The following is a 143270-nucleotide window of genomic DNA, read 5'->3' as shown; positions in this document are numbered from 1 at the left end:
TGCCTGGCACGGGGAGCTGGGCTGGCACAGGGCTGTGCCACTGCTCTGCAGCCAGCACTGCCCCTGCATCCTGCCCAAAGGGCTTTTCCTCGCAAACTCACCCAGTTCAGCCATACCTCTGATTTGTGATTTGTGGGGCCTTTCACACCATCTAGAGAACCTCAGTTCAACCAGATGTGAGGCCTGAGACACCTCGCTGGTGCTTTGGAGGGTCAGCTCTGTGCCTTGGGTCCCAATGGGACAACAGTCCCTCTCCTGGGTCACTGTGGCGTCTTTGGAGGAACTGGCTCCTTGAGGAGCCCCAAATCACCATGACACTGATGCACCTTTAGAGAATTAACCTTTAGAGCTGTCTTTTGGAAGGCCATCTCCATCTTCACTGTGACATAACTGGTATTTTGTAAAGGCAGAGCCCTCTGCACTGTCCTAGATGCTTTCTGTTAAGGAGCTCCAGAAGTGGATCTAATTTGAACATTAACAAATTAAGCCTCAGATTACCAGAGCTCTGAGCAGCCCCTTTCTGAGGCAGAGATCACAGGACATCTCAAGTCCATTTTTCCAAACTGCCTTGAACTCTCTTGTTTCTGTGCTTACTTCAATTGAGGGTGAGGACTTCCCCTGCCCTCAAATGAGAGCAAAGTTTCAATGATTTTGGGGAGCTTGCTTGAAAAATGTCAGGCTCAAAGGTAGTAGAAATGAAATTCAAAATCCAGTCCAAGAAAAAGTAGCAGCTGGTGTGGGGTGTGGAGCCTGCCCTGTTGGCATCTCCCTCTGACCTCAGCAGTGGTGGCACAGAACTTGTTCCCCTGCCATGTTGCCCATCTACCCAGGCTGCTGGCAGATCTCAAGCACAGATCCTTTGGGATAATTAAAAAAAACCAAAACCAAACAAACCTGAAAATTGTGAAAACTGCCCCATAGAATTCTGTGATTCTAGACCCATTTTTATTTTCTTTCATTGCCTTTCTTTGTTCCTGTAGTCTTCTAGATGTGTGTTCCTAGTGTAAGGCTTGCACTGGTACTGGTGAGATATTTGGGGAGGGGAGGAAGGAGAAGGGTCCAAAGTGCATTAAAAACTCTGGGAAGACTTCTCTGCTGTTGACCACACTCAACAGACAACACACCACAGCATTCCCTTGGTGTTCTGGCAGGACGCTCAGTAAATTGAGCTGTAAATAAGCTCATTAACTGTTTACTGCTGGAATTTTGTTTCCAAACGCAAAGAGCTTTTGAGAGCAAGTGCGTGAAGATGCAGCACCATGTGATGGTGGTGGAGAGGAAACCAGGCAAGAGGTGGGTGTGCATGCAGGGCTGGTCCTGCCCCTCCAGGGCCAGTCCTGCCCCCCAGCACCTCCCATCCAACCCAGTGCTTCCTCAGCAGCTGCTCTGGTGGGAGATTTCGTGCTCCAGGAATCCCTGTCCTGCTGGGCTTGGCCAGGCAGGAGCTGCCACCGGCCAATGCAGAGAGATGGTTTTGAGCATTTAGCACTGCTGCAAACCAGCCTGGGCAAGTGAGAGGCCAAGAGGATGTTCTGGAGATAATTATAAATATTGGGAAGTGAAAAAGAAAATTGGGATTTGCTGACAGAGAGAAAACCAAAGGAAAGTGCTTCCACCCTGAGTTTACAACCAAGCTGTCCTGCAGTAGTTGCTGGACTCAGGGAAGATGTGACTTTGGAATGGGAGAGGAAATCATCTTAGGACTTCTGAACCACAGAAAAAATTTGGGAGACAATGACTAAAAATAACAAACAGAGCAAGCAAAACCAACATTCCTTTGTAGAAAGGAGATTCCTTCACCACATGAATGTGACTGAGCACAATTCCCAAGTCATTAGTCATCAAGTGCTTTATTGTAAATTCTGGTTCTTTCTCATTCAAGCTGGAAATTTCTCTATTTTCTGTCTGTAAAAGTGACAACAGACACCCAGTGTGACAATCTGGGCTCTTGGACACTGGTGGGAAGAAGCCAGGCTGAGAGAGTTTGGGGTGTTCCACTTGGAGAAGAGAAGGCTTCAGGGAGACCTTAGAGGCCATTCCAGTGCCCACAGGAGCTCCAGGGGAGCTGGAGAGGGTCTGGGGACAAGGGATGGAGGGACAGGCCAAGGGGAAATGGCTTTAAGCTGGAGGAGGGCAGGGCTGGATGGGATATTGGGAATGAGGAATTGTTCCCTGTGAGGGTGGGCAGGCCCTGGCACAGGGTGCCCAGAGCAGCTGGGGCTGCCCCTGGATCCCTGGCAGTGCCCAAGGCCAGGCTGGGCAGGGCTGGGAGCGCCTGGGACAGTGGGAGGTGTCCCTGCCATGGCAGGGGTGGAACAAAGTGATGTCTAAGGTTTCTTCTAACCCTTATAATTCAATAAAAGTGCAACATGGCAAAAATTATAAATAAAGTAGGTCAGGAACATTGAGTTGTTTTAATTTACTGGAACTTGTCAGCATAGACTGGTCTCCTTTTTTCATTTGAAGTTGGGATTCTCCATGAAAGTGTGTGGAGAATGTGGAACTGGATGGGCTTAAAAGGTCACCTGGCTGAGAGTGCCTGTGCCCCCAGCTGAGCCTTGGCTCAGTCCCTCATCCCTCAGTAGAGGAGGTGGAAAAAGTAGGCCAGGCTCTGCTCACAAACACACCTCTCACACGTCGCCAGTTCCAATGGAACCAGGGAATGAATCAGAATTAAAAGCTGGGCAAAGGAGTTCAAAACCTGGTTGAACTCTCAAAGGGACAGTGAGTCCAGCTGCAGCTACTGACTAGCCATGTGTAAAAAACTTTAGAAATTGGGCAAAATAGGCCTGTGTGTTCTTAGAGAGAAAGAGACAGTGAGGGCAAGGGGGGAAAGCAGCCACCTTCGCACAGCCCTGGGCCCTCCTTGACTGCACCCCACCCCAACTATGCTCCCTCTTTCCAACACTCCAGCTATGTTTTGGTGATTTATTTCACAATCAAAAGCTGCTTTGCAAGGAAAAAAAAATCAAACAACAACCCAGAAAGCTGTCTGACTCATCGAGGCAGGACCCAGTTGGGTTTGGATGCAAACACTGGGAAAGCAGCAGCGGGGTGCAGGAGCAGCTGCGGGACAGCGGCTCTGGGATGTCAATTCAGCCCTGACCAAAGTAGCTTCTTTTTTTCTCCCCTTTTTTAAAGTACCCTGACAATTAGTGGTAAAAAGGTCACTAGTAAAAATGAGTTTTGTGGTTTTGCAACTTTGCATTAAAAAAACCACCACACTTCTGGCACCGCGTGCCGGGGCTGGCAGCCTTTCCCCAGCCAGGACTGAATAAGCACACGGCCTGAAAAGCTCATTCACATCAGTCCCTCTAGGTCAGGCTCTCCTTACGTTAGCAGGGTCTTTGGGAGTTTGTGTTGCACCTGCCTGCAGTACATCTGGCTGGAGAATTGAAAAAAAGCAGGGGTTTAATGTTGCCTGGTCCCGGCTTCTCACTCTCCATGAGCCCTGCAATATATCATTTGCAATTAAAATATAATGAAATCAAATTGTGAGATCATTTCAAAGTTAGTGACCCTAGTGTTTAACAGGTTGTGAAGGTTTTGAGAAAGGCTGAGGTGACAGAAATATTTTATTCCATATTCTTTATCCTTCAGAGACCTCAGAGTAATAAACAATTAAGCTGAATTCAAACTAACTGTGGATACTACAAATTCTCCTTTATTAGGTGTCCAATACACTGTTTTTTTCTCTTTACTCTCTTAAAGAACTTGGACCAGGCTTGAGGTGTTATCAGAGATGATGAAAGCAACTGAACATCACAGTTCCACTGAAGGTTTTGCAATGAGAAACCATATCAAATACAGCCTGGGAGGCATCTGATGCTCTGTCTTGAGGACTTCCAAACTGGCATTATTTCAAGCAGGACATCTGAGGTCAGGTGCCTTGTTAACACATTTAGGGCTTGTCTGAAGCCTCAGTGAGGAAGAAGCAGCAAGTTGTTGTATGAGACGTTGAACTTCCCAGCCTAATTTCTCATTGATTTTGTCCTCCTCTCAGCCCCACCACAGTTTCGTCTCATCTCTATGACACAACCCAGCTGCCTCCCTGTGTGGAAGAGCCTCGACTGCAGTGACATTAATGAGATTTCTCAGTAGGATATTTTTGCCTAAAAATTACCAGTGTCAATGACCAGCCCAATCCATCTTGTGACTGGCTCTGGTCTAGAAGTGAAATGATTTTTTCTGAAGTTGTTACAGAGTTGAAATCCATTTTCTTTCTTCCTAATGGGCAAAATTACTTTGGCAATGTTTTGGTGGAACTCTAGCCACATTGGAAGGGAACAGAAGCAGCATTTTTCCCTTTAACTAGCTAGGTTTCCATTTCTACACTTTCAAAGAAGTTCATGATGGGATCCATAGGAAAACAGAGGCAAAACCCTGCTGGGTCTGGACTTCCTGATGAAGATGCACTGCAGAGCACAGTGCTGGCTCAAGGACACAGCTTCCAGCCCTTTTACACCAAGCAGTTCCAGCACTGACGTCTTGGGGTGGGTTTCAGAAGGAGAGAAACACTCCAATACTGTGACAAACAGCAACAAATAGCACACAACACCTGCAAAATACAGGTGAGATCATTCAGTGAGTAGCAGGAGTTCAGGGATGAAAAAGGGAAAAATTAATCTGTTTTCTCTCTGGATGAGCAGATTCCCTCCAGAAGCCTCACACTCCACCCAGCCTGTGCCATTTACCAGGAGCTCCACCAGTGACTCAGGAAAATGGGAATTGATTAACGCATTGACACCTGCCCTCGCTACCATAACTGTGGCAGGATTCACAGTGCTGGTTTGGAGGTTCCATGGAGCTGTGGTCCATCTGTATGGAGGCACACCAGGGCTGGAGGGGGCTGCTGCCAGGGAGGGAGGGGAACTCAGGTCGGGCCGTCTCCTCTCGCTCCCAGGCTCAGTTGCTTTCAAGATGCACGGTGCTCTTCTTTCATCTCTTGGATTCAAATCCACCATAATAAATAAAATTCTTCCTGTCTGAAAGATACATTAATTTTGGTGGTCTCAAAAGTAATGAAAATAAATACTTGACTTGGCATGTGGAGCCCGACTGGAGTGAGGAGCAGAATGTGTGTACTTGGAGCTGTTTTTACAAGAACATAAGCTGTGGAAAAAGCTTGGCTTTTTGCTCACGGGCTCTCCATGTCTGAAGACAAATGGAGAGACTTGAGAAGTTCAATCAAACAGACAGAAAAACTGTCATGTATGAGTTTTCTATCTCGACTTAAATGCTTTGAAAAGTGCACATCAAAGCATTGCAGGGGGAGGCACTGTCTGAACCCACAGGGATGCTCAGGCCAGCCCTGGCACAGCTCTGGCTTTGCCAATGGAGCGGTGGCAGGGCTGACCTGCATCATTTCAGGCCATTTTAGAACACATATGGGGAAATTGCAACAAAACCAAGGTTTTGTTAAATTAAAACTATTAAATTCCCCAATTAAAAGGAACCACCAACCACCATTCACTGTGGCTGTGGTTGGAAGAGCCTGGTCCCGCTGCTCTGGGGGTGAGTTGGTGTGTGCTGGGCAAGTTAATAATTCCAGTTCTAACCAGTGCTGGATCCAGCATCCTTTCCTCATGTGGCAGCAGTGGGAAGGGCTGGGGGAATGGGCAATGGCAGCCTGGCAAAGGAGATGTGCTCACGGCCAGGCAGGAGTGAGGTGATCCTTCTCCTCCCCAGCCTGTGCCCGTGGGCCTTGCCTGGCACCCAGGCCTGGAACTGCCAGGGCAGGGCAGTCCTGGGCTCTTGGGCTGCTCTGTGCACAGCTCACAGGGAAAACACCCACCTCTTCTGTGTCTGGTGTTGCTGGGCCACCCGGGCCAGGTGTGTTCACACACAAGTACACACATGTGTACACATGGAATCATGGAATCATGGAATCATCGATCCCAGACCATCAAGTCCAGGCTGTGCCCCATCCCCTCCTTGTCCCCAGCCCAGAGCTCTCAGTGCCACCTCCAGCCCTTCCTGGGACACCTCCAGGGATGGGCACTCCAAACCCCCCTGGGCAGCCCCTCCCAATCCCCGAGCCCCCTTTCCATGGGGAAATTCCTGCTGTGCCCACCCTGAGCCTGCCCTGGCACATGCCCATACACAAATACACCAATACACACACAAAGCCCCCGCTTGGTTCTGCCCTTCCCACACCCCACTGAGGGCAGGGCAGGACATGCCTGGACACTCAAACTCCTTCTGCAGCTGGGCTTTGGGTCATGGTGTCAGTCCCTGCACAGCTGCTGCAACCATTGGGGCTTCCGAGGCCACTGATGCAACCAGCGACACCTCTGACCCCAGCAAGGTGGCACTGGCACAGAGGATGGCACTGGCACAGGGGTGGCACTGGCACAGGGGGTGGCACTGGCACAGGGGGTGGCACTGGCACAGAGGATGGCACTGGCACAGGGGTGGCACTGGCACAGGGGGTGGCACTGGCACAGAGGATGGCACTGGCACAGGGGTGGCACTGGCACAGGGGGTGGCACTGGCACAGAGGATGGCAATGGCACAGAGGGGTGGCACTGGCACAGGGGGTGGCAATGGCACAGAGGATGGCAATGGCACAGGGGGTGGCATGGCACAGGGGTGGCACTGGCACTGGGGGTGGCACTGGCACAGGGGTGGCACTGGCACAGGGGGTGGCATGGCACAGGGGTGGCACTGGCACTGGGGGTGGCACTGGCACAGGGGTGGCACTGGCACAGAGGATGGCACTGGCACAAGGGGTGGCACTGGCACAGGGGGTGGCATGGCACAGGGGTGGCACTGGCACAGGGGGTGGTACTGGCACAGAGGGGTGGCACTGGCACAGGGGGTGGCACTGGCACAGAGGGGTGGCACTGGCACAGGGGGTGGCACTGGCACAGGGGTGGCACTGGCACAAGGGTGGCACTGGCACAGGGGTGGCACTGGCACAGGGTGTCCCAGCACAGCTCTTCCCAAGCCCATGGGTGCAGCAGCCCCATCACTGAAAAGCTGAGCCTTTCTCAGGCTTTGCTGTTTAGCATAGAAGTGGGTTTGGTTGTCATGTTCCTCAAATGATGTTTATCATTTGAGCTTGGATGAATTGTCTGACATTATCTGTGTGTATGAACTAAGGAAATCAAATTTACATTATTCAGAATACAGACAGAAGGTGCTGATGACTTTGGACCACCTCTGACTTGATAACAATTATCCTTTCCTTTGTCTAAAAGAGATATGTGCCTCAGACAGGGTTCTTACTCTGCAAGCTGAATAGTCTGGTGGAATATATCCATGTGCCTGCTTGGTAGTGCAGTGATGAAGTACAAAACACACTTTATTAAGCTTTGTAGAAAATATCTGGCATCTAAATGCTGTAGAATAAGAAAGCCAGTTGAGTTGTGAATTAATGAATTGCATCAAAAAGCCAGCTCTGAGGCTGACACAGATATGAATAAAAAACCAGCAGTGCCTTACAAAGAACCCAATATTCTATAAAATGCTGTAGCATAAAGAGATTCATGAAAAGCTCAGCTCATTTTAGGTTAAATTAATAGGGAGTCTGAGGAATGCAAAGAGGATCTCATCTCTCTGCTGGTAACCAGGATCATTCCTGGCAGGCTCTGGAGGGGAGCTGTGACAAGTGGCACCTAGTGTGGGATGCAGAGTCCAGAATCTCTCCAGGCTGGAGGGGAAGGTGCCACTCTGGAAGGTGTGGGACATGGGGCAGTGCTGGCTGCAGGTTCCTGACAGAGTCAGACACCACTGGGTGAGTTCTGTGCTCAGGGCTCATTCTGAGCCCACTGATTTCCCTTCTCTGGAAAAGCCACAGAGACGCAGCAGCCTGGAGACAGCGGCGCTTCATTCACCACTTCTGACAGCACCTCCAGCTGTGCTTCAATGAGTTGTTATTTTGATAAAGAGCACACATGCCAGGACCTTTCCAGGTGAAAAAGCACACACTCAGCACTTCCCAGGAGCTGCAGCATCCCGTTTGGATGTAGAATCCCTGTGATTTCATCTCCAGAAGCTGCTTGGTTTCATTATAACATTGCTTTGTGCTGGTTGTGTTTTGAAAAATTGGCTACTGTGGTGGACCCAGCCCATGACAGGGTTGAGAAGGGGTCAGTTTAGATACAAAACATCCAGGAAAAGCAGCTGTGGGGCTTGGAGCTCCCTGTGTCAGCTGTTTTTAGCACAGGCAGTGCAGCAGGGATGACACAGCCTGCTCAGCACGGGGAAGGAGCCCTTCAACAGCAGCACTGGGCAGGGCACTGAGCCTTGTGTGAGCGAAGGGGTCACTGCTGGAGGCTGTCCCTAAACCAGGGGCTTTCAGACCCCATCCAGCACCAGGCAGTGTGTCCAAGGACACTGAGCAAGGGCATCTTTTACTGGCAGGTTATTTACTTTGGTTGTGCTGGGTTGTGTCTCCTCTTCACCACCTTCTGTCTCACAAGGATTGCTTACAAATAGTCCAAAACTGTAAACTACCTTAACAAAAAACAAGCAAAACTGGAAAAGCCGGGAAATAAAAATATATTCATGCTAGTAGAGAGCTGTCAAGTTGTTGAATATGCCACAAAGATTAATTTAAATGTTGGGAGGCACACAAATTACCCAAAGCTGTTGCTCCCTGCTGCAAGGAGCTTCTCTCCTCTTTCCCCTTTCTCACACAGCCTCCTAATCTCCTTGTCCCTGAATGGGTGAGGAGCTTTGGAAGTATAATTTCTAGCAGGCTAATTCAGAGTTCAACAAAAAAATTAGCCCCAATGTTCTGGGTCAGGTGATACTAATTTTTCCTATTTAGCTTTGGGAAGCAGAAGAATTAATCAGGCTGTAAGCACATTGATGCAAAAAAAGCAGAAAAAAATTTAATAAAAGCTACAGTGTTAACAAATACTGAACTAATGACCTTTGACATATGAAGCAAATGCTTCACCTATTACCCTATACAAGGTTTCATTACCAGCCATGAGAATTTACAGGTGTTAAATTAGCTGCAAGATAGCTCCCATATTGTTGCCTGACTGCAATAGAACATATTGAAAAAGTTAATAAAGAATTGAGCATAGGGGCTGCAGGGTTCAAACAAAACCCTCTTACCAGTTCAGTCTGAGGTCTTCATCAAGCTAAGCTCCTGCACAAGGCACAGTTTGTGTGTAATTGTTCATTCCTTTTGCCCAGGCTGCAGGACAGCATCCACTAGAGATGCACCGAGAGGAGGAGAGGCAACACAGAGGCACCTGGAGCTGCCCTGCTCAGGGGGAGGACTGACAGATCCCCTCTTTTGTTTTTTTAACCTTTTTACCACAATCAACAGATAAAAATTATTCTAAATGGGAAACCTGGAGTTCCTTTCCTGAATCTGCTGCCATCAATCTCTTGGGTAACTGCAGAAGTTGAAAATGCACCCAGACTTCCCAGTCAGCTGTGATCAAAGCACAGCTACCAGCCCCATCCCTGCATTTCAGTCAGGTATTGAATCCCACACAGAGGATATTTCACAAGCCCTGACACAGACAGGATGCTCCATCACTGCTGGAGTCGTTCAGTGCAATCCTGATCCCTTCCATAAATGTTCCGTGGTCACTGCTGTGATGGGAATGGGCTCCCTCTGCACACTCTTTAGAGTAGTTACTGTTTCCTCTCTTGTAGATAAAATTATGTTTTAAAAGTAGAATGTATTACACCTAGGGGCAGGAAGGAGAGGTGAAGGGAAGAAGGGGGTGGATTTTACATAAGTGGGACTCTGAGATGAAATTATCTATTTTTTTCCTTAAAACAAGATTTTGTGTACTCAGAAACCCCTTGGGATCACCAAACCCCCAGTTCAAACACTCAATTTCATCTAATAATATGCATAATTTAACAGTATCAAGTCTTTAATATACATCTCATAAATATTGGAATACATGAGCTGACGGTGCCATCAGCGGCTCTGCAAATTGGAATGAAAAGTGGGAGTGAAAAAGCAAAAAAAACAAAACAACCAAAGGAGTTTCAGAAAGCCTTGTTAAAGCCCCAGTGTGTACCCAGAGCATCCCCAGGCCTGCCTGCCTCCCAGACCGTGGTGTCACAGCCCAGGTTTTGTGATGGGAGTGGGAGACTGGGGGCACCTCACACTTCCCAACTGTCACAAATCAAGAGGCTTTGACGAAGCTGAACAGAAGAACCAGAAGAATCAAAGACAAGAAAAGAAAGGCAAGGAAGGAAGAGCAGATCCACCAGGTTATCCATGTTTGTGTGTGCGTGCATGTGTGTGTAATCACTTCTCCTGCGGCTGATTTTGTACCCAGAGGCTTCACCAGCAAAGGCAGTGCACTGCTCCAGTGCAGAATCCATCCCTCAGCTGGGCACTGAGAATGCAGAGGGGATCAGTGCTGTACTGAGCCATTGCAGCTCTAACTTAGGTAGATGAGGTCACAAATAAAGGCAAAGGGCTGGGGCAGGAGAGAAGGGGTCAGCTCTGTCCATTTGCTGACATTTGAGTTTACAGACTTCAGATATTCTCCTTGGTGCTATGGAGAAGTCACATGTTGTTCCACAAACACAGCATTCGTTTTCCATAAACAACAGCCATACAATAATTTTAAAGCTAAATTAGCCCGTGTGCACCATGCAATGTCCCCCTGTAAAGAGGGGAAAATGTAACAGATGGGAAAATATAATAAAGTAATTTTATGACAGTTGTAACAAGCCAAGAAACTCTAAGATGGCAGCAGATAGAAAACAGAATTATAAAGTACATGCATTGTTAGCTCTTTTCACTGGCACAGGGCTGGTTAGCGAAATCAGAAGACAATAACCAAAATTCCCAAACCCAGCAACCTCTGATTGCCCCCCCAAGCCCCAGTGGCCCCCCAGGAGAGACAGCAGGGTGCCCCCGATCCGCGCGGGGCGCAGGGAAGGCAATAATGAACATCCAAGCACTGCTTGCCCTCGGAGAGCTTCCAAGCATGGAGGAACAGCTCTTTATTTGCTATTTCCTGCTGCTCAGGGCTGCCTTGCTGACCCCTCTCCTGGTAAATGAAACACCTCTGGCAGCGCAGTGAGTTTGATTAAAACCCAGAAAATATAGGAGGTAAGACGTTTTCAATAATGCTCCCAACCTGTGCCTGCCCGGCCGGCCTGGAACGTAGCGGGGACGTGATCAGAGATGGGCGCCCTGTCCTCAGCTTGCACTGAAACCACCTCTGGAATGAATCTCAATTGTTTTTCTTAATCCTTCTCTTTTTTTCTTTTTTGTTTTAAACACAGGTTCTATATGGTTTTCTCTGACGGTGTCTCCTGGGGGCTTGTGTTTTCTCTGCTCTTTAGCACTGAATCACAGTATCTTACATTTATATGGTACCCAGAGGAACCCCAAGCATGCAGAAATTATAAGCCAAATTTTGCTCTTGGAAGCATGAGCTCAGCTCATACCAAAGTTAATGGGAGGTGAGCACAAACATCTAAAGAGAAGAATTTGCCCTTTCAGACAAAGAGGAATCGTTTCACCCACCGCTGAAGTGCAGCTGCCTGTGAGGCAAAACATGGCAAATGGTTAAAGGTTCAGACCTTGGAGGTGCTGATCTCTATCAGCTCTTGAAGACAACGAGACCTAAGGATAGTCAACACCCCAGCAGGGTGCTGAGCTGGGTTTCAATTGTCTCGAGGCAGTGTCTCATCAATACACAACTTTCTTGGCTTTTATGGGCTAAAAATTAAAGAGCTCTTAAAATTAACTTCCTTTGTTTCTATTTTGAGCTGACTTGGACTTTTCAACTTGAAACATTTCATTTCAGGGCTTTCTAAGGCCAAGATTTGCAGACTGGGAAGGCTGAGTGGCGCCCTTGGGCGCTGGTGCAGAAACCACCATGGCAGAAAGCTGTGCTTGTTCTGTTTGCAGCGCTGATGGCAGAGTCGTTTGCACATTCAGGAATTATACATCAGTTTGGTTTTCTTGCTCCAAAGTCCCTCGGGTGGCACAGACAGTTCAGTGCAGAGGGTGTTTAAGTTCCCTTCAGTGGCACAAGCCAGGGTGTTAGGTTAGATGACAGTGGTCTGGGGCACATCCAGCTGCCTGAAGTCCTTCCTGCCTTTCCTCCACCACCTGATGGCTCTGACAAGCACTGAGACAGATCAGAGGTTTAAATCCACAGTCCAGCACACCAATACCAAAGAAGAAACTCCCTTCCCATGCTCTTGCTTCGCTTTGATTTTACTAGAAATGGCTGAATTTCCAACTGCTCTGCCTGAGCTCTTTTTTGGATAACCCACCCCCAAGATGCAATCCAGATGCATAGCCAAGTGCCTTAAACCTCCAAACTGACTAAACCAAGTTATATAAAATCTTCTGAGTCTGCAGAATCGAGTTGGGAGTCTCGAGAAAACAGGCGTGCTTAGGGGATTTCCAGCGCTTCCTCCTCCTCCTCCTCAGGCTGGCAGTATCACAGAGCAGCCTCTTCCCGTGGTGTTCTGGCACTCGGGGGCTCCATCCCAGCCAGAACAGTCATTTGCAAAGGTGCCCAAAGTTTAAAAAAAATGTGGGGGAAAAAAATATTATTTGGCATCTTTAGTTCACAGAAGGCTTCTCTGAAGCACAGGACAAACTGGTGGCTCATTACCCAGGCAGGTTCTGCGGCCCCCGACTCTTTGGGTGATGGTTCAGTCACAGACCTCCACGGAGAGCCAAGCACTGCAGGGACCCCAAAGGCCAGAAGGCTTTGTTTCTTCCTGTTTCACTAGTGGATGCGCTTTAACCAAAAGCTAAGAGCCATACTGAAGGAAAATTGGAATAAGGAGCCAGGACCAACTCTCACAATTGTCCTTCCGCTCTTTGTTAGTGTAATTAACACCCGGAGGGCAAACCTGGGCTTTGGGAGCACCTGAAGGAAGCCCGGGGGTTGCAATTCACGGCCATTCAAATACTCAGTGGCATTTGCTAGGACGGTTTTGCACTTTGCTAAATGCAAATATAGTTCCACACGCATTTCCACAGGAACTCTGCCTCTCTGCAAACTCAATGCAGTACTCCAAAACTCAGAATAAACCAGGAGCCAGACTACCTAATAAACAAAGAAGCTTCATCCCCTCGCCATTCCCCTCAGTGAGCTCCGGAAGCACAAAATCCCCGGCCACGTTTCGAGGGGAGATGTGCGAGCCCCAGCGCTGAGAGCTCACGGGCAGTGCCCGGTGAGGGGCCCGGGGATCGCGGCCAGGGCAGCGCGGAGCCGCAGGGCTCGGTGAGCCCGGCCCGGGGCTGCGGGGCGGGAGCTGCGGGCACACCGGGGCTGCGGGGCGGGAGCTGCGGGCACACCGGGGCTGCTGGGCACAGCCTGGGCTGCGGGGCGGGAGCTGCGGGCACACCGGGGCTGCTGGGCACAGCCTGGGCTGCGGGGCGGGAGCTGCGGGCACACTGGGGCTGCGGGGCGGGAGCTGCGGGCACACCGGGGCTGCGGGGCAGGAGCTGCGGGCACACCGGGGCTGCTGCGGCCTGGCAGGGGAGCAGAGCTCATTACCGTGCAGTAACTCAATCACCCGCTACCATCCCCATCTCCAGTCTCTAAGGCAGTGGGTTGGTTTTTTCCGAAGGCCGGAGAGCCTCGCAGGTCCCCGGGGCAGCGGGGGATGTGCAGGTGCTCCAGCCCCGGAGATCGGGGCCTTTGTGCCGCTGGGCGAGCGCAGCCGTACCCGGCCATGCCCAGCCCGTGCCCAGCCGTGCTCCGCTATGCCCAGCCGTGCCCAGCCCTTGCCCAGCCGTGCCCAGCCGAGCACAGCCCGGGCCTAGCCAAGCACAGCCGTGCCCAGCCCGGGCCTAGCCGTGCCCAGCCGTGCCCAGCCCGGGCCCGCAGCGGGGCAGCCCTGCCCGGAGAGCAGCCGGGCTGGCATCGCTGGGCACACAGACACGGGCTGGGATTGAACGGGGAAAGGCAAAACTGGCCCAGATCGTGGGGGTGGGACGGGAGGGGGAGCGCCTGACCTCGGAGTGACTCCGCAAACCCTCATGTCTATTTATCGTTGTCATTCTCGCTCTTTAGGCTTCCAAATGCGATGAACCAGTTTCCCTGAGATCATGTTTTAAATATACTGCCCCGGGGCTACTCCTTAAAATTCAAAACATTGGAGGACACACAGGGAGGGCGTTTAGAATCATTTTTGACAAGCAGAAATTCTCCTTGACAACCTGAAAGGTGAGCGCTGGGAAGGCCTGAACCCCACACACGGCGCAGCACAGCATCAGAACAAGACCACAAAAATGCAGTTTTCTTGTAAGACACTGCCTTTTCATCTGCACAATTTGCAAATCTGAACCACGTTGCCGAAGGTTTCGATGTTGGATAACCCCTCTGTAGCACAGCCTGCTTCAACAACTGCAGACCTGATGGTGCTGAGGGCCAGAAAGGCTCAAAGCAAGCCAGGGAAAGGCCCACCTGATGGTCACTGTCCCTTCCCATCCCATACACTGGGTGCCCAGTGTCTCAGATTGAAAGGAAAATCCAGGCAGATGGTGGTCTGTGCCCCCCCATCAGAGCCCTGGGTCCCTCCCCATCTGGGGCAAAGGCAAACTGGCACAGTTTAAAGCCATGACTTCAGAGTTCAATCAAAGCTCTGCATTTCTGCCAGCAGCTATCCCAGTGGACAGACCATATACCTTTAAGTGCTGCTCACTTGCCCTCTAAAAGGGAGAAAATCATTTAAAAAAAAAAAAAGAAAAAAAAAGAAAAAGAAGCTGTCAGGAGTTATATTACCTGCAACAGCTGAATTTAATTAGTACAGCAATCACAACAAATATTTAAAAGGTCTAAAAAGCTGTGAAGGGAAATTTTCTTTCCTAGCAGAGACCTGTGCCTCGCGTGCTCTGTGCAGGACAGAGCTGCCATGAATGACTCATGTTGGAGATGCTTCACACAGCTGTGGGTTTTTGCAATCATGGCATGAGCTGGAGTATAGAGACAGGACATAGAGATTTTGGTACAAATCAGAATTTCGTCATCCTGTTGCCAACTCTTTCCAGCCTGTTCCTGGATGTGCTGGCAGTGCTCTGTGTGCTCTGGTCACTGCCATCCCTCCCTTAGCTCTGCCTCCAGCTGGGAGGGGAGTTGTTCCTCTGATAAATCATGAAAAAAAGCAGCAGCAATAAGGAGAAGGTGGAAGATTTGCTGCTTGCTTTGAGAGCAGTGCAGCAGCCACCAGGGAGGCAGCACTCAGCCCAGGGGCAGCTGGGTCAGCTCTGCCCCAGCCTGGGGTCAGACAGGGCGGGTAGTGAGGCTGCTGTTCTCTGCCCACAACACAGCCTGGATCAGGGACAAAACAAAGATGTTTGGCCAGTTGGGTAACTACACCTTGATCCTTACCAGGTTTCCACTGTGTGTGTGTTTTCTAGAGCCTGAAAGATCAAGGATAATGACTCTCTCCGAGGGATGGGCACAGATGGCAAGAGCACTGGCATTCCTTAAAAGCCTCATGGCAGGAAAATACCCCTGGTGGAGAAAGGGTCCCACAGCCTTGGAACTCAGGTGACATGGGTTGTGGCACTGTCCCAAAATGTGAATTTGGAACATCCAAAGAGTTCATTTGTGGTGCCAGCATGGTTCTGTAGCCCCCTTCAGCCCAGCAGGCTACTCCTCCTCATGCAGGCTTGCTTCTGTGTCCATGGCCATCGTCACTGGTGCTGGGTGTCTCTTTTCCTGCCCTCTGGTTCTATTTTAAGGACAATATATGACACAGTATGTGGTTTAACATGTTCACATACCAAAAAATGGAGGGAGTATAAAAGAGTCATCTGTCTGGGGAGGGATTCTGCTAAAAGAGGAACCAGAGTAGGGTAAAAGAACTACAGAAATAGTTAACTTAAACACAACACAGTTTGGTGCAGCTTGGCTCTGCTCACAGCCAACACATGGGAACTCTGGGCAAAACCATATTGCACTAGTTACAGGCTCATCTTGTGGACTTAGAGATGGAAAAGGCTTATTAGGTCATTGAATCCATCCCACCTGCCAGTGAAGGATTGTTCCCTGCAGAATTTCCTCTATTGCTTTGTACAGTCCAATTTTAAATGATCCAAGCGATGTGGTCTCAGTAACTTCCTTGGGGAGGCTCTTGCACAGATATATTTTGTTTGACTCAATCCTTTAAATGGTTAACCCTTTTCTTTCCCAGTTTGTCTTGCATTTTTCATTCTGTGTCCACTCTCTGAAACATGGAAAGTTTCATTTTATGTTTCCCTTGTTCTGTACTTACACAGTTATGGTCATACGCTCCTGCTGCTGCAGGCTCTGAAACACAGCATCATCTCCAAGAGCTAAAAACATGACAATGTATTGCACAAAACCCCCACATTTGCTTTAACCATCTATGCCAACAAGCTCCTCAAAGCCAAGAATCATTCAGGACATTCCAGCACAACATAACTATCAGGAGGATGCTCCAGGACATCCCTGTTTGGTGGAAAACCAACCAGTTTCTAGCTCAATACATTTCATTGTCACCATTAGGATGTAAAGCCAGTACAGTTCAGAGCTCAATTTGAACACTGGCAAACTCATCACAGATTTTCCCTGTTACTTTGGCACCTAAGGGCAAAATTTAACCAGGGACAAGCCTGGCTTATATTTTGCCCATCTCAGTGGAAGTGATAGTATAATAATAATTCTAGATAACAAGGTTATCTAGATATCTTGCTAGATATCAAGACCTGGCTCTTCATTGTTTCAGTCTTTCTCTTATTATTCTTTTGGCATTTCACTGTGAAGTGCACCATCAGCTCGCAGGCCTGACACAACTCAGCTCTCTTGGCAGAGTGGGAAATCAGAGCTGTGATGCCATGGAGGAGGAAGGCACTGACACAGGGGTCTTCAACTGAGCCTTTGGGATTTTTTCTTCACATTGGAAAAAGCAAAGAAATCCAGGACATGCAGCTCCGTGATTTGAGGAGCTGCAAAGATGGAATACAGACAAGGAGGATGATGTACAGATTACAGAGCGGTGTCCATCCCTGCAATACCAAGGACATAGCAAAAGGTGTTGCAAAGCTTTGTTGGTTTTCCTCAAATCAAAGGCCAGGGATTGCTCCATTAATCTCTTAAACCACAGGATTTATAGAGATTGTGCAGTTTCCTTTCTAGAAAGGAAATTTGCACAGGTAAAAGTAGTATATTTTATCAGACAAACTGATGCAGATGAGAACAATCTACCAAGCCGTGGGGTCTAGAGGACAGCTATGTAAGACACTGTGTCTTAAAGGCTTGGGGTTTTCTTCCCCCAGCCCATTGTGATTTTAATATCAGACAAGTTCTATTCCTCAGACAGAATATGCATATATTTATATACATGCTAGTATGTTTAGATTTTGTTGCTGCTGTTGCTTTGGAGACCTTTTCCCCAGACAGCTGTTGATCAAACACTAGAGGTGTCATGCCTAAAGACATTCAGTTCCTGGGTATTTCAAGGAACAGTTTAACTACTTCCCAGCAGCAACCTAGATCAATCCATCCCATGCTGATTTAGTTGGTGGAGAATAATGTTCCTCACGAGATGAAGAAGCTAGCTGGATGACCACCTCTGGGCTTTGATTTCCTCCCCAGTCACGCGGAGCTGGTGCGGCACAGTAACTGAGAAGGGTGGGAAGCAGAGGCTTTACACTGACTGTGCTCCATGTCCTGCAAGGACCAGCCCAGCTGATCCCTTCTGGTGCTTCTCTGGCTTAGGGCTGGGTTGTGCTTGGCCATGTCTTTGTGTGAAAGGTGGTTTCTCACTCAAGGTAAGCAAGAGAAAATTATCCGAAACCACAACCTTCCACTGGTTTTTGTTTGTTTCTTTGTTTGGCAACTCCCAAACCACACAGCCTATATTTAGAGGGAGGATCAGGAAGTGGTGGAGAGGGAAAGCTGGAAGGTAGGTGTAGGTGAGGGGCAGGTAGGGCAGGGGACTCCCAGGTGGAAGTGAAAAACAAGGCAGGAGCCAGACTTGGCAAGAGCGAGCTCAGTACCGGCCCCGAGGGGCTGCCAGCAGCATGGGAGGGGAGCAGAGGCACTGCAGGGGAGATGCCAGGTGGAGAAGGGAGAGGGGAGATGAGGTCAGGGAGGTACTGGTGGGTGGAGTGGGTCCCGTGAGGGAGGTCACATCCAAGAGTGCAATTTTATATAAGCCAGAGAGAGTGATGAATTATCCTGTTTAGTGCAGCACAGATAGCAGAGAAGGAGGCTGAGGCTGTCTCTGACTCAGGTTTCCTTATTCTGAGCTTGCTAAAAGATCACCTTTTACTGCCTTGTCTACAGCCAAACAGATAAATAACCCCATGCCTCTCCCCCAGGCTGGCTTATCACAAGGGTGTGAGTAAGCCTTGGTGCCTGGATCCAAATCCACACTCCCAGCCTCCCGGGATGTCCATCACGCTATTCCGTTCAGACCTACATGCATCCTCAGGACTGAGCATATCCCCAGCAGGGGCTGTTCCATCAACCCTACACCACTTTCCATGGGAGACCTCAGTGTTCTTCAGAGGGGCCTGCTGCTGGCAGAGGTAGCCCCACGGCTGCTGTGGGCTAAATAGTCAAAGAAGCTGTCCAACAGATGAAAGGAGTTCCTTGTGTGTAGCAGGATCCTTCCAGACTTCAGATCCAGTTGTTGATCAGTAATTAATTCCATCGCCTAGCGATGGTGGTGACCCAGGCAAGGACCAGTTTTTGGGTATTGAGCAGACCAAATCTGTTGCCAAGAACCAAACACTGCTGAGCTCCTCACCACTGAGCAGACAACAGCTCTCCCCACCTTCCCCGACCCCTCCTGGTTTCACCCAAAGCAGAGTCTGCTTTAAAGCTCTGTCTCTTTATTCCCATACAGATCTGGAGGTGGGGAACATGGTGGTAGCAACATCCTGACCCTGACGTGAGAGATGAAGCACTTTGAGGCTCGTGCAGGAGTTGATGTGAATGGATGGTAGTGGTAAAGTCTTGAGAATGGTGTAAACACTGCTGCTGCAAGCTCACAGCTCTGTGGGTGACCCACCAAGCCAACAGGTCTCACCAGCTCCAGGATGTGCAAGCATCTCCATCCAGAGCTAAATCAGTGAATCCAACCTATGGGGCTTCATGTGCCCCCTTCCACTCCAGTCAAGTCTGAAGCCTCCAAAGGTTCCACCAAACTCCAGAGGTTTTAGCATGGCTCCTGAGGTTTTAAGGACCCAGGAGCCAATGCCCTCACATGCACTTGTAACACAGCACAGCAAGTGGTGATTACAAACCAGTGGATGAAAAGCATGCTGCTTCCACATTGCACAGGATGAAATTAGTAATGTGTTGATAAAATCCACCACCCTTCAGGTAGAAGGTACCATCCTTCAGCTGAGATGCAGTAGCAGCAATTTTAAATTTGGGATGGTACCAGGCCTCAGGGTACAGATCACCAGGCACCATAAGCCAATCAGGAGTTCCTGACCTGATGCAGAGAAGGACCAAATGTTCTCCATCATTTCCAAAGGAAACAGCAGAGTCAGCACAATCCCACCTACACCCAGGCTCTGGTGAGTCAGCTCCAGATTGGAAAATTCCATTACCACCCATGGAAACCTGGTCAAACAATGTCCCAGGTCAGGCAGGGACTGCACGGGAGCCCAGGCTGCTGCAGTGCACTGTGTGCCTGCCCGGGTCACACAGAGGCTTCCCAAAGCTCTCAAATCCACCCAATTCAATAATGCAACTTCTTGGCCCAGCCAGGCTCAGAGGGAGAGTGCTGGGCACCACCTACAACCAGGCTGGCTCTGAAATTGGGGTGTTTTGGGCTGCTGCAGAGTGTGCCGTGGAAATACCGAACATACCACGCAAAGTGCTCTGCATCTCAGCCCTCACTTGGCTGGAGGTAGAACTCTTCCCAAAGCAAGTATTCCAGGCTTGCATATAAATTAAAGCTCATAAATCAGTAGAGAAAAAATCTTCTCTATGGAAATGGCCAGCTTGTTAGAAGGGAGTTAAAGGCTGCAGACGGATTCAAGAGAGCCTTCCTGGCTGTCAAGAATGCACGAGGCAGCAGAGTTGTTTGGGTTGGGAGCACGAGTTGGATTTTTCTCCCCTCTTTTGAGGACAATGAAATGTAACAGCTTTCCTTCCCCTCTGAGCTGCTCTGAGCAGTGTGAGCTGGGAGACAACAGCACAGATAACATCTCTGGAAATCATGAAGTGACTGAAGAATGGCTGAGGAGTTCTGAATAACTAAATAAAGCCCTCTGTGTTTTCTTTAGCAAGTAAAGAAAATACTTTTAGCATTTTAGTGTGACTTTTGGGGTCAAGGGGGAATCTCAAGTCCAAATACAACAAACTGGTGTGGAAATTACTGCCAAGAGTCTGATAGGCTGGGAGCTTGCCTTAAAGCTCAGATGAGAGAATACCGCTCACAGAAGGCAGGCTGAGTCTGAGGTTTTGCTCAGATCATGGAAATCTTGGCATTCCTGGAGGTGCTTGCTTTTAAAAGGTTGAGTGTACCTCAGCAGCCCACAGGAAGGGCAGGGACTGAGCTCCAGGGCTCCCCAGAGAAGGAGAACATCCTGGGAATGGTGGCAGGTCTCATGTCCAGCAGCACTTCCAGGACACCAAGCACAGAGTCACTACTCAGCCACCTGCAAACGCTTCCCTGACACGAAACACATCTTCCCCTTGGGAATCCCAGGTCAGAACACCTGAAAATGAAATGTTCCCAAAGTGTTCACCATGGGACAGCGCCGAGAGGCTCCACCCAGTACCCAGCACAGACCACTGCACCTGGGGCAACCCAGCACGTCTGGTTTGAAACCATTCTGCTTTCACCAGTCTCTTCCCCAAACAGGAGCTTTCAGGTTTCCTTCTGTGTGCCATAATGAGAGCAGCAGCTCTCCCAGCACCAGATGGGAGATGGAAACAGTATGTAAAGGAGCACATTAGCACTGACTCCAGAGAGATGTGAGCTGGGAGGAACTAAAAGGCTCAATAAAGAAGCAGGAAATTAAGAATTCCTATTTCTCAGCTTCCTCACTTTTGATGCATTTACTATTGGAATTGCCATCTCTACCCATCCCACTAGAAGTTCTAACCTTTGTTTGGCTTGTGCTGTTAATTCCAGTGCTATAGTCTGAATAAAGTCTATATTAATAATTCTAGCTTCAAATACACATTCAATAGATTTTTGAAGAGGATTCTTTGTTTGCTGAGGTGGTAAATGAATAGTTACATTAGTACATCCACCAGAGACCTATCAGGCCTGGTTCCTGTTTCATAAACCCTGTTTTCATCAGTCTGGGTGGAACAACCCTGCTGCCATGAAGAGCAGAAGAGTACTTTAGAAGCATCACATTTATTTCTCAAGCTAACAGTGGTACTGCTGGAGCATGAGAGGCTTTTGTTAGCCCAGTACAGCTGGAGAAACAGACAGGCTTTCAAGTGCACAAGTGCTTCTTCTGCTTTCCTGGTATCACCACAGTTAGCCTAATAAAAGCCATGACCCCTCTCTTCAAAATGGTCTTTGTTACTCATGACATGCAGTCAGATGAAAAGACAATTACAATAAATAGCATGTGGATTTTGTCTTATTTTCTTCTGTTTCATTTCTGTGTCTGCAATGGGGGGCACCAAGGATTCCCAGAGAATCTCCTGTGCCTCCACTAGTGTGGAGCCTTATCAGGGGCCCTTCTGCTCCCAGAGCCATCCAGCATCTGACACACCGTGTCCCAGCACAGCCTCCTGTGGCAGAGCATCCCCTGCATCTGCTCAGCTCACAGTCATTTCCAGCCACCTCAGGTTTGGCCTAAACCCCAGTACATCTGCTGCCTTAGAGGTACCACAGCAAAGTAGCTCAACAAACCAAAGTGATTGGTTTTAATAAGAGTCTTGGCTTGTTTTGACAATGCACGGAATCTTCACGTTGGCACTAGGAACGATTTTTTAGGAAAATATATGCATCTTTGCAGGCCTCAGCAACTAAATCCCCTCTGCTCTTCATGGAAAGGGTTTCCTGGCTATTTGCTTTCTTATGGATTCCAAGTCTCTCGCAGCTGTTTGTTGTCTGGGCTGGGAACACTTTCACATGGAGCTCAGAGTGCCCCTGCTGTGTGCTTTGTGTGGGCAGGGGCACGAGGGGCACGGGGCACGAGGGGCAGGAGGGGCACGAGGAGCACAGGGCACGAGGGGCACGAGGGGCACAGGGCACGAGGGGCACAGGGCACGAGGGGCACAAGGGGCACAGGGCACGAGGGGCACGAGGGGCACAGGGCATGAGGGGCACAAGGGGCACAGGGCATGAGGGGCAGGGGGCATGAGGGGCACAGGGCACGAGGGGCACAGGGCACGAGGGGCACAAGGGGCACAGGGCACAGGGCACGAGGGCACACCCTGTGCCCCCTCTCACACTTCCCCAGGTGCTCCCAGAGTGTGCAGGGGCACAGAGGGACCCCCTGCTCCCTGCTCTGCCCCGGGGAGCAGAGGTGTTTGCCACGGCTGCGGGAGCGGCCATCTCCTGCTCCCGGCCCTGTTACAGGCAGTAGCAAAGCTCCCGGAGTTCAAAGGCATTTCATGCTCACTGAGCATTTTTCAGCAAGAAATCTGAGATTAAATAAACTTGAATCCACTCTGAGGAGAAAGCAGAAGATGGAGGGCGAGGAGCTGGCTCTCAGCTGCACAGCACGGTCCCGGTGTACCTTGGAAAGGTCCCAGGTGAGGTGCACCTCAAACCCACATCTGGCCACATCTGCAGGCCGGGTTGTGCCTGTTGGCAGCACTGTGGGTCTCGGTGTGCTGGTGCCACTGCTGCCAGCCTGCTGCACACCCCACAGCCACCTGAGATGCCTGCCAGGCTTTTATCCCAGGGGATTGCTGAAGGTGGGGTTTACAGTGGATTAACATATTTTCTCTATTTTCATCCATAAAAGATGACCCGTTAGCTTGTCACCAACAGAAATATCCAGCTTTCAGTGAGTACAGGCACGAGACCCTGCCTCTCTGGAAGGAGCTGAGCTGTTCACTAGCAGAAGGCCACATTCCCCCCTGGTGCTAAAGAAGCAGGGCCCTGAGCACATCAGCACCCTGAAAGGTGGCTGTGAGCATTGCTCATCCAGGACTCAGCACAAAAAATCCAACTGTTTGATATTTTCCCTCTCCCTAACAACTCTGCCTCTGCGGGAGAAAGAAAATATTTGGGTCACACAGCTGACTGAAATGTCATTCCCACAGATGAGAGCTGTTTGTGCAGTCTCTGTGATGGAGGAAGCTGGAAATGCCTGTCCTGGGCAGCCCCCACACCTGAGCCCCAGACAGCAGCTGAGTGCAGGTGAGCTGGGAGGTTTTATTCTGGAGTGAAACCATTCCCCAGAGCTGGGGTGAGGTGTGTGCTCAGCTTCCAGGCTGGGGTTCACCCTCACCAGGCTCCAAAAGGTGCTGGTGCTTCTGCAGATGTGCAGATGTGTCCAGGGCATGGAGCCCTCTGCCCCAGTGTGCCTCAGAGCTTAACTCCACTGCCTTTCCGAGACAGACACAAGCCCAGTGTGGTTTGGAAAATCCTGCTAGATACCATTCCTCATCTTTAGGTGACCAAATACTTCTGAAATCCCATCCCAAACACCCTCAGAGACTTTGGATAGTCTGCACGTAAGTTGTTCCTGGGCTGCCCAGTTGAAAGTCACCGTGGCTTTGCTGGAAAACTTTCTAGGTCAGGTCTGACTTAGGCCTGTCCTTGAAAAAGCCATGGTAGTCTGGAGCTGAGAATGCTGCAGTGGCAATTAGCACATCTCTGCTGTAGACAAGACAAGTCCAGGACAGATCTGAAAGCTTGAGAGACAGACATACAAGAGTGTTATGTCCTCTGTCTGAGAGCTGAATTCCAGGGAGGGTGGAAACAGCAATGTAGGACAGCTGTGAGTTTGCTTAGTATTAATATAAAATATAATGGTAATTCAAAACAGAGTCTTTTGGTACAGATCTGAATCACACGAGCCAAGTTTTGAAATGATATTAGCAGCTGGATCTGAGGAGCAGCTGAGAGTAAGCTGGCCAGCAATTGCCATATGTCTCATCTGCAGAGAATATTGAAATAAGTAAACACAATGAGTTAATAAATACATGAAATAACTGTGCAAGATAAACACCTAGTGGTGTGGCAGGTCATCAGAATGATCACATCCAAGGGAAACCCTGAAAGGGAAAAATGTGTATGGCTCAATGCTGGATATTTTTTGAGTACTCAATTGACTGAACAGCATAACCCAGAATGGTGAACACTTATGGTGATCCTTATCTGCTGGCAGGTGAGAGGATCCTGTTGCCATTGCCAAAGCCTTAACTCATCTTGGAACTAAAAGCTGAAACCTTTTAAAGACCTTCTAGCTACATCCCTGTGTAGGCAGAAGAGGCTATCATTTTACCAGCATCAAAGGTATAGAAAGTCATGCTGCTTTCCAGTAATTCCCTGATAACACCTAGAGGGTGAAACAAACCTGCTGGTGGTCTACTCTGAACTGGAGGAACAAAAAAATGCTAAACACTGACTCTGGGAAAGAAACTATTCCTTAAAAACAAGCCAGACAGATCCAGTGTCCTGAATTCATCCTAATTTGTGCATGTTTCTAAATGTCTCCAGCAAGGGCTTAACCTACAGAGGATTTCAGGATTTGACCCAAGGGAAGCTCTTGAAGGACCACCAGACTTCAGGGGTTTTATTAAGAAATCTCCCCCCCTTGAGCAGCAGATTGAGGGCTTGAGCATGAGGTCAATGGCTTCCAATTGCTCCACATCCACAGCTCCCAAACACATCCAACCCCCGAGCAGTTGCCTCTGACTCTGAATCACATTCTTTTATTGACAGAGGAGGCAGAATATTAATTGCATACCAAGGACATTTTTGCACAGAATTTTTTTGTAATCTCAGCATCTCCCTAGAAGATGTCAACAATTTGATTCTAATAGGCTCTGGCAATGCATGTGCTATCAGTTTATCAGCCTCAGCTTTTTTGCTTTGGGTGGTACAAAATGGTACTGAAAATTAACACTGCTATTAATAATAGGTGCTCAAAGTGATACTTGCAGTCATTTTAGAAAAGTTCAAAGCCCAAGTTTATTTTGGCTCTCTAAACTAGATCACATAACACTGTTTTAATTTAGAACAGGACCTTGCTTCAGTTCTTACATGGGTGGGTTCAAACAGGACTGACCATCTCAAAGATGCACAAGCTGAATCCTCCTGACTTCATTCTTGTTTGCTCTCCTTTCATACAGGACAGGATAAATTGTGTCATTCAGTAGAATCAAACCACATCTATTCAGGTTTCCTGGGGTTTACTTCCAACAGGTGTAAAATCCCTGTTTTAACATAAAGCAGCAGTGCCTCTCTCCAGCAAATCTTCCACCACTGAGAAAGGTTTATTCCATGAGGGCAAAGAGCTGTGTCAAGACCTGACACACAAAAGGAGGTCTATCCAACCATCAGTATCACTTTTTCCTTGCCCCTTGTGAGTAATTAATGAACAAAGTTAAATTTTATAGAGGCTGGTTGTGATGGGTAGCAGATGAAATGATTGTGATGTTTGGAGGATAAGTTCTTTAGGATTCAGTCTGACTGGCAGAAGCTGCGCAAAAAAAATTCTATTGCCACCCCATCATCCTCTCCCCACTTTGCTCCCTCGTGGGCAGCTGCACACCTGCCAGGCAGGGGAGGCAGAGGAGCTCTGCACCGTGGGGCTGTGCTTGGGTTCACTACACCTTCCCACCTCTCTCAGCCCTGAGCCAATAACATGAAGGCTCCACGCCCCCAGCAACAGCCCTCAAAGGTAATTTGCACTTTCACAGCCCGGTTTGAAGTTGCAAAGCATATTGAGGGAGTTAGTTAACGATACAGACAGGTATAAAATATATGCAAGTGTATAAAACAGAGGAGTAAAATGGCTCGAACCAACCAGACAGAGCAGTCAGCCCAAGAGCACAAACACAGAAATATGATGGGTATGAAATCATTGGGAGCCAATCAGTAAGCTCCAATTTCTAAAGCAATTTCATAATTGAGTAATGGGACACAGCAGGGTCTGAACTATTGTGTATTATAATCTGAATGGAATGCTGTGAGAAGGCTGGAGCAATCTGATCGCACCGAGACCTCGCTCGCAAGAAATGCCTTTGACATATTTCCTTAAAGCGCAGCAATAAGAGCAGAATAACTGCTTGTTAATGACACCCTGATGGGTTGTCTGCAGCACTGAAACTGAGATAGCATAGATTGGAAAGCATGTGCCTCTCCTTGGCTGGAGTTAACACAGCAGCCCCCACAGACTGCCCACCCACTGCAGCCCTAATCACCGGCGTGCCTGTACAATCACCAGTTTCACTTCACTACATATTTCCTCCCCCAGAACCTTGCTTATAAAACAAGAGGCTCTAATAATCTGAGATGATCCCACGCCAGCCTCCTGTCATGGCACAGTGCTCCTGCTCCGTGCTGGCCAACCCATGGCTATCTGCACAGCTATGTGAGCTGGGCTCTGTTCCTTTCCAATTTTCAGTCCTTCCTTGGATACATGTGCACTGACTCCACCAAGGAAATATAACCTCTTTCTGGTTTAAAAGACATCACCCATTCTGCCTTCTCTTCACCCCTTCCCTCTGCTCTACTTGCAGACAAGCCTGGAAAGAGGCAAAGCTGGGCTGTGAAGAGTTTGACAGTAGGGATGGGTTTGGGTCTGGATCCCAGGAGGTGCTGGGGGAAGCAGGGCAAACCCGCAGCCTGCTGTTGGGCAAAGACTGGAACACATCTCTCTCATTCACATCTCCTTCACAGATGTGCTCCAGTGTGGACAGGGCTGTTCTGGGGCAGCAGACCTTGTCCTGCTTTCTGTGCTCCACAGTGTGGAGCTTTCTGGGGAGCAGGGACAGGCTTTGCTGGAGAAAGCGGAGTGGGTGCAGCAGCTGTGGCAGAGTTTGCATCACAATGGCAAACTGGGAGGCTCCTGAAAGAGTCAGGAAGTGTGACTGTGGTGGGGACTGGACACACAGCCAAGCCTCAGAGGTGACACAAAGACTGGGAGCCAGAAGAGATCTGTGCAACCCACTGAGCCAGCCACTGAACCTTCTTTGGTTGCAAGAGACCCCCTTTTCTCCCTCAGAGAGCAGTTTGTGCTTTCAGTGCTTACTCTGTTTCAAGAAGCAACCTTGAGCACTCTTGCTCTTTTACAGCATTTCCACACTCTGAGAAGACATCAAATGTTGCTGCAGTTGGGTTGAGGGCTCCAAGAGCCTCACATGCTCCATCAGCCAAAGCCCCAGCAGGTGAAGAACAGGGAATGAGGGAGATTTTCAAAGAGTTGAAGTGCTCCTGGGGACAGCCGAAGGAATTCACGTTGCAGAACCAGATTTTGTAGGTCACTGAAGATATAAGGAGGCTCCAGCTGGGAGTTCCTAAATGGGTTTCTAAATGGGTTCATAAATGGGAACTGATGGCAGCACCACAGGACTGAATGTGCCAGGAGCTCCACTCTCAGCCCCTCCCTGTGACAGGTGGCACCTGTGGCCCACGCAGACGTGTGGTGGCTCTGGGGGAGAGATGGGCAGCTGGGTATTGCCAGGGCTTAGCAGGCAGGAACAGAGCCAGCAAAGAGAGCTGCAGTGGACAAACCAACACAAGAGAATGAAAAGAAAGTGGGAATTGGGCTTGGAAACTGGAAAGGCACTTTCAGAAAATTCATCCTACATAATTCTAGCCCTTTAAATACCAGGCTGGCTTCTCTCCTCTGCCCAAGAAGCTGTTTTCATAAAACCTGTAAAAAATCCCTTGCTAAATTCTGAGCTTACAAGGATGCAGCCCAAAGCTCAGTCAGGCTTGTTGCCAGAGGAGTTACTGGACAGGTTTGTTCCCTGAATGGACAAATGTTGAGCCAGTATTGAAGAGTCTCAGCAAGCATGATGAATACCTATAGCCAGGAGCAAACCTATCCCAGAGTGTTCCTGTCCTTTCCAATGAGGAAGGTCCTCTCCACGGACCTTCCAGGGCCTGCCAGTGCCAGCAGGAAAGCTCCCCGGCTTTTAGAGGGATTTAATCAGGCCCATGTGAGTTGTGTGCACGCATGCAAGACAGCCTGGACTTGGACTATCAAACACTAACAACAAACTACTCACTAATAAGCTCCAGACCAAGATTTCCTTTCTTTTCAGAGATTATTTTTTTTTTAACCTTCCAAATAAGAAGTTTTTCAAAGAAAAATCCAACCTTTTCATATAGACAACTCACATAGTGGAAAAAAAGGCATCATTGCTATTTAGATTATTCATTACAAATTACCCACCTATTTCTTGCTACCACTGGTTCTTCTTGTATACCTGGAGCTGTGGAAAAGCTAGGGTCACCTCAGAGAAGGGTCACTAAATGCAGCCCTGGGGTATCAAGCCAGATGAGGATGATGGTGGGACCTCCTGACCTGGCATTTGTCACATGAAATCTCCTTTTGCACCTCCTTGGCACCAAAAATCTCCTTTTTAGCCCATCGGTTGTTTTTCTGCCCAACTCTAACCTTCAATTCACATTAAAAGGCAATCTGGAGAAGTTATCCAAGATGTTCCCAGCAAATCAACATAAAAATTTTAAAAAAGGAAAAAATAAATAAAAAGAGCACCTGTTTATCTCCTAAGGGTCAGCAGAAGTAAACAGTAGAACTTCACTGCAAAGCAGAGCCTTGTAGGTTTCCCTCTTGCAGTGTAAGCTCTGTGTGAGTGGTGTCCCCCCGTGTGCTGGATGCTGCTGTTCTCTGTCCATGCCCAAGGGCTGTGACTGGCAGGTCACAGCTTCCATCTCCTCCTCTCCACGTACTGACACCACATCCCAGCCCATGGCGTGGCCAAGCTCCAGCACAAACCCACCCTGATCTCCCTGGGCTCACAGCGCTCCAGAGCCTTGGGGCTCACAAATGAGCACAGCTCGTGTCATAGCAGAGTTGTATTCTGCCTTCCTCAGGCATTCAAACAAGGTCTCACCTCCTACCATGAATCTGTCACACACATCTTCCAGCTGTGAAACTCTTCAGACAAATCCTCCTGTTGTGTGATAGTCTGAATGCACAACACTTGAAGAAACCACAGAGTGGGGGGATGTGCTATGTCTGTTGTGTTCCTCCATTTTCCCAGTGTAGCCATGGCCAAACTGGGCCATGCACGTGGGTACCTGTGGCAGCTGCAGCTCCTCAGCTTGGGCTGAGTCTGGCTGAGTTTTCCACCTAGAGACAAAGCACCACATGGTTATGTACCCAAAAACAGGGCACACATTTTTGTGACTGACAGCTCTTCTGAAGTGTTACATTATTATTATTTTTTAGCACTTCAGGTATATAATTTGACTAGTTTACAAGGAATTACTGGAATTGAGGCAGTTGTGGAATTCAGCAGGTTTGTTTCCTCTCACTCTGAAGCTGACCACAGAACAAAGTAGGCTTTCAGACTTAGCAGGTAGTTAAGATTCATGTGCCATGGATGCACATGGAATCACCTAAGAGGAGATCAAGTGTCAGTTTGAACCAGCAATTCCTCAGCTCTGATGCTCTCCTTTGGTAGACGCGTGTCTAGCAGAAGACACGAGCACGTGTTCCAGGAGGTCTGTTCCAGAGAACAGCTCCTCTCACTATCTTCCTTCTGCTTCCACATCGTACATCTGCTCGGAATTTAGAGGCTGATTTGGGACCTGACTCTGGCTCCTGGCGAAGGCGCCCTGACTTGTCAGTGTCTGTGATGGCTGCTGTGAGAAGCCTTGATATCAGCCTGGGCTGTGTCCATCCGCAGAGGCAGCGCCCGGTGCGGGGCCGTCCCCAGGTGCCAAACGCTGCCGTCCCTGTCCAGCCCAGCCTCCTGCTCCAGGCCAATGGTGTTTGATGAGTGGCTGCCCAAGCACTGGGGTTTGACCCTCACGTGTCTCCAGCCCTCCCCAGCAGTGACATGGTCTGCTCATCAGCTGTTGACTCAGTTTGCAATAGAGCCAGCTGAAAATTTTTCAACAGAGCGATTTCTCATCCAGTAAAGTCTATTTAAAAATCAAAATATTTCTCGGCAGTTTGTCAATTTCAATGAAATTTTACACCAGGAGAATGTCAAAACACGGTGTTTCATCACCACGGCGCTGGTTCCTCTCAATGGCATTGACATGCTTCATTTCATTCTAGTCTTTTTGCTTCCACTACTGCATAGAGCTGAATATTGACCCAAACCTTCTGGAGATTTTACATTTCTCACTGCCCAATTTCTTAGTTTTTCCTGATTTTGTATCAGAGGAAGGTAGAAACAAATCTCTTAAATAAGGCTTTTTTTTCTGAACAGTTCCTAAATTTACATTTTGGGGGAAACGTCCAAATTTCACCTTTTTATCTTGATTCAATAACAAAAGGAGCTGGGGAGTGTCAGAGCTTCTGCTACAGGAAATTCCACCTTCTGACCAGCTCCCATTAACACCAGCCTGACCCAGCTGCAGCCCTTGGGTCTGTGGGAAGGTCCAGGGCAGATTTGCTTCCCAAGCCCAGCAACAACCAGAGAACACAACTGGCAAATCAGCCCTTTGTGAATCATCACAGCTCTGATGGAGCCTGTCCTCCGTGCAAGGAAAATGTACCTCAGCAACAGAAATAAGATCTTAAATCAAATCAGACACAGCTTGAAATATTTATCTACTGTTCTGGGAAGAGGGATTGTAGTGGAACAAATCCTCAGAGTTATTCTACTCCTAAGATGGAAAGAAGAAAAGAAAATCTGAATGCAGTTTTACCAAAAATGAGGGAGATGACACACAACTGTGAAGAAACTCTGGCCACTGAAGTGTCATATGAACTGAACAGGCTGAGGAGCTAGAACCCACACAAGATACCTCTAAAACCAGAGGAAACGCTGGTGTAAGGCACAACACAAGTGCTTGTGAAACACGAGGCTGCTCAATGCAGAGTATCAGATCTGGGTGAGATTCAGCCACTCTCCTCTTCCAGAGCAGCACTCTTGGGTCAGAGATGCTCCATTCTTTCTGAAGGTGCCCAGTGACTGCTGGAGCTCATCTGCCATCTGCCTTAGCCCTGTTTCAGATGCTGCAGCTCCTTGCTGTGTGTTTGGTGATAACCTGGCAGGGCAGGAAGCAGAGGATGGGGGACATGCAGGCTGTGGCACCTTGGGGTGACAGTCATTTGCAGAAAGACAGAGGAGCATGAGCTGGCAGGATGAGACGTGATCCAAACCACTGGTTCCACGCTTCTCTAGAGGAGCCATCCCAGAAATCCAGTAGCACCCATGGGATTGTTTGCCTCAAAAAAGGCTTCAATCATGTTCCAGGGGCAGTTTCTAAGATCACCCATAAAATGACTTCACCTCTGCAAGGCAAATTGAGGGTTACAGTCCTAAGAGATGAGGAACCTGGCCTGTGAGACAATTTAAAGTATCAGCTTCATTGATCTTGACCAAATGGTTCCAGTTCCCTCAGCCTTTGCTCCTACACTCACCAGCATTCTATTGCACCTAAGCAGGTTACAGCCTTTGGATCCCATTCAAGAGAAATGTGTCCAGTCTGTGACTTGCTCTTCTTTCCCCTTCCCTCCAGCCTTTTCCCTGCTCATCCAGCTGGAGACGAGTCCAGCTGTGAAATGACCACAATCCCAACACAAAGCAGGGGCAGTGAGTTTTCCCTCTCATGGGTGCCCATTCCCAGCCAGAGGGTTACGAACTGCAAGGTTAGATCATAAGTAAAACAGGGTGGGAACTTCCTAGCAGAGCGAGGAAGCCTCTCAGGGCAGTCCAGTGCAGATAAACAAACAGTGTATTTCACACGTGACTGATGTGGAGCCCCAAATATCTGAGGCTGGGTACCCTGAAGCAGAGCCCTGAGGACCAGAGGCCCCTCTGAAATGCAGTGATTGGGTCTCATGTAAAAGCAGAGCGCAAAGTGACAGAGCCAGGCTGTGGTTTTGCAGCTGCACTGGCCTGGGCGATGAAATCAGGCCCAGACAGGAAGCAGTTTTCCTCAACAGTAAGCTGCTATTTTTACCCATCTCAGTTCTCCAATCAAAGAGACATTTGGAGTCCGTGGACTCTGTTCTGCTGCCTGTCAGGACAGCACCAATGTCTGGAGTGGGGCTGGGCAATGAGCACTGCTGGCTCCCCTCTCTATCAGTATCCCTCTGCTATCTCAGCACACCCCTGATCATCTCAACATCCCCCTGAAGATCTCAACTGCCCCCTGGTCATAAACTTTGCCTCCATAGGTCAGACCACTCAGGCCTGAAGCCCAGTGGCTGCATCTGCCCTGTGGAAGAGGACAAGTTGGATTTCCCATGGATCAAAGAGCCCAGGGCGAGCACAAGAGGCTGCAGCAGCCTCACCAGCCACTGACCCTGCTGCTGCACCACCCAACACTCAGCGTTAGCCTCCAGGAATTACGGAGGAGGAGCTGTAGGGCATGGATGTGTCCAGTGCTTTCCTATCTCAGCTGCTATGTGAGGATCTCATGTTGCTATTTATACTTGGAGGCGATGGTTTCCTTCAGCTTCTGCGTGTCCTGGCCCTGGTCACAGCCCTGGCTCCCACTCGGGGCTGCAGCTGGGTTGGGCAGTGCAAGCACGTCCATCTGCCACTTTGTGCAAGGTGACAGCTCTGTTTATTCCCCAATTCTCCTTCTCCCCACCCCACAGCAGCGATGTGGGCTGAGGGAGTGGCAGCACTTCCCAAATCCCAGAGCAATAGATCTGGAGTGAAGTCACGAATAACTGCTGCTTCACAGGAACGAGCTGGAAAATAGAGCTCGGAAGGGGGAACAAGCTGTTTATGCCAGAACCGCTGACATCCAGTAACACCAAGAAGCAATGAGGGGGAACATTACCGTCCCCTTCTCCAATGGCTGATTTTCTCCCAGTTTCAGTACTTGTCTGTGGGAAATGTGAGCTCAGCTGGAAGAAAGTGAAGTGAGACAGGCAGGGGTTTGCAGCTCTGGCAGCAAAGACCCCCTGGCCCCGAGTCCCACCGAGGGTGAGGCAGCTCCCTGCGGATCTGTGCCATCCTCCTCCCCACCAGGCACCATTATGGGCTCTATTTCAGCTCTTTGCTTGATGTCTGTGCACATGCAGTGACCAGAACATCCCATTACTCCTCCCCAACACTGTCACTGTCCTTTCCAGCAGATGTTTAATAGGAGAAAATGCTCTGTTTCCAGCTCTCTCCAACACTCCAGGCCCAGCTCTGTCTCCCTTGCTCACTGAGGACCCTGCCACACTGCATAGACAAATCGGGAAGCTGAAGACTAGACTTAATGAAAACATATAAATTAACATATGCCTCCTAGGGGGGTTGTTAGGCTCAGCTCATTAGTGGTTTAAAGCATATCCAATGCTCTGAGTTATTTATTTGTTTGTATTTTTGCAGCTGTCCTTAGTTTTCTTAGGTCAAGTAGAGGTGTGAGGTCCAAAATAGCATCGGGATGGCTGAGCTTATGTTTCCAGCCCTGAAAAAACAATGAAGTGCTAATAAAAAAAAAAAAGCCTTGTGAGAAAGATTTCACTCCAAAGCTCTTTGCAAACAACACACACAACAACATGGAAATGCAGGAGCCTCTGCTCCCCGGGGAGGGGAGCTGCTGCCAGCTACTTTGGGAGGAGAAGTGAAATCTCGGTGGCCTGGAGAGAAATTTTGGACACGGATACCAGAGTAAGAGAAGTCAGTGGATCTTTTCTCTCTGAGCATTGCAGCTCAGCTGGGCAGCTGATGGGGTCAGAGGAGCCTGTCCATCCCACCCTGCTGGTCACTAGCACTGCAGGCAGCTCTGCCTGCAGCAGCGCTCTCGGCTCCGGGAGCAGCCCCAGCCCCTGCAGTGCCTCTCTCCAGCTGGCACTTTAGCCCAGGCTCATTCTCTCTACAAAGCAAGGGGTGCATGTTCCCAAAACACAGGGACTGTGCTTGGGCTAGGGGAGCAGCTCTTCCTCAGGGGAGCTGCTTTGCCTCCACACCTTGCCCGCAGAAACAAAGAGATGCTTGAAGCAGACCTGTCCCACTTTGAAGTGTTCCTCCCTTTCCCAGCTGAGCACAGCATTAGAAATCTGGAAGTGCAAAGGGATAAGTAAGGCTTAGAAGCCTCAAAAAATGCTAGAAGAGCTGTCACCCCTCTCTGGAGTGCACTGGGCCCAGCAGCTCCTGCACTTCCCTGTGCAGGCTCTGAAAGAGAGAAGATCTGACTTTTCCTCCAGTGGCAGTGTTGGAGTGGACTGGCACGTTTGCATCCTGGAGTGGACAAATAATGAACAGTGGTTAAAGATTCCCATTTCTGCAGGGAGCTGAGACAGTTCTCCAATGGGCTTGGTCTCATTTGGTGACAACACCACTTGTTTGAGATCTGCTGGATGAGCAGCAGCACTGAGGGGTGCAGGCAGCATGAAGGTGCTGTAAGGGCAGGGCAGCACGTTCCCCTTTGGGTGACATAGAATCAGACTGGTGGTTCAGGCAAAGCCTGCAAACCAACTGGGAGCTTATGAGAGGACCTTTTCACTTGTTTTGGTTAACTCCACCAGGGACAGGCCATCACTTTTAAGCAAAGAAACTCCACTAAAAATAAATGACACCTCAGCTTGTGATGCCTCTCCATTCCTGTGTATAAACACTACTGGGAGGTGATGGAAGAACAAACCATCAAGAAACACTCTGATGGAAACTTTATCCCTAAAAATTGCCCTGAGCACAGCAGGAATTACTGCTCAGTGTCCTACCTTTGAGAAGAGGTCAGGGAGAATCTTCCCACTAGAACACTCTCTTTCTACAGCAGTCATTAATTGCAACCCTCTTTGCCATCAAGAGAAAAAAACCACATCTTTAGGGCCTCAGAGGTAAAAGCAGAGGCTTTATCACAGTGTCCAGTGATGGGGTGACTTTTCGAGCAACACTGGGGCAGTTCGACTGTCCCTTCCATTTAACAGGAGGCTTTTAACAAGCAAAACCCTTTCCTCCCCTGGCGCTCCTGTCCCCACTTCCACCTCACAAATTTAATCTTAAAAGTCACTAACAGTGGTCTCAGCCCAGGCAAAACTATGACTCCATGAAAGCCACCAGGATTCCCTTTTTTTTTTGGTAGAGCCAGAATCCCACCAGCCAGATTTCAGATGGGCAAGAAGAGGTTCACTCTCAAGTAGGAGAGATGCTGTTTGGCTGCAGGAGCAGTTGAGGAGACCACAGGCAAAGCTGCACACCCAGGCAAAGGCTGAGCCCCATTCCTACAGGCAGGACAGGAGCTGGGGCAGCCTTATCTCACACTGCTCAAACTCAAGCTCATTTCAGGAAAGTGTTGTTGTTTTGATCCTTCTTTGAGGGAATGAGCTCAGATGAAACTGAAGCAGGTGCTAATTAAAACCAGAACTATTCTTCAAACTGGGATTTTAATTACTGTAAATATATGTAAAGGAAAGTTGCAAAGAAAAATAGTAATTTCTTGTGCTACCTGCCATTTTCACTTGATTACCATCACACTTTTCTGTAGAGCAAAAACATCAGTCCTTCATAACAAACTCCTCTCTTGGGGGCTAGTGTGAATTGAGAGCTGTGAGGCCCTGCCATGGGTTCCAAAACTAGCAGCATAATGTCTGTAACAGACATGCTACCTAATTAAATTGTTAGGGAACAGGCTTTTATATCTTTAACACCTAATTTACTATTGTTTCTTTGAAAGTGTTTGGCTTCCCTGTGGTTTTTTGTGCCTCCCTTCTCAGTTTTACGATAGCTTTTAAGTTTTTCGTGTGTGTTTCTACTAAATAACCATTTTGGAAGTTTTGTTAGGGTCCCGGCTCGAGTCGGACCGAGGGAAACAGGGGCCTGTTTTACTGTTGTTCATGCTGGGTGAGTTACCACTACTGTGCTAATTATGTAATTACCCTATTTTAATAGCTATTGTACACTACTTTATTGCTAACAAATCTGATTTCCTCTTTCTTTGCTCACTGATAGAACAGTAAAGACACAGGGACACACACAAACATTATACAACTCCATAAACCTCAGCACCAGAGCTGGCAGGGCTCTAACCATAAACAAGCATCTTCAAGGCAGCAGGGTTAGCCAAATCTACTTCACACTAATGACAATATAATTCGTGCTTATTGAGAAGACACAAAATTGAGTTAATTTCTCAAGAACCAAGTGCTCCACAGCTGTTGCTCAGGGAGTGTATAATGTGCTCACCACAAAAATCAGGGGCTATACCTGATGTTTGGACTGCGCTGTACCAAAAATGAGTAATGAATGTGTTAATCAGCTACTTCCTCCCTTGTATTTGCAGGGGGAGGAAGGAAATATTTGGGCCCAGAGAGGTGGGGGAACATATGTTCCAAAATATTCCTGAATTCTGCACAGTCATTTGGAGACCGTGGCTGACAGGACAAGGTAGGGTACTCAGGGATATCAGAATGCAGATAGGCAGGATGAAAAGGGGAAACATCTATCCCATACAAAATTCAATCATAATAGCAAAACCTTATTTTTCTGCTCTCCTTGTCTTTGCCCACAGCCAGACCCAGGTCTTATTCCCAGTTTATCTGAAGGAGAACCAGTCTCCAGGCAAGTAAAACATACGTTAAATTCAGCTGGACTTTCAGCAATAAGTCATTTTGCCTGCTCCTTTCCACTGACACTGATGGGCCCCAGTGCCCTCCTCTGCACCAGGAAGATCCCTGCAAACAGCAGCAAGCTCTGACACTTCACATTCCTCCTTAAATCCATCCGTTGCCAGCATATCCACCAAAAAATTGACAGCAAGAAATATTGCATTAGGCTGCTGGTGTGCTAAGACCACTGTCTATCATAGTGAGCAATATTGGCTCGGCTCTCCCTGCGCTCGCTCTCTGTCTGCACCCATCTGCTGCCTTTCCTCTCCTGCTCGTCACTGGGTCAAGGACAAAAGCTTTGGGATGCTGGGAGGCTACCAGTGAATACAGAGAGGCACACACATATGTGTATGTGCAATGGGTCTGTGGCTGTGTGTGCCTGAATGTATGTGCTTATGGATGCACACGTATATGTATGTATATATTTCTATATATATCAATATCATGCATCAAAAGCAGTGTGGGCAGCAGGGCAGGGGGGATTCTGTCCCTGTGTCCCTGTGCTCAGGTGATTTCCCACCTGCAGAGCTGCCCCAGCCCAGGCAGGAGCTGGAGCTGCTGGGGCCAGGCCAGAGGAGGCTCCAGGATGATCCCAGGGATGGAGCAGCTCTGCTGGCAGGAAAGGCTGGCACAGCTGCCATTGTTCACCTGCACAGGAGAAGCTTTGGGGGCAGCTCAGGGTGGCCTTGCAGGGCCTGAAGGAGCCCCAGGAAACCTGGAGAGAGACAATTGACACGGGATGGAGGGACAGGGCACAGGGAATGGCTCCCACTGCCAGGGGCAGGGATGGATGGGATATTGGGAATGAGGAATTGTTCCCTGTGAGGGTGGGCAGGCCCTGGCACAGGGTGCCCAGAGCAGCTGGGGCTGCCCCTGGATCCCTGGCAGTGCCCAAGGCCAGGTTGGACACTGGGGCTGGGAGCAGCCCGGGACAGTGGGAGGTGTCCCTGCCATGGCAAGGGATTGGAATAAGGTGATTTTTAAGGTACTTTCCAACTCAAATCATTTTGTGATTCTCTGATTCTAGGACTCTGGACTATTCCAGAACGCCATCATGACAACACTGACTGAGATCCGCCTACAACCTCTGCCTTTCAGACCCCTTGTTCATTTCTCAGCCAGGCTTTTAGGGTGTCCTTCAGAAGGGTCCAAACCTGATCACTTGGTCACAGGCTGTGCTCCTCAGGGTTGTATAGATGTCAGGTTGCTGAGAGGACATACCATGCACAATCTCCATTCCACCAGCTTCTGCCTCCCACCCTGAAGGAGTTAAGCAGAACTTACAGCATTTTTAACTTATATTACTCACTTGTATTGAATTATTCTTGGATCAGATATTAAATGGAGATTTTCCATATTATATCTGTCACAGATGGAAAAAACCCCATCATCTATGGATGAGTGTAATCCATTCATTGGTTTACGGATACAGTCCTCTCCAGGGATTGTCAGAAATAAACACCATGTCCCTGTTTGCTGGATTTTTGCATTTGGATTGCTGAGCTAGCTGAAAAAATGTGTGAAATCGCATGAAAGCCGACAGCTCCCTATTGACTCGGCATACGAACAAGCTCCCATGTGTTATTTATTCCAGCAAGCCCATGGACTGTGGCGTGTACATGAAATGCAAGCCCGCTCTGAAATTCGAGGGGATAATAATCAATAATGCTTTGTTTGGAACGCAGCTTTCATCTGCAGAGCCCGGAGCGGTGGGAGGGAGCTGGGGGAGAAGGGAGGGGCACACACACAGACCCTCACTCAAAAGACACAACTGGCACCTGTCTCTCCACCCTGCAAACCCCAGGGACAAGCTGCCTGCTGACAAGGCACCTTTGGCATCTCAGACACGCTAAATTCGTGGATTTTTGTTTGTTTGCTTGTTTTTTAACAAAGCAGTCTCTGCCAGAGCAGCTTTCCAGTTACCTGCAAAGACCAACTGCAGTGGTTAAAAACTACTTGTTCTTTTGGGAATTCCTGGGAGGAATTGGGGATATCAGTGTGCCCAAAGCAAGGGTACGGCAGGATGGGAAAAGCCAGGCCTATTTCCAGCCCTTGCTTTGATCCCTGAACACGGGATTTGCTGCAGCATCCTCTTGCCAGGCTGGTGGCATCTGGGTCACCCGGGACGGGCTCACCCCGCTCCCTCGGCAGTGCTGCCTCGTGCTCAGCGGCGTGGCACAGCTCCAGGACAGCATCACCCTCAGCACACAGCTACCACTCGCTCGGGGATAATTAGTATTTCCCCCATCTGCTAGATGAGCCTGGGGAGGGGAGGCAGGGGAGCGCTGCCAGGGTGTGCTTAACTCTTCCATCCTCAGGCGTTTCGCTGCCGCTCCCACTCCCAGGCTCGTGGCAAACCCAGCTGGAGCCTCAGGAGGGCTGGGAAAGGTGGCTGGATCCTGCCTCCCACCTGAGCCTCTGAGGGGCTGTGGGAAGGGGAAGGGTCTGTCCTGCTCCCCCGGGAGCCACCACCGAATCCCTGCCATTCCCTGTGTGTGGCAAAGCACCCGCTGCTGTGCCCAGCACGGGCAGCCTCCAGGGGAGCAGGTTTGGGTTCCGCAAACCCCTGCTGGCCTGCTGGCCCTTTCTGCCCTTCCCAGCCACGGCAGGGGCCCATGTGCCTGGGACAGTGTGTGGGTACCCCTTGGAACGGGGCCCTCAGGTCCAGGAGACAAAGGAGGATGTTAACAACCACAGCCCAAAAGGCAGATGCAGGATTAGTGCTGCTCCCGGCAGCAGGCTCCTTTCCTGCATTAAAGTCAACACATCACCCGACACTTACTTCCCACCTTCCCTGGGGTGGCCAGAGAGCCCTTTCTAAGGTTAATGCCTCCTCCTCCCCCAACACCCTGAAAGAAACAGGATTATTTCCTAGCTAATTTGTATGTGTCTAATTTTCATATCAAAAAAGCAAAGTCATGATTTGAGGCTTTTTCGGCTTTGCTTTCTTTCTCACCACATTCCCGCCCTTACTGAGGCCGTTTCCATTCCTCCACTCCTTTCCCAGATTTCAGTATCCACAGGTTTCTGGGTTAACAACAAAATACCACAGGCTGGAACCTGTTCAGGTGACTTTTTTTTATTAATTATTTTTATTTTCTTGCTTGGAAAACCTTTTCCCCTCTCTTTCACCCTCCTCGCCAGGGAGTTCAAAGGGACATGTTCTCAAACAGGGGCAGGGCAGCTCTCCACACCCACACTTGCCACCTTGAGGGAGGGAGCGGCATAAAAACTCTCTGGTGAACATTTGTGCAAATATTCATTTGGCATCTGCTAATGTCAAGTCTAGCTGGATTGGGGCTCAGAGCTGCAGAAAAGCATAAATGAGTCAGGCAGACAGCAAAAGCCGAGCTCTTCGTTATGCAAACAGGAGCCTCTCTCAGCAGCTCTTGTGCACAGGGAAGGGGCTCATGCTCCTCGTCATTTCTGTCGTGCTTTGTCCTGCTCTTCAGTTACCATGACTTTTCTCCTGCAAAGCCCCTGATGTGCTAAATGCTGGACAAACTTCTAGCCCCAGAAAGCACAGCCTCAATAAACCCCAGTCCGACACAGAGCTTGGCAGCCACAGGCAGCAGCAGCAGCAGGGACGGGGGCTGCTCTCACTCCTGCCCTCATGGCTGTTCTGCTTCATGGCTGTTACTGCCACAAAACCCTGGCAGGACTGAGCTCCTGGGACATACACGGAGCTCCACGAGCCTTTGGTCCTGCCAGCTCCCTGGCTATGGCAAACGCAGCAGAGCAGGTAGCGAGGAAGGGAGGGCTCCCTGCCAGCATAAGCAAAACTCTCAAACAAGTGCAAATAACCCGCTCGCACGACGGCAGCCACAGCCGGGGCGTGTGGCTTGTTAGTAAAGCATCCACATGCAAAAACAGACCCAGCCTAAAGAATGGAGTCAGTTCCCACTCACTTACATGGTGACAAAACCTTCCCCGAAATCAGCAGGACCTCATGGGAACAGCAGAGCTCCCACAGCCACAGGAGAGTTTCACTGCAGGAACTTCATCCATCCCTTGTAAATTCAACGGCACCAATGCAGTGGCTCATGGACCACATAATCTATAATTTAGAAGTAAATTAAACAAGGAGCAGGATTGCTTCCTGGAAATGATGCCTCCAGCACCAAGCACATGGATCCTGGAAAGGAGGTCACCGCACACCTTGCTCTGGTCACAAACATTTGGATGGCAAGAGCTGGACTGGCCATGTCAACACAGCCCTGATCCTCCCTGGTGCCCTGCTCTGGCTCAGGGCTGCCCTGCCATGGGTAACACAGGGCTGGAGCCAGCAGGAGAGGGCCTGGCAGTGCACTGTTAACCATTGGAAAATTGAGCACTGCCATTTCAGATCTTATGAACTGAATAATCAGTTTCAGCTGGCTGGAAATCTCCACACGTTTACAGGTAAGCAAAAATTTTGCATTGAAGGAAGCCTCTTTTTTTGTCAAAAGCAGAAAACCTGGGACCTGAAATGCATTATTTTTACTTTTCAATATTTTTAGATTTTGTTTCTAGGCTGGAAAAAGACAAAGAATTTTTCAAGAAAAAAAAAGGTTTAAAAAATGCAAAACTTAATCCATTTCTTTAGCTGTACTTTCCAAGGCACAAAGGACAAAATTCCCAGTCATATTTCACCAGACCCCGGGCTGATTCCTGATTTAATGTTTAGTCCTTGTTCAATCATCCCAGCCCAGCCCCAGGTTCAGCATGGCCTTGGTGAAGGTGTTCCCTGAGGTGGTGCCAGGACCAGGCACAAGGGAGGGTGTCCCTGTGTGCCCAGGGCAGGTGGTCACTGGTGTACAGTGGGGAGGGAGCTTCTCCAAGGCCCCAGCTGCACCCTCCATCCTTGCCTGGGTCACACCATGGTCAGAGCACAAAGGGGCACTGACTCTCCCAGCAACTCCCACCAAGTATGGCTCCCTTCCTGCTCCTTTAAACAGCTTCCCACTGCCAGAGAGCAGTGTTAAATTAGATAGCAGGAGGAAATTGTTCCCTGGGAGGGTGGGCAGGCCCTGGCACAGGGTGCCCAGAGCAGCTGGGGCTGCCCCTGGATCCCTGGCAGTGCCCAAGGCCAGGCTGGATGGGGCTGGGAGCAGCCTGGGACAGTGGAAGCTGGCCCTGCCATGGCAGGGGGTGGGACTGGATGAGCTTTAATAACTGAACCAGTCTGTGATTCAGTGACACATCCTGTCCAGAGAAGCCCTGGGAGAACACCCGAGCTCCTCCAGGGTGGAACAGTGTAGGTGTTGGGTGTAGGTGTGCAAAGACTAGTTCCTTAATGACACAAACAGCTGATGAGTCCATGGAGAAGGACAGGCAGGTAAGCCAGGTCTCCTGCTTTCTCCATTGCACCCAGAGCCTGAGCAATGATGCCTGGATCCCCAGCAGCATCCCTCTTCACTCCCAGAGCAGCAGGGTCTTGGGTTCCTGGGTTTGACTGAAAACACTGCGGAGATGAAACTAAATTCCTTCTCATCAGCCTAAAGACTTCCTTATTATTTATGACTGGGAAAGATTCCCACCAGAAATGTGTAGCTGGTTATAATTTAAATGTTTCTTCTAACTCGGGAAATTTCCAGGAAGGTCTAGCAGTAAACACAATAACGTGCCCACAAGTTACAAGCCAGATATTCTGTTTTTTAAATTCATTTGCCCAGAAAAATAACGAATACAAAATTGATGATGGTTTTTGTTTGTTCCCTAAAACAATGTTATTGGTACCTGCCCTGGTGCATTTTTACTGCAATTATAAAGGTTTTTCCATCTGGAAAGTGAGCCAGCTTAACTTTCTTCTTTTAAACTAATGACCATTTAATGTCAGATAAAAGGTTTAATGGAAAGGATTAAGTACCACTTTCAACAGAGATGGTGGGAGATAATTGACTCAATTTATCCCAGATATCCATGCAGGACACTGAATGCATGTCTGAGATCCAGCAGAGCAAGGGACCCCAGCGGAGGGAGGCCTGCACTCTCCATGCAGGTGGGTGTTCACAGTGTCCCCCCCATCGTCCCAGCACACCCAGCACTCCAGTGGGTGTCCCTGCGCCCTCCAGGAAGATGCACTGCCTGCCCAGGAACCAGCTACACCTTTCAAACAGCAGAGATGTTGCTCGGCAGATGTGAAGCTGATAATGCACCCCCAAAAGAAGATAACAGAACAAAATGCTCCAGATATTTGCCAGCAGACAGAGGCACAGCCCTCCCCTGATTCTCTAACCTCCAGCCACAGTCACATTTTAACCTGCACCCACCACCACTTCTCTGGATACCAAATGACTTTTAATCTTTCATCCTGTGCACTCCTTTGATCCATTTTTTCTGCCATTTTCAAGGACTTGGGGTAATTCCTCCTGGAGCAATGATTTTCTGACCTCTTTGAGCAGGATAGACTCCACCAGCAGGGCTGCTTCAGGTGTCATTGCTCCCCTCTGCTCACAGCCAAACCCACCCTGGAGCTTGCTGTCTGTGTCCCAGGTGCAGTGTGGCCCTTTCCCCTATGAGGCTGCCAGGAGAGGCTTTGATTGCTGCTCTGGTGTAGGAACCTCTTGGCTCGGGTGGAAAGGTGTTTAATGAAGCACAACCATAAGGCATTCACTCCATCACTGCTCCCTCCCTACACAGAAGTCACCCATAAATTTACATGTCATGAATTCCACCCAAGGGCAGGGTTTTGGTTTATTTGCCAAGTCAGTCACTTCCTGAGAGCGATCACTGCCTCCTGAGGTGGCTGGGAGCTGCCTGTGGGATCTAGCTTGCTCCCTGCCCTTGGAGAGTGATGCCCTGAGAGGAAGAAGGGCTTTGCTAGCTTGTGGCTCAGCTGCTGGCAGGTGGTCCCAGCACCTGAGTGAAGCCACCCCATGTTTGGAGGAGCCACCTGGAAAGAGTGAGGGTCTGCCCTTGCTGTGTTGTCTCACAGGCCACGGTCTGGGTTCACACCTTGCACAGGTACGAAGCAAACCTCCAGCCCTGAATCATTTGGCTGCTGCAGCAGATCAGAGATTAGGGCACCTTGGGCCGCGTTCAGACCACCCACAGCAGCGTCTGCCAGCAGCGTGTATGGCTGGGCTGAGCCCACAGCCGGGCTCATAGCTGGGCCACAGCCGGGCTGAGCCCACAGCCAGGCTGAGCCCACAGCCGGGCCCACAGCCGGGCCCACAGCCGGGCTGAGCCCACAGCCAGGCCCACAGCTGGGCCCACAGCCAGGCCCACAGCCGGGATGAGCCCACAGCCGGGATGAGCCCACAGCCGGGCCCACAGCCAGACCCACAGCCAGGATGAGCCCACAGCCAGACCCACAGCCAGGCCCACAGCCAGGATGAGCCCACAGCCAGACCCACAGCCAGGCCCACAGCCAGGCCCACAGCCGGGCCCACAGCCAGACCCACAGCTGGGCTGAGCCCGCAGCCAGACCCACAGCCAGGCCCACAGCCAGACCCACAGCCAGACCCACAGCCAGACCCACAGCCGGGCCCACAGCCAGACCCACAGCCAGACCCACAGCCAGGCCCACAGCCGGGCGATGTCCACAGCCATGCTCAGAGCTGGGCCAGGCCCACAGCTGCGCTGCCCAGCCCAGCCCCTGCTGCTCCTGGAGAAGACACCAGCCATGGTAGGGCCCAGAGCTCTGGAGCAGATTCACTCCCGCCCAGCAGCTGTTTGTGGTGCTTCCCAGCAAACCATGCCATGCAGCCATTTAGATTCCCAGAGCAAAGGGCCTGTCATGTGCAAGGATCTCCTCCTGAAATCACGAGAGAAATCTGGCTGTAAGGTGCCAAACAGATGGGACTTGAGCATCTAAATCCTCCAGGCCACAAAAGATCTCAGCCCAAAGGTGTGCAAGGAACTTGTAGGATCAGGCTGTGAAAACAAGAGTTGCCATGTTCAAGAAAAACCAGTAATCCCAACTTCTCCACCTCCAGAATGGGACCACTTGTGCTCAGTTGACTGGCTGGCTGATGTGAAAGGCAGTGAGGGCTGGGCAAGGTCTGGGTCACCCTGTGGAGGGGTAGGACAATTCTCCTCTCCAACTCCATGCAAAACACGGCCATACATCCCTGCCACATCCCACACTGGAGCTATCTCGATGGTGAGCAAGTGGGATGGTCCCTCTTTGACACAGGAAGGGCCTTGGAATCTAAAAAGCACCAAGAAAAAAGGCAAGGTAGGGTTTGCAACCAGGATTGCCACATGGGCAAAGGTCTCAAAGGTCTCGTTGGAAATAGGTGCCTGCGGAGCTTCTTGTGGGGATGGAAAGGTAAAAGAGTGAGGATGGACCATACAAGTGTCCTGCAGGATCATCATGGAGCGTCTTTGCTGCTCCTTCAGGCAGCACAGGAGTGTGAGAAGAGCAGGCCTCTGTGACACAGGACAGGGCAGGGACTCAGAGTCCACACATGTGGAGTTTTTCTTTCTCCAGAGCTATTTAATGTAGGTGAAACAAGGTTGAACCCCAGTGGTTTTCACTGGGTGGGATGGGTGAAGCACTAGTCTGTAGGGGGGCATGCTGCCCAACACCCTGCTCCTCTGAGGCTGCTCTCCAGGCTCCCACTGTCTGAGCCCAAAGCTAATTTCCATGCTACATGTTAATTTTCCCCAAGTCAAGAACCCCTCTCTTTCAGCAGTTTTGACATTTGCTGCCTTTCTTTGAATTTCTCTGTGTTGGGAGGGCAGGTGAGTGGGAGATCCCAATTTACTTTCTCTGCAGTCTAGACTATTCATTACTTTTCTGTCTCTAAATGAAGCAGGCACAGTCCTTTCAATACCTACATAAAGCATTCCCTCACCAGGCCTCTAAGTATTTTCATTGTCAGCCTCTGAACACTTATTATTTCCACTATATCCCCTTTTGAGATCAGGTATCCAGAGAGAAGCTCGGTGTGTTAGCCAGGGTCTCCTGCGGATCTATGTTGTGAGCAGACAGGAATTAGGGAATATTTTACATCCCTCTCTTTAACCATCCTCATATTTTGTTTTACTCTCACAACAGCAAAGACGGAAAAAAAAAAAAAACCCCAGAGTGGCTGTTATTGCACTCATTTTGTGAGTATAAATGATTACAATTAACGTGGAACCCGACAGAGTGCAGGCACAGCTCGAATTATTCTTTGCCATGCCTTGCCTTGCAGTTATCAGGGGTGAATTTTATCTGCCATTGTGCTGCCCATTCACCTAGCTTTGTGTGGTCTGACAATATCTCAACCCAAGGTGGTATATGGTTGCAGGCACTGCCGCTCTCGTTATTTACAATGGCTAATTAAGATCCTGCTACAACCTTCATCCCACCCTTAATTCTTATGAAGCAGCCAACAAAAGGTTTTGATTTCCTTTTTGGCTGGAAGACCTTTTGGCTTCTGCAAAAAGGGGATTAAGAATGAAAGCACATAAAGGTATGTGCACAATCACAAAGTCATAACAGCTCTCCCAGTGCAGTCTCCCAGGAATGAAACGCAGCATTAGCAAGAAGGGCTAATTGGGACCGGTTTAAAGAGTGCACATTGTGTAGCTCAGTCCGGTAACACTTTTGATCAGGCAGACAACACAGCCACAAATTGCTTTCTTCCCCCTCCAAAATATCTGACCCTGCAGGAAACGGTGTTTTACCTTTCCCAAGGAATCCAGACAGGCAGGCAGGCAGACGGATGGTGCACATGGAGCTGTGTGATCACCCAGCTGCTCTGCAGGGCACAGCCTGCACAAGCCCAGCTCTCTGCCAGCTCTGGGCAGATGCAGGGTCCCTATCCCTCGCCCTCAGGGTCCCCAGAGGCCGGTGCTGGCTCTGATGGTGATTGCCACTGTCACTGTCATGGCAGCTTTAAGATCAGATGGAATCATACACAGGCAACTCCCCCAGACTTTCGCTCTTGAGAGTGCTTCAGGCACTGCCATCAGAGGTGGGTTTCCAAGCAATTGCTCTCCATCTCCTCTTTGCCTTCCAGACGAGTTGGGTCTCAGATCCCTGGTTTCAGGTTGCTTCTAGAGAGCCTCCCCATTGCACACCTTGCTTCAGAGCCTCCTCACTGCCCACCATGCCCCATGGGGATCAGCCCTCCCCACTGTCCTGTCCCCCTGTGGGCAGGCACCCCATGCAGGCTCTCCTGTGGTGCTGTGATCCCCAGAGCATGTCCCCAGCCCAAAGGCCTTTCCTCTCTGTCCCTGCATCCCCAAGCCAGCTCTGCAAGTCAAGCCCGGGAATCTGGTTCGTTAGCTCTTGGCAATGCCACCCCCCAAATGTCATGGCATGCAGGCATCTATGAAAACCAGAGGCCTGGGACATGTGTTTTTATTTGTTTGCATGTGCCAACATTTCCAATGGCTCAGAAATGTGTGCCTGTGAAAGCTGCATGTGTGTTATTCATTTAGGATTATTTTCAGTCCTCATAATAGGAGGCTCATTTTATCCTTTTGAAAGCTCTCGAGCAGAGATGATCACAGCCCGAAAGCCTGCCATGGCTGTGAACAACATCTAAGCTCCACATAGCTGTCTCTCCTTGGAAAACGGTCCCACCAAGGAGTGGAAAGGTTTTCACTTTGTGCTCGTGTCAGATACACACATAAAGAGCAGCTCATTTCTCTAGACTCCTTTGTAAACCCCAGCCAAGATTTTTACATTCTGATTCATGCAAATCCGATCATCTGATCAAAGTAACGTGCTACCTCCCAGGAACTCAGGCCCTGCTGGCTGGGCCATGGCCCATCCCTCACACACCAATGCCTTCCCTCTGCTTCCTGGCCGCTCCCTCTGGCCTCACACACAAATCCCTCTGGCCAGCAGGAGCTCCAGGTGTGTGCCATGGTCACCTTCCAGCTGGCCATGGTGGGCTCTGCTCCTGTCCAGCTCCAAACTGGCCACCACAGGGGCTGCTGACTCTGCACAGACTCACAAGACACTGGGACAGCCTTTCCCCGCACCCTCACTGCTCCACCCATGCCAGAGTTTCTGGTGGCACCTCTCTCCTGGGGAGTCATAGGGGTGTACCCCAAAATAGGCACGTCTCTGAATCCTCAAGCTGCAAAGTTTTGAGGTGGAATTTTTCAATTACAAATTTCTCCCATGATTGCCATTGCTCATTGCATTCATTTGGGACAAAAGCAGGTTCAGAATTTCCTCTTCAGCAGAAAAAACTGGCCCTTCCAAGACTGGGATTGCACAAGCCACTGCAAACACATTCCAAGGGAGGAAGAAGCCCTCAGCTGGGAAGGGGAACATCATCATCACCTGCAGTGCTTCCCCCAGCTGGGCCACACTGTCCTGCATGCAGGACATCCCTCAGAATACGCCGTAAACCTCAGGATGCCTGCGCTGCTTCACCCGGGAGGAAACTCCCATCAGAGGCTTTGCTGCGGTTACGTCTTCTGTTATTCCTGGCCGCTGCGGTTGTTTTTTTCAAAACAAAGACAGTGTTTTCTATCCTTTAGGCCTGAGCAGACCAATTCATCTCTCTTTAGATGGGTTTGATGTGGCTTGGGAAACTCAACCGGTTGTTTTCCAAGCCCAGCATAACTCAGTTATGCTTCCTGTGGCTCAGCCACGGGTCCTCCAGCCTGGCAGCCACTGGGATGCACAGACAGCTACCCTTTAGTCTTTTCCAAGGCTGGGAATCAGCCCTTGCCCAGGCAGGTGTCAGCCACCTTCATGCTGCACTGGTTGGACTAAACTTTCCACAATTTTCTGAGTAGAAACGAGTCCCACCCACAACAAACAGTCAGGGACTGGTGACTACGAGCCCAGAGCTCACAGCTCGGATTGTCTGTGTCAGTAACCACTAAATTCACAGGTCTTGATGGCCACGGAGCCCCCAGCATGTGCCAGACCTTGCTGAGGGACAGGGACTCTGGAGGATGCTGACAGTGTAGATCTCCTTGAGTTGGCACCTTAACACAGGCACTTAAAATGCCACGGGAGAAAGAAAACAGTGTTCTGAGCTTTGCTCCCATCAGCCAGGATTCAGCCTCTTATAAAAGGGGGGGAGGCAGAAGGAGGGCAGCAGGAATGGGTGGGACAGGGAGAAGGTCTGGGCTCTGCACCCATCCGTGGGCTCCAGAAAAGGTTCCATCCAGGGCCTCAGTGAGTGGAGAGAGGCAGCATTTGCTAAAGCAACAGAAAACTGCCAAAGGACTGAAGGTTCAGTGGGGGGCTCACATCAGTTTCAACTGACAAATAGGCAGGGGAGACTATTTTACTCATCACATAATTGTTTTTTACCTTCTAAACTTCTATTTCTCTTTTTTCCCCCTATGAAATCAAATGTATTTAAAGAAAGTAAATAAATCCTTAATAACAGTGAATTAAATGTCTCTGGTAAACCCAAATCACTCCACTCAGAACTTTGTCTCACTTAAAAAGAAAAAAAGGAAAAGTTTCAGTTTGACCTGGTTTTTCCTCCCTAATTTTTCAGCTCACACTGTTGGAAATAACAGTCTACATAGGTTACATCATTTGTGAGGAATCTCCTCTCATCTGTCTCCAAATGAATAACAACAAACATTCAAAAAATAATTGAAGTTTTATATATATCCCTTGGCCATTCAGGTGGTATGGCTGGCACAAGACATAGGCACTTTAAACAGCTGTTGTGAATCTTAAGTATAAACTTCCACCCTTTGGCACAGCACCAGGAAATTCTGCATAGGAATATACCTGCTCTGCCTCACAGCAGACACAGCCCACGGTGTTTAATACCTTGAGAGTGGACAGCAGAGAAAAGCTGTTTTCCCAGGGGACACCCCTGCTTTGTGTGACCCTTTTCCCTCTATTGGATGAGCATGACTGAGCAGTGCTTGAGGGAATGTACAGACCCACACACACAGAGCTCCTCTTCCTGCTGCACCAGCAGATACTTGTGTTGTGTTACAGAGTAATGCAATGGCCTAAAAAAGCCCCACCACCACTACACACACACACCCTATTTCACATACACATTTCACCTATCCCAACGTTATTTCTCAAAGGCAGGCATTGTAACTCTGGGAGCCAAAGTAACCCATGTTTTCTGTTACCCAACCTGTCCCACTAGAGCTGACTCCAATTGCTCAGTCAGATCTTCCTTGGTGGACAAACTCTTCTAAACAACACAAAGACCAACTTCTCCAGCTGGAGTCTAAAATCATGGCTGAACTCCCATTCCAGTGCTTTTGGGAAAATACAGAGACACCAAATTGAGCAGAGAATCAGGGAAAGCGGATGGACATCACCAGGCACATGGTGCAGAACACCACCCCTATGGCTACATGTGTGCCTGTCAAGCCTGGCTTCAAGAGCTGGTCTAGGCTGGTAGTTTGCCTAAGCCAGAGCTAACTTGCACCTTGCCATGTTTCCATAAGCAGGTAAATAAACTGCTGCAAGGACTGAGGTGGTGCAGCAGGCAAGGCTGGGCTGAGCTCAGGCCTCACAGCGCTTTTAGGGTCGCCCCCAAGCTCTGCCCCGCTCCAACACCCACCCACAGACATACAGGGCTGACAGGCATGAGGGCATCCAGCCTGTTCAGATTATGGCTTTAACTCCACAAGCCAGGGACACAGAAATTGGGTCTTCTTGTCGTTTAACTGCTAGGGCAGCACCCCTTCCCAAAACTGCATTATTTTGACCTGACTGCTTCCTTCTCCCCTTGTCCCACCTCACGACATTTATTGGAGGATGGATCAGCCATGCTCCCAGAAGCTGTTATAATTACAGCTGCACAGATATCACACATGTTGATGTGTAAGACATGCAGCTGAAGAGATCAGTTTCTATCACAGGTAAGCCACACCCGGGCAGGTGCAGTAGGGCAAGGCTAAATCTGCAGACATGCTCCTGGAAGAGGCTGCCCAACTGCTTCACATCTGTGAAAAGTTCATCCGAACCGTCTGTGTGACCCAGCACCAGGGGGGTGATCCTGAGCTAAAGACTGCAAGGACAGCACAGGGAAACAAGCACAGGTTTCCCACGCCTGTGCTCCCAAGGGATTGTTGCCAAAAGCCAGCTGCTGGCCCAGAGGGACAGATCAGGCTCTGCTGGGCACTTCAGGTCAGAGCCTGCCATGGCACTTGCAGACACACAACACAACAACTCTGCTGCTAAGCAGGAAAGACCACACCAGCTTTGGGGCTCCAGCTGCAGGGATGTGAACTCAGTCACCCACTGACAGCTCTGTGGCAGGGGGCAGGAAGACCAGGGTAGCTTGGCAGGGGTTGGAAGGCACCTTACACAGGGACCAGGACACTCTTTGTCCTCTTGGCCAGTGGTAAGCCATGGGCAGGGCACAGCACCACCATGGTCGGTTGTGGGGTGGAGGGTTTGCCCTGCCTGGACCAGACACTGGGCCTAGCTGAGTTGTGATCACTGACCCATCACCCTTACAGGGACGGCACGAGAGATCCAGCACCCAGAAGGTCTCATCAAACAGCTCTGGTTTGTGCAACATGCTCAAAAAGCTTGTACCCACAAAGTTTCCCTCCTGGGCTCAGTGGCTCCTGTGCCCGACAAAGCCAGCCTGGCATTAGCAGCCCATTCCTCTCTCTGATCTCAGCTATCAAAGCAGTGTGACTAATCCAGCAGTGTTTCTGAGGCAGTATCTCCAATACATTTGTATTAATGCCAATTAAGCAGAGTACTGGTTACAGTGTGCCTGCTCAGAGCTCCATGCACATTAATGCCATCACAGAGTGTTACATCCCTCGCTCTTGAGGCGAATCCCAGAATAGCAATTAAATCCTCATTAACAATCCTCAATTATAAAGTAAATCAAATGCAAAGCCTCCATGGGAAATCTCAGCTCATATTCAGGGTGACTGAAGATTTTATGAAAGGACAAAATTAGGTTAAACACCACAGACAAGCTACTTCTCTGCTCTGGATATCAAAAAGGGACCTATCCAGCAGGGCTGCTGACAACCACCTCTAACCAGCTCCTGGCCTGATCCCTGAGCACAGCCCAGGCAGGAGAACCATGTGCCCCACGCACAGGGCTGTCCCTCACTGGGCACAGGATGGCTTCCTCCTATTCCTGTTCAGTCTTTGAATGTCTCCAACCCAGAGAACCCTTCTGTCCAACATGAAGGTCCTCTGAAGGGGAATTCTCATCTTTGCCCCTGCTTTTGTTGTTAATAAAGCCTGAAAACAGATGTTCAAATACAAACACTTAATGAGCACCATCAGCCAACAAATGCCTCCAGCATCACCTAATCCAGGTGAGCATCAATCTCCTCACCACACTGCCTTTCCACAGCCTGAGGAACCTGTCCCACTGCTGTCCAGGAAATACTCCTGTAAAGCGATGACATGAGAGGCAGAGGCCCCAGCTGTATGCCAGTTGTATGCCCCTCACTCCCATGTGCCAATTTCCCATTGTGGGACGGGGAGCAGATCCTCCCTGTTTGCTCCCAGCCTCAGTCTGCAAGAGGAGATCCCTTCTGCCCACACTGCTCCAGCCGTTACTGCCCCCACCCCTTTGAATTTCTCCAGTAGCAAACAAACCCTGTTGTTCTAACAGTGAAACCATCGGGGCCATGGCAACATTTCAAGGAGAAGAAAGGCACCCATAAAACCTTTCTCACTCTGGAAATTGACTGGGTGTCTTTTCTTGGAGGTACTAACACAGCAAATCTCCAGTTGCTCCCAATCCTCCACCCCAGCACTCCTCTGAACTTTCCCCAGATCCTTCCCACATGAATCAATCTGGAGACAAAGCTGGCAAAGCCTTCCAGCCCCCACCAACCAATTCCACCCTTGGGTCCCGCTCCTGTGCTTGTCTCCAGGTGCCCCAGGAGAGCAGCTCCCAGCAATGCCCTGGGACAGGGCCTGTTGAGTGACCTCCCATGCTCAGCTGGCGTGAGGCATCACCTGCACAGCTGCCCAGCTCCTCCTGGAGCAGCGTGGAGTGACCCTGCTTAGCACTGCTCATTTTTCTCCAGGCTTGCAAGGTTTGGAGATTGGTTCAGATAAGCATCCTCAAGCTTGCATGCTTATCTGCCCCATCTCCCAAACAGCTTTGATCTGCAGGATTTGGCTGCAGCTCTCAAAGTTATCTTGGGAAAGCTTGTTCTGGGGAGAGTCATTCTCCTGATTAACAAGAAAATCTTTCTTAGTGGCTTTGAGCATTTCCAGCCCTGGCTGTACCCAGGGAATGTAGCCATGTCTGCAGACAGAGAGAAGGAAAAACCAAGCAAGCTTCTCCTTAAAACTCCACGGGGGCTCCCTCAGCATTCCAGCTAAAATCTGAGGTCAGATATTACATCTTGCTTCTTTTTGCCATTTTCTGTTTGTGGGGCACTTTACATCACCCATATCCTGTGCAAAATTCCTGGAAGGAAAGCTGGCTGGACTGACCAAGGAAACAAGTTCCTGGATGAGCTAGGTGAACCATGCAGGACAAGGAAAAGGGATTTATCTGGCTGAGGGCAAGTTTTAAAAGGCACAATTTTGAATTAAACAGCTGAAAGCAAGAGCCCCTCTAAAAGCTCTAATGAAGGAACCACAAGCCACACGTAAGTATGTGTTAATGCAGTCAGATACTCATTTTCCAGTTTACTTTCTGCTTGGCCACAGCTTTAGGAAATATTCCTTGGACTGCAAGGTATCAAATGTGGCACTCTTGAAAAACGCTGGCGTGGATTCCCTCACACTCAGCCCACCACCATCACCCCACTGAGACTGTTCCTCGTGGCAACAACCAGGGAGGAAGAGGAAGATGGTATTAAGGAACAGGAGGAACTACAGAATCAGCAATGAAGTTTATAGTGGGGAAACTGCCCCGAACATTTCCTGCCAGCCTCGCATAAAGGATAAATATGCATTTAAAAAACACTACTCAAGGAGGGGAAAGAAGTGTGAACAGCAAAAATATGTACATATGTTTTAAATAATTTTTTTAATTGTTGAGGCAGTAATACTTGGTTCATGGAACTGCAATATACAGAGAGGTGAAATAAATAGCTTATATATATATAATATATATAATATAGCTGGTTTTAAAATATTCCCTTATCATTGGTGTACTAGGTCATCTTGTAGTCACTTGAATGTAGTTAGCAGCATTCTCCAGAAGTGAGCGGGATGCAGGATCACGGAGCCGTGACTCCCAGTGTCGTCAGGAGGGTGCAGAGGGTCGGCGGGCCCGGCCCCGCAGCCGCCGCCTGGCCGGGCGGGCGGGCGCAGGCAATAAATACATTACTGCAACCGGCACTTGGCGGGGCAGGGTCTCAGTAACTTTGGGAAAGAACTTGGGTTTTCTTTGGTTTTATTTCTTTATTTTTAATAATTTTTTTTTCCCTCTGGGGATATGCTTGAGAAGTTGTCCTTTCCAAAAAAAAGCAAAAGAAGCACCTGTGTGTCATCAACAACAAGAAGTCAATTTAAATAGAGCAGTTAATTTCATTTTTCAAGTCACAATAAATCCCGAACAGCTTTCCCCAGCATTTGCCATCTAGTCTTTTATTAATTTTTTTTATTTTTATTTTTTTAAACACAATGTACAAAAATAGAGCTTCTTCCTTATTTTTAATGTAAAAATATTCCTCTGGTGCAGTTTTTTTTTTTTTTTTTCTTTTTGTGGTTTCTTATTGTGACACTATTTTTGTCTGTTTAGCTGGGGTTGGTGGGTCGTATTCTCTTAGTCCTCTTGGTGACTGTTGTGTACTTGAAAGGTTTCTGTATCTCCATTTGCCCCTTTGGGTATCTCTTCATAAAGTGTACATCTTGCTGATTTTCCCGGGTCTTGGGCCCTTTCCGTGGCCTCCCTTTTTTGGTGAATCCAACATACCAGCCTGAATATTTTGCAGACATCAGTGCCGTGTAGTTGTTTTCTAGGACTTTTTCAATGAAGACACACTCCTTACTGGTGCCATCAGGCTGAAAAAGGAAAAAAAAAAAAAAAAAGAAAGAAAAAATAAATAATCCAAATGCAAGCTCAGTGACCAAAACCCAATTTGGCATAAATAAAATCATCACATCTGGACCTCTTTTTTGGTTCAAACATTCTTAATAAGAGCCATAACAAGCATCAGCTAAAATAGATTTTTTTTTTTAAGCATGAAAGCGTGAGGTCATAATTTCTTTTTTTTAAATGCTCTTATCCAAGGGGAGAAAACTTTTTCAAAGACAACAGTTAAGTTTATCCAGTCCAGTGCCTTCAACTGCAAGCAAAGCAAGACATCCAGCTTTGCTTTCTTCCCTTAGGGAGAGAGGATGAATTGAATTCGTGCCAGGGAAACATCATACTTAGTCAGAAAAAAACCAAACCCCAGAATCTCACATGGCCCAAACAACAGTGTTTCCCCTTCTACCCCTCACTCCTGAAATACCTCATGGGCTTTCACCCCCAACTACTCAAATCCCACTAAAATTATGACAAGCTTCGGTCTAAGCCTCCACAGCAATTTTAAAACTTTCCTCCATGTGATCCCAGGGCACCCCTGGCACATGGACCACACATGGTGCTCCAGGGCTGCTGGAGCCACTGGGGTCCCCAGCACCACTCCAGTGCCTGGGACCCCGGAGAGCCCTGAAGCCAAATTGGGCTCAGCTCAGCCTGGAGATCCTACCAGAGCCAGAACTGGGCTTTGAACATGGCAGAACACGGATCTCTGCATTCAGGATTCTCACCCAGCACAGGCAGCACTGGAGGGAGTGACAGCATCACACAACTGCATCTTCAAGTCCTTGAGCATAAAGGAAATTCTTCTCAACCATAACCTTCTGCCAGAAAACATTTTGCCCTTTAACTGCTGAGTCACTGGTACTGTACTTAGAATGTCACATGATTTGAGTTATGCATCAGAAGATATTCAGGAGTAGATACAGGATAAGTAGATATAAACCATCACACAGGACTTCATTTAAAGCTCAGCAAACTCAAAGGAAGGATTTCCATCATAGCCCAATTCAGCTTCCCGCTGATATCAGATGAGTTTTTTGGAACTGCAGGCCTACATATACTACTATGAAACCCTGCCCACCAAACTAAACACTTTACCCATCATATCCTGGGGGGCAGGGAAGCTGCAGCAGCATGAGCTTAGGGGCCCCTCTAGGCACAAGGCTGGGGTGAGCAGCCAAACCCTGCATGGTCACCATCCTTCCCCCAAGGACAGCTCAGCCTGCCCTTCCAGTCAGCCATCCTGAAATGTGCTGCACAATCCCTGTGGAGTTTGCTGCAGTTTGTGGAAGGGCAGGGAATCATGGAACAGGAGGGAACCCCTCCAGGCCATGCTGCACAGGCTTCCCTGCACCCCTGAGCCCCAAACACACACGACAGGGGAACCATCAGGCACAGTGACCCAGGCTGGAGGCAGCAACAGAGGAAAGCCAGGATGGCTGGTCATCACCAGCCCCCAGAGCCAGCCATTCCTCCAGGACTCCATGCCTTCAGCAGAGCTTTGGGTCCATCTGTGTGACAGAAGGGAAGGTGATGTTTGCTCTGGAGTCAGCACCTCGAGGCTTTCGGCACCAGGGAAGGTCTCATTAAGAGGGCAAATTCTGGCAACTCTTCCAACAGATCTGCCAATCCAGGGCCTGCACAGGGGCTCTGCCTTAGGACCAGCAGTCTCCATCCAGGACAGGCACAAAGGTCCTCATTTTACCATCCCCAACTGGAAGCTCACAAACGCTTTAATGAACAGCAGAATTGGGCAAAGCTCAGTGATTCCAGTTCCTGGGGGTGTCATTCTACAAGTCCTGGGTTTGATCAAAGCCACATGAGTGGCAAAGGGGGAAATCAATCAACACCACAGGGTTCCACCAGAATTCAATGGGAAGCCATAAAACCAGCTCCAGGTTTCTCAGGGCCCAGCCCACTACAAACCCTTCCCCAGTGAGTGGAGAATTTTTAAACAATACCATGGCTGGGATTCAAATCCACCCAAAGCCAGGTGCCTGTGAACCGACCGGATCCGTACCGCAGGTAATTGGAAGGGTTGTTCCCCCCATGCTCGTGGGAAGGGACTGGATTTCAGCCCTGACCTTGTTGCTAGGAGAATTAAGGGTTTTTCATGCAATTTGGGAGGGTTCCGCTTCTACTGCAATGTCAGTTTTTCACGGAAAATGAAGACTGGAATGAAAAGAAAACATGTGTGTAGGAGGGGGGAACTTATTCTATTAATAACAAAAAAGTATTTACTTATACCTTCAAATTTGCCGACAGAGCCTAAGACGGAGACAGGAGGTGGAGGAATAACAAGGTGCAACTTCAGGCCAACCTCAGGGCTAATTTGAAGTAAACAAGGTGCATGAGATAAAATAACTTCGTTCTGGAAGAGGAAGAGCTAAATGGTTTGATAACATGAAATTACAGCAGCATTTACAAGTACCTAGAGATAAATCAGGATAAGGACCTCACTTCCCCAAACAGAGCATTCCTGTATGTGCTAAGACACGTCACAGACACACAAATGATTTTCAAATACTGACAAGATAATTTTACAGTTTCTTTTATAATCCCCAACAGGATAAACCATTCACACAAGTTACCTACACCATGAAGAACTGTACTCTCAGCAATCTATTAGGGGAAAAATCAATTTGTGAGGGTTTTCAGTAATTTTTAAGCATCAGGTGCCCAACATTTAAAATTTAATAAGTTCCCTACTTGAGCCATAGCAAAACACTTCTTGGGTCGGTCAGCCATCCCCTCACTCCTCCAAAGAGAGGGGGGTGAAAGAGAAGAGGGAGACAGCTTTAGCCAAGCATCACTCCCTGCTCCAGCCACGAGCTCACCCTTTCCCAGGAGCTCCTGGTGCAACCAACCCAGGGCTGCACCCTCTGTCACCAGTGCAGCTGGGAGCTGCTGCCAAGCCACATTTCATACACACAGGGATGGGCCCTGCAGAGCACCCACTCTCCAAAACACGGAGCTTTGCGTTTTCAACTGATTCTTGACAATGAAGAAATTCTTGAAAGCCTCAGAGCTGCACAGGGGCTGTCTGGCCCAGTGTAATGGCCTGGCCACAGGACAGAGGAAGTCCCACAGCCAGCCCCACATCCCTGTCCCCTCCACAGCAGGAATGAGGGCTTCCTGTGCCCCTCATGTGCCCCACTGGCTGCTCCTGCCTTTTGGCCTCATCATCCCACTGGCAGCACCTCCAGCCACGCTGCCTGCTCAGAGCAGGGCACAGCAGAGGCACAGCCCTGCTCCTGCAAAGGCCCTCTGCAAGTCAGACACCAAATTGTTGGGGTTGGCCAAGGGGCTGCTGCCTGGCCATGCAACAAGGCCGTGCCACCTGGCAGGTCAGTTCTTTGCAAAGGAATCATTCAGAGCATGTTTTTGTCTAAACACAGCCCAAGAACTTTGGGAAGATGTGGTATCTGTTAGCCAAATTTCTGATAAATGCCTTATAAAATGCCTGATCTAAATGCCACCTTCCAGGGAAGGCTCTGGGGCGTGGCCCAGGTGTGTGCAGAGTGAGGGGAAAGCGCAGCCTGAGCAGCGCCCAGGGCTGGCTCCAGCAGAGCAACTCCTGAACAGGCCTGGGGAGCAGCTCTGCTGGCACTGGGGCAGTGCCCAGCACAGGCAGGGACCCGGGCGGTGCCCGGGTTTGCACAGGGCAGGGTTGGAGCAGCGGCAGGCCGGGCTCACCCTGCACTGAGGGGTTCGAGGAGGGTTTCTCACCGTGGGCCGGCTCCAGCCGAGCAACTCCTGAACAGGCCCGGGGAGCAGCTCTGCTGGCACTGGGGCAGTGCCCTGAGCAGGCAGGGACCCGGGCGGTGCCAGGGTTTGCACAGGGCAGGGTTGGAGCAGCGGCAGCCCGGGCTCACCCTGCACTGAGGGCTTCGAGGAGGGTTTCTCACCGTGAGCCCGCTCCAGCCCAGCCGAGCCCAGGGGCCGCGCCGGGCCGCGCTCTCCGAGCACACCGAGGAGCAGCCCCGGATTGTTTGTGCAGAGCATTTGGTGAGGGGCTCTCCAGTCTTAAACGTGAAACATGTTCAACTGACACTAAAGCGGAATTAAGTGCCAAAGCATTTGCTGCTTCTACAATTACACTCCGGAGCGCTTTGGTGCTCCTGCTCTCCTTTTATGACCCAACTTGGTCTTATTGTAGTTTGGCTTTCTCGTTTTAAGTTCTCCAAATGGAAAGGATCAAAGAGCTCTTTGTTGTCGTGGCAGGAGCGCTCCTCGGAGCGAGGCATTCCTGCCACGAACAGCTTGCGGCTCAGGGGGGATTGGCGGCCGCTCTGTGCCACCAGCCCGAGCCAAGGCATCGGCAGGTGCAGCCCCCGCGCTCCCCGCAGCCCGCCCAGCCACCTGAGCAGCTCTGCATGGCACACGGGCCGGGAAAGGTCTTCTCATTTACGCTTCACAAATCTGGCACCGGGAAATCCAAACTTCCCTCGGCCCTCACAGCAACAATGAGCTCCGGCAGCAGCTCGGGTAACAGCGAGGAGCGGGGAGAGAAGCCTCCAGACGGAGAAGTTTCTCTGTTTGCAAAGATCGGGGTTAGCTAAGCTTAGGTTAAAACACTTCGAGTTGTTAGCTAAGTTTAGGTTAAAACACTTCCTCTCCTCAAGTGCTGCTGTATTTAGGAGCTATCTGGGTGAGCGACTGGTAGTGTGCTGCAAATAACAAAAAAACCAAACGCGTCCGCGACATCCCAGAAACGCCGGCTTGGCACAGGGCACAGCGAGTCTCAGCACTCCAAGTGAGAGGGGGCCGAGGTTCTGGTTTAATTATCACCTTTTCGGCAGCTCAGCCCCCAGGCTCGAAGTCAAACTGTGGTGACACCAGCCCTCCGTACAATGGAGAGCATCCCCCTCTGCGAGGGAAGCAAGACCCCGCCTCCCAAAAATCCTGGAGTAGGGAAAGCTACCATCCAAGCAAAAGGTTTCCAAGAGGTGCAGGCATCCAGGTTTTTACAAGGAAAACCGCTGAAAAGGGACCCTTCCTGCACCCATCCTTCTCTCTCCCTCCACACACAGGCACAGAGGGGGCTCCCAAGCCCTGGTACCCCACCGTGCTGGTTTTCATGCCACCCCAGGGTGTGAGGCGCACCCACTGAGCTCAGCAATCATTTCAAAGGGCTGCTGAAATCCCCTCGGACACTGACACTGTTAGATTCACCCACTGCATTACACGGAGGAAATCCCACCTTGTGTCTCCTAAATTCCACAGCAGTGACAGCAGGGAAGGCTCGGGTTTCTAGGAGCAGCACGGCTCAGCACTCCCCGTGAGCTGCTCCTGAAGGATGCCCAGCTGAGGACCCAAACACCACTGATAACCCCTGGCAGCCCCAGAGCTGATCCCCCAGCAGTGCCCAGACACAGGAGGCTTTCAGGAAGTTCCATCTCTGCAGTTTTGCACAAGCTCAGCTCAAAGCCAGAGGGCCAATGCTCGGAGCCTCCTCTAGACTTGCTCCACATGGCTTGGAAAATCCCAAGTGGAAGGAGGCGATACAGGAGCAGGGTTAATGTCACAGCTTTTAGCACTGCCGCTCTCCCCCTTGACACACACACACACAGACACACACTCCTTCTAAAGGCAGGTCAGCAAACACGATGGGGAGACGAGCACAGCCCTGCCAGAGCCCACAGTTCCACAGTTCTGGGGTGGCAGAACCTGCTCACTCACAGCAGTGAGCCTGCGTGCTCGGCCATCCCCTGCACTTTATGGCATTATCAGGACAGATCCATCAGCAGCATCCTGATGCTCAGCATCTTGGATTTATGACAAAGCATCCTGACCACAGAGACACCTCTTGACCCAAATGCACATTCCTGCTCCTAGAGCAGGCTGTAAATCAGAGAAGCTGCATCCATAACTGCCAAGAGTCACTCAGCCTCATGCGCGTTTCCTCCAGCTTTCTGCCCTCTGAACCTGCACAATCCTCCGAGGAAAATACTTAGGAGTCATGATGGGCAGTTCAATAAAAGTGTCTGCCAGCACAGCAGAGAGGTTAATTATGTATACAGGACATCTAAGTGCATTCACGAGGCAGGGAAGTAACACAAAACCTCGCGGAGGAGATGCTCCATGGAGGGCACATCTCCCTCCAGAGGCCCCGTTCCAAAGCAGCCCTGCCCACGTTTGCCCCCAGCTGCCCCAATGTGCTGGGAACACCCCATCCCTCCGCAAAACAGGCAAAAAAGGGCACAGTGCTGCATGCGTGGGTCAGGACACGCAGGCTTGGCAGAGCCCTGTGCCTGTCTGTGCCAGACACAAGCTGCAGGAACCGAGGAAGGAAGAGAACAGTTTAAAATTTTTATTTCGTTCCACCTTCCCTTCCAAAATCCCCTTTTTCTAACTAAGTTCAGTAATTCCCACATTGCCCTGGGAGAGCTCTCTGTCACAGGATGAACTGGAGGACACAGATGAAAGGAGGCTCTGTAGGCTGGACCAGGCAAGGCTGGGGTTACACCAGGACAGGCCTCCTCACCTGCTCCTTCCGTCACTGCCACAGCTCCTGCCAACGCTGCAGCAGGGTGGCCACAGCCTGAATTAGGGCAAACCAGGTGGCTTCACCTGGAAAGATGCACATTTACCTGACAGACATTCCTAACTGCATCTCAGAGATCTGCATGTACTTAATGAGGAGAAATATCAACTGCTTTTAAAATGAACTCTATTAAATCAAGAGAAGACGTAGGAAACTCAAAACTGCAGGTTCCCTGGAGCAGGAAGCTGTTGCTCTTCAGGAGGTGTGAATCCCCAGGCAGGTTTCAGATGTGATATCTGAGCAGATCTATGGCATCTCCTGTTATCTGCATCCACCAGGTCCAGTTCCATGGGAGCTGGGAGGGGCTGCACGTGGTAAGGGATGGGAAGGTGTTTTTACCCCTCTGTACAAAGCACAACCTGCTGCTGAAGGGCTCTGCTGGGCTTTGCTGGGAGCTCTTTTCCAGCAGTCATTTCCAGCCTCCACAGGCCAGTCCTGAACTTTCTATAAAAGCCATCTAAGAGCAGCAGCATATTTCATGTAGGCTTCAATTAAATATATAATTGTAGCTAGGTGGGGGTCACTCTTCTCCCTGGGAACAAGCGAAGGATGAGAGGACAGAGACTCAGGCCTGGGGGAGATCCAGGCTGGGCATCAGGTGGGATTTGTTCAACACGGGCAGGGGCTGCCCATGGAGCTAGAGTCCCCAACCCTGGAGGTACCAAAGGAAGGCCTGGAGGTGCTCTGGGCTGGGGACAAAGTGGGCACCAGGCACAGCTTGGACTCAGTGGTCTGGGAGGGCTTTTCCAACCTCAGTGATTCTGTGATACAGAGAGTTGTGCCACTACAGGAAATGTTTTCTTACAAATTTGTTTAAAACCCAGGTGTAGACGATGAGTGGAGCAGGATAACAAGACTGGAAGAGTTGCTTGCTGACCTCATAGCAAGTTGTGTTTGTCCCAGATTTATTCACATTAAACAAACGTGCACACTTACTGTAAGTTATCACTGCAAACAAATGCAATTTAATCCAGCCAAGATTCTAGTAGTGACACCACTTTCCATGGAGCAAGCTTAAATGGGGGGAATTTAGAACCAGAAAGGTCATTGTTTGTATGCAGGATGGCATTAGCTGTCTTCATGTCAAGTTATATTACTAAGAAAAGAGAGAAATCCATCATTAAATCAAGGGCCATCCATAAAAAATTATCATCCAGATTTGTTCCAGCCTGTGTGACCAACTTCCATCCCTATGCAACAAATGCAAGGCTTGAGACTTGTCCTCCCTAGGGAAAACTTCGTATCTTTGGGTACCCAAAAGATAAGGCAAGAGAATCTCAAGAACAAAAATGTATTTAAGCAGAATCTACTTTTCTTGGACCTTAAATATAGTTCTGTAACTGACATATCAAATAGACTCTATTTTGTTACTGTTAGAGCACAGGTTTTATTCTCCACTGCAAAAATAGCCTGTCTTCTCACCTCCCCTCCAAAACCAAACTGCAAGCCAAGAAGAAACAGTCCTTGAGGAGCAGGAGTCCCTGAAGGTGATCTCAGCTGCACCCATTTGAGAGAGACAAGGCTGCACTGCTTCCTTCCTTCCTGCAGTTAAATACATCCATGTATTTGCTAAGCAGTGCTTAGAAGAAACATCACCCTCAGCTTAAGAGATGCTCAAGACCAACACAAAATTGCACTTAGGAGATGAAATGCTGTGAGGAAAGCAGTTAAATCCAACTTGATAACTGTCAGCACAAGATGCATTCAGCAGCACCCTCTCCACCCAGACAAGACAAGGCATGACCAGGGCTCAGGGATCCCCATCAGTAATTTTAATTAACATTAAACCTTAGGGAACTGAAATAGTCCAACAGGACACACAGCTGCAGCCACCACAAAACAGGGGACAGGAGGTCAGCAGCTTTATGGTGACACTTGCTTCCTGAGGACAGCAAGGATTAAATTAAATTATCACACAGCTTTCAAGAAGATGGTTTTCTTCCCTGGAAGGGCATGGACACCTTCCAGCCATGGGAAACCATTCAGAGGTCAAGCTTACAAGCTTGGGCTGCAATTGAACCTTGACTTTGCAAAGCTTAGGCTGAGAGAGAGCTGGGGCTTCTTAGAAATATCCAAAGGAAATATGACATTTCCTAAAGAGGAAACACAATAAACCTGTAAATGTGTTACACAGCTCTCTGGTGCCCTGACACAGCCAGGACACACAGTGCTCACGTCCCCAGCAGAGTACCTGCGAGTCCTTATCATAAAAATAATACTATGAAGAATTTTTTTTTTTTGGTTTTTTTTTGGTTTTTTTTTTTTTAATAAAAGGACCATTTGCTTTATTTCAGAGCAAACACTTGAAGAATTAGGGCTGTGCTGAGAAGCTCAAGTTAACTGGAGATGTTCACATATAGATAAAAGTAGTTTTGGGCACCAAAACTGCCCCCCCAGCCCTGGAGGTGAGGCTGCCCCAGCCCAGAGCAGAGCAGGACAATCCCTCCCTTGCCCCTGGTGTCCCCAGGACAGGGATGTCCCTCCTGGCTCCAGGGCACTGCTGACTGAGATCCAGCTGGCCACGGACCAGGACCCCCAGCTCCCTTCCTGCAGCTCATCTCCAGCTTCTCAATGAAGTTTGGGGTCTGAGAATGGAGGAGGGTGGTTTAGCTTCCACTTCCATTTTTAATTTCATGAGACTCTCAGCTTCTAAATTTTCAGAAAAATAATTCAAATTTTTTCCCACAGGTTGTGGGGGAAAAAGCCTGATCAGATAAATGCAGAAGATTCTGATGGGCCAACCGAAATAAAAGTGGTTTTGTCATCTCATTGTTTTTAAGACCTTTGCAATCCTGCAGGCTCTGATTCCAGATTTTTGGACACTTGAGACAATTCCAGATCAGGTCTCCCTGTCCTAAGTATGGCAATGCCCAAAGCTGGATGGCTTCAGGGTCCAGTGCATGTGTTTATTTAGATGACTTAAACTAAAAAAAAATAACTTACAGGAGAGTGAAGACCCAGACTGCAGTTCCAAACGAGATCTGATCCCCAACAAAAGCCATGGCAAGTTCTGCTTTTGCATGAGATGCCAAGTTGGAATGGTTTATGGCTGAGCATGTCACAGAGAGATCCACAAAACACGTGCTATTAAACCTGACACCCCACCAATCCTGCTCATGTTTATGTTGCAAATTCAGCATTCAAAAATGTAAGATTTTACAAGCCCCTTTCAAGCAACCCAAATACTGAGCAACTCCTGGAAAAATCCTGGATAAGCATCAAACTCCAGTGAAACTTAGAGTTCTGCCCCAATTCCAAGATGCAGTTAGGTGTGGTTTTAAATATACAAGCTGAGGAGGGCAAACACCTCATGCACAGCACCAGAGTTCCAAACTGCAACCCCGGGGTGCCCTGCCCTCTCCACACACCTCCTGGCACCTTTACAGCACCCCTGGCTGCCAGGATGGCCCTGGCACAGAGGCACAGGAGCACTGGCACCCAGATGTCACACAGGACTGGGGCATGTGGAGGGCACTGGGCTCGGGGCTCATCCTGGAGTGTCCTCACCTCAGCCCCCGGCCCTGCAGTAAGGAACTGCTTCTCCACCAGCAGCTTTTCAAAGACAGCTTTCCAAGAAAGCTTAACCTCACTCCCAGCCAAAGCCAACTGATGAGAACCTGCTCAGGGTACAGCAGAAAAGCTTTGGAGGGTCCCCTGGTGTCTCCCACCCAGGTGAGTCTCCTTCCCTCCTGCTGAAGCCTCCACAGCTCCTTCTCCCATGGGGCCAGAGGGTTTCAGGGGCCAAGAGCACATTTACAGGCCACAGTGGGCACCTTCAGGCTTTGATGCTGTCAAGAGTTTTTTTAGCCAACTTTCCTGACTAAACACACACATGCCTCAAGAAAACCCCTATTTTAAAGCTGTAATGTAAACAACTCCAAATTATTACTATCCCCTAAAGGCTACTGCTGGCAGGCATCAGTGATAAAGCTCTGCCAGAGCAGTCTGGCATCTAGCAACAATTTGTTTGTTGTCCTGCAAAAATACAGAGAGCCTTGCCATATGGTATTAGCAACTTTCTGGTAACATTAAGAAATATATTGGCTTGGAAAGCAGTTATCACACCAGCAAAAATGCTGTGTCTGAGAGGCAGGTCTCTGCTGGAGTGGCACCAGCACAGTGGTGCTGGTCAGGCTGGGAGAGGCACTGGTGGCCAGCCTGGCCGTGCCACCTCCTGTCCCCTGTGCCAATGACGTGGCCCTGGCACAGCCAGGCTTTGGCTGGCACAGCTTTTGTTCAGGAGCTGGGCTGTGCCTGGGGCCAAAGCTCAACACGGCAGTGCTGCAGACGTGGTGCCAGGGGACACATCCCCAGGAGGCACCCAAAGGATCTGTCCCTGTCTGGAGCTCTGCCTCAGGCTCAGCTGCCTACAGCCTCCTGCCCTTCACCAAACAGCTTTTCCCTTCTGCTCACATTCAGCTCAGAGAATGGAGGAATAAAATCAAACTCATTAAAATGCTTTTACAAAAATAGTGCCCCTATATGCCCCCAATACTACCATGATTTTGGGCAGTGTGTGGACACCAGATCACTGAGGATCTTTGAAAGAAGGTGGGAGTGTGAAGAACCCTCCCCAGGGATACCTGCTGCAGCCTGAGCACCAGCATTGACCAGACTGCCTCATCCCACAGGGGCTGTCAGGGAACTTCCCTGGAGGCAGTGCTGGGCTCAGGAGATGCTCTGCTCTGTTCCCCATGCAGCAGCCACCCACCCTGGCTGTGCCCAAAAGAAAGGCAGGCTCCGGCCATCCTTTGGTGCTTCAGGCTTCACACAGACCCCTGACTGCAAATGTTCTCCTGGCAGAGGATGGGACAGGGCAGGGAAAGGCAATCTCTGCAGCATCCTGCAGTTGCAGGGAGCTGGATGTGTGTAAGGACAGGCTCAGCAAGAGCAGCTGGAGCCCAGCTTAGGTAGGAGCCACCTGCTCAGCCCAGGCTGCTCCTCACTCTGGGAGACTTCAGTGACTTACCCTTGCCAGCCTTCAGCAAACACACATGGCTTCATCTCAATGCTAATGCATGAGATAAGAGAAGCTGAGGCAGAGAGAGAAAGCACAGAAGGACTCCCCAGGAGAACCAGTTAGAAGCTCAAGAGCACCTCCAAAGAGACCATCAGCTCCTCTTTTCCTCTAACAGTGAATTACTGCCAATATTCAGAGTTGCTGTGTTCTTGATGACTTGTCACAAGTGGACAAGTCACATTGTGCCTCTCCTTTCAAGAAGAGCTGCACCTTTGAGTCCTCTTCCCCTTGTGTTTGTAAAAAGACTGATATAAATAAACAGGTTTAATAATTTTTTTTAAAGACAAAAAAGTTTCTCAGAAAAGCAGCTGGCATTCTTGTTCTGAATTTTCATATTTTCATCTCTCTCCTGACTCCACAATAGTGTGATTCCACCATAAAGCCTGGAGAAGAGAGGGCTCTAGGAAGAACTTATTGCAGCCTTTCAGTATATAAAAAAGGTGAAAAAAAACCAGGGACAAACCTTTTAGCAGGACCTGTTGCAGTAGAACAGGGAGTAATGGCTTTTACTAAAAGAAGATAAATTTGTACCAGATATAAAGAAGAAACTCTTTGCTTTGAGGGTACTGGCACAGGGTGCCCAGAGCAGCTGTGGCTGCCCCTGGATCCCTGGCAGTGTCTAAAGCCAGGTTGGACACTGGGCCTTGGAGCAGCCTGGGACAGTGGGAGGTGTCCCTGCCATGGCAGGGGGTGCAATGGGATGAGATTTAAGGTCCCTTCCAACCCCAAAAATTCTGTGATTTTATAATAAAGTCAATGGTCCACAGAAAACCTCAGGAAGACCAGAAAACTCAGGACCTACAATTTCTATGTAGCTCCAAAACACCATGGTCTAAGAAACAGATAGGCAGAAGTAAAAAGAAAGAAATTTAAATGTTTCTTGGGCCTTCTTCAAAACAACACCAAGAATCCACAAAAAACACACTCTAGCTTGTTTTCCCCAGGTGCTGCTCACCTGTGACAGAGAAGTGACTGCTGTACAACACATCCCCTGTCTCGTTCTCCAAAGCATCCCAGAGTGCCAGTGACCGCAGCAGCTGCGGTTATAACAGATCAGGAGCCTGCCCAAACCAGCTCCGAGCCCTTTGGTCACTGCTGCCTGGGGACACACCCAGCAGCACCTGAGACAGGCAAAACCCACAAGGTTTGGGGCTCCTGAGCAGGCTCCCTCAGAGGGCTGTGCTGGGAAATCATCAGAAATAAGGACACAAAGGCTGCTCTTCTCACCCCCGGGGGTCAATCTGCTTCCCTGCAGCACAGCCAGCTCCAAGGTGGGGAAAAGCCCTGTCCACCTCTGGAGCTCTTGTGGTCATCACCAGTTCCAGCTGAGAACAACAACCTGCTCCTGACCGTGGGACTCTTTGTAGGTGATTATGGGACACAAAAGGGGCTGAATTCAAAGCAGGTTCTCAACTGAGGGGGATCCAAAACTGCTGAGTGAGGAGGAGAACAAAGCCAGATGGCATGTGCTGGTCTGGTTGGGGATTCTGCAGTGCAAGGCAATAGGAAACGAGCAGAGGAAAGGCCCGGGTTGGTCCCATGGCTCCTCTCCTGCCAAATGAACATAGCAGGACAACCATGGAACAATCACTCCGTGGGCTTCATTCCCCTCCACCCCCAGACTGAACTTAAATATTTGTATAAGCCCAGGCATAACTTTTATCTCATGTTTTCCTTGGGGTTTACTGGCTGTTTAGAGCATTCAGGCTAAAAAGCATTCCCTCAAACTCTTGCCACAAAGAGAGCTGAAACCATGACACTAATTAAAACCACACTCTTTGGTATCAAGAAGACATGCTATTGTTTTCTTTTGTTGCTCATGAGGAGCTGTTAATATGGGCAACACGTCTGGAACATTTTCCTGCCCAGCACCGCGTTCCCTCCAGCCCAGCTCAGCTGCTTTGGGAAATTGTCACAGCCTGGCCTGGGAGGGCAGCAGTATTTACAAGAACAGACTTATTTATTCTTTGTAACAAAACATTTGCCAGCTTAACACCATGAAAAGCATGAAAAGCACACAGGGGGGCGGGCAGAGGTTCACACTGCCTGAAAGGTGACAAGTGAAACAAGTGCCCTGCCTCAGTGCCCAGTGTGCCATATCAAGGGATGAGCCTTAAATACACACTCCATATAAATATATGGAATGTTTGGAAAAACTGAGTGCCCAGGAGCATCCTGACTTTGCCAAGATGCTCCTGGGCACTCCATTCAGAACAGGAAAGGCTGTGGGCTGCCCTGTGCCACTGCTGACTCACTTGGGGCAAGGTCTGCTGAAGGAAAAGGATTTTTCTACGATTTTGTGCTCAATTTACCCCACCTGAGTGCTTCTAAGGTCTCCATGACTGGTATCAGCACCTCATAAATATTAACAACATTATCCTTACTACACTTCTGGGGAAAATGCTCAGATCTGGGGAAAATGCCATGATCGCATTTAAAGGATGGAAAATTAGGGCACAGAAAAATCTAAGGTAGGTTTGTGTCCAATGCAACCTTCAAAAGCATCCAATATGGTTTAAAACCAGTTAAAATAATTTCCCTGTCCAAGACCAAACAATGGGGTCCCATGCAGGGTGGTAACACAAGTGCAGGAAGCAGAGACAATTGGCTGCTTTGCCCCAGCCCTCTCAGAGTGCTAATTTCCATTTCTGCCTGATTTTAAGCAGTGCCCTGGATGCCTCCTGCCTCGACAGGTAGCTCCAAAGCAGGTCAGGCACAGGGCCCTGGCTAGCAGCAAATAACCTGGTCTTAGGCTCCACAGAGCATCTGATCCCCAAGGAAGCACAAGTGGAAGAGGGAGGGGTCCTCCAGGAAAGGCAGTGTCCCACAGGTGTCACTCCTGGGACCACAACAGTAAACATTTTTTCATCAGAGCCATTTGGTCTCTGGTTTCTGTTTGGGAGCATGGCTTTCACAACCTTGACTAAAAACAAAACTCTGCTTCCATTTTTCACAGCCACAAAGATGCTCGATTGGAACTCCTGGTGGTGCAAAGTGAGCGCAGCCGAGGTTGGAAGGCTGGAATATTCTATTTGACATTTATTTTTTGGTGGCACTTCAGCTTTGCACAGGCATCTTCCTGGTTAGCAAGCCTCCAGCCTTTTCAGCAATAAAGAAGGACTGTATGAATTACAAAAATACTACTTCAGCACACAAGTTGGGCTGAAGGGGTGAATACACTGTTAATAACATGTAATTTGTTACATGCTTCCATTGGGGACCATCCCCCAATGTTCAGATTCCAGCCCTGGCTGTGCCATGCCAGTCCCTGGCTCCTGGAGGGCAGGAAGGAACTTTCTGCTGCCCAGCACAAACCACAGCACAGTGCTCTGCCTGCCCTTCTACTCTGAATTCTTCCCAAAAGGAGTTCTGGGGGAAATTCATATTTGAATGTACCCCCAAAGAAAGGCCAGGTGAGGAAGGTGCTGTGGAGGTGGCCATGGCACTGGGATGCTAAGGTGACATCTCCCGTGAGTGCACACCTGCAGCAGCACTGGAGAGCCCTGTGAGGCTGCAGGGCTCCTCTGGCAGTGTGGGGGGACCCCTGGGAGAGCAAGAGCTTCCCTGCAAACCCCACATCCCCCGTCCTGCTCCTCAGCTGAGGCTGACAGACGAGGCTCAAACACAGCATTACGGCCTTGAGGAGGTTGCTCAAGGTAACACTCAGGTTACAGATGAATTAATAGGAAACACTTACCTTCCCCACTAGCTTGCCTTTCCTGTTCATGCAAAGGTAGAAATCTGTCTCCTTCCCTTTGATCCGGACTTGACTTCCAAAAGTGTCTGTTTCCACTAGAAGCTGGGCTTGGAAAGGAAGAAGAAAAGAAAGCATTTAGCTGTGTGGTCCATGAAGGCACAGGGTGCAGAGCTCCCTGGGCACTGTCCCAGTGCCCAGCTGGACCACACCATGCCCAGGTGCCCTGCAGGGCACAGCCCCAGGGAGCACCAGGGGCCAAGCTCGTGGCTTGGTGCAGGACTGACACCTCTCCACTCACTCCCACACTGATACCCCAGATTTAAAGCTGCTTTACCACAGAATAACCAACAATAAACACAATACAACCACACGTGTGGGCTCCATCTGTCACACCAACCCCACCACCACCAGCAGTATTAGCTCAGTGTTAATAGAACCAGAGAATTGCTTATGTTGGAAAAAACCTCTCAGATCATCAAGTCCAAAACTGTTCCTCCAGCACTGTTGAGGCCACCACTACACCCTGTCCCCAGGTGTCACACCTCCATGGCTTTTAAACACCTCTGGCGATGGTGATGCCACCACTGCCCCGGGCAGGCTGTTCCAATGACAATGCTCTCCTTCACACTGCAGGAGGGTTCTTGGAGGGTAAAACGTGGATTTTATTCTCATGAAGATGAAAGATTAGCATGACAAGAAAGAAAATCCTTTCCCCACAGCCAGCAGCCTTCAAACACTGCACAGAAGTGGTTCAGCCACACACTCCAGTGCAAAACATTACAGTGACCTCCTGAAGGTCACCACAACAGCCAGCAGGGAGAAATTGGGCACTGCTTGTTCTGTCTGATGCACACCCACCCTGCACAGGTCCTCCATGCCTTGTTGTGCATCCAGGAGGCCAGAGATTTCTTTCTGGCAGTCCAGACCGAGGTGTCCAGCTCTAGCTGGGAGAAATGTGGCCAATCTCAGTGTCTTGCAGGGTATTGATGCCAGAGCTGGTTTGCAGCAGGAGCCAGGGTAGAGGACAGATTTCTGCTGCATCTCCATAAATGCCCTGCTTTGCCACAGCTGTACCTGCAGAAGGGGCCAGGCTGCACCCAGACAAGCAGTGTGCCATCATTATGATCATCATCATCTCAAAACCTCAGACAGATCCAAATCCAGCCTTTTACTCCATCTCTAATCTAAACACAAATTCCAGTCATGCTCAAGATTCAGATTCCAGGAATTTCCCCAGAGAGGCAGGAATAGGCAGACTGGACATTTTGGTTCAGATCCATCCCCACCATGGAGGAGGAGAAAGGAGACATGGTTGAAACACAATGCAAGAATGTGTGAGTGTCAGCAAGTGCAGCTCCACGCTCCTGCTCTGGAAATACTCACGCCTGTGAGTGCTGAGCCCCACCGTAGAAACACAGCTTTTGCCAAACTCTGGAGAATGTTTGATCTGTGCTGCAAAAAGTCACATTCTTTTTGGCATTCATATTTCAAACTTTAAAGCCCTCTAAGAGCAAATATGTTCATTGTAAGGATTTACCATGGGGATAGAAATAGGAGTTTGTTTCATTTAAACACATTAATATTTTTCCCACTTGTAAAGTCAGCTTTTGGCTTCTGCAGCAGTGCAAATATCACAGACCTTTAACTCACAAGGGCCCTAAACAATTTTCCCCTCACAGCCCAGTCACATCTGTAAGTTCAGGGGTTTCCAGTTACTAGCTGCTTACATTTATTTAGATCTATTTGTTAAACCTGTTATCACAGGGGATATTTAAATTATAACTGCTTTCTGACAGCAAGTGGGATTATGTCTGTATTACAGCAGGATATCACTTGCAATCATGCACAGATATGGATATTTATGGAAGTTTTTCAGAAACACCTCATGGGTTTAGGTACCTGTAATGGAGAGCAGCCTGAAGTAACAGCTGGGTGCTGCCCACTTTGTCCCCTCACCTGCCAGGGCAGTACCCAACCTGTGACCACTTCTGTGAGGAAGGGCCCTGAGCCATAAATAACCCTCAAAGGGAGGCTATCAAGGTGAGCCAGCCAGGAGGGGGTGATGGCACAGGGCCAGGCCAGCTCCTCCAGGGCAGGCTGGAACCCGCTGAGTGCCCACTGCTCCAGTAAGCTCAGGGAGGCTGCTCAGGTGCAACGCAGCATTGACAGACAAGGGAACAGCAAAGGTGGGACTGTCTGCCTTTAAAGAGGCAATTCTGAAAGGGCTTCTCCTCACATGAGCAGAGGATGGAGCTCAGCCTCAGAGCGGGAGTCCAGCAGCCAGCACATGAGCAAAGGTTGTGGAGCCAGCAAAGGCTGGTCCAGGAGCCATGGCCAACACCCAGAGCACCAAGGAGCTGCCCACAGATGTGCAGTGGCCAAACCACCCGGGCATGAACACTGGTGTGGGGCCAGCCAGCACAGGGCTCAGACAGGGCTCCACACAGGCCAGAACAGGAGAGCACAGCTCCCTCTGAGCATGCAGGGCATTCGCTGCCCACTCCAGCCTGAGAGTAAAAAGCTGCTGAGAGTGACTCTGAACATCAGATCCAGGCTGTGGCCAGCCAAAGGAGGAGCTAACACTGACAAAACCCTCCACATGAGAGCTGTGGTCCCACGGGACTGGCAGCAGCTCCCACCCTCTGACGCAGGTCCCCGTGGCAGCCCCTGCTCAGAGGGACAACACAGGGCACACTGGTTCATGCTCCCCACCCCCTCGCTCTGCAGCCAGTATGACTAATATCCAAGCTGATTTTAATTTGAAAAATATCACCTTAAAAAGATGCCGGTTCCCTGCTGTGAAAATTAAAACCATCTGGATGGAGTGATTTCAAATAATTAATCTAGGACTCCTTTGGCACCGCTACTAATTAAAATATGATACCTTCCTCCCCTTTTTAAAATAAAAAATTTAACTAAAGTTTAAAGATCTAATAAAATAATGTCATAATTTAGAAGTAGATGGAAGTCACCTTTCCTGCAGGCTGCAGAGGTTACGGCAATTACGGAGGTTATTCCTCCCAGGCAAGTGCCACAGCACAGCCTGAGCACCAGAGGACAAGCAGGCATCCAGGGAGACATTTGTGCTGGCAAACACAGCAGCATCCATCCCAGGGCCCTGAGAGCCAGCCCAAACCCCCAGGGACCAAGCTGCACCCCGTGCTGAGGAGTGGGAACAGAGGCCATGTCTGATCCCTGCTGTGACCTGAGCTGCCCCAGGACAGGCCAAGGCCTCACAGAGGTTCCCCACTTCTGCAAAATCTGAGTCTTAAGATGTAGGAAACATCTTATTTCTAGGGATCCCTGATCCCCCTTTCTACAAGAGAGATCAGTGCAGCTCTAGGGTGGGTTATAACCTATAACCCAGGGGTCTGCAGCACCCCTGACACCTGATGCCTCTTTGTGCAACAGGCATCTCCCTAAGTTCTCTCAGGAGCAGGGACAGGCACCTTAAACAGCACATCTGAAATCCTCTGGGATGAATCCCAGCCCTGAAGGATGCAACCAGAGTTCCTAGGGGGTGGAGGCTGACCCAGCACCCAGGGGCTGCTCATGTCTCCCCCTCCACTCACACACAGCAGGAGAAAATCTCAGCCAACACATTTTGCATTAATTCAAACTGGACTTGAATGCTGTCCTGTCCTGTGATAGGCATGCCATAGCACAATGGAAGTGCCAGAGAAAATCCAAGAGAATGTACAGGAGAGTTCAGGTGAAATGAGAGCCACCATGCCAGAGCAGCAGCCCCACAGCACTCTGCTGCTCAGCCCCCTGACTTCCAGCCCCATCTGTCCCTGGACACACCACACAGAGATTACAATCTTTATTTTCAAAGGCCCTGTGCTCCAATCTTCAGATCAGGTGTTATTGTTTAAATTCTTTGACAGCTAGATATTCTGATATATTTTCCAGGGGAATAAAATAAAGAGCAAAAGAGAAAAGATGTCTTTAGAGGGTGAGATCTCCTGCTACATGTTTTGCCTTATTGGCCCATTTAACCTAAACCTTCCTGAAAACTCCCACTGGAAGAGACTGGAATTCCTCACAAGTCTAGGTGAAAAGGATTACATATATATATATACGTATATATATATATGTGTGAGTATGTTGAAAAGCTATCTACCAGCTAAGAAAACATGAAGTCAGGGAGATATGTGAAGGTGGCAGAAAATATGCCAAATTATCTTTCAGATATTTCCTGGGAGTGGGAGGACAGGAGCCAGAAAAGCACAGGGAAAGAGAGAAGAAAGAGGGCACCTGAGAAGTGTAAGGTTTACAAGTACCAATCACAAAATCCTCAGGTCCAGATAAAGAAAGAGATACAGGGAAAAACACAAGAAGGGTGCAGAAGGATTAGATACTTCAAGTCTATCCACTGGTTTGTGGTTTTTTTCAGGTGAAACCCCTGCAAAGGGAGCCACAGGGAGAAGGAACACAGCTGCTTACACTGTCCACAGGCACCCTGCAGCTGGCAAGACACTGGGGAAAAGGATCTCAGAGGGGACAAAGATTTTGTTGCTTTGGTTGCACTTCTTTTTCTGAAAAGTCACGGGAACCATTCTCAGACTTGAAACCACTTCCAGCTAATGAAGAGGATGCAATGACACACTGAGGCTGGGAGCACAGCACCTGGGATGGAGGGCAGCTTTCCCAGTTTGTTACCCTGGAGCTGTGAACCAGGACATTCCCATTTTTCACAGTGCACAGATCACATCTGATGGGAGAGCAAAATCCACTCTGCTGAGACTGAATCTTCTCCTGAGACTCCCAGCATGGGCAACAGTGCTTTAAATAGTTGAAATCTGTTCAAACACTGCCTACCCCTACCAAAACCACATGAATCCCTTCCACGACCACAACATAGGAGAGAATGACCCTGTCTCCACAGTCATGATGTAATGATGAGGGAATAACACCAAAATTAGGTAAAGTCTGGCAGGTCTAATGAAGCCTGCAGGCTGTGGCCCAGTGAGGGAATCAAGGCTGCATCCCTAAGTTTTGTCTGCACGCTTGCATAGTCCTGCAAACTGAATGGTATTTAGTAGTTATAATCCACAGAACCCAGCTCCCTTCTCAAATATTCAGGTGCAAATTAGGAGTAACCACCCCAATCAGTGAGGCTGGTGCTCTACCCACATACCACTGCCCTGAGCTCATCCTGTCTCTCCTGAGCACAGCATATGCACATCAAATTATTAAAAGGTATGTTCGTGGGAGGAAGACTAAGAGCAGCTCTGAGACCCATGCTCCAGATATTGCCTGTTTTAAGCCACCGTGTTTCAGGAGCCAGGAAAGTGCTCGGTGTCAGCACAGAGGCTGCCCAGGGAGCAGCTCCAGTCCTGCTCAGGGTTTGAAAGATGCTGTTACACTAAATGAGGATTTCTTTTAAACGCTGTAGCTTTCACTCGGTCAGCACCCTAACTGTTGCACCTGGGGATAAAGACTTTTTGGGGTGTAAGGTCCTCAGGGCACCAGCACATCCACAGAGTGCCAGGTCCCGGCAGGTTTTCCTGCCCCATCCCAGGCGGGAAGGGAAGCGGGAGCGAGGGCTCTGTGTGCACAAAGGACAGGCTGCAGACACAACCTGCCACCCGCACAACTGCCTCAGTAGCTCTCAGGGACCAGACAGGTTAAATATTTGCATGGGAGACATCTGAAGAAAATCTATAATGCAGCAAAGACCTCAAAGACATTTCCACTACAGCAACCTGATCCTGTAAATACTTCCACACAAAGGACTTCACACACATCGGAAGTGCCTCGAGTGCTGATAAAGACCCTACAGGCCGCAGGGTCCCGCCTCTGCCAGCGGCGGCAGGGTGGGAGCGCAGCCTGGGACGGGCTTTGGGGACAGCTTCCCCCGGGGCTGGGTGCTGCCCACTGCCCACCCCGAGGGGAAGGTGCAGGATCCCGGCACGGAGCCCCCTTCCCCTCCTGGCAGCTCCCTCGGGCCTCCCATCCGCAGCAGCCTCGGCCTCCGGGCCCTGCTCTGGGCGCTGCCGCTGCCACGGCCCCGCCTCACGCCCGGGCGGCTCCTGTCCCACATCCAGCGCTCTGAGCTGCCCCTCGGCGCTCCCTGGGCTCGGCCGCAGCACTCGGGGCCAAGACAGGCAGGAATCTCCGTGCTGGTGCCAAGCACACCAGCCCGAGTGCCCAGCTGTGCGGGCAGGACACGCTGTGCTGCAGTCAGCCCAGCCTGCACGGCCCGAGATGGTCAGCACAGAAAGTAGCGCTCTCAGGCTCTTTGGTGTCATTCTCCACTATTTAATATCACTGACACACCATTCCTAGAAATATGAAATCACATAGTGGTTGGGTTGGAAGAGATTTTCAAGCTCAGCCAGTCCCACCCCCCTGGGCAGGGGCACCTTCCCCTGGACCAGGTTGCTCTGAGCCCTGTCCAACCCGGCCTGGACCATTACAGAGCTCTTACCTGTAGGGATGCCCACCCAAAAAATTTCCCCACCACTTCAGCAGTAGCTAACAAAACACAGCCAGGAGACAATGCTGAGCTGGTGTTCCCCAAGCATCTCAGGGACCATCTCAGGCAGATTCTGCCTCCCCATCCTGTAGAGATGTGTTGTTTATGCCAGAATGGCACTATCGAGGTAAAAAGGAGGTTCTAAAACATACAAGTCCTCTTCCCCAGACTGCCAGGCTCCTATAGGATGACAAAGCTTCCAAACATAGTCCCTACAAACTCACTCTAGTCACCACATCTTGCGAGAAGCTTAAATGAAAATGTGCTAATTTGAGGTCTTTTATTAGCCTACACATATGAAAATTGTTTGAGAGTTCAACAGATATAAGACCAGAATCAGACCAGAATAAATGCCAAAGTAGGTCTAAGAGATTTTTGTCCAACTTGAATAAAACTTCAGTAAATCCCTGAATCTGTAATTCTATGAAAAACAAAACAAATAAACACACACAGAAACACCCCCCCATCGGAGCTGTAAGTACCATATTACTGGCCCAGGCTGGTACTACCCAGAGGCTGGTCATCCCTTAGCCATGTGAGAAATGAATGCAAAATACTGTCATTCTAACAGGGAGCCATCTGCACCCTTTTGTATATCTAAGAAAACAGGACTAAGCAGTGGGAATCAGACTTGACCTCTTGCAGATGTTTTATACATAATTCACCATAAGAGACACTAAAAATATTTTGGCAGTTGCTTCAACGATGGTGAATAAGTTTCTCTAGACAAGATTCAGTAAAAGGGAGGCGGGTAGGTTGTGTGCTTTAAAAACGCCTGGGCGGGGACAGCTGTGAACAAATTCTGCCCCAAACTTTGCCACCTGCAAACTTGCCATGACTAAGAAATAAGCCTGGAAAGAGAAATGTTCAGAATGTTAGCACAGAAATTCCTCTATCTCACCAGGGTTTCCCGCTGCCTCCAAGCACAGCTTAAGTGGACAGTATTTCTACAGAGGCAGGAAAACTGCCTGACAAGCTGCCAGGCTCTGAGTCTGGAATTACTGAAGGATGAGCCTCAAAAAAGTTCAGAAGATCTGTTATGCTTGAAAAAGCACCTAAAATGAAAAATAAAGGGCCAAACCCTGATGTCTTTGATCATTCTCATTTGAATAAACTCCTACTGACACAGTCAAGCCCAACAGACAACGACCTCAGAACCTGGCCCTGAGCTCCTCGCTGAAAACGCATCCAAAACGCTGGAGTCTCTCAGGTCTGGAAAGAGTGTGAACCTTTCCCGTCCCCACAGAGGGTTAGAATTACTGCAAGAACAAACCCCAAGGAAGGTATTTTGACTCTCTTGTTCCCAGTCTCAGCTGGACCCAATAAAAACACTAGTGTACGCAAAAATAACAATAAGGAGAGAATGACCATCCCAGGAACCCACGTGCTCTCGTGTCTCTGCAGAGCTGCTCCGTGTGTGCCCAGGAGCTCAGGGCAGAGCACAGGGACCCTGCAGCACTGCCCACCTCCCTCAGGCAGCTGCTGGTGGGCTGCTCATCCCCAGGGATGAAGTAGGAGTGATGTCAGCACCACCACCTCCTCTTTCCAAGGAGTCCCAAACACATAAATCTCTCCCACATCCCAACACCCAGCTGGTTTCACCCACTGCAGCAGCCAGCCTGTCCAGGCTCCACTGCTGAGTTTGTGAGTGCTCCAGAAGGGGCTGATCAGGACAGATGTGTCAAGCATCTGCAGTACAGCTTGAATTATCAGACGTGCTGAATACACAAAGATGTTAAATTCTACCAAGCAGGGTTCTTATTCTGCACCAATAAAAGCTGAAATTAAGATAATTAATTTTATGAATCAGAGTAAAAGTGTGTCTATGCATTCTCTCAAAGGGACTCATTGTAACATTCACTTCTTTCAGCAAGTGAAAAATATGCTGAAAATAAGGTTGCAGGATGCCCTGGTGTTTTAAGTGGGATTCTTGTGGCTCTGAAAACCCAAAGGAGCAAAGGCAGCAGCGCAACCTACCAGAAGAAAATGTTCTGGCACACAAGGAAAATTCCTTTCCGTTTTAAGATTTTAAGCAGGATTTGCTCTTAGACATGGTCACAAGCACAAAGATACCTGCCTTTTTAAAGCTTGTGTTGCTGAAGCTCCCTTTTGCCAGATAAAAGATAACTTATTAAATGAAGTACAGAAAATCGTCACTCTTGGGTCAGAGGATATACGAGTGTGACTATTTTGGAGTAAGGGTTAAAACACGTGGGCAAGGACTGATCTTCTTACAGCACCTGGGGACACCTGGAACCAGCTGCACCCTGAAGACTGCCTCAGGGGAAGGAGCATGGAGAAAAGTCCTCTGCACCACCCCCTTTGGAGAGGTTTCTCCCTACAGACACGGCACAATTCTTACAACTGCTCTCAGGGCAACAGAAATAGCGCACCGACCACCAAAAATCAGGTATCACATTAACTCTCCCTTTAACACCTTTGGTTTCACATATTTATTTTTGGAAACATTTATCACGGGACTTGCTTAAACTGTTACCCCTAGTCCTCAGCATATGTAAGACTATATACTTCCCTTTTACTGCATTTTAATTGCATGAGAAGTTTTAAAAGTCTTTTTTTTTTCTTTCCTGAAGTCATTTGGGACAAAAGGCATCTGGCACTGGGTATTTAAATAAGACCTGTCAGAACTGTAAAATTAGTTTTATGTTTTAATAAAGGTACTTTAAAAATCTCAAATATAATTCTGCATTCAAACCATAAGTGTTTGGATTAAGAAAAGCAGATCCCATGTTAAATCTTAATATAAAAAATAAGTCAAGTACAGAACTAAGCCAGTCCTTATCTGTGGCATTATAAAGAGCAGCAAAAAGGTAATATCTCCAAAAGCTTTTTTGGGGGGGCATTCTAAGTTTAGAGAAGCAGCATTGACAGCAGAAAATATCATATTTATATTATATTATATTATATTATATTATATTATATTATATTATATTATATTATATTATATTATATTATATTATATTATATTATATTATTTGCTATTTATTTCATTTTATCTAGAGACCCAGGCTACCTTTAAAGCTCAGACTCAGCCCCCTGTTTCCATCCAAAATTCTCTCAACTCTTTCTTATTCTCCCTGGGACAGACCATCCTGCCCTCCTCTCCCCACCCTGAAGGGGTGGCCCCAAGGACCTGCATGGCAAAAGATCCCTGGAGGTGCGGGTGCCACATTGGCAGGGGACATTTCTGCTGTAGGTGTGCAGCCCACATCCATCCAAACTGGGATTGACAAAGCTCACTTAGCTTGGGAGGGCTCTGTGATCAGCTCTGCAACGGGCACAGAATTCACTCCAAGGACCTGCAGACATATAGACAGAGGACAAACCCAAACCTCCTCCCAACACTCACTACCCTCCACCAGAGAGCACATCCCTCCTCCCCACCAGGACACCTTCTGACTCCCCTTCTGTCACCCCATCCAGTCTTTGGAGTGCACAGAGAATTGCCCACTCCTATGCCTACACAGACCTGAATATTTTTAGGCAGCCCTTGGCCACATCTGTGTGCCCAGCCTGAGCACCAGGCTGCCCCCACCTTTGGCATGGGAGGACAAAGCCACCTTCAAATGCCACCAAGGTGACCAAGTCTCTCCATGTTTGCCACCACCTGAATTCAGCAACCACTGCTGGGACACTCATAGCCAGCACCACCAGAACAGAGGAAGCCAAGGACACACCACAGTGGTGGGACAAGAGACAGCCCCTGGCCAACACCACCTTCTCCAAGGGCTTTATAGCCCAGCACAAAGCTGCAGCCTGACCTGTGCCAGAAGGGAGCCACTTCTCCATCCAGGACCCCAAAGGAGCAAAGGAACCAGCTAACACGGACTAAGGAGCTTCAGTGCAAGCTCCTGGTGGGGAACTACCTGACCTTTACGATCCCTTCCAAACCATTCTTCCCTTCCTTCACTGTTCTGTGACTCTGTGGAGTGGTTTTCCAGGTGCTCAGCAGGCCTCGCCCTCCTCCGAGGTGACGGTGTGGATGAAGGGAGCAGGCAGGGAAGTGTCACAGGTGCAGACAGGCGGGGGCAGCCCCCATCCCCCAGGCGTGCTGTCACCTCCCTGCCGCCAGCTGCCCAACCTGGCGCTTCAGCACAGGTCACCTCTGGTGTGAGGAGTTAACGCTCATCCCCCAGCAGGCGCGATGAAAAGGAGACAAAAAAGCAGGATGCTGGTGAATGACAGCAGTGGGTGGCCCAGCCCTGCACACAACAGGCACAGCCAAGTGTGTCTGGCACCAGACAATGCCTGGGCTGGAGGTGTGTGGGGCGGCAGCGCCAGCGCCGTTCTCACGGCGGGGCACCCGGCCATGTCGCCTCACAAATCCACTCCTCTCTCGTTCCCGGCTCTTCCCCAGGGTTGGATTTGTTTTTTTCTGTGCTGTCCTTCCTGTTGGGACATTTGCAGCCCTGAAAAGAAAGCAGGTCAAACCCCCTCAAACGGAGTATTTAGAGCTTCCCCTTGGGTTCCTGTGGCTTCCTTGCCATTTCCCCGCTGCACTGGGACGTGCAGCTGGATTTTGGGGTAGCAGCCTGACCCCTGGCTGCTCGGGGCCTGATGTCAAGTGCTGCTAATGCATTTTGCATTTGTGCTCGGGGGCAGGAAATCTCAACTTCCAGTGCCAAGGGGTTAATTATAATTTATATAGCAAGAGCTCAGGCTGCGGGAATTTTTTTCTCCAGCTAATTAAGAGGTGCAATTACCTTTGAGAATCAAAGGGATATTCTGGTACCCAGCTCTGAGAAGCAGATTACAGTCACTTAGGACACACGGACATCTTTGCTTTTCTACATGTTCTTAGTTTTCTATGTTGATCATTAACAAGAATTTGTCATATTTCTGATCCATCATCACCATGTCCTGCTGACCACATGCTGAAAACCACTGCAACAGGGTAACACAGAGCATTGCTGCTTTCCCTGTGATTACCTGTCCTTCCAGCAACATGCTCAGCTGGCCTATCACCTGCTGCTCAGGACTCCGAGCAAAACTTCTTGCTTATTAATTAACAAAGCTTCATGATGACCTTGAGGTAGGCAATACCTAACAGCCCAGTCTGTGCTCAGACCACAAGCTCAGGACTACTTACTCCCAAAGCAAGCAGTGCACTGACGAATGTTGTATTAATTTAATTAAAATGTTTGTGTTTATTTGTAAATATTATTATAAGTAATAATTATAAATTGGTACAATAATTATAATAGGTATTGTATTAATTTAGTAATAAATATGACTAACTGTCCCATGGCAGCCGCTCTGCATTGCCCTGTCCTACCCAGTGGTCCAGTGCAAACAGGAGGACACCATTTGCAAATCCACCCCCTCCACAAGCTCTTCCCATCAGCTCCTGGCCTTCGTGTTTGTGCGGAGGCTTAACAGTTCCAGCTCTCTCTTCTCACCACTCCCGGAGATGACTGCTGAGCCATTTGCAAGGGGCTAATGTAATTGAATATTCAGATGTGGGGAGTGGGGCTTTTGGCTGAAGACAGCAGTGAAAGGTTCTGGGAAACTCTCAAAGTCCTGCTCTGGGGTCTCAGCAGCGTTACACATGCAACACAGGCTGCAGCCTCAGCCTGGCCCAGAGTGCAGAAATAAATCCTCAGCCATTCATCGTTTTTTAGGGATGCACTGGGCCATTGCTCTCAGTGAAATGGAGTGCTTAAGTTAGAAACTGGTGCCATGCAGTTGTCAGCAGCCCACACACACGGCAGGGCTCACACACCCGGAGCAGCAGCAGCCTCCACCCTGACCCAGAGCACAGCCAGAAGCAGAGGTGAGGCTGGCAGTGGCAGGAAGACCAACCCTTCCTCTGAAGAGGGGATTCCAAGAAGAAGCTCTGTCTGTGTGGGTTAGAAATGAAGCTCCTACTGGCAAAGGCGACAGGGGAGCTCAGCAGCTGGTACCCAACATCAGCAACTCTCTACCATGACTTGGTTACGCTGTGGCAGCTTTGTCAGGCTGCCCTTTGATGTGCTGACAGCAGCAAACCGCCTGCGTTGAACTTGTGGCCACGCAGGCTGAAGCACACACCCCAAACCCACAGCACGTGAGACGTTTTGTTAAACGAGGAGGCGATAACACAGATAACACAGCTGACACCTCAGCATGGAGAGATGCCTACTGGCACTGCTCATCTCACAGGGAGCTCCAAGAAGCTCCTTTATGCCTGACAACACTTATCCCACAGGTATTGCCATCCCTGGAAGCCATCCTTTGGTAGGTGGCTACCAGAGAAAGGGCACATCAGTTGTCATAAGCCATTTTACAAGAACGTCTACAAAACTACACAGACCTGTACCAAGCAGAGCATTTTCAGTACAACCAAGTCCCCAGAAAGAATAATCTGTTTCTCTTCAGGAGACTAAGCAAAAATCAGGAAGGCTTTCCTCTGCAAAGGTTGAGAATAATCAGGGTAGAAGAGAGGATGGCAATTTTTAGAACATTTATTACTCTACACAGGAAGGTATTTTGCTCCTTGTTGGTGCAGGGAAGAGGTTTTGGGAAAGGACCTGTCTCAGCCCTGGAAAAAGCAAGAGAGGGATTACAAAACTATGCTTGTAGTCTCAGCTTAACCCACGAACCTGCACAGCATTCAATGAAAAAGGTTGTAAATGCTTCATCAGCAACATGACCAAGCTACATAGGAAAGAAAAAGAAAGGAAGGGCAGATCCAAAGGGAAATAAATTTACTCCAGCATTACCTTTCCCTACAGCTTGCTATTTATTGAAGAAGCAGCAAAAGCTTCAGCGTGCTTCAGGATACAAACGCTGACACGGAAATTCAGAGCCCTGAACCACCTCCAACAGGGAAAATATACTGACCGCAGTCTCTTTGGAGGTCAAACAAAATCAATAGCCTTTCTCTCCAGTCTGTCTCTAAACTAAGCTTCTTTCAAAGACATCCAGAGAAAATGGATCATCTTTTGTTGTTGTGTGTGGTTTTGGGTTGGGCTTTTTTTTGTTTTGCTTTTTTTTAAGTGGTCAAACATTCATAGAAGCATAAGAACTCCTTCCTCCCTAAGCATACTGAAAGGATTGTATAGAAGTCAACACTGCCCATCAGTTTTACTACACAATAGATGAGTTATCCACTTCTTGGGGAGGAAACCAAGCTGGAAGCTGCTTAGTGCTTGGCAAGAGAGGAAAAAATAAATCAATGCATTTGCTTGATTGGGGTACGTTTAAAGCTGGTTGTCAATTAGTTCAACACAGTTTGCTGTTAGAGAGCACAACAGTTTAGCCCCAGGAGCTGAAGTTTGCTGCATTTCCTCAGATTCCTCCTGCTGAGAGACAGATATTGGATGCAGCCAGGTCAGGCACAGAGGAGGAGAAGGGGTGAGGCTGAAGTCACAGCCACAGAGTGGGAGCCTGACATCAGATACAGCCAGTGGGGATGGCTTCCTTCTGTTCCGAGCACACAGCACACCAGGCTTGTGTCCAGAGAGGAGCAGAGATGAGAGCTGGGTCTCACCCTGGTACACAGCACGCCTCTCCCCTCCCCAGCACACATCTTCTGAGATAAACTACAGCTTACACACCCTTGTGCAGATGGCATCATCCATTCCACACAAGGGGGTCACCCCAAGCTGAGCAAAAGGGCAGAAGGACCAAAGCGGGAGGATGAAAAACTTTGCCTATCTCCAGTTTTTAATGTAATTCTTAAAAATCTCAATACAAAAATCACAAATGGGGACAAACCACAAAAGTCACTTCCTAAGGGTCCCTCTGAATGCATCCAAAGGAAAATCAGAGAAAGGGATCACCAAAGGCTTTACCTGCCAGTTCTATTCTGACAATCAGTGTTGCAAGACACTCATTCAGGCTGAGAAGGCTCTCAAGAGGTGACCCAGCTCAACCCTCTGCTTTGAGCAGGACCACCAGGGCTGGGGACCTTCACTTCTCAGCTGTGCTCCAGCTACCCTGCAACAGGTCACTCTGAGCAAGTGACATCCTGACCTAAGCACACCTAAGGGTGGCATTAGTATGTCACAGGCATGGCTGGAGAGGGACAGACACATCTGCAGCTGGCAGGGGTCCCAGCACCACCAGCAGGGCAGAGCACTAACCCAGCAGAGCAGCAGAGTGAGCTGCCCCTGGCCATGACCATGAGACCCTGGTGCCCTCACAGGCACAGGGAGTCACGTTTGCCAGGAGACACCCATCCCACACGGCTGGGCTGTGCTGGCAGAGCCCCCACGGGCTGTGCTCAGGCCACAGGCACCCATCCCGCACTGCTGGGCTGTGCTCAAGCCACAGGCACCCATCCCTCACTGCTGGGCCGTGCTCAGGCCACAGGCACCCATCCCGCACTGCTGGGCCGTGCTCAGGCCACAGGCACCCATCCCTCACTGCTGGGCCGTGCTCAGGCCACAGACACCCATCCCTCACTGCTGGGCCGTGCTCAGGCCACAGACACCCATCCCGCACTGCTGGGCCGTGCTCAGGCCACAGGCACCCATCCCTCACTGCTGGGCCGTGCTGAAGCCACAGACACCCATCCCGCACTGCTGGGCCGTGCTGAAGCCACAGACACCCATCCCTCACTGCTGGGCCGTGCTCAGGCCACAGGCACCCATCCCTCACTGCTGGGCCGTGCTGAAGCCACAGGCACCCATCCCTCACTGCTGGGCCGTGCTCAAGCCACGCTGTGTCTGCAGCCGCCCTTCAGGCCCAGGACACCTGCCTCACGGCCGGCCTGCATTCACACCACGGGAACGAGGGTTTGTTCCCTCGGGCGATGTGAGGGCCGCCTCATTTCCGAGCGGACACAGTTAGCATCCTATCGTTAGGATCTTAGTCCCGTGCCCACACGGGTCTAATGGTGCTGGGAAATCCCGGGGAAGCTCAGAACAGGCTCCAGCAATGGTGACCATCAAACGTCCAGCCCAGCTCCAGTAGCAGCAGGAACAGCCAAGGCTAGGAGCTAGAAACAAAAGCGCTGCTGCTTTGTAATGCTTTTTTATCTCCCCTCCTCCAGCCCCCCCCAGGTGGGACAATTTACCCGGTGACTATAAAGCTCTTACATGTGCTTGTTAGCACCCCCAAATTAGTAGGTGTAAAGTCAATATCCTTTTGCCTATTTACTCCTAATGAGTCACCAGTCAGAAACTTCACTTGAAAAAAACGGTTACAAATGCAGATGCCGAAGCAAATGAAATAAAGGCAAGAATCACAAACGTTGCACAAAGGCAAGGGGCTGGGCACACCACACAGCACCAGGCCATTGTCACCGGCTCAAACCTAACAGCTTTGATTTGCCTCCCACCGGCTAAAATGGTTTGAAATGCAAGGTCTGAACAAAGGTGCAAGACACAGGAGGAATGGGAGGCACTGCTGGGCACTTAATCTCCTTTCAGTCTCACACAGGAGCTCCAGGAATGGCTCTGTTGAAGTCGGTGGAGTTTCGGGAGTGTAGGAAAAAGGATAATCAAGCCTTGGCTGTAACAGAGATCCAGCCCTGTGATCCCTCCATGCAACCAGCAGAAACCTTATTAGGGATTTGTGCTGAAGTTACCTTTAGGCGAGTTCCTTTGGCACTGGAACCTGGGCCTACATCACCGATGCCAAGAGGACAAGACCAGCTTTTGGGAGCTGCAGTGTTCGCCCTCTCACTAACCAAGTATGTGATTTGAAATCAGGAGCCTGAAGCTTCCCCCAGTCTGCTTCAGCACTCACCCGTGCAGCTGTCCCTGGCCAAGCACTGGGGACGCCTGGCCAATATTTTTTAGATTTATCTGGTGCTTACATGCCATCCTATTCCTAGCCCTTCCCTGCTGCTTCTCTACTCTAAGGTCCTCACAGCCTCCAGAGGCTGGGGGTGACATCCCTCTCACAAAGTACCTCAGAGCTCCCCTCTCACATTCCAACAGCCATTTCCTCTCCTGCTTGTCCTTCCAAAAACTTGAGTACATCAGCTTTAAACCAAAGCACACCAAATCGAAGCCAGGATCCCAAGCATGTCACCCACCATGTGGGTCAAACACCAAAGGCTCACATCACCATCGAGCTGCTCAGGAGCAATGTCTGCTCCTTCTCTGCCCCACCAGAGAAGCCCAGAGCAGCTGAGCAGCGCAGGAGAACAAGGACTCCTCTCCACAGCAATACCTGGGGCCAGACCCCTCCAGCCAGCACAGCTGCGGTCGCTGCTGGAGAACACCCAAAACTCATGACAGCTGAAAGAGGCAGGGCCACAGTGGTTGGTGGGGTTTTGTTCGTATTGCTCTGGGAAGAAAGGCACCTTTTTTGGCAGCTGCAAAGGTAGAAGAGGAGAAGGCCTCCAGACACACGTTTCAGCTCACAGAGACAAGGGCAAAAATATCTGAGCACTACCCAGTCATGTTCCAAGCTCCACCACTCCAGGCAGCATCAGCAAAGGACAGACACATCCCCAAGGCAGCTACAGCACAACTCAGGGACACAAAGCTCAGGATATATTGAGAAGGTCTCAGCCACTGTGTTCACCATGAAAGCATGAACTGTCTATTATGGGCATTCAAAAGTACTGAAAGCTCTTCAGGGACCAAAGTGGGCACTATTTATTGCTGACACAGCTCATTAAAAGGGATGCTTGCTCAGTGCAGCTCCCTTGAACCCCAATAGCCCCACACTTCCTCACTGGAAGAAAAGTAGGTGTTTCTTATTTTTTACTGGGACTTCTCACTGCCTTTACATCCAGCTCACCTTCCACTTCTTGCGAGCACTGCGACCGCAGACGCTCCACACGTGTTCTCCTCTGCATCCGACTGGCAAGCAGTCTGGAAAATGCCAGTATTGGAACGGCCTGCATTCAGCGGTTTCTGAATGCTGATCGGACACTATTTCATTCAAGCCACAGATAGTCATTTTTGGGGGGTATTTTCAGCTCCCTTTCTGGACTCTTCCAGCTTTCCAAGCACCATGCATCAGCAGTTTCTCCTCTTCACAGCTTCGTTATTTTTCACCTTTCTGCCGAACACCGGTGCAGTTCTGCAGGGCCTGGGCTCTTCCCTGTTCCTGCAGACAGCCAGGCAGTGCTATTGGCCTTGTTAATGTTTTCTGTGCTCCACCTTGCAGCTGCGGAAATTCCTGACTATCTGTTTTTTCAAAGAGCTGAGGTGAAATCCGAGTGACTGAAGTGCCTTGTTTTTTATAAATTTAACACCTTTCTTGAAGAAACCCCAGCCTGAAAACAGGAACAGTCTCACAGCATCTCAAAGCACCAAATAATTACTTCCACCCAGGCTACCAGTGTGGTCTCCATTAGCACTGTCTCCTCAGCATCTCTCCTTCTGCAAAGCTTTCATCCTGCTGGCACACCGTGGGCTCAGGGGGTTCTGGGCTGGGGAGGGACGCATGAGGACACTGAGATGATGAAATTCATGCTACTTCACTATACATGAGGAGCAAAGTTCCTTCTGTGTCCAGTGTCTGGAGGGTCCAGCCCCAGCGTCCCAGCACCCCAGATCACCCTTCCTGGAGTAGGAGATGCTCCAGGTGAGTGCGTGGCCAATGCCAACACCACCATGAGTCTCCAGGAGTCTGACTTCAGGAATCTCAAGCAACAGGCGAGTGAGGTTCCATGATAACTTCAAGGAGAAGTGTAATCTTCACATCAAGTTTTGTATTCCCCATCCTGTCTTTAGTTAGGCAGTTTTTAACAGGGTTATTGACATTTCTCATTCTTTCCAAATGTTTCTTGTGAAGGAAAAAAATTCTTTGGCCCCTTGACATCATGTATGGGAATGTACACAAAGCAAAATGTACAAGAGCATTTGTTGATGATGTTTTCCTTCCTTCTTCTTCAAAGTAAAAGCAATTAAAAACCCTTTTGGAAATGCAGACTATTTGTAGGGTACTTTTACTTGCACCCCAAGAACCGACTTGAATTAATCAATGACTGGCCAAATGCTTAGACATGGGAAAACCTCAGAGAGCACAAAACAAGGTTTGGTAATAGGCATCAACACAAAACAACTGCAGTGAACCCAATGGAGCTCTCAGCATTTGTGCACAGAATCACTCCTAGCCTAGAAATATACTTAAAATTATGCAAACTTCCTCCAGAACTTCATCGCAGAATGATTCGGGTTGGAAAGACCCTGAAGATCACCTCCCAGTGTCCCCCCAGCAGTCCCCAGTACAGATTCCAGACAGAAGTAATCACTATACTGACAAGCACAGAGCGTTTCCGGAGCCATGGAGGAGAAAGGGAAGCCCTAAGTTTGTTTCTGCGTTATTTCATCAGAGCCAGGGAAGAACATTTAACAAAGCAGATGCTTGACCTTCATGGGAAAGCACCATAAACACAGCAAGGCAGGAGCAGATAACATCATATTGACCTGTCTTCAGGGGCTGGCATTCACATTTTCATAAAGTGTCTAAGAAGATAAATCACTATACTAATAATATTTGTATTGATTATCTAAACTGAAGCAGCAATCGACTCCATTGTCTCACTTCCTCTTAAATTGCTCACAGATGGGATCCTATTTCCTATTCTGCATTTCTAATGGGAACACTTAAATCACAGTGCAGAATTATACACACACACACAAACTGTTAACAAAAACCCTTTTATGACTCACATGCAAATAAAAATTTTTCACTTTGTAGCTCACTTTCCACTCCACACAAGAATTAAAAATGACAAATTATCAGCAGATCCCTAAATTACCTCTCCTCGTTATTTCTGAGTCTCTAATATTTGCTGACAGACAGGCCTATGCTTTCCAAACCCTGACCAGTGCTTGTGGAGACTTGTGAAGTACAGACACACAGTTAAAAGGAAAGTCAAGGTTCTTTAAGCTATCTCAAGATCCAGGAGTAGGGAAATCTAAAATCAGTGCAGTGTCAGAGGGAAAATAAACGTAAGGCTTTGCTGTTATGCAGGTACAAAACAAGGACTGGTGCACAGAGACTGGGCTTCAGGTGTGATGCTGGTTGCAGCAGGAGCTCAGGAGAGCAGCTATCAAAATCAAAAGTAAAGGAAATTGGCAACAAATTAATTTTTCAAAACAGGTTTGCCATGAATCAAAAAGGCTAGGATTTTTCTCAGACTTCTCATCCTGCCTAAGCAAGGCTTTTCCCCACCCTGGCACGAGCACAGAATATGGCAGAATAAAAACAGAAAATGTCTTCAATATACAGATGGTTTGTATAAGATGCTAACAGTGTGTTTCAAATAGAACTTTTCAGAGCCACCACGAAGGTGAGGGCAACCAGGAGCCCTCCCTGCCCAGAGCAAGCTGGAAGCCCCAGCCCCAGCTCAGGTTTCTGCCTCACACAGAAGCTCCTCCTGGCTCAGCAAAACCCTGAGCTGCCTCAAGCTTCAGCTCATCCCCTATCTGCTTTAAAGGAACAGTTTCACCACTGCCCCACTGCAGATGAAAAGGGGAGACGTTTTAAGGGACAAAATGTAATACAGCTCTCAGGGATTGCTGGGCAAGCAGGGAGAAGCCCAGAGCCAGAGCACAGCAGCTGGAGGGCAAAGGCTGCTCAGGCCTGTCCCCAGGACCCATCTGACTGTACAGCTGCCATGGTGAATGATCATCCCCTGCGCTGAGGTCAGCTCTGCCCCCGGGCTAAGTAAGTGAAAATAAATGGTTTAGAAGATAAAAGGTCTTTTAAAAAAAATTATTTGTCTTGTTGTGATGTCAAAACTGTAATGGGAAGAGACTGGAGGCAGCAATACGTCGGTAAAATGGGAAACAGCCATTCTGATGGGTCAGCACAATTACTTACAAGGCAGATCCCAGCTCATGCGGGATTTGGGGCTGAGCTGCACTGACAGACAAAACCTTGCACGCACCTGTTCCTGGCAAGAAAAGCAGCTTGGAAATACATGTGGAAAAACTGCGGAAATACAGCGATATTTCACAAATCCAAATTGATGTTCGGACTACATCTCTTATCTTTCTTGCACAGAAATTCTGAGCCTTCCAGCCACAATGAGTTTAGTTTTTTTACTCCTGCTCTTTCCAGGAGATGGATCAAAATTGATTCAAACTATTCCAGGAAGGGAAAGGGTTAATCAGATTTCCCAAGGCAGCTTGCTGTTAAGGTGCCAGAAATACTGAGGGAAAGAATGACTTGCTAAAGATGGGACAATGGCACTGGTATTTTGCATTTGTTTCCAGGCTTTCAGATAGAACAAATGGGAGTCATTAGTGAAATGAGTTTAGGGAGTTCTAAATTAGCTGTCAGGCTGCCAAGCCCGAAGAAGTGCTATGTCAGCCATTAATTCTGGAGAGCACCAGATTACCCAAACCTAGGAAGGAATCCTGCAAAATTTAGAGTCAATTAAAGGAGGCTATTTTGCTATAATATTTTCCACACATATTACACCTCCTCATGGAACAGAGCCCACTTCTACCACAAATGAAATCTCTGGCAGGATGGAGTGTGGCTGATGTCTAGACAGCAGTAATGTGCTCTCCGTGGGCAGGTCCGCTGGCATCTCAGGGCAGCTCCAGCCCGAGCACGAGGTGGAGGCTGCAGGACTGGGGCGGCCCCGGGCAGTGACACCCGTTTGCCTCAGCGCCTTGCTGTCCCTGTACCACCCAAAGCAGCACATCTGTGTGGGGCGTGATGTCTGTGCCCAGAACGCCCTTCCCCTTCCCGTCCCCTCCTGACCCACCTGACAAACCCAAAGACCCAAACCCGTCCCTCGGGGTTCTGAGCCGAACCCGCTGAGCCGGGGGAGCCTCCAGGGGCTGGCACGGCCTCAGTGCCCAGGGCTGATGTCCCACCTGTGCCCTGCCCCAAAAAAGCCTCCCCGCTGTAGACGAGAGAGCTTATCGGTAGGCAGGTTTATAAAGCACAGAGTTTGTAACCTCCTGAGGGACCTGGGAGTGTTTTGAAGCTGTGATGGAATGGATGCACGGAGCACACAGCACCTGGGATGGCCGCTCGGAGCACACAGCACCTGGGATGGACTCTCGGAGCACACAGCACCTGGGATGGACTCTCGGAGCACACAGCACCTGGGATGGACGCACGGAGCACACAGCACCTGGGATGGATGCACGGAGCACACAGCACCTGGGATGGCCGCTCGGAGCACACAGCACCTGGGATGGACGCTCGGAGCACACAGCACCTGGGAGGGATGCACGGAGCACACAGCACCTGGGAGGGATGCACGGAGCACACAGCACCTGGGATGGCCGCTCGGAGCACACAGCACCTGGGATGGACGCTCGGAGCACACAGCACCTGGGATGGACGCACGGAGCACACAGCACCTGGGATGGATGCACGGAGCACACAGCACCTGGGATGGACGCTCGGAGCACACAGCACCTGGGATGGATGCACGGAGCACACAGCACCTGGGATGGACGCTCGGAGCACACAGCTCCTGGGATGGATGCACGGGGCACACAGCACCTGGGATGGATGCACGGAGCACACAGCTCCTGGGATGGATGCACGGAGCACACAGCACCTGGGAGGGATGCAGGGAGCACACAGCACCTGGGATGGATGCACGGGGCACACAGCACCTGGAGGTGCCGATCAGGGATGTGCTCCTGTGCCGAGCCCAGCCCCGGGACACCCCCACACTCCGCACATTAAAGTTGCCTCCACCGAGGGGAGCACAGGGCTCTCACACCTCCGCACTGATGGCTGTCGCTGCTCCGTGCCCCGCAGGACAGCAGCACTGCGAACAAATTAAACCAAAAACCTCTGAAATACAAATGAGGCAAAAAATGCCTTCACCCAACCAAGAGAGCTCTGCCTGCCCAACTGCGCCGGATACACAGATCGTGAACAAACAGGATAGAATGTCTTCTGCCTTTTGTGAAATGAAAATAAATGAAAGGATCTAAGGTTTCAGGTCACTGATCCCTCTCTTCCCTATCTGTACCATTTATCGGAGGTAGATTATAAAGGTTCCAGGTCCTTTTTTTTTTGTCAGCAATTTAATGGTTGTTTTTCATCCTTTCATTTTCTGAATGAAAGGACCACTTAGGAACCTGTAAAGCAATAATAAGCTTATAATAGAAATACTGTTTTTCTGGGCCAGTGCAAATTCTTTCTGAATAGGTTCAAGGGATTAAAGTAAAAATGCAATTTGTATATACATCAGTCCTTTAATTAGTTTATAGTCTGTTAAGAGATAATATTTTGCTCACACAGATCATCTATTATCTAAAGATCTCAGAGCACTTTAGGAACATCAATTAAGCCTTTAAAAAAAACAACCTTGGGAGATAGGTAAGTGTATTTAGATTAATTAGTGTTGCTGTGAGCAGCAGGCATTATTATTAGATTTAATTTAGTCCAATAATTGACTTATCTGTTAATGGATTGTAATTCATCTGAGAAGGGATCAAATCCATCTGATTAAATGGATTACATCGACTCAATTAATTCTATTAACTGACTTAATTTGACATTTAATAATCTGACACACAGGACCAGATCTTGGCCCCAAAGAATGCATAAACCAAAAATTACACACTGGAATTATTATGGCAGCAGAATTATGCATTGCAGAGCATGCATTTTGTCTTGCACATGGCATTTACACACCTGGATAAAACAATCAAGGGGATTCCTCTGGCTGGGTCCCCCCGCCCTGCAGCAGCATTCCTCCCTGACCAGGGCTGGCTGCTCATTTTACTCGGGGTGGCTGCTTGGAAAGCAGAAGTTCCCTGCCTGAGATCGGCCACCTCCCCTCTGTTCTGGGCATTCTCTGCAACCAAGAGGTGAGAAGTTTTACAGAAGTCAATAAGCCTTGCAATAAAAGTAACCTCATTTCAAAGGCAGGACAACCCTCCCATTTGGAAGCTGGATATGTGGGAAAAAAAAAAAAAAAAAAGGAAAAAAGAAACATTTGGACACTGTTATGAATATAAGGGAAGACGGGAAAGAGGTGTTAAAACATTATTTATTCCGCTATCCTTAAAACGGGCTGGTGCTAAAGGGCTGGTGATGAGCACCGGGGACCTTCGCCCTGACAGAGCTTCCCAGGTGAGCCCTGAGCCCGCGTGGCCCTGCCCGATGTCACCTTCTCCTGACTGGACCCGGCTGTTGAGAGGATGCACGGCTGGAGCAGCTCACGGGCACTTTGCCCACGTCTCTTGCCTTTTCTCAGACATTTCTCAGACGTGTTTCTCCTCCCAAAACCTTCCCCAGCTGCAGTCCTTGGTCCACCAGCCCTCACAGCCCTCACCGTGCGCTCCCCAGCAGGGCCGGGGCAGGAGCCGGTGCCATCTGCGAGGGTGGCACAGCCCGGCTCTGTCACGGGCAGGGAAAAGGCAGGGGGACCCTCAGCCATCTGCTGCGTGGGAGGAGAGGTGTCCTCCTCCAGATGCAGACCTGACCGGCAGGACGGAGATGTGGATCAAAAGTTTACAACTGTTGAGATCCCCAGACCCGGTTTAAGCCTCTCTCTGGTCTTGATCAAAGGTTACTCCATAATAATGCCTCAGGGGGCGGGGTTCCTGGCACATAATGAACCCTGTGTCATTGCTTTTGTGTCCAGGTTGGGCTGTAACACAGATGGTTCTCACTCCAGTAACTCCGACATCTCTCCCCCCTCCATTATCCCAGACAGGAGCTTTGCGTGGTTCCATCCCGGCCCGCCGTGTCCCACCTCACTGTCTCCCCGATTGTCATGCTCTGAGTGCTCCGTGCCAAGCAGCACCAAGAGCAGATTTCCATAACCTTTCACAGCTCTGGGGGCGAGGAGGCTCTGCAGCCTCGGCGCGTTTGCTGAGAGGCTCTGGGCAGGGAGCCGCACGGGGTCTGGGGGGGCAGGCAGGGATGGGGAGGGGTTTGGATGCAGGCAGGGATGGGGAACAGGGTCAGGAGGCAGGCAGGGATGGGGAACAGGGTCAGGAGGCAGGCAGGGATGGGGAGGGGTTTGGATGCAGGCAGGGATGGGGAACAGGGTCAGGAGGCAGGCAGGGATGGGGAACCGGGGTTTGGATGCAGGCAGGGATGGGGAACCGGGGTTTGGATGCAGGCAGGGATGGGGAACCGGGGTTTGGATGCAGGCAGGGATGGGGAGGGGGTTTGGATGCAGGCAGGGATGGGGAACAGGGTTTGGAGGCAGGCAGGGATGGGGAACGGGGTTTGGAGGCAGGCAGGGATGGAGAACAGGGTCAGGAGGCAGGCAGGGATGCAGGAGCGGGGTTTGGACGCAGGCAGGGATGCAGGAACAGGGTTTGGAGCAGGCAGGGATGCAGGAACAGGGTTAGGAGGCAGGCAGGGATGCAGGAGCGGGTTTTGGAGCAGGCAGGGATGCAGGAGCGGGATTAGGAGGCAAGCAGGGATGGGGAACACGGTTTGGTGACAGGCAGGGATGCAGGAGCGGGATTAGGAGGCAGACAGGGATGGGGAACACGGTTTGGTGACAGGCAGGGATGCAGGAGCTCCCGGCCGGGAATCTCGGGCTCTGTCATGGCAGCAGCGCCCTCGGCCACGAGCGCGCTCCCGCACGCGGGGTTTGTTGTTCAGACACGATTGCATATGTATGAAGGGGACAAGATGGGCTTTGACACATAAATTAGCACTTGTCAGCTGCTCCCGGGAACACTTCCCTGCTGCACCCACTGTAAATGCCGCCTTCTTTCAGCGAGAGGAAAACTCCATCACGGCACCTGACAGGCACCGCGGGCAGCAGCCGCACCGGCGGCCGCGGCAGCGCCCAGCGCCTCGTTTACACATCAGAGCTCAGGAGGATGAATGCCACAAAATGACACAATAATTAGCAGCCAAGTGGCACTTTTCACTCCTGTAATATCTGGGAAAAAATTTGGGAATGACAAAGGGCAAGGCTGACGAGACGCGAGGGCAGGGCTTTCTCTGAGAGAGGGGTTGACCCCGCACAAGTGCTTTGGGGGTCACTCCCTCCCTGCCCGGCGCTCTCCGGCTGTCGCTTCCCGCGGCACAGCTCCCGCACCTGCAGTGGCAGCGGCTGCCCGCAGTGCTCAGCGTGTGCCTCATCCCTCCTGAGGCCTCCCGAGGGCACAACCGCTCCCAGATTTTGACCTGCCCTCCTCGAAGCTCGGCTCCACCTCACCAGTGCTGCACCAGACAATCCCATGCGAGTGGCTGAGCCTGCAAACTCTCACACACACCTCTGCAACAGCACGGGAACGCACAGGCTGCACATCCCAAACACGGACAGGACCAGTGCTCTCAACTGCACATCCCAAACACAGACAGGACCAGTGCTCTCAACAGCCCTAAACTCCTCCCAACAGCCAACTAGAGTAAAAGCATCTCAGCAGAAACCATCTCAGAATGAACCAGAATTACAGCATTTTTCATAGCCCAGGCTCTAGCGGCGTTTCCAGCATGTTGCTTGTGTGCAAATCACAACAAGAATAGCTGAATGTGCTGTCAGCACAGGGTGAGTGCTGTTTTTCCTGCAAGATCCACACACTCAAGAGATTCAGCTTGAGCTCTGGGGTACTCTCAAAGCTCTCAAGGTCTACGTTCAGTTTAAACCAAATATCCCACCACCCGAAAAGAAGAAAGTGCTTCTTTCAAACACTGGATTCACCCAAACACGAGTCCAAGAGTTCATGGGGAAAGGACTTCCCCAACCACCAATTTAGGTATCATTTATGAATTGCAGTAAGCACACTGTGAGCTCATGGCCCGGGGAGAAAGACATTCTTTTCTTCAACCATATACCAATAAATTGGGGCATGGCAGTATTGTGGGAACTGCTTGCAGCTGGGAGGCAGCACCAGCAAAATAAATCTCATGTTCTTAACCTGGAAATGTTATTTTTCCTTTTATTTTGTTTTTCATTGCTCTTATTACTTTTCTCCCAAGAGGTTCTTAGCACAACACCCTGGATTAAAGCCTTTGACCTGAAGTCTGGGGGATCCCAGTAAATATTCTTACCATATTTATCTCCATCTTCTCCTTTGGCACTGATCCTCCTGCCGAGCACTTGGATGTGCTTCCCACTTGTCCTGCTGTAGAGCTGATAGAGCCGGAGCTGCTTCCTGCTCACATCGTCCCTCGCTCGCGTCTGGTTCTCCACGTGTATCCGAAAATCCACATTCTCCTCAGCAGCAAACATCTGGGATGGTGGGGAGTGGGGAGAGAGAGCAGAACAGAGCATGAGCACAGCAGGCTCTGGGGCAGAGGGACTGCACACTGGCCTGCCAAGGGGGGCTCAGGTTTGGCTGCCTTTCATTTGGCAGCAGTGTCAGCAGCCACCCAGAGTTGATTCTCCACAGCAAACCGAACCTGGGCCATTGCAATCAAACTGAGAGTTTTCAAATAAAAACTTCTGCTCATCCTTGCTTTGATTAAATCCTCGTCAGCCATGCTGACCATAAATTAGGCTCCCCACTGCATATGCACTGCCTCTACCAGGTGACACAGGCCTAAACTGGAGAGTGGAGACAGCTGAACTCTTCTCAGAGATTTGGTGCATCACCTTCAGCAGCTGCACTGATTCTCTGAGATAACTGCAGGAAAACATCAAGGGAAAAAACTCTTTGTGTTACCCTTAGCAGTCTGGACTTGAACTTCAGACTGGCATAAAGTCCACTACAACAGAAGTGACGCTTGTACACTCCACAGCTTAATTGTTTGACAACTATGCTCTGCAGTGAAGAACACATGGTGAACACAACCATGATCACCAGCCATGGATGTGTTTCTGTCCACCTCAAAAGGGCCACAGGAGGAGTGGTGAGAATCAAACCAGCTTTTCCACCAGTGGCTGTGATCAGCAGGGGTCTGACAACCTCAGCCACCTCATCTGTTTGTCTGCCAAGGGAATAAATTAACCTTAGTTCACTACAGCCTTAATTATTACCATAAACTTTTCATTTTGTTTCCTATTTTAAGTATCCCCAAGAAATATCAAAACAGGAGTCCCACTTTTCCTTCCAAAGAGTCATCCTGACTGGCCCAAGGTCAGAGGACCCAATAACACCACTGCTCTCAAGATGCCTTCCCAAAGGGGAGACTGGGCAGCATGCACCCAAAAAGCTCTTCACACCCAAACAACAGGAAGGCCCCAAAATTGCTCCATGAACTGTCCATCTATGATCTGTGGAGCATTTGCACCACAACATCCAAACTCACAGATGGCAACATTTTGGTGGCAGACTTTACAGGACAACAAATGACATGGAACATGGCCTGCAAGCAAAAGTGTTCTGATGTATCAGTGTGGGGAGGGAACTGGCAATGAAAATGGAAAAGGTCAATAAATCCTTGTTCAGATCCACTCCAGACTAAAACACAAAGAAAGTAGCCACAACACACCAAAGAGCCCCACTTCAGCCTCCTGCACATCATCTCATACCAGCAAATACAGAGAAACCTGAAAGTCAAAACCTCGATAGAGCTTTGCAGCATTTCCAGTTATCCTGGGAACACCCAGGCCTGCAGCAGGAAGAAAAGCTCACTCAGGCAGGCAGTGCTGCTGAGCACCAGACCTTCAGAAAGCACCGTGGGCCAAAGCCCAAGCTCAGCACAGCAGCAGCAATGAGGTTCCCAGTGATGCTGTGGGATTGCCTTCAGTGCTCTTAGTAAAATCTGGGATTCTGGTATTGATGTTTTGAGGAGAAAGTGATTTGTCTCTGATTTGGCTGTCAGAAGCCCATAGGGAGCTGAAGGCACAGGCAGAGGCTGGGCAAATGAGGCTCAGGGCAATGCTGGGACATTCACAGCGATGTCAGAGGTGACAGACAGGGCTCACAATATTTCCCACTCAGAAAATAGGGGGGCCAGGAGCTGTGCCCCAGAGCTGGGCAGTGGGAGGAGGAGCAGCCCTAGCCAGAGGGCATGGCAGGGTGCCACATTAGGATGCTGACAGGGCTCTGGCCAGCAGAGAGCAGGGCTCTGCTTGCCTGCCCTCCCCAGGCACCACAGCTACACCTGACTTTTGACACAAATCATATTAATTTATTTTTCTCCTTGCTATGTCTTTTCTTCCTTTCTTTTCAAATCCCATTGTTGCCAAAGATGCTGAACTACCAAACCCAGAAAGGTTCCAGTCATGCTGACAGTCTGCCTTGTGCCCACAAAGCAAGGCTACTTGCAGCTAAAATTCTGGCTCCATTATTTTAAGATTTAAAACAGATTTTAAATCAAGATGACGTCGTTACATTGCTTTCACCACATGTTAATGAATGTCACATTTTTCTAGGAAAAAACCAAAACAGGTGGGATTTGAAGTGGGGGGAAGGGCAGGTTGCTTTGCTTTTTTGGAAACTCCCAACAGAAAATGCAATCTGTTTTCCAAAACATGTTTTAATTATCTTCTAATTGTCTCTGGAGCACTCACAGTGCAGAGGCTGTAGCTGCAGTGCCTCGGTGGGCCCAGGAGCACCCATGAGCATCCTGCACAGTGCTCAGCTCCAACACGTCACCAACACCCCTTTGTCACCACTGTCCTGCCTGAGATCAGCTAATGAAGCACCCCTTCCCTTTGCAAGAAGGGCACCAGCAGCACAGGGGTGCCATCTCCTCTTCCCCTGTCCAAGGAGCCGTCTGGCTCCACCCTCAGCCAAGAGCTGGGGTAGCTGATGCAGGAACCAGCAGGTGATGCTGACCCTGAAACACAGCCAGCCCAGCCTGTATCACTCCAGCACTTCCCTAGAAGTGCCCAGCTCTGAGCCAGGGCAGAAATCCTGGAACAGGCTGCAGGCTCCCCTTGCAGCTGAGCTGTCTCCTGGCCAGAAGCTGTGGCAAGAGCAGCAGTGAAACCACCCGGATTTAGCCACCTGCTTAAAGATAAGCTCACACTTAACCACCCTGTGGAAACAGGATGCTCAGCTGGAGGGTGGCCAAAGGGAATTACCCATGCCAGCCTGGGCTGCATCTGGCCTGTAGCACAGAATATCAATACCCAAAAAAAAAGTTTCATGCAGTGTTGATTTTATGAGATAAAACTTGTTTGATCATTGCTAAAATCCACTCTCACAGGACCCCTTCCCTACAGGGTACCCTCCCTCAAGCAGCAAACGTCTCTGAGATAAGGAAGTCCATGTATACATACCAAAAGAGAGACTCTTCTATAAATCTCATAAAAATTAGTAACATATGTCTCATTTGGCAACTGATGGCCAACACTCAGTCAGGGAGGTCACCTGAAACCAAGTACACAACCAAATACACTTGAATGCAGAAATGTCTTTAAGTCCCTTAAACTGAAGGGCTTTCACTCCTGTTCACCAAAGCAAGTTTTCCTTTTTTGTCTTGGCTATTGAAATGCTATTACTGCACATAACACACCATACACAAAATGAGGCCCTTTTTTTCCTTTCAGTCTGATCACCCACAACTCCATACAGGCAGCAAAACAGACCCTGGGTCCAGAGCTCACACAACAGGTCCCTGAAGAGAAGGGCTGCGTGCACCTTCCAGCCCCTGAGCAGCACTGTGGGACACAGGGCTCTGTCCTGTCTGGCGTCTGTCCAGCTGCTATGGGCTGCTGTCTGTGCATGTGGATTTCAGCATCTCAAGATAGTGGTTTTGTGTAACTCCATCTCATTCCTTGGCAACAATTTATAACCTGCAAAATTCCAGCTGTTAAATCAGAGCATTGAATTTCATTTCATTTTCACTCTGCCTCTCTTTTCCTTTTCCATCACTTTCTTATCCATTTTTTATTTATTTGTCACTATTTATCACCTTTCAGTGATAATACCCAGCTACAAATACAAGTGGCTGTCCAAAGTTTATACAAGGGAATAAACAGCATTTACTTTAAAAATAACCATCACCTCCAGCCCCAGAAGCAACAGAAATGCCTCACTCATGAAAGGAAGCTGCTCTCCCTTGTCTGTTGTCCTTGCCCAATCATTCAAGGTGGAGCATTCAGTTCAACCTCCTTTCCCAACAGCCAAAGGAACCAGAAATTACATCTGTCTTCCAGCAAGTCCACAATGGGAGATTTTCATGTGCTTTTTTGCTAAATGAGTCTCAAATAAGAGTGGATTTCATTTTAAATGGCTTTACAATGATCCTTCAGCTTAAAGAACGACTGCCCTCTTTGTTAAATCCCAGAAGGAGGGTGAGGGAAGGACCATTTTGCTGATGCAGCCTAAGGTTTCAGTGTGCATTAATCCAAGAAAAGCTCCAAGAGCAGCTCTGTGATGTCAGCCCTGCACGGCTCGTGCCCCATCTCTGCACTCTCAGATGCCTCCTGTGCACGGAGCAATCCCAGCCCCGCCAAGGTCAATGGGAGCCTGGCCGTGCCAAGCCACGTCTGCAGGATTTGGCTTTCCACCCAACCAACCTCCAGCACTTTGGATTTTTCTATTTCAAGCTTTCCAGTAACGGGGGATGTTAATCTGTTGTTGTTCATGTCATAAAGCGTTACAGCATGAGATGTCCAAGGCCCACAGCATACCCAAGTTAGCTGGGAGCTGGACTTGAGAATTTCCTGGTGTTTTGCTATTTATGCTACAGAGCACTCAATAGAGAGCTCCCTATGTCACTCAACCATATGTCATTCCCCCAGCTGAACCAGGAATACAAAATCCCTCTAGCTAAGGGCCATACCGATTGCAAAAGATAAACAAATCAGGCTATTCAAAGTCCTCTCAAACCCCATCTGATAAGCAGGAAATACTTATTACCTTTCAGCCATCAAATCAACCTAATATTAATGATTTTCTCCATGACCTTCTAAACACATGAAAGTTAACTCAATAAGGTCAACAAGAGGGAATCCAAGACAGATCTCTCTCAAGCCCTCAAAGCCAAGTAAAAAACCACTTTGCTTCCATGACTTTGGCAGAATTCCTGTACAAAAATCACAGCAGGATTTGCTAGCTCCCCACGACAGCCACCCTCAGCACACACTGAAACACAATGCACTCCTTTTCCCTCCATTTCACTGCAAAGTCAGCCCACCACCAGGATGTTGTTACCATCGTGTCACAGAGCCTCCCACAGCTAGACAGGAGAGGATGAGCAGTGCTTGGTGCGGTCCCTTCTGTGGCTTTAGGAGCATTGGCTTTGGAAAAGCAGCTCCATGCTCAGATATGCAGAGAAGGTACTTCACAGTGAAGCTCTGTACATCCAATGGGAGAGAGGCCGTGGTGCAACAGTGCCAGGATTCCACAAATGGAGCTAAGCCTTTCCAAATAACAGAACTTAGAGCTTTGCTTTGGTGTTTGTTTCTTCCCAATACCCATGGAAAAATATTTTTGTCTTGAAAAATAAATTTCCAAAAATTTAAGCTGCACTCTTAAACTGTGGGAGATGTCACCATGGATGGTGACTGTGCACCTTTTGGGATAGTCTGTGACAAAGAGCATGGAGCACTGTGGAAGTGGCTGTTCAAAGTGATCAGATATGAGATTCCACTCAAAAAACTTTACCAATGGCATTTACATTGAAATGCTTTTTGGTATTTCTTTTTGGTGAGAAAGCTGGAAAAGGAGAAGGAAATGGGGTGATGTGGGGGTCAAGCCTGCCCATCCCTTTGGATTTCAGAAATGTTAAATAAGACCCAAGGAGAACACAATTCCAGGGCTTGTAAAGGGGACACAGCTCCATGAGGTGACACATACTTGGATCCAAAAGCTGCTCTGCAAGCGAAGCCTCCTTTCCTCCAGAGAGCTGCCTTGTACACTCAGAAAGGCAGATTGAATCTCCTTGGGCAGTGCCAGACCTCTGTTCCCTCTGAAACACACAACCTCTGAGAAATTCAGCCATCACTCAGCCAGCCACACTTCCAGCAGCTCCAAGACGCCGCTGGCTGTCCAAGCCATGCACCACTGCAAAAGCAATGCATCTGTCGGCCTTGGAATGGCAGGCACAGTATTACTGAGCCTGGTAGGAAACCAGGAGGGAGGCTGGAGGGAGTGCCAAACAACTGGAACCCGAGAGTTTGAGGAAATGAATGTTTTATGGCCCATCAATCAGTATTTGAGAAGAGAAAGATGATGCCACCTTCAAGAAAACTAAGTTTCTCCTTTTGATGGTGGAATGAGCCGTAGCCAGAACTGTGAAAATGCACCACGTGTGATACGCTGAGATTCTAAACTTGTTGCACCCTGGGAAATGGTTAATCCTGGGGAAGAGCAGGGTTTCAGCCTTGATGAATGGCTTTTAGGAGCCCAGCTGGGGCTCATTGCCTCTCATCTCCCCCTGCACCTGTCTGCCCTCGCTGGCTCAGAACAGGTCACTGCCAGCAGCTCCCAGGTCACCTCACTGACAGTGTCACCATGAGCAGCAGCAGCTCAGCTGCCTGCACTGGGCAGCCCTGGTGCCCCCCATGCCCCTGAGCTGTGCCCTGGGGCTGCAGCACCAAAGGGGCCAAACCAACCTCATGCACCTCAGCTGAGGGAGATCTGCCAGAGGCCACAGCTTGCCATGGGCTCTTGACAGTTCCAGTCTCCAGAAATACACTTTAGACCTTAACTCTTTTTCTTATTTTTCTCCAATTCTGATATATCTTGATGATAATGATGGTGATGATTATTAGTTAACAGCTGGTATTATTTTACCATGCTGTCCATCAGGCAAGGAGCAAGCAGGGCTTTTTCTTTCTTCCTTTCTTTCTTTGTCTTTTTTAATGCTTGTTATATCTCTGCTATATACTTCCTCTCCACACAGAAATATCCCTTCAAAGCTTGATATTATTGAGCAGCTTTCAACCATGCCCAGCAGAGCCATGTATTCTCTGCATTTGTCTGGCCTTTGTTTCTAGGAATGAAATACCAATGGCTGAACAGTGTGACTTCGTTTCACTCCTTCATTCCAATACTTGTTCTATTTCTATCCCACTGGGTCAAACTCACCTATTGTGAGACCTCACCGATTTCAATTACATCAGGGATTAATTTGTTCCATTGCGTTGAAGCTGTTAATACAATCCTGGCTGGCTCTAGATTAGAAAAGGCACGGTGAGACCTCCCTCACAGGCAGTGTGTTTAACAGCAGTCTTGATCTTCAGTTTTGTTCGGCAGTGGGGTGGGTTTTTTCTTCCCTTTGTGCCCCTTTGCCCCTCTTTTCACAATCTTCCCCTTCCTTTCTAAATTGCCCTTATCAGAACTGGGTGGTCCCTCTGCCTTCCCCTGCGCCTGGCCAAGCGCTGCCGCCCCGAGCCGCTGCCCAGGGCTTGCCAGGGAGGTCTGGGCTGACACCACACAGGTGTGACCACTCCAGCCTTGGCCCCTCATCTCTGCATGGGGCTCCAGAGGACGTGTCTGTGCTCATCCATGTCCCCTGCACTCTGCTCACCAGTGGCAACGTCCTCCACCCTTCACGTGGGCCACGCTGGGCCCCCCATCCCTGAGAGGCTCCGTGCTGCTGTCCTCACTGCTCACTCCAGGACACACAGGTTTGTTTCTCAGAAGTCATTTCATGTCCCTGTCCCTCCTCACAGCATTGGTGTTGCTGCAAAGAAATCTGCAACAGGCTTTGCAGAACAGCCCCAACCAACCCCTGTGAAACCATGGACCGGGGAGCTCAGCATGCTACAACTGCCTCCCCTACCTTAACAAAAAACCAAATTTTCTTGATGGAGAAAGCACTCCTGCTGAAATAACCTGTCCTGGTAAGCAGGAATTAAGCTCTTGCCTAGCACAGGTGGCTCTGCACAGGTGAGCACAGGGCTGAGGGGCTGCCTGCCCCACCCGAGGGTGCTGCTGTCCCCAGGGCTGCAGGAGCCTGGCTGGCCACAGCAGTGGGGCTGCAGAGCTCCCAGTGGGGTGTTCCTGGCACAAAAGCTGCAGCACCCCACTAAAAATACTTACCAGCAATTTGTTCACCTCTTCAATTGGACCAGAGTCCAACTACTGAGAAAGCTGCCAGGTTCAAAGCACCCCTGACCTCTTCTCCCCTTTCCCCAGGGGAGATGCTCCTGCTGCAAACCCCTTTGGCCACAGCAGCAGGGCAGAGCAGAAACCCCAAGCCCACTACCCTGAAACTGGTCAGGCATTTCCTAAACCCTGGAAAAAGGCAGAGTTATTCACCACAAGGACTTAAAATGTCAGTTTGAAGCATGGGCCTGCCAGGTTCAAGGTGACATCTCTGCTCTTCTGCTTGATGCCGGCCCAGCTGAGACCGCCACAGAAACAGGAGCAAAGGCACAAGATACAGAAAACCTGAGGGTTACTCAGGAAACCTGAGGGTTACTCAGGAAAACCCTGCCATCAGAAGGAGATGGAAGATCATCCAAGACCAGCCTCCCCATAAGAGAATAAACATTTGCAGGGGCAGCACCTCAGCAGTGATGCCGTGCTCATCCTGGGAGCTCCTCTCATCTGGTCCCCTGACATCCTCCAAGGAACACAGATCCCTGCTCCCACTGCAGAAAAGCAACTCCCTCTAGGGTAAAACACAGCAACTACCGAGCAGTGCACACAGGGCAGAACTCACAAAATACCTTTTTGTATTGCATTTGCAAAGAAAACAGAGACCTGGCCACCAACTGTCCCCACAGCAGCTCCCAAGTCCTGACCTCAGGTGAGAGATGGCTTCTCTAAAAGCTGATTCAGCAGAGACACCAGGGGACCTGACTGAATTATCCCAGCATCACCTTCCTCTGTCAAGTGTCCTCTCTGGAAATCTTTTACTAAGCTCCAGTCAGTTCCACTGCTGCTCGTTCTGACAAGGTAACACCCAGTGACCCTCTGTGGGAATGGTGCCAAGGGGAAGGGGCCTCCTCAGGAGTCCCTGCCATTCACACCAGCCCCGGAGCTGCTAACAAAGGGATCCAGCAGCAGCCTGGCATCCTAATTTCCCTCTGTGACAGAGTCCCCTTCCTGAGGAACCACAGGATGGGTCATAGAATGACCTGGGTTGGAAGGGACCTTAAAGATCACCTGGTTCCAATGCTGCCATGGCAGGGACACCTCCCACTGTCCCAGGCTGCTCCCAGCCCCAGTGTCCAACCTGGCCTTGGGCACTGCCAGGGATGCAGGGGCAGCCCCAGCTGCTCTGGGCACCTGTGCCAGGGCCTGCCCACCCTCACAGGGAAGCACTTTTCCCAATATCCCATCCATCCCTGCCCCTGGCAGTGGGAAGCCATTCCCTGTGTCCTGGCACTGTATCACCTTGTAAATTGTCTCTCCATCTTTTCTGCCAGCTCCCTCACTGCCTCACCACTGCCTGCTCCTGCCTGAGCACTGATCAATTCTGCTTGCACAGAACCCTCAATGCCAGCCCCTGTCTGTTGTCCCGGGCCATGCCTGGAGCATTTTTGCTCCAAGTTATGAACTCTGCTCCAGGCTGTCCATGCAGTGCCCACAAAACCCATCAGCATTAACAGGGAGAAATAAAAAATACACTGGCTGGGTTGGTCTGTAAAGGCTCTTCCTCCAGCACAGCCAGGACCACCCCATCCCTGCCAGCAGTCACGGAACTTCTCCCTCCCCAAAAGCCCTTTGAAATACATTCTCAAGCCCTGTTATCTCTCCTGTTTATACCACACTCCCTCTATCACTGAGAAATCTCCAAATAATTTATAAGCCCACAAGCTCCTGCACTAACAGGGCCATAAATCACATTTATAAAACCCATCACCTGCTGTTCCAGGGCTGTGGCTCCCCAGCTCTCCACAGCCACACGTTCTGAGGACAAGGCAGCTCTGCTCTGCACCAGCTACAGGTTTGTTCCCAAGCATCCAAGAGGATCCCAGCCCGTGTCCTGCCTCGCTGTGCTCTCCCCATCTGACCCCAACACAAGCACACAAAAGAGGGTTTTCTTTGCACAAAATCAAACCGAGGGAGGAGGATGTTTCTGGCTCCTTTCCTCAAGGAAAAAGGTTGCCCATCCAATAATCCCTAAATGAGCAGTGGGTTTTTGGGCTTTCATGTTTGCCTTCGAGCCTCCCCTTGCCATGCCAGGTCACTGGTTTGCTTTTCCACGGAATTGCAAAACCCCTGAATAACAAGATTTGTGCATGGAAGTGCTGACACAACCCTTAACTACAGCATCCTGAACATGATACCAGAATAAGGACGCTCCCTGTGTGGCCCAGCCTATGGATAAATAAAGCATTTCAGCAGCCAGCACCGACAGATCATAAACCTCCACAAGCATAAATACCAACAACAACCCAAAAAGATTAGAGGGCTTAGGGGCGAGGCATGCTGGGATGATTTAGAGTTGGGGTGGAAGGGTCATTATTGCTGAATAGGTGGGGGTGAGTGGGCCACAGAAATCAATAAACCATTCTGCTCCCAGGGAAGGAGGGGGCCACGCTAATTGTGCAAACACATTTCCATGGCAGGCTGGAGCCCTCGGGATGCAGGAACCCCTCCATGGGCTGAGGGACAGGGACTGAGCCCTGCCATGTCCCAGCAGGGCCACTCAGGGCACAGCTCACTGAGCCCCTGGCTGGGCACACCCAAAATGAATGTGCAGATGCAGGCAACATTCAGCTCCACTAATTCCACTTTCAAGGGAGTTCATGTACAGCTGGCACAGGTATCTCACTTGCTTTCAGCATCACCATCGAGTCAGAGCTTTCCCAGTGTCCAGTTCTAGCGCTGAACAATCACCCAGTGGGTCCTGCCAGCACCAGTTACCCTCAAGCGCCAAAGACAACTCTGGGGCCCACTTAATCCTGATCAAACAATCCCATTTGGAAGTTTCCACACTGGCATCAGAGATGGAGATGGCTGCAGATTGAGCCACAACAGCTCTGTGGATCCTCCAGTGAGGACAGGCCCAGCTTTGCAGATGGGTTTCCAGGCACAGAGTTCAAAGGCAGTGAGCAATTTCCAGTTCCGCCTTGGGTCCTCCCCAGTCCCAATTTTTCTACTTTTTTTCCCCCACCTTCTTTCTAGGAAACACAGTAATGACAAAGAGACACTCACTTTGGAGAGTGAAGCTTATTTATAAACAGGATAAATCCACACCATACAAATACACAGCTGTTTGTACCCAAGGGTAACCAAAGGCCATTCTGGGGATCACCAAGGAGGGAACCAGCAGCATGTGGCAATGCCTGTCATTCCCAGGAAGAACCCTGAGCTCACAAGCACACACAGGGGCAAATGGTGGCAGTTTTCTACCTGCTGGTGGGAACTGGGTGCTGGTGGTAAAGCACAGGGACCTGCTCTGCTCCCCCTGCATAAACCAGTCTCCTCCTCTCTGCCCTTCCAAAGGCATTTAAAGAAAACACTGTCTACATCAGTTAATAAAATAGCCTGAAGTCTGCCCAGCTCACATCAAGCTTACAGCTTGCAGTTAATGGATTTCAACTTGACTTGGGATTTTAAGAGTTTTAAAACAAGAAATTTCATCTTCCCTCCAGAAATAAATTCTTCAATATCTTCACTGCAAAAATATTCCCAGGAATGGACAAGTCTACTACTTATATACTAAAGACAGCCTGGAAAAAAAAATCAGATTACTACTGAGCCTTATCAAAAATATGGCATAAACCATGTGTTGACTTTAATCCAAACCAAATTGTCAATCTGCCTTCAGGATCCCATATAACAAACATGAGCCTAGAGCCAGAAAAGAAAAGCAGAGTTTGTTTTCTAATAGAAGATTTGTTCTGATCTCTATTAGCCACACTTCTGCCTGGAAATATTTACACTGCAAACACCAGGCAAATAGGATTTCTTATCTTTCAGCTTTGTTGAGTTAGGGAAAAGTCTCATTTGGTTTTAATTAATTTAGATTGCAAGTTTCCCATTTTCAGGGAACAATTCTCAACAGTTTTGGAAAATAAATCTGTTTTTTAAATATTTTAAATAAGGGAAAAAATAAAGTGGTGTTAAAATCACTGAAGTTTGGGTGCTGCATCCCTGCCCACCTCGGGGGTACCAGGGAGAGCCCCACACGTTTTGATCCGTCCATCACCAGTCACCAGCAGTGGGAAAATGCTGCTGGGGGGAAATTCAGGCCAGACAAGGGCAGACAGAGCCATGAGACCCTGGGCCTGAAGCTGGGGATCCCCAGGAGCCTTTCCTTGAGCACTGGGGGGTGTAGGGCCCTGTGCCTCGTCCAGACACCCCCCGGTCCCTGCCTGCTCTGGGGAGACCCTCCGGTGCCACCCCCAGGGTGTGCCACCACCCAGCACAGGGCAGCTCTGCCAGCTCAGCCTTGCTGACCTCGCATCAGACTTTGCACAATCTCCTTGGGAAGTGAAACCCCACAACTGACCCTGATGGGGCTCGGTGTCTGGGCTCACACGGTGATGGTGCACACTGGGGAAATCAGGCTCCCAGAAATGAAAGCTGAGCAAATCAATTCCATTTTCTTGTTTGCTACATTTAAATAGCAATTTAATTCCTGTTACCTACTCCTTCAACATAAACAGCACAAAGCAAGTGTCTGCCTTGCTGGCAGACTGCTCCCATTTATTACAGGACAAGGGGGAATGGATTTAAAGTAAAAGAAGAGATGTATAGGTAAGATGTTAGGAAGGCGGTCACACACTGGCACAGATTGCCCAGAGAATCACAGAATATTCTGAATTGGAAGAAACTCATTAGGATCATCCAGTCCAACCTCGGCCCTGCACAGACACCCCAACAGTCCCACCCTGTGCTGTCCAACACCCCTGGAGCTCTGGAGCCTTGGGGGGTTCATCCCTGGCAGTGCCCAAGGCCAGGCTGACACTGGGGCTGGAGCAGCCCGGGGCAGTGGGGGGTGTCCCTGCCATGGCAGGGGGGGCACTGGGTGGGCTTTGAGGTCCCTTCCAACCCAAACCATTCTGGTTCTCTGATGAGCAGGGCACGCTCTCCATGCTGGCCAGAGCTGCCCTCACTCCTCCCTTCCAGCCTGAGATGTTCCAGCTTTGAGAATCCCAATGGAAACGCACAAAGAGTCCCTGCCATGCCCACAGCCTGGGTGAGGCTGGCACAGCCCAGCTCCCAGCACGGAGCTCCAGGTGGAATTGCAGGGGAAGCCTGAAGCACTGCCTGCTCCCTGGGACAAAGGTGCCAGTGCCTGCAGCAGAGCTGCTGTCCTGCAGCAGCAGCAGTGCTGTCCCTGTCCTGCAGCAGCAGCAGTGCTGTCCCTGCAGCAGCAGCAATGCTGTCCCTGTCCTGCAGCAGCAGCAGTGCTGTCCCTGCAGCAGCAGCAATGCTGTCCCTGTCCTGCAGCAGCAGTGCTGTCCCTGCAGCAGCAGCAGCAGCAGTGCTGTCCCTGTCCTGCAGCAGCAGCAGTGCTGTCCCTGTCCTGCAGCAGCAGTGCTGTCCTGCAGCAGCAGCAGTCCTGCAGCAGCAGCAGTGCTGTCCCTGCAGCAGCAGTCCTGCAGCAGCAGTGCTGTCCCTGCAGCAGCAGCAGTGCTGTCCCATCGATTGGTGGCCCTGCTCTGATCTCAGCTGGCCGGACGCTCCCAATCACCGCAAGGTCGTGGCCACGGGGTCAGAAACCTGCACCTACATACATCACAATTTATTGTACAGCTAATCAATACTGCCCTGCCCCGTGCAGTCCTACAGTGCAGCCTCACACCAGGCACTGGGGCTGCTCGTGCAGGGTCGTAACCCTCCAGCCTGGGAGAGTAAGGGGGCCAAAAGCAGCTTCGTGTTAGAGCTGGACAGCACGGCTGGAAACAGAGCACAGACTCCACTCCCTGCTCGTTCCTACAACGCAGTCCAATTCCACCTGTGGTTTGAATTCAGCTTGGGAAGGCAAATCCAGTTATCTGACCGGGATTGTACCCCATACTCCAGTGGGAGAAGCGATGGAGCCGCGCTGTGAGAGCACCCCGGGTGTGACAGCAGGGAAGTGACCCCTGTCCTGGTGGTCACATCACTGCCAGCTTTCAGACCACCCCTCTCCTCAAATGGATAAAAACCATCAGAGAAGCAGCAAAATGCCCTTCTATCAAAAATGTCCTTCACCCACTTTCTAATTTATCTTCCCAGGCCTTCCCATGCCAGCAGCCCTGCCTGCAGACACCCAGCACACACACTGCTCACAGTCATTGACCAGGCTCACCGCTGCTCCCTGCCTTTTTCTGTTAATTCTGGATTTCTGTGCAAGAGCAGCTTGGGGTATTCCAAAAGATACGAAAGCTTTTTAACAAGCTGTCCTTAAAAATTATGCCAAAGATAGTACTATAGCAGGAAAAAAGGGATTTGAAATACAGGAGAAAAAGGAGGAAAAGGAGCTGGGAGGACTAAGGAGTGCTGGGAATATCTTGTAGGAAAAGCAATCAGTTATTAATTGCTGCATCCTAACATTTCTATCCACACAATATGCACTTCTCTGGGACCTTCACCAAGATTTAGCACCCATCCATTTGGATTTTAAAAGACGAGCAGAGGAATCACAGGGCACACTCGGCCCCTCTGCACCCTGCTTTCCCTCAGTGCCAGCTCCTCCTTGTTTCCAGATCCAGCCCCTTAGCCTGGCACCATGGGGGTCTGGGTCTGCCTGGGCCAGGTGCCAGCATCCCCAGCCTGCCCCGCTGCCACCCCCACACGGGTGAGCCCCAGGGCTGGGCTCTGCCCCATCTCCTGTCCATCACCAACAACAGTGAGCAGGATGTGCTGGGCCATTCCCCACTGCCCACTTCTTATCACAGAATCATTTAGGTTGGAAAAATCCTCTAAGATCACCAATCTACCTGTTAACCCAGCACTGCCAGGCCCATGGCTAAACCAAGTGCTTGAGTGCCACACCCACACATCCTCTGAACACTTCCAGGGATGGTGGCTCCACTCTTCCAGTGCTTGACAACACTTTTGTTGAAGAAATTTTTTCCTAATATCCCATCTAAACCTTCCCTGGCACAACTTGAGGCCTTTTACCCCAATGCCATAGCCTCAAATCTTCCCGTCTTCTCCTGCAGCCTCCAAAGCAATGTTGACCTCCAGCAGCAGCAGCAAACTCAGCAGCACCAGCCCAGCTCCAGCCCCGCAGCCAGAGCAGCAGCCCAGGCAAGGAGCCACGTGCAGGACATCACCAGAGCTGCTCTGCACCCTGAGCTCCAGAGGTTAAACGTGCTCTGGCTCTCCTGGCTGCAGCAGAACCAAGGCAGTAACTCCATGAACAGGCACAGGGAGCAGGGTGTGAGAGCCTGGCCCAGGGCAGGATGAGCTGTCCCTGCCGTGTGGTTCAGCCTGAGCTGCAGCTGTTTGTTCGCGCAGAGCCGGCCGGGGCTGGGGCAGCGCTGCCCGGAACAGCCCCACATGGAGGCACCAGGGCCGAGCAGAGCCCAGAACCAGCCCCACATGCCCGGAACCAGCCCCACATGGAAGCACCAGGGCTGGGGCTGAGCAGAGCCCAGAACCAGCCCCACATGGAAGCACCAGGGCCGAGCAGAGCCCTGATCCAGCCCCACATGGAAGCACAAGGGCCGAGCAGTGCCCAGAACCAGCCCCACATGCCCAGAACCAGCCCCACATGGAAGCACCAGGGCTGAGCAGTGCCCTGAACCAGCCCCACATGGAAGCACCGGGGCCCAGCAGTGCCCTGAACCAGCCCCACATGGAAGCAGCGGGGCCCAGCAGTGCCCTGAACCAGCCCCACATGGAAGCACCGGGGCCGAGCAGAGCCCTGATCCAGCCCCACATGGAAGCACCAGGGCCGAGCAGTGCCTTGAACCAGCCCCACATGGAAGCACCGGGGCTGGGGCAGCGCTGCCCGGAACCAGCCCCACATGGAAGCACCGGGGCTGAGCAGTGCCTTGAACCAGCCCCACATGGAAGCAGCGGGGCCCAGCAGTGCCCTGAACCAGCCCCACATGGAAGCACCGGGGCCGAGCAGAGCCCTGATCCAGCCCCACATGGAAGCACAAGGGCCGAGCAGTGCCCAGAACCAGCCCCACATGCCCAGAACCAGCCCCACATGGAAGCACCAGGGCTGAGCAGTGCCCTGAACCAGCCCCACATGGAAGCAGCGGGCCGAGCAGAGCCTGGCCCTGGAGGGGAAGATTGGCAGCCGGCTCCCACCCGCCGCAGCCCCTGGGGCTGTGAGGAGGTAGCACAAAGGGAAACACACAGACCATGACAGGCTAAGCCTCCTCCTTCCTCTCTGTTCCCCTTTCTTTCTCTTCATGCTATGGCGAGGCTGCTGAATGGCAACAGCAAAATACTTTTGCAGAGCCAGACGGTCTTTTATATTTTGGGGTTTTTTTTTTCTTACTTTCCTTCCAGCTGCTTTGCAGGATGCCTAATCCTCCATGGACATCTGGAGAGGCATCAGGACACAGAGGCGACATGCTAGGTAGGCAGCACATTGCACAGCTCTGCATAATTTCTGCTTGTACCTGCTGTTATGGCACAGCAGGTGACCAAAACACAAAAACCCAGGGAAGGAAAGAAAAACAATCATGTCTGGACCTTCCAGGCCACAAGTACCCAGGTGGAAGCCTCCTGGTTTCAGCATCAGAGCACAGGAAGACCGTGCCCTGCAGCAGAGCATCTCACAGGCAGGAGGGCACTGGGTGCCTCCCTGGGCCCAGGGCTCCCAGCTCCCCCAGCACAGCCCACCCCAGGCAGGGACCCTGGCACGAGGTATCCCCATCCCTGTCCAGGCACCAACAGCAGCCATTCCTCTTTTGCCTTTTTAAATCATGTTCCATGAACACATTTTTTCACCTGCACTTATCGTAATAAAGTATCTAAATCTGTGGAAAAACAAAGCAAAAGAAGCTCAGCAAGGGAGAAGAGGAAAGAGCAAAACAGAGTCCTAAGGAAAGGAAGAGATACATAAAAATACTCTCAAGGATCTGGGGAGCAGCTTATATATCCACAATAATGATTTTCAGTCCCAGATGAGTCTCTCTCTTGAGCTCAGTCTCACACAGCAGAGAGGCCTGGCTGACCAGCTCGGTGCTATCAGCTTACAGCAAAATCAAGTATTCAGTGTGGCTGCCCAAGCCCCCAGTGCTGCTCATCCTCCCTGAGCCTCCTGCAACCCTCAGCAGTCACTCACAGCACCAGCTGCATCCTACATCCCAGCCACAGCAACAGGGCTTGGGCAGTGCCACCCTTTGCCCATTCCGCTCTTTTCTCTCCCACCTTGGTGTGCTACGGCCAAGCTACTCTAATAAGAAAAACTAATTCTGAGTTTGAGCAGGAATTCCTCCCGTGAATCCCACTCTGCTCCAAACCCAGCAGCTCTCAGAGTCCCACGCTGCACTGAACCTCACACTGCTCCAAACCCTGCACTGCTCCAAACCCCACGCCCCTCGCCCCCATCCAGCCTTGTACTTGTCAGGTGCAACAAGGAAAGCAAAAGCAAAATACAACACAACCATCACACTGCATCCAATTAAAAGCTGAACTTCACGGTGTCCTTCTAGGCACTCTCCTCAACAACGCCCATGGCCATCTCTGTTCCTCTGAAGCACCTCACACATCTCTGGAGCTTTGGCAGAGCAAACTGCATTCATGCAGGGGTGCAGAGCAGAGTCCCCAAGGAGCTCTGCTCTGCTGCCCATTGCCACAGCAAAGCCAAGCCCCCAAATGCTGAAGCAGCTCACGTTTGCGTCAGCCTCACTGGGGTGAGAATCTGGAAACAGCTTTGCAAATCTTCCTGCTAAATGTCTTTGAGGGGTCTTTGTGGCAGAGAATATAGGGCTGGGAACCTTCAGTGAGAGGCAAAGGCGTGGTGTGCCCAGGGCAGGCAGCTGGTGGGGCACAGGCTGCACATCCCCATCTGTGAGGAGCCAGACCCACAGCCACGCTCACCTGAGCTAGGCTGAGCCCATGGGGAAGCCCAGCACACATCAGCCCAAGCACCAGCCCACTGCCACTCAGCTTCCCTGCTCCAATGTGTCTCCTCTTCCTCCACAAGCCCAAGCTCTCCAAAGTTCAGGAGGCAGAAGCAGGATATACGGGGCAGCTTCAGGACACAACACTTCGTATTCTGGTGCAATGAGTCAGCAGCAGGGAATAAAAATCCCTTGTGGAAAGCCACATGGTTATTTCCTGGAGAGCAAGGGCATCTGCAACTGGAACAAACACTCTCATGTACAACAGGACCCTGCCTCTGCAGGCCAGCAGAGCCATCCCATCACCATCAGGAAGTGCATCCACCACTGGGAGTCCAGCACAGCACAGAGCCAAAGCCAGGGCCCATCCCATCAGCTCCAGCCCATGATGGGGCCAAGCACTTCCACATGGCTGAGCTCCTCTGCTCATTGACTCAGGCTTTGCTTACACAGTTTCTCTGGTCTTCTCACTGCCTAGTAATCAAGGCAGGTGCAATCCGAAAAATCAACAGAGAGCTGCCCAGCCTTGCACAGACCACATTTGCCATATTCTGTCCTTTTCAGGATGACTTCTCCACCCTTGTGGAGCAGGAGGCAGGTACTGGCACAGGGATGCTGTGCTGAGGATGTGGTGTTGCCAATCCAGGCTGAGCAGAGAGGGCAGGCACGGGATCACCCAGCCTGGGGGCTCTGGGCCCCAAGGACTCTTGGCATGCAGGGCCTGACCACAAGGAAGGAGCAGCCCACGGAGGCACCACCTGCCCCATCCCACAGTGCTTCAGGAGCAATGTGGGGATGCCCAGAGCTCCATCCCTGGCAGCACATGCAGCCTTGGCACCACTTCAGGACAGGCACTGTGCCACCCAGAGAGGACAAGGGCAGGTAGGTGCCCATCTGCCGGGATGGGAGACATGAGAATAACTTTGTTGTTGATGTGCAGTGCAGCTCCCTGCCTTTGGTGCTGTCACCAGCAGGGCAAGGACAGGGCGGGCAGGGAGCTGTGGCTCTGGCACTGCTGCACACCTGCAGAAAGAGTGGCCAGCCAAGGCAAGCTGGCCGGGCTGTGACCAGGAACTGCTTTGGCTTCAGTCCCCAGAGCTGCCTGGTGGCACTCACCACCCATCCTGCCTGTCCCAGGGAGGACAGCCCTGGATCAGCAGGCAGGGAAGGGGAGGGAGCTGCTCACGCCTCTGACATGTGCTGCGTGTGGCTGGGCCAGACCGCAGGATCTGGCTCGCTGAGCGTGTGGAAGCAACACTTCTCCGTGTCTCACTTTACAATGTCCCAAACAATAACTGTCTGTCGCTGCACAGGAGCTTAGGAGAAACACAAGTTGCTATTGGCATGGCACACAGCAGCCTTCCTCTTACACAACACCAGCAGATGTGAAAATAGCCTAGTGCTGCCTTGTGCATTCCTCTGACCTCCTGTTTGCTTCTGGATCAGATTCCAAAGCTGGATCTTAACCTACAAGAGCCATAAAAGCAAAGGATTTGGCCCTATCAGGGACCTCTTCATAATCTAAGACAGATGCACTCCGTGTAGGAGAACACAGCGAGGTTGATCAGGCAGGGAAGGGGCTGGGGCAGGACCACCCTCTGCTCTGCAGCACAGCCAGGGCAGCCCACGCTGGCACTGCCCCGTGCTCTGCCTGCCCATGCACCTGACGAGGCACGTGAGGGACAGAAGAGCTGGAAGCTCTTGCAAACGAGGACAGCACTCAGAACCTCGGATCCTACTGCTCAACTTACACTGAAGCTGCCTCCAGCCCCCACCTGCCCTGGCAAAGGGGCCCTCTGAGATCTCACGTTCCCACATTTGTTATCCTCGGGGTCACTGGTGCTGCTAGAGCCAGCACAGCATGGGGCAATCCCCTCCAACCCTGCAAGGTGCTTCTGGGCTTTCTCTCCTGCTTGTAGAGCAGAGATTGACTCCAAAGCCAAAGCGAAACCCAAAACCACTCTGGGCATAAAGAACAAAAAAGAACATGGAAGAGAAATTGCTCCTGGAAGTGTGAAAAGGTAGGAGAATAAACTGAAAAATGCTAAAGATGTGATAGAGGGAGAGTTCAGTAACCATCAGCGAAAGAGCATTCCTAAGAACAACCTGCATAAATAAATTATTGTCTCCAGGGTCTGCAGGGGTATCCAGTGTCCCTGCTTTGGAACTGTAGCAACTCCAAGCATCAGAGTGACTTCCTAAGAGGCAAGAGAAGAAAACAAGACAGGGGCATTGCTGTCGCAGGGGAAGGTGCATGACCTCTCCTCCAGGCAGCCCTGTGAGTCCAGGGCTGCTCCCAGGGCTGTGCTGCACCCACGCTCCAGCAGTGCTCCCCTCTGTCCCACCACGTGTCCATCCCTGCGCTTCTTGGTGCAAATGTCACACGATGGCAAAGCCCTGGAGGAGCCCGACTCATCCAGGGCTCTAAATCCTGCTCCTGGAAACCGCTGACCCTCCGACCTCCCTGCGGCCAGGGCTGGGCAACACTTCCCAGGGCTGCCATAACCTGCCCACAGGAGATCCTACACCTGCCCCATCAGGAGATCCTACACCTGCCCCATCATGAGATCCTACACCTGCCCCATCAGGAGATCCTACACCTGCCCCATCAGGAGATCCTACACCTGCCCCATCACCCCTGGCGGCTGCAGGGCGGCCTTGGGGTCTCTGAGAAAGCTTCTGGCCAGAGCTGAGCCCCCAGCACAGAACTGCAGCAGCTCACACGTCAATGCAGCACAGCCCTGTACACTGGGATCCACAGAACACACAGAGCACACCCAAACCATGGTGTTTTGTCTCAGAATCCCTCCAGCCCCACACACACTGGGGTGATTGCTACCTCTGCACACAGAGCCACAGGTACCAGGCAGCAGCATAGCACAGTAATTGTAAGACCAGCACACAGGACGAGCCACAGATCATGGCTTGAACGCAGGGCAAGAGGCAGCCTTAGAATATAATCCCCTTCAAGAACTCTTAAATCTCCCCAATACAACACAGAGCCCTTTAAGCAAAACTAAACAACTTCCTTTAGACTAAATAAATATTAAACCTAAGTGATGCATTAATTTACTCCAGTTCACCAAAGGCTAACTCCTACCCAAACTGATCATTATTAAAGAAATCCTATAATCCCTTGGTCCCATTCAGGCTCAAAACATGTAATCCCATGAATAAATCCAGAAAGAAAGTGTAACAAAATGGGCAATAAAAACTTACAGCATTCACATCTTTTCATCTACCATTAATACTGTAAACACTCACTCGAAGGCCCTCGAGTATGACTAATCTGATGTTTTGGCTCCCCGCACCAATCGCCGGAGGAGCTCGGTGTGCGTGTGTCACCAGCGAGCTCCGGCCCCGCCGCCCCTCCAGCCCGGCCAGGACCCCTCCGCAGAGCCCATCCCACCCCACAGCCCCCAAACGCTGCAAAATCAGCACAAAAGGTAGCAAGTATGGTTCTAATAGCACCAGAACACAGAGCTTTCTTCTTTTTTCCTTTTTTTTTTTTTTTTATTATTTTATTGCTTTGGAAGCCTGCAAGCTCCAACTGTATAAATGCCAATAACTTTGTTTTAAGGCTGCTGAAGTAAGAGATCAGATTTTAGCAAGTGCTTTCCAGGCAGCCGGCCAAACTTTTTCTGATTCACTAAAAGCACCGAAGGGAGGGGGAGAGGAAGGGGGCTGGAGGGCTGATTAACTTCAGTTACCGCACAAGCGCAAAAAAACCTCTCCCCGCTGCAAAGGGTTCCGGCGCTGCGAGCCCTGCGATTCTTCGGGCTGAAAAATCCCGCAGAGAGAGACAGAGCAAACACCTTCCAGCGGCAGGGGCATTCCAGCTGCGGATCCGCGCCTGCCGGGGAGGCTGCTCCACCAGCGGAGGCTCTGCTGGTGTCGGGTTCGAGCTGCACTTTTTGGAAGGGATGAGGAAAAAAATGCGATCGGGCATTTTTTGGATGGGTGGGAGAGCCGGGGATGGGGCCGGTTCGGGTTTTAGCTCGGCCAGAGGGATGGAGCCCCCTCCAAGGCTGCGCTCATGCAGGACCATGCCCTGCTGCCGCTGGGGATCCGGAGAGGCTGAGCAGGTGCAATCCCGGCCAAGGCACAGCTCAGGGCCGAGGGTGTCACAAGTGTCCCCCAGCTCCGGCGGGAAGGGGCCAGAGCCACCCAAGCGGCACCTGCTGTGCTAAAAGCCCCGGGGCAGCGGGGCAGCTGCCATCCATCCCCAGCCGGGGCACCTGGGCCGCGGAGCCGCGCTCGGGGTGTTCCCGCAACGCCTCATTCCTGCCGAGACAGGATCAAAGGCTGGAGCTGACTTGGACGGCGTTCTACTGAATAATGGGGAGGGAGCGCGCAGCCTCCTTCTCTTGGCTAGGAAAACTTGTGTTTTTCAAAGCATCGGTTTTTGGGAGTGAGTTACCGAAGAGGGGGAGAAAAAAAAAAAAAAAAAAAGAAAAGAAAAAGAAAATTTAAAAAAAGAGAGGGGCGAAAAAAAAAAAAAGAAACGGGAAAAAAGGGCGAGCAGGAGAGCGCCTGCTCTTCCAAGGCAAGTGCATCAATCAACATTGTGCAAGGAGAGTCCAGCACTCCCTCTCACATCATTAGCCAGGCTAATGCACTCCAGAGGATGCTGCTACGGCAGGCTACCGGCGCACCGGCTGCACCCCTGCCCGCAGCGGCGGCAGAGCACAGCGGGGCACGGCACGGGAGCCGAGCACGGGGGAAGCCCCGGTCCAGGGCAAGTGACACTCCAGCATCTGGTGCGGGGCTCGGTTTCATACAGCTATAAAAACTAGAGGGAAACAAGTGAAAGCCCCAGCCAAACCTGCCTGGCACTCGAGGTCAGCACGCCGCCTTTGTTTCTATTTTACAACCAAAAGCGAGAGAGGACAGAAAGGACACGTACCTGTACCTGAAAGCACAGCAGCAGGAAATGTAAACATCTGGAGAGGAGAAAAAAAAAACAACAAAAGATCAAATGATGCGGTAGAATGATTAAAGTTGATTTTTGTTTTGTTTGGTTTTTTCTTTGTTTTTGTTTGCAATTTTTAAAGGGTTCAGAGCGATGCTCTGCTTATAAAAAGGCTCAGGTCCCCATTACCACCTGGCTGCAAGGAAAATGCAACCGGAGCCTCCAGAATGAAAGTTTAAAAAAAATTAAAATATTTTTAAACATTAAAAAAAAAAAAAAAAAAAAAAAAAAGAAATATGCCATAATCCTTACAGGCAAGTGCAGGCTGAGAGCAGTGAATACATCGCTGGGCGCGGAGGGGGCTGGCCGGCGGCTGGTCGCTAGCGGAGCGCAGTCCCCCGCCGCCGCGCTGACATGGGAGCGATCCGGCCGGCGAGCTCCGATCCCCGCCGCGCTGCTCCGCGCCGCTCCGCGCCGCCGGGAAGTTGTGGTACCGCCCGCTCTGCCTCCGCCGAGTGACTCGTCAGGCATCAGCTCTCCTCTCCCCCTGTCTCTCCTCCTCCTCCTCTCCCTCTCTCCGCCTTTGGGGGGATGAAGGTGCTTATTGTCAGTAACTTCCGATCATCAGCAAGTGCCCCCCCGCGTCCCCCCGGGCCGGACCAGCCCCGCCGGGCGGATGGAGCCTCTCGGCCGCCGCCGCGCCCCGCTCCGGGCTCCGCCGGGCGCCCCGCGCTGCGCGCTCCGGGCGGGCGGCATAGCGATGCGCGGGGCGCGGAGCGGGAGGCGGGACCCGCCCGGGCGGAGCGGGGCTGGCACCGCCTGCGCGGAGGGGGCACCGCCCGGCCGCGGGCAGCGCCGGCCGGGGAAGCGTTTCCCACAGGGAAAGCGAGGGAGGGGGTCGGGCTGCCCCGAGCCCTGCCCGGCCCGACAGAGCGGGCGGCGCCGCCGCTCGCCCGGGACGCGAGGGGCTCGGAACGCCCGGCACGGCGGCCGCTGCCCCGCTCACCGGCACGGGGGCCGCGGCTCACCGGGGCCGCTGCGCCCTCACCTCCGACGGGGCAGGAGCGCGCCCCGCGCCCTCGAGCCCCGGGCGGGCCCGGCAGCCCCGGAGCGGCGCTCGCGGGCCGGGACAGCCGCTCCGCGGGCCCGGCTCCGCTCCCCGGCGGGACGCGGACGGCGGGGTCAGCGCGGCGCTGCCGCCCCGCTCCGCACGGCTCGCCTGCCCTCCAGCGGCCGCGCCGCCGCCCCGCACCGCCCGCGGCCCCGGGGAAAGCCCAGAGGCTTCCTCCGCCTCAGCTTCGGGGAGGGTTTTTTGTTTGTTTGGGGGTTTGCTTTTTTAGGGAAAAAAAAAAAAAATCACACGCTGATAGCGTGCGGTAACTCTTTCCTCTTGTCTGGAAGCTCGTTCGTAGCAGACAAGATGCCAGGAGCCGTTAACCTCCACACATAGCCGAACTCTCCAAAGAGCACCCAGCGTCAGTTAACACCTTATTAAGTGAGAACATAACTCTAGCTCAGAACTCCGAGCTTTCCAAATTCTCCACTCAAATAACAGCGTGCATCAGCGCAGCGTGTCGGGCCCAGCTGCTCCCACCCCTGCAGGGACTGAGGTGCTCGCTCCCCCGGCACTCTCAGCCACGAATAAGCAACATCTTTAATCCCTGGAGTTCATCGCTGGGGAGCCTTCAGGTATCAAGTCACAGGGTTTTTCGGCCCATAGTTTCAGGCTCAAGAGGCACAGAAAACATTTAAGCTTTAAAACAGTGATCAAAGCAAGTCCTTATAAAATTTCCAGCACTAACACATGTCTGTGATGTATCTAACAGACTTCACACTTCTGGTCTTATGGATCTGCAAGTTAAAAAAAAAAACCAAAAACCCAAACTGCTGTCAATTGCTGATGTCACCAACATCAGAGGCCCCATGCATCCCTGTCCTGGCAGTGCCATGGCACCTTGCCACAGCTAAAAGCTGTTTTCACACATGGCCAAGAATATCAGAGCCACCATCCTGAGCCCTACAAGTTGAGCTCACCGAGATGCCTACCCTGAAACAATTCAGAATTTGGGGACTCACAAGATCATAGTATTTAACTTAGATGTGAAAATATTCCATGTATCCCTAATCATCACCAGTACCTCATTTCTTGGAAGCAGTTTGGATGGCAGAAGCCCAGCCTGTGCCATCTTATGCTAGTAGGTGCTGCTCAGCCCCCAGGAAAGGTACAGGGTCATGGCCACCACAGCCCCTCACCTTGCTAACTCCAGTATGTGCTGCCCAACACACACAGGAGTTCTGCAAAGCCAGGGGCAGTGGCTCCTCCAAAAGCCTCACAGTTACCTGTCAGCATGAGCTTTGACTGCTCCTCAGGCTTTTCCATCACTTGCCTCCAAGAAAAAGCTCCACAGACGGCCACTGATGGCTCTGCCCAATACCCAAGGTGGCCCAGGGCTGCTGCACCTGGCTGGAAGAACAGCTCAAAAAGGAATTTGTTAAGCTGCTGCTAACATTTATCATTTTAATTGCCCCAACAGCACGTAAAATTACAGCAGCTACAACAGAGCTGTGAGCTACGCATGGAAAAACTCATCCCAGGTGATGCTGGCCCAGAGCATGCTGAGGAGCCATATGCTGGTAGCGCAGCCATGACCCCAAGGACTTGGATTCACACAGGCCAGAAGGACCTGGACATGTCAAACAGCAAAAACTGCCAGGGCAACACAAGGGGTTGTTTTAAAGAGGGCACCATGAGGGTTTTCTTCTTTCAATTACTGTATTTGTAATCACAAAAATTCTTTTTTAAAATAGATCCATCCTTTGTGCTCAGTAGTCTGACAAAACCCCTAAATTTTTAATATCCAAATAGTTACCTGGAGAATAATACCAATATTGGGTGAATTTCAGACTACCAGTCTTGAACAACACAGAGGGGGCACAGAATAGAGAAGAAGCAGCTCATACATGTCTCTGAAAAAATAGAAATTTCATTTAGCAGCATGCTGTTATGAATATATACGAGCATGTGTGTGTGTGTGTGTGTGTGTGTGTGTGTGTGTATATGTGTATATATATATATATATATATATATATATAATATTAAAAGCTCCACACCCAAACCTGTTGCTCCACTGCTGAAGGCTCCTGTGTGATCAGATTCCCAGCACAAATCTAGCCAGAGAAGCTGCTGCCCACTGGAAAACCTTTAAGGGTGTTTATTTTTCTTACAGCACGCTCAGGGTGTGAAGGCTGGCACAGCAGCTCCTGAGAGCCTGACGTTCTCAGCACTTTATAAACCAAGAGAGGGCCAGGTAGGAGCGTGCACTGCAGGACACCCTGGGAGCTCCTGGGGTTACTGCCTTCCACTCACCCTTGCAAATGCCTGAGTTGAGGCTGTGTCCTGCAGTCCCTCGGTGGCTTATTGGATTAGTGGGTGCCCTTCAGCAGCTCAAATCAAAGTCTGAGCAGCCTGACCTTTCCCTTGCAGGGCACTGAAGGTGCCCCCAGTGAAATGAGCTTCCCTCGCCCTGCTCCACTGGTCCATATCCCACGAGGAACAGGCATTTCACAGAGCATGGAGCCCATTCAATGGGGCCAAGGACTTAAGAGCATGCTTGAATGGGAAGCCTTCCTACCCCAGATACCCCTTTGGAATGTGAAAGAGAAGCCAGCAGGAATGGCCAGGATCTGGCCCTGCTGCATCTGGCACACCAAGATTTAAATTAAACTCAAAAACCTGGGCTGATGTTGTGCAAATACCAAGTTCAGCTCTACATCCCGGCCCTGCTGCCAGTGAGCAAATCCGTGTGTGGTTTGCTCCTGTTATCTGCATCTCCAGCCTTGTGTTGTTCTATAAGCCAACTTTTCCTTACAGAGAATCCAGCTGAAGAGGTTTTCTGAATCTGAAAGCCTTGGTAAAAGGAAAGACAACTTGCAGACTGACTGGGGTGCATGTTCTGCCTATATCCAGTTTACACACAGAAAGACAACTTCATCCCAAGGTAAGGAATGCTTCTGCCACACGGTGTGGACACTCATGGAAGGAGGGGATGCTGTGCAGTTACTGCCATTTGACAGAAGAGCCACCTCAAAATGACCCTGAGCTGTCCAGGAGGACAGGACTTCAGCCTCACCACATTCAGGCACAGTCTTGCAGAAGGAACATGGTGAAGAACAGTCAGGACATGGATTCAGCCATCACAGCTTGGACTTCTTGGGAACAGAGACAACTGCAGCATCCCTTCCAGCTCTCAGCCACAGGGATGTCTCGTGGCCCCTTGCAGAGGGAGAACCCAGCATGCTACAGCTCTTGTTCTCATGTGTATCATTACTTTCTAAGAGAAAAGAAACCCTAGAGAGGCAGGCATTATCCAGCAGGCAGGGTTTCAGAGCTTATAAAGGTTTTACACCCCTTGGATTTTCAATGGGATTTGGGGACTTAAACCTCAGATTCCTCTAAAAGCTCCAGCGTACTCATAAACAAATCCCAGTGTTTTATCAGCAGAGCAATGAGGGCAATCCCTGACAATGATGGACATCTCAAGCTAAGGGGCAGACCAGTGGGTTGCTTCAACACCCTGCTCTGCTGGGTATCCAGCCCCTCTCCAGTGCCCAGGGCCCCTCAGCCAGAGCCTGCCCCACCCTGTGTCCCCCAGCCTGTGCCTGGCACAGCGGGCACACAGACACGGGCCTGCCTTGGCCCCAGTGCCCAGGAGCATGGCAGCTCCCCTCTGAAAGCATCAGACAGCTGCTTCTGAAGGGAGGCAAGAACAGGCCAACCTCTGCAGACAACCCTACACAAACCAGTGGGAAATTCCACTTTTCAGCCTTTGCACTGCACTAAATCTGAGGGCTTGGCTCCTTGGATTTATATTCCTCTATGGTTTCACTTTTCCCTAAAAAAAAAATAAAAATTAAAATAATCACAAGCTGTTAAGCTTCAAAACTTAACATTTCCTTAACTTAGAGCTTTTCAGCTCAACAGCTCTTAAACATAAACCTCTTTGACTGAAGTCTTCTGAATCAGGCTGTCTCCAGCAAGCCCCCAGCTCAAGCCCTGTCTGTGGGATGGCCCATCCCTCCCCACAGCACCACCCCGGGCCCCTGCCCTCTGCCTCAGGGCAGGACAGCGTGCATGAGCAGCCCCGGCCCCACAGCTGGCAGGGACACTGCAGGGACAGCTCAGGGCTGATGCAGGCACTGCCTGCTGGCATCACAGAGCTCTCAATGCCCTGTGCCACTGGCCCCAGTGGTGACACGAGTAAGTGAGTGACCCTGGAGGAACTCAGGGTGGGCTGTGGGACAGCTCAGGTTCTGCAAACATCGCTGGAAAACCTGTGTTACTACTGACCTTTCAGAAGAGGAACTGCAGCCACACTTCGCATCAGAGCATGGATTTAGAAAATGTCATATGGGTGGATTTACACAAAAAAATATTGGAAAATGCCATTTTTCTGCAATGTCACAGATCAGTAAAGAGACATCTCTGGAAGCCCCATTCTCCTGGGGCATGCACAAACATCTCCTGCAAGCAGAGGAGGTACAACAGCAGGGCTCTTATCAGCATTCTCCACCATGGCCTCAATGAGGGCACCAGCCACAGCTGGGCTCTCAGGGACACTGCCAAGCAACCCAGACAGGGCACACATTCATGCAGGAGCACCATGTTTGCCATGGTTCCCAAGCTTTTCCCAGAGATCAGGGAAAGGCCATGCTGCTTCCACAGACTGGAGGAGGAACTGAAAACCATCAGAAGACTGAAAAGTCTGAAGAGCAGTGAAGGACTAAGCAAGAAGGTTCTGGCAATATGTAGAACAAGGAAGGAGTTGGAAAAGACTATTTAGAACCATGAAGCCAGAGGGAACAAGTAGAAGCATCTCTCCTAATTCAAGACCCTAAAAATGAAGCCAAGATCCCCCAATCTCTCTCTGGAGATCACAAGGACTGGCTGAGGGCCCTGCACTGCCCTGAGCTACAATTATTGAATTAAAATCTATTTTCCATGTAGAAAATTGGAAGGAAAGGCTTGAAAGTAATGGGAAAAATATTTAGGAAATGGGGAAGAATGGCCTGAACACCAGAGGTGGCCTTATTATTAAATTGGAAGCTTTACTTATTAGCTGTAGCTGTGCACTGTTGTTGGTGTCCTCACACACATTTACACCCAGGGAACAGCTTTCCACCACTCGAAGCAGTGCCCAGATAACATTCACTGCCTCAAAATAGCACGATAAGGGCTGCTAGGAGCCTTTCATCAAGGACATTCCTGGGAAAATAGCACAATTACAAGCTTTGGGACAAATGTAAGGAGCGGTGGGAAAAGTTTCATGAACAGGCACAGATAAAGGTGGCTGCAGTGGTGAAATGCCAAATACCTCAACAGCTACAATACATCTTTAACTCTCCCTGCCATTATCACTCATTAAGAAAAACCATAACCAATGTAAAACCTAAGGCTTAATTTGAAAACAGGCAAGAAAAACTGTTTTCTCTAAAATTGTAGAAAGAGAAACAGTAAGTCAACAGAATTGGATGGGGCTCAGCAGGCTTCAGGCCCCCAGAAATTGGTTGAGTAAGACTCCAGGACCCTTCTAACTAAGTTGCCTTCAATTGCCCTCAAAGGCTGTTTCTAGTACCAGTGTAATCACTCGAGGTGAATCAGGCACGTCAGCTCTGAGAGCCCAGCTCTGCTCCTTCTCTTTGCCATTTGCAGTAAAGCAGGGTGGTGGTGGCCATGCCCTTGCCCTGGACAAGGCTCCAGGCAGCAGCACAGGGGATTGGCATGGCCAGCTCAGTGAGGGTGGGCACTGTCAGAGGTGCCCTGCTGAGCATCCCTCACAGGGCCTTCACTTTTTCCATTCTCACTTTTGACGCTTGGCCACCTTTTCCCCCCTTGTTTTATTCATTGCCCTTTCTTGCTTGTTTTCTCCCAGGATCCTTCTCCCATAGAGGCTCTTATGGCTTGGTCAGGGAGAGGCGACAGAAGTGGTGGAAGAAAGAAGTTTTTGAAGAAAGGAGAAGAGCAAAAGTCATCTTCATACAACTGGATGCAGGCCATACATGTGGTTCCCACAGCACACATCTTAATTAACATTTGATATATTTGATTGATTTACTTGGTTCCAATTAGGCACTGCTTAAAATTCATTTATGTAAGACAATCCAAAGGCCAGTCACTGAAGAGCTGATCCACAACACAGAATTGTTCCCAACAGTGTCCATGCAGGTAACCCAGTGAGCAGCCAGGAGGGTGTTCCCTGTGCTACCTGCAAACTGAGGACAAGGCAGGCCCTTGAGGCACACCTGCAAATCCAGCATCACTTTTCCTGCACCTCATCACACACACTCAGCTCTCTGTGTTCACGTTGAGAACCAGGCTCAGACAAGGCAATCCTTAATAAATACCAGATCACAAAACCTCCAAACCTCACTCAGCACAATCAATTGCATTTGCTGTTGCTTGCCAGAAACTACTGCCCGCTAGCCAAGGGCAGGAATAAAGGCACTGTGCTCCATCCAACACTGAGCTCCAAACCACCCCATTCTTTTGTAGCTTTATCTGACATTTCTAAGTAGGATCCAGTCTTTAACGCCCTTTTGGGAAAACAGTGAGGAGAATAAGGATCTAGGTGCTGGTTGCACAGAGAAGGAAGGAAAAGTTGAGAGTTTGGCTGCTAGTCAGTAATGCACATGCAAAAGAGACAGGACACGGCTTGGGGTACCTGGGTAGGAGCATGAACTCAGCCCCTGAGGGACCGTCTGGGTGGCAAGGAGCCCAGAACCGCCACCCATCCTGCCCTGTTTGCCATTGCCTCAGCCCACACACACTCCCACTGCTGCCAGCCATGCCTCAATTGCTTCTCTCCAAAGGCTGCAACCATTGCTGAGCACAGGCAAAGAGCCTTGCACTCATCACAGCCCCTGGACTCTGAAAAGCCATTCTGGCAGGTCTGCTGGATCACAGGAGCAACGAGAACCCCACGAGAGACCCAAGGCTGCCATGAACATTTCGCTTGAACACCCTTAGGAATTAGGCACAGACTGGGAGCTCCTAACAGGATGGTGCCCTTCTGTTATCACTCCTTCTGGAGAGAGATGCCAAGAGAGATCTGAATGGAGCAGCTCTATCTGCAGCACACACCCCCACTCAGCTGGGTGGCCTCCCCTTTGTCCCACACAGGGGGACACCAGCCACCTGTTCACTGTAGGGAATGAAACACTTGCAGAAGGAAATGAAATATGAAAAATGCTGGAACAGACAGGATCTGCAACAGGAATGGCAATTCATGTACAAAGGAAAGGTGAGGGCACCACTACCTGGAGAGGCATTTCATCATCCTGTGAAGTTTTCCCATCACAGTGTTAGGAAATAGCAATGCATCTGGCTGCAGAGCTCCGTGCTCTCAAATAAGCCATCCTCAAGGACCAGGATCACACAGAGGCTCAGAACCCCCAACACAGCTATCAAAACACTACAGCTTTGTTGCCATCATTACCATGGCAAGAACATGTTTCAACTCTGCAGAAAGTCAAAAGCAGTACTTGAAAAACCCACATCTGTTATTTGTCTTTTCTCTTCAATAGGTATTTTCATATCTGAGCTTATTTTAAAATCAAACTTTGAGGCTCTGTTCAAAGTGAAAGAACTGGCAGCTGCACATGAACATCCAAGAGGATACAGCTGCATCCAGAGTCACCATAGCCAGTCCCAAAAGGAGCCAGGGTTGGGAGATGTGAGCAGCACAACAGCAGAGGTAGGGAAAAGGCCCCACAGCCAGAAGTGGGGCAGTGACCACCCCTCACTACTCCATGAACTGGCAGAGAACAGTGTGGCACCTAACCAGGGCCAAGTGAAATTATTGTTCTGCCACCAGGGTGCCTCAAAGATGCCTCATGAGGTTCAACAGCAGCTGACAAGGACTTCAGCTACATTATACCTCAGCACCAGCACAGCAGCGATTTCCTTCAGAGCTGCCCACACAGGCTCTGCCTTTCCCCCACAACGCTTCTGGCAGAGCAAGGCTGCACCCCAGACCTGCTTTGGTCAGTCACCTACAGACAGACAACACCCTGGCTTCTCTTAAAACTTTAGCAATCAGAGTATTTTACTGGCTAGCAATTTCTTGCTGAAATTACTGTACAATTTTCACTCCTTTCAGCCAAAATTGAGGGCAATTTTGTTTAAATAAGCCTGTCTGTGCCATTAGCTGTTTCACCAGGGAAATCTGCTCTCACTTGTGAATATGACATCATCTATTGACATAACCCCACCAAAACAGGCATTTCAAACCCTTATACTCTGCCATTTCACATGCTGCAATTATACTCAAGCTTAAACTAATCTTTGACACAAGACTTGCAGTTTTGCTTGTCTACCATGCACTTCCCTTGGCTTTATTTTCCCCAAAAGAACTATTTGCTTCTGGAGACTTGCACTGCTTTCCATTGCACCCAGCATCTCAACTATAGGAACTAAGGGTTTTATAACAGCAAACATCAAAAAATAAATCCAGTGGCAAACCAAATTGTCTATGCTACCTAAACAACTTGTAAAGAATGCTCAGTAGGACAGACCCCATGCCCAATCAGCACAACCTAGTGTGTGTTCACATGTCTTGCAAAGCCACTTGCTGCAGGACCCAAGTGTCTCAAGTCCTTCAAGTGGGGAAAACTCAAAACTGTTTTACTAAAGTTAGGGGGTTTTCTGCCATGAGAACACAAGTCAGTTGTGTTAATTCCCAAACACAGCAAGGATTAAAGCAGTTTGATAGCTACCATTTAAGTGTTTGAATGTTTTCTGAGTATTCCTCCAGTCTCCATGACTGCAGTTACTGGACACAAGGTGGAACAGTCATGCACTGAAGTGACAGCAGACAGGAGTTATGAGTCTCATCCTCAAGGCACAGACATCCCTGCTTCCCTTCACCTGAAAGCCCTTACAAACATTGATGGTTTTACTTCATGTAACAATGGCCCAAAATCTGAACTCTGGCTCTGAGCATCATGTGAAGGCCAGAGGACCAGAGGACTTCCTGCTCATCTAAGCTTTTGGATTTGTTGGAGATCAGTCTCAGCATTCCCAGGAATTTATCCACAGGCTCTGAACTCACTCAGTGAGCTCTCTAGGCACACCCTTACAGCATTCAAGCTAATTCTTCTCTCCACAAAATCCTCACAGGAGTCATTATGGGAGGCAGCCTCAGACTCTGCAGCTCCTCAGAGGAACAGCACAGCCAGCAAATCCCAGATCAAAAGTATTGCATTTTACAAGTGGAGTTCCAGGCCCTATAAACCCAGTAGTTAGAGAGAAACCATAAACCAAAGTGCAGTGAAGCAGGTCAGAAACTGAGATGCAGGAAGGGCTGTTTTAGGCAATTATATAATTAGTGGTCACTTTCAGACAAGAATAAAGCCCCCCTTGCCACTTCAGTCTTCTTCCCAATCATTGCTCCATAGCTCCAAAGCTCATGGAACTGGAGTTGCTTTTGAAGCTGACAACACAGGACAGTTTATGTGTACTTGCTAAAGGGAAGCAGCTAAAATACTCAAAGGTAGTTCCTCAGAGAACTTTCAAGCCCAATTATCTCTGGGTTCAGTATGCAGATCACCCTCATCCATAAAAAAAGAAACAATAGTACTGTATCAAAATACTAAATTTTATTTTTTTCACATACATTTAGTCTCCCCACCATTTCCATTTGTCTGACCACCACCATGCCTTATCAAAACATTCCATACATACTTAAAATGAAGCTGAGGGTGGAGTCCTGTCTTTAAAAACTAAACAGGCATTTTGGACAACACATTCTTGGCAAGGTAATCTGGATGACATTTATCAGACACAGGAGGGAAAGCTCTTTCAGTATTTGTAAAAAGAACAGCCAAATAATGGTTACAGAAGTAAGACTGCAGATTTTAACGAACTGTTTAAACTGTTTTCTTTTCTTACAGAGTCTGTCTCCACTGCCAGAGAGCTTGAATGACCTGGAAGTGTACACAGAAAGTTAGAAGTTGAAATCCACTTTAAAAAATTATTCTTAGCTTACTATCACCACTTATTTCATAAAATACTGACAAGAAATTGCAACAAAAGTACATTCCTTTCAGAAAAAATCAAGCTGAAAGCATGACATTGGATCCTTCTGCTAGAAGATTATTATTCACACTAGGTCACAATAGTAAGAATTCAGTGCAGGTTGACTGGGAGGATGGGTGAGGATCAGTGAGGCAAATACTGGCTGAACTCTGCCCACCCTGGCTAATGCCACAGCAGGTCCAGTAGCTGAGGCTGATGCTTTTCAACATTCCTTCAGGAACATATCAATTTGTCCATCAGACAAGTTTACACCAAACCACTGAGGGAAGCAGGAAAGCATAAGCAATTCTGTCACTGCAAAACTGACTTGGTGGAATTTTGACAGGGAAATCTAAGACACATTTTCAGCTTAGTCTGTGTTAAGTAATAACTAATTCAGAAACTTGCTTCCTGATATCACAATTTGGCTTGTGCTCTCTTTAAGAGCTCTGTTGATTCTGGGAGAGAATGTGGCAAGAATGCCATAATCTCCATCACAAAACAGCTCTGCTGTCCCAGACACCCTCCCAACAAAGGGCTGAACACCAGACTGGCTGAGGTGGCCAAATTCAGCAGCAAGGGAAACCACAGCTCATTTCCTTAGCCAATATGGTGCCAAAAGGAAAATTCTGTGGGTTTAGTAAGCAAGAGATAATTTACCAACCATATAAAACCTGGAAAAATGTAATAAAATACTAGCTTTCCCATCTTGGCCAACTAAAACCCTTAAAACCATTCCCATATATTTAACCTGAAGTATTGTTTGTGGTTTGCAACCCTTTAAAACAGTCCAAAGCTTGTAAAGATTAAAAAGTGGAAAAGAATCCCCAAGGTTATAAAAGTTTTTGGACTTTATCAAGCTGTGATGAATCCTGTTACCTTCTGGTCCTCCGTCCTGAAGCAATTCTTAACGTAGTTGGCAAATTTGGGCTCCAGTTTAGGAAGGGTAGTACCCTATTTGGAAAAAAAACAAGCTTTAGGGTCTGCAGGTCACTTAATGCTATCAACATTTGATGCTGAAAACCCTTTGCAATACATGGAGTTGGAACTCACCTGGCAACTTCCCACACTAGTCTGCTTTAAACCATTTTAGGAAGTTTGTTTTTCTACCATGCCCAGCTATTTCTGACAGAAGTGGCTACAAACTGAATTGCTGTCCAAGATTCTTTGTTGATGCTGAAGAGCATAACAGTGTTCACCACTTAAAATCACTGTTTGTAGTGAACAGTCGCATTCTACTCAGATAAATTACAATAAATTCTTAATTTATGGACTCTTACTGCAACACACAACCTCAGACCACCCTTCACAGGCAGATTCTTAACTTCAGCTCTCTTCAGCAAAACATGAACTGACCTTCCACCTATTTTTTAAAACTCACTAATACACTACTCATTAATATGTGACTTGTATTAAATTAAAGAACTGTTCTGGAAACACTTCCTTGTAATCCCTGCAACTGTGTTTGCACATGCTCAACTGTACAATGCAGATTCAGTTACTAAATCATACATACAGGTTTATCATCTTGTCTCCTAGTATCTCCAGGGAAAATAACACAGCATGCTACTTTAGGAGACACTGATTTCTTTTCCATGTCCCAAAATAAAGACTTCCCAATTTCTCAGGTGAATCAATTGAAATATTGCATGTCAATTAGGACAGCACACTTAGCTGCTCCCTGCTAGACAGCATTCTCTGTAGAAGCACTCTTCAGCACCAGGTAATTTATTTTAAAGCTCTTTTTGCCAGTTATCTGCTCTGCATGTGTCTACTGTGAGCAGCTCAGGCACTTGTGCTCACCCTGCACAAGCACCACTCATCATGGCTCCTGAGTCATTCCTGACACCACACCTCATCACAGCCTGTCACTGCTTATTCGGCATCCACCCTGTATTTAAACACTTCTGGTCTTATTTTGCATTCCTGGAAAAAAGCAGCCCCAAAACACTAATGGATCTAAGCAGAAGATGATCCTAATTCTTTAGGTGACCTTTGTTATCCATTTTATGGGTTTAAGAAATGTATTATCTTGAATTAAAAAACCCCATCAGCAAACCAGCAATGCTTCCTAGCACTCACATCAGCACTTGTGAGCTAGCCGAGTGCAGCCACAGGCAGGCCCTCACTCCCATCTGCTCCAAGCTCAGGGATACTCAGAACACAGCCCTTGCTGGCACACACACTTCAACCCTGGCTCAGGAGGTAAAGAATCGCCTGCTACACCCAACCAGCCTGCAACTGGATTGTCTATTTTATACTTAAATAGCTGCTAATAACACTACTGACACCTGGCCTGACACCTTAGAAGGGTGAAGCATCCACTGAAGGGAGACTCAGGCCCGGATCCCTCCAGAAAGCAAAAGCTTTCAGGTCTGCAGCAGTGCTTTAACTCACACCACAAGCACCTGTCTCCCTCTTCTGGAAGTTACTGAGCCTTACAAGCATCAGGATACTGCTTCAAGACCAAAGCATTCCAACCACGTGAAGAACTCACTCCACTTTACTTTAGCAACCCAAACTGCATATGCACCATTTAAGTCATCTTAACAGTAAGTATAGCCTAAGGAGTTTTTTACAATTCAAACAGAGACAGTTCACCAAGAAATACCAAACTAATCAGCACTACTGGAAAAATACAAACAAAGTGGTTTTGTTTCTCTTGAGTAGAAGCTTTTCCCTGCAAATGTGTTTTCATTTCTCTGAGCTTCAACATCAACACCCACTCATAGTAACAGCACAGGAATCAGCAACATCATAACCATTTATTGAAACATCCAATTCTTCTCATCTGTGGAAGTATAAAAGAAAGGCTGAGAAATTTCATTCCTAAACACTCACCTTATCTATAGATGCTTGCATTTTTGCTTTGATCTCCTCTAATGACAGAGGGACTTTTGGTGTTTTTGGAGTTAGAGTTTTATCCTTCTTGGAATCTGGAGTCTGAAAATTATTTCATTAGTAACTTGCACATAAAGTTACAGAGAATATAAGATAAATTTTATAAAACTAGCTATCACACTGATAGTCCATACAGTTTTTAGACAGTCACAAAACCTAAATTTATGCTTCCCTCACATTCCTTAGAAGCATGAAAAAATCACGATTTTCAAATCTGGAATTATCAGAGTTAGCACAGCCAGTGTCTCATGCTTCTGGGCAGGTGCCTCCACAGCTCTTTGAACAGAAATGAAACCAAAAATAGCCAAAATTTTTAGTGATTCAGATTTTACTCCACATCTGCAGGCAGAGTAGGTCATGCTTTAAAAGGCACACCTGCAGTGCTTCTCACATGTTGTCCTGCCATGCATCCCATGCTCATGTCTGTATGAACCCTCCTGGCATCATGTCAGAGTACATGCAGCAAGGAGAGGCTGCACGAGGCATCAGGACACAATCACACAGCATTAGCAAGGAAGGAAACTGCCAGTCCTGCAGTGGGTCATTGTCATGGGAGCCCCTTTTCCTGTGTTTCCACTGGAAAACAGCCTCCAGTGTTCTCCAGTGGAAACACACTTGGCAGCCACCCTCTTGTACTAGGTGCTGCACAAAAACCAATAGATTTAGTGTTTCAAACCAAAGAATTACCAGTATTCCCAAGGGACAGCATGTCTGATTTCAGATCCAGACTGTTGTAGGTACATACTGATTACTGAAGAATTTCACAGAAAACATGAAGCAGTGAACAGTACCTTCACCATGCTTCATATCAAGATCTAAAAATCTAATTTGAATGTTAGTATGTTGTTTGAAGTTACCATTAGGCAAAAAACTAGCTTCCTCAGTAGAATAAAGCTTTGTTTTACTCAGTTGTTTTCACTCACTTTTGATTTAGATGCTGGTGTGGATGGCTTAGAGTCTTTTCCATTCTGCTTTGCTTTCTGCGTGTTTTTCCCTGCAACCTCACGAGCAGGCTGAAAGGCAAGCACACAAGTTCATCTGTCAAATGAACTGCAAAGTAAACTCAAGATAGCATGTTACAGGAACCCAAAGGAAAACCTCCTCCTGTAGAACAGTAACACACCCAGGAACAAGTTCTGTTACATCATTCAGGGCTGTCGTTTTTCTGTAACACAACCATTATCTCATTTGGCATTTCATCCAGAAATACTGTCTCGGATGTGCATGGGACATGACACCACATGCATATCTAAGACACAGAGTCTACAATTCCTGTATCAATCAGGACAGTTTTGTTCAGTCACCCCAGATCACCTCACATGGCTGGAATCTGCGTTTCAGACTCACTACCAGGCCACTGTGCACTGTCACTAATGGCAATTCAGTATGGAGAGAACAGCACATGGGGAAGTAAAACTATAAATATCCGGTTTTTAACAGTAGGTATGAACATAAAAATTCAAGCTGAAGTACACAAGTGTGAGAACAAGCAAATGCCTCCCCTCCTCGCGGCACAGCTGCCCTGCAGTGCGCTCACAGCACCGCCAGATGGCCCTCGAGGGCCGAGGAACAGCGCTCCCGGCCCGTCCCTGCTGCAGGGAGCCCGGCCGGAGGCTCACACGTTCACAGCCTTTGCGGCTGAGGTCGCTGAAAGCTCCTTTCCACAGCACGCAGGACTGCAACTGCCAAGCTCAACCCCCTTCGAGCAGGATTTCATTTGCTGTTCAACAGCCATCCAGGCCCACACCAGTCTGACAGCTGCATCCCTGTGCTGCTAAGACCCCGTCACCCCTCTGCAGCCAAGGAAATAGAACATGGACTGGATGGGTGCACATTCACACTGAAGTGTTTTCACACCCTATTACAATTTCTTCACACAGGCTGAGCTAAACCTAGTGCATCCCCCACTCACAGATTGCAGAGAGCTGTGATAAAGCTCATTGATTTAAGGGACTACCTGCTGGATTACTACCGTATCACAGGATTAGCCACTTACTTTCTTTACTGGTGCTTTAATTTCTTCCTCATCATCCTCTAAGTCATCCTCATCACTACAATTAAAAAGGAAGTCACTCACCATAACTCAAGATCCATGTTAGGAATTGATCTTCCCCCTCCCTCCCAATAAAATGTTTTATTCATGAAGGAAGCAAGCAATCTTTTAAAGTTTACTTTATACCTTAACACATGGCTAAGTGCTAGGGCAAGCACTACCTTTGAAGCAGTTAAATGCCCTCCCTTCCCTTTAATACTGAAGGGATACATCCTAGGGACATCCACTACTACTTTTAGAAGTTAATGAGTAACAGGAAGCTCAGTATAACATATCTGGAGAACATTAATTTACATAGCATTGTAGAGATAAGTAAGACAAGGATGCCTTTTCCCCAGTCAAGATACAGGAGCTTTTTCACTTAGCATCCAGTTGTGTCACACAATTCATGTTCTGAAAGTTAGCCCTGTATTTTAAAACACATTATCAAAACAGGAATACATACTCATCATCGTCATCCTCATCTTCATCATCATCCTCATCATCTTCTGCTAATTTTATTTTTTTCTTTAAGAAAGAAAGTCTGTTAAGTGTTGATACCATTTTCTGGTAATAAAGAGCAACTGGCATACAAATTAACTATGGCACAAGTACAAGGCTACTTTCCATCAATTTAGCTAAACCCAGGAACTTACAGCTGCTAAGTCCAAAGCTATTGACTAGTTCACTGCATTGCTCTGAGCCTAGGAACCTTTCCTTGTTAGGAAAGTCCAGTGCTTTAATCAGCATCAACTCTTGCAGTACACTGATGTTTATGCCAGAACGTGCAGTTACTACAGGAGACAGAATTTCCACAAAAGCAGCCATTCTATCTACCCCTTTAACAAAATTTTGGGACCTTCTGTAATTTAGTACAAAATAACCCTGTCCCACTCATAACAGCAAGACATTTAACTACTTCATCCTAGAGGCAGCACTAATACCAAACTAGAAGAAAATGCTGTGAACCAAGTGACTGCAAGTCCATATACCTGTGGTGGTTTAGCTCCTCCACTTGCTGGTCTCTTTGTTGAAGCATTAACAATTTTTGCATCATCTTCCTCCTCATCTGATTCTGGTTCTTCTTCTAATGCTGATAAAGCAAAGGCAAAGTGTAAAAACCTCACCTCACTTAACAATATAAAGCAAGACTGCTAGTAAGAAACCAAGAGCATTACCCATAACTGAGTAGGTTTGGCCTGGCTGAGGTGCTGAATTGGTATCAGGAAGCTTCCCACTAGTGACCTAACCTCTGACTAGGAGGTTTTCCACCTGACTGAAGCAGGTACTACTACAGGGAAATCCCAACCAGGTGAACTACCACCCCTCACACTGGTCAGAACACTTTTCATGTACAACAGACAACACAGAGTCAAAAATAATGTTTTCTCCAATCCTAAGGAGACATTTTTGAAAACTAGTAGAGCAACGTCAAAGACAATTTCTTAAAGGAGAAGACTAGCTCTGGGTTAGTGTAGGTAAAAACCAGAACTAATTCATGGACAGTCTTCTCAGTACCAGCACAGGCACTGCTTGCAGCACCAGCTGCAAATCCTGTAAGTTCTGCAGGTGCTGCCCAGGACACAGCAGTGAGCAGCCATACGTACCTACGAGGTGCTGACCACTGACGTACACGGGCCCTGAGCCACATTTCAACCTCAGCACCACTGGGGGTGTGATCTCGAAGCCACCCAATGAAACCTGGGAGACAAAGCATTGCTATTCAGTCGCATATTCCAGGCAAAGTGTATTTAACAGACATTCCACCCCAGTGGAAACAGCATCAACAGCTGGAGACTCCATGGCTAAGTTACTCCAAGCTCCCTTTCAAAGGAGTACTCTGCCAGTGTTAAAAGGTCAGCTCAGTGTCAACAAGGCACACACAGGGGGGGTTCACTACACTCCTTGCTTATCCCAGTTAAAGCACATCAATTTGTTTTTACTCAGCAGCAATGTCAATTTGAACATCGTCCATCCCACCTGCCCCAGCACTGTGTAGTTGTACACTGTCAGCAGCTGAGTCAAACTACATTCCAGATAGCAGAAATGACAACAAGGTGCCCTTCAATCAGAGAGGAGCAATCATCTTCAGAGTGGTATTAGAGCTTGGGACCTGCAGAAAAAATTAATTGTTTCCATCCCAGGTTTAAAGAAAGCAACACAACCTAAAGATGCATCTGCTTGCATATGTCTGGACTTGTCTGTCTATAGATGGCATGAATAATTCCTGTTGCTTAAAAAATGTGTAATTTGAACACACCTGTTATCTCCACATGACTTGAGTACAATACCAGGCACAAAAAAGATGTATTTACTACATGCAGCCACTTCTCTGAACACACTGTTCAGTTTCACTAAAATTCAGCTGACCCAAGCCATTTTGAACTTTCTTCTCACTAGAGACCAAATTTACTAGATTCTCTAAGTTTCTGCACTTACTGTAGGCTGCACAGACATTTTCAGAGACGCCAGTACTACTTTTGTAGGGTTGCCTTCATAGTCCAGTGCTTCTGCTTCTACAATGTGTAATTCATCTTTGGCTCCAGCACCTAAAGTAACCTGTGAAAAGTCAAGAACAGGACATAGTCTGAGCACCCCAAATATTTTCAATCTTCTAAACTCCATTCACTCTTCTGCATCATTAAATATTGAAATTTGCATTTCTGACTACAAATTATTCCATCTGACTCCATCCTAAGCTGACACCCTTTCTCCACACACTGAAACTTCCAAGGGGCACCTCCAGGCGTGTTCTGATGACAGTGAAATCAGGTCACTTGCTGCTGGATCACTGCATCAAAAAGCAGCAGTGGCAAGTTCAGTCAGCTCTACAGCTGGTTCAAGGAGAGAAGTATAAACACATTTTCTCCTCTACAGAATCACACCTAAAGCTTTCCCTCCTGCCACATTTTATCTGCCAACTGCTTCCCTTTACCACACTGCGCACTTCTGCTTACTTGACATTCACTGAGGATTTTAACAGCAGCTTAGCTGAATACTGTGATTTATGCACATGCCTTTTGCTGTAATGCACCACAGACTAGGAACTGCTGCCTCAAGGCATTTCTAAACTGAAGTACCTGGATCCCTTACTCTGAGTCTGGCACTTTCTGAAGAGTCAAAACTCTGCAAGGAGATGATGAGTGACAGACAGTGGTCAGGCCTGAGACTCCAGTTCACTGAACCTTGGGCCCCTTTAACAGGGGTACATGCAGGAGATGTGGAAACCACAAATACTTCGTACTGCAACTCTTCCCAACAGCAGTGCACAAGGCTTTGTGCTTCCTTCCCTAAACCCCAAACAAAGAAAGCTTTCCAACCCCCATGGGAGATGTGGGTGTGAACACTTCAGGCAGAGACACAGAAGTTTCTATTCTTCAAGGGCTGAAGAGCTTTAATGAGGCTGCAATGGTCCACACTTTAGATGTATCAGACTGAAGGCTGGAAAATAGATCATTGGATTCACTACTTCTGGCAAATTTTGTTATTAGCAATTCAGAGGTGAAACTGCATCTCTGATCTCACCTCTCAAATGTGTTGTCAACAACACTAAATTGCTCAATTAGTGGGACACAAATTTTAGACCATGTCCTGTCATTTGCCCCAGTTCAATACTATAGCACTTTTTATTTATTTATTCCTCCTGTGTTTGTCAAGCATCCATGCACGTGCTTTAATTTCTACACTGAAGGAATGCACACCAAACAGGTCATGAAGGAGTGACCATCCCCGTTCTTAGCTGCCATAGTAAGACATTTACAGAAATTCAAGGCACTTTTACCTCCTGCATCCATGCTCCTCCTTTCCTCTTTACTCCCTTTTCTCCCCATCTTGCTCATGCCCAAGTCCCCCAGCACACTTGGTGGTGTAAAGACCCAGATCTGGGAGCACACAGCAGCCCCCAGGTATTTGCTGCATTTACACCTTTTCTTTAAATCCTTCCTCTACTCAATAAGGTCTTTTTTGGTTTAACCATGTCCCACACCTTCCAGATCTAAGTCTCTTAAATATTTCCTAGTTTGTCCTTTGGTATGTTAATCCTATTTCTCCTGTGCATCACCCCTTTTAATTCTAGAAGTGGTTACTGACATAGGACTTCATTCCCCCCACAAGCCTAACAACAAAGCAGTGGTGTGGATTTTTACTTCACCCTTTAGAGTACAACATCAGAAGACATGCTACAGGTAATTTTGAAAATATAATTAGAAAAAGAACTTAAGAGTAAAACAATACAATTTAAGTATCACTAATTTTAACTGCATAACGAACATTCAGACAGAAGAAATCTGCATGTGGACTTGCCCTAAACATTGCTATACTCTTCTATCAAAAGGAATTTTAATTAAAAACAAATTACTCATTGTCAAGTCCAGGCTGTAGTTTTCATAATATACAAGGATGAAAAACACATGATTCACATAGCCAAGACAGAAGTGTTTTAAGTAACAGCATGAAATGTTTGGAGATACTTGTTATGCAAGTGACCTCCAGGTAGCAATTCTTCTGTAGGAATTAGTCCACAATTTAAAGACTCTCTTGTTTCCAGGTATAAAAGCATTTCCTTGCATTTAAATAAAAACAGCAACACGCCACAAAGATGCTACAAGTCTTCAATTTCTTGCCTGTTAGGATGGGGAACATTACTGTTTTGCTATTCAAAAAAAAAACATACTTAGTTGAGAACAAAAGCCTTGAAATATTGCATCTGACTTGTGTGGCACCAGAAAGACCTAAGGACCCATCCAGGAATTCCCTGGGAGTCTGTCAGATGGATTATCTGAATGAAAGATGAGGTTTCCCAGTTACATCCTTGGAGAGGGCAAACCAAGGACAATATATCAAAACATAAAGTTTCTGCTCTCTTCTATGGATTTACTTATTATCTGCTTCCAGGAAAGAAAAAGAATCCCAGCTATGTTTGTGAACACACTGAAATGATTTTTAAGATTCAAGTTCCTAGCAATCCACAAGAGTGTGCCTATGTATGACTCTCACAAGTCGATCCTTCCCCCTCTGCTCCTGTAGCATCAGCACTGTTTGCCTTAGGGATGCCTCAGTGTATAGTTTAGCATTTAATTCCATTTAGCCTATACTTATTAACCCACTGTAAGTTGATTTTCAACCTTTTCCAGCCTTGCATTTACTTGCTGTCTACAATGAAACATCAGTGGAGAAACGTTTTCAATACAGAAAACATCTGAAATAACAGAATATGCTCCACTACCAGCAAGAGATAGTTATTCAAATATTTATGCAACAATGATCACCGGTATTATAACTGGAGAAGTAAATAACACGTAAAAAACACCAACATCACAGCACACCACTACATTTAAAACGGAAAAGCTAAACACTACTTGCCGTTCTCAGAGATAACTGATGTTCATTTTCTTCATCATCTACTTTAAACTGAAACTCTTTATCCGCTTTAAGCTCGCAGCCTGTAAGAAAACAATTTAATTATAAGCTTTCTGTTTCACTTAAGACATAAGTATTTGCTAACCAGTAACTTGGCAGCTCGCTGCTTCCAGGCCTCGTTCTTGCAGGGAACTAGCGGCACACTCCAGGCACGCACGGAGCGGAACACGTGGGGAGAGGAAAACCCCAGCGAGCGCGGCCTGCAGCCGAGCACGCAGCTCCCCGCGCGGCCCGCTCGAGCCCAGCAGTTTCAATCAAACCATCCCCGCCCGGTGCCCGCCGCGGTGCCCGGGGCCACGGCAGCTGCGCTCCGCTCGCCGTGGGCGGCCGGGCCTGCCCCGGGGCTACGGGCACCAGGGCGCGCGCGGCCGCGGCGCTCCACGTGCTCCGCCCCCGGCCGCGCTGCCATGTGCTCGGCGGGCGCTGCCGGGCGCCGCGTCCTTAGGAACGGCGGGAGGCACCGGGAACAAAGCGCGGGACAAAGCGGGACGGGCCCCGCCACGTGCGGGCCGCGCGCCACGTGCGAGCGCGCGGGAACGGCCGCTGCGCGCCCCCGGCCCGACCGAGCCCCCCCCGGCCCTTCCCCGCGCGCGGAGGGGCGGCGCTCGGCCGGCCCAGGCCGCGGCCCTGCACGGCACCCGCACGGCGCTCGGCCCCGGGGCCTGCGGGGGCGACGGGGCCAGCGGGCCCCGGGAGAGCGTGGCGCGGCGAGCGTTACCGAAGAGGAAAGTCTGCGGACGCAGTGGGCCCATGCTCTCCATGTCCATGGCGCTGTCCTCCATCGCGGGGCTGAGGCACGACTGAGAGAGTCTGCTGCGCTGCGGGCGGACGCGCACTAAAGGAAGCCCCGTGCCCGCCCACTCGCTGATATAGCCTCGTGCTCTCGCGAGAGCCGCGCGCCCGTCCCTCGGTCCCCCGCGCCGCCCCTGCGCACGCGCGCGCGCTGACGGTGGTCGCGCCGGGGCCGGGCGGGCCGCCAGGGGGCGATGCGGGGCCGGGGCCGGGGCCGTGTGAGGGGGCCGGGGCCCGCCCGGCCTGGGACTGCTGCGATGGAGCCGTGGCCGCCCCGGCGCCGCGGGGATCGCAGCGTTCCGCTCCAGGGCCGCATCACACGCGGGGCAGAGCCATGGGTGGGGATCGCAGCGTTCCGCCCCGCGGCCGCGCTGCACGTGGGGACAGCGATGGGGGGCGCGGCCACAGCCCCGGGCCTGGCTCAGGGCCTGCAGCCGGAGAGCCGTGCTGCAGTGGAACGTGCCCTCCTCGCTCTGTGACGGGAACTGGTTGTTGATGTCATCTTTGACTAAAATAATAAATGAACAAAAGCAGGTCCCTTTCTGTGCATTACCCGTTAGGATGAGCACCCACCCCGAGCTACTGCTCCCTGTGCCGCTGGCTCTGAAGGCCACGGACAACAACACTGTGGGAACCTCCTTTTCAGCTGATGTGATGGGAGCAAACCACTTTTTAATGTGAATTGGCGCACGGGGAAATCTGTCACAACAAACCTTAAAGTCACGGGGTTATTTCATATGTTCTATCTTTCCAGGATACCAGTCCTGGAAAGACTTGTTTGCCTCAGTGGTGGGAGCCCATCAGTGGCCCTGGGCTGGGCTCACCATCCACACATTCCAGGCCATCGTGTCCCGGGGCTGATCTGCAACAGTCAGGTCCCTTGTGTGCTAATCTCGCACTTACCTGAACACTTACTCTGCAAAAATAAAAGCGTATAGGCTCTTGGTACTCTTATCTCTCCACTGATTTGTAATGTGTAGCTTGTAGTCGTGTTACCTTCATTCACATTCACAAAGGAACAACATTAAATGGTGTTGCTGAAAATGAGACAAACTGAAGAATAATTGTCACAATGGGAAAATGAAACTTACCCTGTGAAAGATTCCCCTTCCTCACTCTTCCATGAGGCTGGCCCCTTTGCAAACGGCAAATGCAGTTCCACAGGATACACATGGTTTCAGCAGGATATGATCTCCTACAGTCCTCTTAACTTTAGAGCAGGTTGTCCACTGAGGTGTTTCAGGTGGGGTGCCACAGGCTGACTAAAATTCAATAATAGTTAAATTGTGTGTGAAAACAAGGTACAGAAATAAATTGAAGCACAGCTTAGCGTATGAGTGAAGACAGATATTCTGTGATTCTTTGATTTACTCCCCTTAAAGTCTCACAAGGAACCAGAGAACAAACAGTGTTTATTTCATTTTCTAACATTTGGTTTGGTTAATTTCTTATTATCTTTACAAAGCAATTTCTCCTGAGGGTGGCCCTTAGGGTAGGAAGAGTGGCAACTATGGGAAGATACACCCAAGGATCTGTGGAGCAGCAGAGGCAGAAATCCCACCAAGTGCAGCTGCTGGTGTCCCTGGCAGAGAGAGGCATCATTAACTGATCAGACACCTCAGCCTTAAGAGCTGCAAAAATGCAAATGAGGCATTTGTTTGGGTTAGATTGAAAATGGGAACTAGTATCAAAATTTCAAATGAAGTTATGGTGTGACCCAGATGTCAGCCAAGAGCTGGAAGGCGAATCCTACACAGCAATAGTGGAAGGGAGTGAATGACGTTTGTAATGCCAACGGGAGGACACGGCTGCTGGTCAAACCCACCCAAAGCCCTGCCCCCAGGGCACTGAGCAGCTCACAAACTGCAGCTCCAGAACACACCCTGCTGGATTGGATCCTGCTGAAGGGAACAGTGCAACCACAGCATGTCCTGTGTGCAGAGTCACTTTTAATACAATTACAGTCTTCCATTATGGAGGAAATAAATGTGGGAGGAAACAAAGGACAGACACAGAGAAGCAAAACAGGGGTAGGAAGCAGGAGATATATGCTTACTGCGTCTCATTTGGCTCCATAGGGCTTTAGAAGGGCTGTCATATATCATGACATTTATTATTTCTGCCATGGTACTAGGATGAGAAGTCCATTACAATATCGATCATTTTACTTTGCTTGGCTCTGTGCTGTGTAATACTCAGCATGGCAGAAAAGGCTTACAAGTGATTTAGAAACAGCTGTACAGGGACAACTAGGGGAAAATCAGAGCTTCCCTTAATGGAATTCTCTTTTTAGTGAGCTTTTACAAAACTTGGGAAATTGTATTTTAAGCATGGTTAAAACCACAGCACAGTTGTAGTCAAACAATCAGAAGCTATAGAGACAGTAGAGATTTCCTATGCAATCTTAATTTACATGCTGACATA

General features: G+C 49.6%; 2 protein-coding genes across 3 annotated transcripts; both read right to left on the bottom strand.

Annotated features, from left to right (window-relative positions):
• Positions 1-53366: 53366 nt before the first annotated feature.
• On the bottom strand, positions 53367-119275 carry FGF18 (fibroblast growth factor 18). Its single transcript, XM_063168342.1, has 5 exons — positions 118945-119275; positions 118627-118663; positions 96005-96185; positions 69655-69761; positions 53367-54365 (listed from the first exon to the last, which is right to left on the bottom strand). Exons 1-5 carry the CDS (start codon positions 118974-118976, stop codon positions 54099-54101), a joined length of 624 nt encoding a protein of 207 aa, XP_063024412.1. The 5' UTR covers positions 118977-119275; the 3' UTR covers positions 53367-54098.
• A 9988-nt stretch (positions 119276-129263) lies between these two features.
• On the bottom strand, positions 129264-140928 carry NPM1 (nucleophosmin 1). 2 transcript variants are annotated; one of them, XM_063168426.1, is made up of 11 exons: positions 140773-140927; positions 139998-140077; positions 137076-137195; positions 136244-136337; positions 135629-135729; positions 135103-135164; positions 134601-134655; positions 133528-133617; positions 132545-132646; positions 130583-130657; positions 129264-129612 (listed from the first exon to the last, which is right to left on the bottom strand). In XM_063168426.1, exons 1-11 carry the CDS (start codon positions 140834-140836, stop codon positions 129574-129576), a joined length of 882 nt encoding a protein of 293 aa, XP_063024496.1. In that variant the 5' UTR covers positions 140837-140927; the 3' UTR covers positions 129264-129573. The 2 variants fall into 2 exon arrangements, with proteins under 2 accessions (XP_063024496.1, XP_063024497.1); XM_063168427.1 differs by lacking the exons at positions 134601-134655; positions 135103-135164 and having other exon boundaries at positions 140773-140928.
• Between the last annotated feature and the right edge of the window lie 2342 nt (positions 140929-143270).

Source organism: Melospiza melodia, chromosome 14 (genome assembly GCF_035770615.1).
Source record: "Melospiza melodia melodia isolate bMelMel2 chromosome 14, bMelMel2.pri, whole genome shotgun sequence".
Classification (NCBI taxonomy): Eukaryota; Metazoa; Chordata; class Aves; order Passeriformes; family Passerellidae; genus Melospiza; species Melospiza melodia.
Note: the sequence above shows the minus strand (reverse complement) of the source record. Positions and strands in the feature narration are given on the sequence as shown.

Excerpts from the sequence above, each read along its gene's own strand:
- FGF18 (XM_063168342.1), bottom strand. The coding sequence starts at position 118,976 with ATGTATTCACTGCTCTCAGCCTGCACTTGCCT. Across the intron at positions 118,664-118,944 it reads CTCTCAGCCTGCACTTGCCT|ATGTTTACATTTCCTGCTGC; the intron begins GTAAGGATTATG and ends TCTCCTCTCCAG. Across the intron at positions 96,186-118,626 it reads TGCTGTGCTTTCAGGTACAG|ATGTTTGCTGCTGAGGAGAA; the intron begins GTACGTGTCCTT and ends CCACCATCCCAG.
- NPM1 (XM_063168426.1), bottom strand. The coding sequence starts at position 140,836 with ATGGAGGACAGCGCCATGGACATGGAGAGCATGGGCCCACTGCGTCCG. Across the intron at positions 140,078-140,772 it reads TCCGCAGACTTTCCTCTTCG|GCTGCGAGCTTAAAGCGGAT; the intron begins GTAACGCTCGCC and ends GTTTTCTTACAG. Across the intron at positions 134,656-135,102 it reads GATGAGGATGACGATGATGA|TGATGAGGATGACTTAGAGG; the intron begins GTATGTATTCCT and ends TTTTAATTGTAG.